Source organism: Vitis vinifera, chromosome 12 (assembly GCF_030704535.1).
Source record: "Vitis vinifera cultivar Pinot Noir 40024 chromosome 12, ASM3070453v1".
Classification (NCBI taxonomy): domain Eukaryota; kingdom Viridiplantae; phylum Streptophyta; class Magnoliopsida; order Vitales; family Vitaceae; genus Vitis; species Vitis vinifera.
Window position 1 is genome coordinate 7,285,308 of NC_081816.1, and position 119,219 is coordinate 7,404,526.

Here is a 119,219-nt window from a genome sequence, read left to right on the forward strand (position 1 = left end):
ATGGACAATGGAATCATTAGGCGACCGGATCATGCATTGCAATGTTCAAGGCATCAATTTTGCTTCTACAAGCTCATCTTTACCTTAAGAAGGTGCCAGAGGGATTCCCAGAAGGATAGGTGACAAACGGACACAGTCACAACACATACCCTGCAGCAACTTGATCGGCTCTGAGCACTTCATAGGAATTCCCATCTGTAGGAGGGCTAAAAAGACTCTGGATACTTGATCTATGAAATACCCGCCTAAAAGAATTGCCAGAAGGAGTGATATAATAGAGCAATCAACAGCAGTTAAATCCATCGAGAACTCTCCGTTTAGGAACCATCACAGAGGGCACTATATCTAGGTTGTTTAGTTTGGAGCAACTAGACATGTCAAACAGTGGTTACACATGGGATCTGAAAGCATCTGTAGCTCAAGGAACTGCAGCTTTTGAAGAATTAGGATCACTTGAGAACCTACTTGAAATCTACGGGCAAAAGTCTTCTCAGAATCGATACCAATCTGAATTCCCTCAATAGTGGTCTTTCTGTCAGGAAGAGGTTTGGAACCCCTCTCTATCTGGTAAGGTAATGAACGACGTCTATCTAATCACATTCATTTCCCTTCATTTATATTTGAAGATTCTTCATGTATAAAATAGAAATGCTTTAGAGGGAGAGGAAGAGACAAAAATTGGAACAAAAATATCATTTGATTCATCGATCCTCAAAAAAAGAAATAAGTAAAGTTCCGTTGTTGAGTGACAAATGGGAAATTCATGGAAAGTTACAATCCTCACCGCGTAATAGCGCACCTACACGTCTTCATCGACATTGGTTTTTGACCGGAAGACCGGGAGCTAACTATCGATACTTTGGGTTATCTGGACACATACTTTGTGAAATCGGGAGTACCATTTAGTTGACCTGTGTCTGTTTGAACAGCCTCAATTAATCCTGTCTTTCTTTGATAAAAATCAATACGCTCTTTATAAGGTTCCTCCCCCGAATGAAATTCAATAGGATCCAGCTCAGGCCGGCCAGCGTTCAGGGCCTTGAGAAAAAAAATATTCTGGCTACTACTGAGTATTGATCATGTTTCATGCGAACCATCTCACTCAATGGGGAGCTGTCATTGATCTTACTTGACCAGTCCATTTTAGTAAATTTCATTGAATTTATTTCAAGCTGGTGTTCCCTTTAATTTCTCATGAATGCATCGTTGCTAATTCTATTATCCCTTGAAGAATGTAAATTCTAAATTTTATCTTTTCCGCATAGGTCCATATTTCATGTTAAATCATATGTTTATTCACATTGTCTGAATCAGAAAAGGGAAAAAAACATCTGATCTTTATCATTAAAATTTTGAGTACCTCTTCACAGAACACGGAATTCGTATATATCCTATGAACATTAGCTTGACAAAGTCAACAAGGAAAAGAACGAACATTTAAGGAACTCTCAGGTTACTTAATAGTTTCAGGTTTAAATAATGAAACAAAAAGACTGATCATTTGAAGATGCTAATAATTGAAGCACAAGCAGGCCTATGAGCTTCCCAGCAATATTTGATAGTAAACTCTTAGATAGATAGTACCTTAGCCTTATGTAGCAGGACTATTCAAATCCTTAAAAGGTTTTTCTAGTCTCATGGCCTCTTTCAGAAAGTTTCGTTCTGTCCACTTTGTTGTTTTGGTTATGGCTCTTCTTCTAAGCACTTGGGGCACTTGCATCTGAAACCATAATCTGCAAGTAATGCTTGCCTCTCATCAAATGGAAGGTCCTCGTCTATATACGAAATGGTAACCTGAAAATTCAAGATAATCTTGAAATGTTAATAGTGTTCGTCTCTGATCAAAATTCTGTGAATGAAACAATGAATCTTTATCCAGATAAGAGATGAAAGAGATATTTCTAGTTTCCCCTTGGTCAACACTTAGCAGTTGTAAAAAATGCCTTAAGTGGACTGGAAGAATCACCTCTTCTTCCTTGAAAATGGGTCTGAGGGCAATTATTGTTGCTTGGCCATCTCTGTCCTGCAATTGAAAATAAATACGAGAAGGCACAGAAATATGAGAATCTAAAGCTTATAGTTCTTAATGATATAAACTACAACCAGTATCACGAGTCAATGCATTCAAGCATTATATGCACTAATCTAAATTTATACATGAAGCTAATACTATATTGCTTGATTACTATGGTGTACATTCAAGCAACAATTCATTGAAGATATGGGAGAATTTTAGGAATAATCCCTATGGGTCTTACATGCAACATGTTATGCAATTCATACCCTCCACAATTCATGTAGTGCTGTAGAGAGTATATCCATGGGTGCCAAACATGAAGAAAATGCAATGATCAGACTAATTTTTACCAAGAATGAAAACAAATGCAAGTTTGCAACTTCTGGTTCATACACACCTCCTCTCTTTTGAATGCTTTTGCATTAGGATAACAGGAATGGTTCATACAACTCTGCAGAGGAAAAAAAGCAGTACCTAATACAAAATTCAAAATATTAGCAACTTAATTCTCAACTTTGTTAAAACCTTAGTTCTTAAGCCCTTGTATTAAGAAGGCAAAATAATACACATCCAAATAGCCTCACAATAACTCACCCTATAAAAAGAAAGGGAGATTAAATATAAATTTATTGGAAGCTTAAAGCATGAAGAGTTATGCTAGTTGTGAACACATTTTTGGCAAAATCCCCATTGAAATTGAATCTTACCTTGACAAGGAACTGAATAATCATCACCAAGAGCATCCAGAAATTGGCGTGTGATTTCCTCAGCTTTTTTCTGTCATGAAAGTAAAAGCAATGGCAATAAAAATTTTCTATTGTGTAAAATGTTTTCCTTTTTTTTTTAAAAAAATAAAAATAAAATTAAGCATTCTAACCTTTTGAGGGTATGGAAGATCATCAATGTATAAAAAATAATCTTCCACTGGAGATGCTACAACCAAATCACTGCCACATGTAAAAAGCTTAAATTATTGTCTTTTAATAAGCACATGGTATATATATATATATAAACAAAGAAGGAATGTACAGAAAGAGATACAACAAATGCGCACCAGAGTACACAGCAAGTGTACAAAGGGTGCCAAGCAAACAAGCAAAAAAAGAGGGTCCCAAAACAAACCCTCATCTACTATGAAAAAAACCAACCAACAAAATACATCACAGATATAGAAGTCCCATCTATACCATACCATGCCTCAAGCAAATTACTATAATATGAAATGACATAATTATGAAGCGTTATGCAGTATCACTCTCTGCAAATGTATATTGCAAATTAATAAGGAAAGGTAGAAGCATTTGCAAATATTACAGAACTTACAGGTTATTTAATTCAAACATGCCAATAATATGCCCATATATTTCGAGGGAGAATACTTTTCAAGAGTCAAGGACTGTAATTCATTAACCAATTAAAAATTTGATAAGCAGCATGACTTGGAAAGAGGATGATCAATTGTTTTAGTACTTGAAAGGATACATGGCTCACATCCCTTGCAAAAGATGGCTTCCTTAAGGAGCTTAAGAGACTGCAAAAATGCAAACTTATTAGGACTAAATATCTAATAATGCAGAATATGGTAGTAAAAAAGATCCATCAAAGAAGTCATATGAAAGGTGGAACGTTTCCTTTAGTATGTAACACCTAATCATGTTAAGAATCTGCTATTTTTTGTAGGCAAATATTAATATATTAACAGCGCCTACACAAAAGTGTGCACAAAATCATACACTGTGTAAATATCGGTGCCAAAAGGCCAACTAAAGCTGAGGGGTACACAAAAAAGAGCTCCCTCACACTACTTAGAGTTCAATCAATCAATAAACTTCATCATGGACATCTATATAAATTCTAATACACTTCAAAAAATTATAGATAAAGGCATGTTGGCATGCTTGATCTATATTTTTGGTATTATCAAATGCTCTCCTATTTCTCTCTTTCCATATGGTTCAAAATAAGCACAAAGAAACAGCCCTCCAAACTTTCTTCCTCTTTTACCCACAAAGGATCCATGCTAGCTCAAGAGGGAATGTCTCATTGAGGACTACATCACCCACTTTGTTCCAAGAAGATTACTCTTGAATGGTGAAGGACATGATCAACCATTTCTTCTTATTCTTTACACAAATAACAGCTTTTTCAACATCTTCCATCCCCTCCTTTTAAGCTAATCCAACATCAATATCCTTCCCCACATGGCTTTCCAAACAAAAAAGCCGACTTTCAATTGGGCCTAAGGATTCTAAACAATGCTAGAAGAGAAAGTCTCCATTCTTCCATCATATAAGGAGTAAAGAGACTTAACTAAAAAATTGTCATACTTCAAGTTCAACCAAACCATTTTATCTTCTACATCCCTACAAATTGATAGCACTTGCAATCTCCTAAAGAAAGCCTCCACCACATCTAACTTCTAATCATAGATTTGTCTTGTGAAACAAGGATTCTAATAACTTTCCTCTCCTTCCTATTCCCACACCTCGACTACCCATGCATCTTCGACATTAGCTATGACAAACAATATAGGGAAAGTCTCTCTGAGACGTATGTCACCATACCATTTACCCTTCCAAAATTTCATTCTCAGTCCATTGTCAACCATAAAACAGGTTCTACTATATAAGTTCTCCTACCCACTTCTAATAGCCTTCCACAATCCCACTCCATACCCTTCCCTCACTCCTCAGTACCATTCCCTCTCCTCCATCCCATACTTCCCTGCAATCACCTTCTTCTAAAAGGAGTCCCTCTTAGTAGTGAATCTCCAATACCATTAACTGAGGAGACCCTTGTTAATGTTAGACAAACTTCTAATACCCAAGTCATCATTTCTCTTGTCCATACAAACCATTGGCCCATTCACTAAATGCAGTTTTTTTCACAAAAGCACTCCCCCCCAAAAGAAATTCCTTCGTATTTTTTCCAACCCTAGGCTTACCTTTGTCAAGATTACCAATAAAGACATAAATTACATTAGCAAGCTAGAAAGAATGCTTTTAATTAGAGTTAGCCTTTCACATTTTGATAGATAATGTCACTTCCATATAGCAAGCCATTTCAAATGCATCCCAAAGTTAGAAAGATCTAAAGTGGGCTCCCAATGGAAGACCGAAGTAACAGGTAAGGAGAGTACCCACCCAACAGCCCAAAACCCTAGCTAGGTCCTCCATATTGGCAATGTCCTCCACATTAACAAATCCCTAGATTGAGATCAACTCACTTTTCTCCAAATTGATTTTTAAACTCAAGATTGCCTCAAATGACATGAATTACCAGCACAAATGTTCCATATGCTCTTTATTGACATCACAAAGGATGAGCGTATTATCAACAAATAACAGGTGGGACATCTTAGTTCCTTCACCTCCTCTTTTGTAAATTAAGAATCCCTCCAAGAAACCCCCTTCCTTAGTTTTGTTAAGATATAGGAGGGCCCCTTCATAACCATGATGAACAAGTATGGGCATAGAGGATCTCCCTATCTTAGACCTCTAGTACTCTAAAAGAAAATAGGAGTCCTATTAACCAAAACGGAGAAGCGAACTATAAAGATGTACCACTTATTTGCTTTTTGAAACCATATGTCTAACTCTATGTCTTGCTAACACATTTGTTGAATGATTTGCCTAAGCAAGGAGCCCAAGAAAAGGAACATCCTAACTCTAAAAAAATATCAATAATTTGGCAAACCATCCATTAAACTTCCCTCGTCCTCTTTCTTTCTTTGTCACACATGATATACCGATAACATAATCACCTTTTACTAGAAAATTGGAGAGACCTAAAAATTGCACCTATAACAACCTTTCCAAAAGGGCTAGAATTTCTATCTCAATAGCTAAACTTCAACCTACAAGTTTAGAGACTGCTCTATAATCTTTTGATTAGCTTAATCCAAATCATGAAGAATTTCTTTTCTACCCCAAACCATCTTCTACCTCCTTTCACTTCCATTTTTGAAAAAGAGAATTTTTTTAGGATCTATTATATTATCTAAAATAGCAAGACTCAAAGGGCCCAACTTGTTTATTATGAGTTTGTTACTGAAAAGCAACAACCATAATGATTGGCTATAGTAAGAAAATATTACTGAGAATGGAGAAGATCACAATAAAATAAATCAGAGATAGGATCCATCACAAGCTTCATCTATACTAGTGAAAATATAGATAACCAAGCCATCTGAAGGACATATATTAAATATATTACTAATAAAAGTACGAAGTGTTTTACACTTTTTGTATACAAAAATATTCTTTGGAAGAAGTAGGTATCTTTAATAATTAAACAATTAGTTTCTTATATAGAATAAATTTTTTATATTTTCTCATTAAGATATATTCTTTGTAGGGACTTTCCTGCTATTATAAAGGAAACATTCTATTTTTTTATAAAAAGCAAACACATTTTCATTACAAAAAATGAAGTTACAAGACAAGGATTTCTCATCCTCCCTAAATTACATATATATATATATATATATATATATATATATATATATATATGTATATATATATGTATGTATGTATGTATGATGTAGATATGTAGAAATATATTTGTCAAAGATTGTAGATTATTCACTCAGTTTACTCTTCTTCTTTCATACTTTCTTCCAATTACACTTATAATTTTCTCTTGCTAGGTTATTGTCTCTATTTATGAATGTGAGCATACTGTGGCTTCCAACTTTAAATTTTCAGTTATCTTTCATAATCAATTTTTTTTTTCTCTAAAGTTTCTTATTTTACATTGTTACCATTGTTATGCTTTGAGATTAAATCTGATTTTGGTGTGTGTGTGTTTTTAATAGGCATCTAATTTTGGTGTTTTATTGATGTGTTAAATTTATAAAGATGACTTGCTTTTTTTTTTAATTATAGTTATAGCATAAATTATTTATTCCCTCAAAAAACTTGTACTAAACATCTTTGTGGCACTGAAACAACTACAGAAAATTCTATGTTGACTAAGATCTGATCTGGGAGGACCAAGATACCTTTGAAAGTTAGTTTTGCATGTGCATGTGGTTGTGCTTACCCAATTGAAAGGGAGAGAGTGAGAGAAGAAAAAAAAAAAGAATACCATGTGCAATGGTTTATTATTCCTACTTTAATATTTTAAAATCATTTTCTTATTACTATTTTACCCATTGAGTTATAAATCAAAAACCCATGAGGGATTCGATTTATAAAAAAAATAATATTTATTCCCCGTTGTGTTTGATAGATTTTTTTTTATAAAAGTAATCATTATTTTGATTTCCAAATATTTTTCTATTTTCAAAATTTATAATGAAAATTTATTTTCTAATTTCTTTTAAAATACCTTTTTATGTTAAATTTTTAACAGAAAATTAACTATATATTATTTATAATTCTTTTCAACAGCATAAAATGCAGAGCACATTCTGTTTACTAGTGAACTTTAAATGTTCTGCATAGTGCAACTTCAAGGAGCTTGAAAGGGAGAAGGCAAAATAGTTTAAAATCCTATGCTTTAATAAGAAGAGTGCCTTTTTACCGGCCAAAATGGAGGAAATTGTGCTCCCAACCCCAAACGGTTGGGATGAGAAATTTTGAATAATAGTTGGAACTGAAAAGTCATACTCCCAGACAAAAAAATAGATAACGTGATTTAGATTTATAAATAAGTAACCATTTGTAGTTCAAGGTGTTGATTTAATGTATTCATAAGCTATTAAAATACTCTCTGGACAGATAAGAGCACATACAATAATTAATTATTTGTAATAGTGTAAGCACAGTAATAGAAGAATGATTGATTAAGAACACACTCAAACAACTTTCTTTATTATACATGCAATCTAAATGAGAGAATTACCGTGAATGCCAGCTCCTTTATTTGTGCTCTAAATGCAGCTTCATCACAACTATGAACATCATCTGGCAATGCAATGCAGTCCCACCACCTGAAGAAGAATGTGCACATGATTCCTGATATGATTCACTAATATAACAAAATTCTGCCAACTATTCATTTGAGGTCAATATCAGCACCTCTAAAAGAGAGAACTTTTTCCTTTTGAACTTAAAGTCTGCCTCTCATGGTAACGTGTCCCTTCCATGTCCAGTTTTTCTTATCAGCAAGCCCTTTTATATGATATAGTACGAGATCACACATCCACATCTAAACTAAATACACTTGACTGGTTTTCCAACTTGGAACATTTAACATACAAGCATTCTCTTGAGCTTTGCTTCTGCAATAAGTTCTAAACAAGTTGTTCACAGACAGCTCTGTTCATTTTATAGCCCCATAAATACATGCATGCATGCAAGCATACGCCATGGTCCACAAAGCTTCATTAGTAATTTATCATAACTATAACTATTCCCAAATCCCAACAGGATATACCATGACTACATATTTAAAACCTTGTTGATTTTCAATGAACAATGTTGCTACAGGCCACATCCGGAAATATAAATAAGTTAAAGTTTTGTGCCTAGATACTATATAATGAGGTATAAAGTTAATATTGACCTTTTCTTGAATCCCATCGATATTGGTTTCCATGCTTCTAAAAGCAGAGGTAGATCACCATTTTTCAAAACAATGGCTGAAGTGTATTTTTCTTGTTCTTTGAGATGAGCTTTTTTCAATTTCTTGTACCTTAAAATTGTGAAACAAATCACCTGAAGATAGAACCCAAATGAACCTTGTTATTGAATATTGGTGCTGTACTGCAAGTACATAGCAGACATGTCTTACATGCATTACAATAGAACATACCTTGGCAGCCAGAAGGAAAATATCATTTGTTTCTGAAAAGAGAAAGGAGTAAAGAATGAGAAGAAATGTAAAGAAAAAATAACTAAACAATGTTGGCTTGACCAATATGTTCTTGGTGACCATCATGCATATGCTAGAGCCTTACCGTTAGCATGTTGAATAAATTTTGAAAGTGCCTCCCTACATATTGATTCAGACTTCTCTCCAGTACAAAGTAAAGAATGAGATGATTCCCAATCAGCTTCCGCACATAACTTACTGCAGAAGTGTGACAATATGATTATAAGTGATTCAAAACATTGTTGATACTTGGAACAGAAGAATAACAACACAAGCTCCTATTATATAAGTGAGATAGGCTACAGTTTGGAACACTCTCATACTACAAAAAAACAGTTCTGTCCATTAGAAGATTAAGCTTTTCAGCTACATATTAAGGACACTCCGATTGAATCCTTCTTGCCATGTTGTGATGTGTAATGGAAATAAATCCTCCTTTTTTTCCTGAGGTAGCCATGCTGGACACCTCATACATAGTTTTGTAGAGTGTGCTAAAGAAACACATCCCACATAAAATGAGAGAAAAAAAAAAGCATCAATCATTTTTTAAGAAATGAACAAAGCATCAGTTATATTTCTACCAAAGATTGTTAAAGTGCAGCATGATTAACAGCAAAATAAATAAATAAACATGAGTTTATATGAAAATTTTTCTTTGCAATGAAGGATGATGAACAGAAAAATAAATAATAAATAAACAAATGAACAAACATGAGTTTAGATGAGAATTTTTTCTTTGCAATGAAGGACAATACTAGGCTCCCTTACCTACAATAGTAAGCTTCTCCACACCCACCAGAACATGCAATGGCTGAAGGCAAGGGGAATTCTTTTGGGTAAGGCAATGCCAATTCACCATTCATTAGTGATTCCACAACCCCTTTAGGGAGAGGTACTTTATCTTTAGAACTGCTGGAGGCACATTCTCCCAATTCATCATGATCTTCCATGTAACAATTGTCTTCATCCTCAGATGAATCAACTTGACAATGATCATGTGAATTATGTGAAAAGGTCTCCCTACCGCATCCATTACTCGTGGAAACACCTAGACCTTGCAAATAGAGTCTCCTTCCAATTTGAAGTTCTATGGAGCCAATAAAACGGAAACAGAAGCCACACACTAAACAGTTGATCTGAAACATGAAAAAGAAAATTTGGAAAAAGCACAAGCCTTAAGGGAAAAAGAATAAACAGTCTATGAAGACAAAAGAAATGGTAAGTCATATGAACAAAACCTTATTTGAAGAATGTTGAGCACCCACTAGCATTTGGTCCTTTAGGACAAGCTCCCCTTCTCCAAAATCCGAGTCCGCATAGACACCTGAGTTCACCCCATTCATAATGGCTCATCCCAGAATGCAGATAAATCAATAAAGAGAACAATTAAAACAATGTACAAGTCAGCTAATGCTAAGCTAGCTTCACCATCATTAGCACCAGACAAATGAACATCCATTGCTGGTGGCATTGTTCCTAATTCTTCTGAATGTGTAGTTGCCACAACATTCTCTTCACATATTAAATACAATTGGTTAAGTCAAGTCCCTATATTGTTCTCCAAATCCTTACACAAAATCTGTCTTGTGTCCAATAAAATTCATTTTTATCTATCAAATTGATGATGGGTGTTGTACATTTGTATCTCGGTGCCTAGGCTGAAGAGCCAATGCGGCGCCCGAGATTTTTGGCTCTGGTGCCAAAGCGACCCAGAGTGGCCTCCCCAGGATTCGAACTCAAGACTAAGGTCTTTTTGGTTGCCCTCCTGGTACCATCTGGGCTATATGGGGACTTCTCTATAGGGAAATATTTGCAGAAACACATCAAACATCGAATAGTGCAATCCATTGTTTGCAAACTGACAACCCAAGTAATTCAACACAGTTCTTGCAAAAAATACATATGAGTTTCAATCAAAACAGTCAAAATCCACATTTTTTCCAAGTAAATTACATCTTCATATATAATCACAACATACCCTTTCCGAATTCTCCATCGTGTTTTACTTTCAAACCGAGATATTGCCTCGTCCTTATAAGATTGTCAAAATATTCCTAAATTCAGAAATTAAAAAAAAACATAAATGAATAAAATCAGCAATTTTCAACACAGTCAATAAAAACATAAATGGGGATTAGTAAACAGAAACAGAAATACCCACTTTGCAAGTCAATAACCTCTTTGTTTGGTGGCAAAGAAAGCAAAGGAAAACAAAAGAAAACCTTTTGAGTTCTTTACCTCTCCCAAAATGAAACAGTATGAAAAAACCCAATTCAGATGAGAGAAAAAGTTGCATGAGGCTCACTTGAGTGGAGCATATCGGAAACAGTTGTACTATAAAAATGAAAAATCTGATACCTTCCATTTCTCCTACATTTTTCTGAGGAAACAAACAGAACAGAATAAGTACCTGTAGTTGGTGAGCAGGAGGAGGTTTGAGAAGAGCAGAGATTTCATGGGAAAACTGTGAATCGATGGGGCAGATACCCTCCATTGATGATGAACTTTACTGCACCAGAGCCGCGTCCAATGTGAGAGAAGGTCCATGAAACTGAGGATCCGTGCCTATATATATGATGGGCCGGGCACGAACGCAACAGGGTCTTCAATTCAATCATGGGCCGGATATTATGTCGGGGGCCCACTTCAGGGGTGGTTAGGTGCCCTAGGGATGACTTTATCATAGCTGAGTTGGGAATTTCAAGAACTGGGCTATATTTGGTTTCTAAAAATTTTAAGGAAAAATATAAAGAAAAAATGAAAAGAAAATAAAAGAAAAGAAAAGTAAAAAATAATTGATTTAAAATTAATAAATTATTATTATTATATTATATTTAAATTTATTTTAACTATTTTATATAAAAATAATTTTAAGAGATATAAATTTTCAACTAATTTTAATCATATTTAATTTTCTTTTGGTCTAATCACTTTTTTTCTTTTCTTACTACTTTATTGGAACCAGATTGGTTAACTTCTTTTTAATTGTTGGGCCTTCAAATACTTGTGGGCTTGTTTGAGGTTTTGGGCCCAAACCACCAATGGTTCTACTTTTATAGTCAGTAGCTTTTGCTTTATTTTGGCGCCACATTGATAGATTCATACAGGTCATTTACATCTACTGATTTGAGAATACAGACCATTCTCTCAAGTCAAATTTTCCCTTCCTACAAACTGTTCAACTTATTTTTAGACCATTTTCCAAATTTTCTTCTAGTTTAATTTCATTTTCCCATGATCCAAATGGAGCCTAATGAAAACAAATTCAATGAAAAAAGGAGTGAACTGGGATAAAAGTAGATGGGCTCCTGGAGATCACACCAACAATGAACCTGTTGCAAGCTTTCACACACTCATTCATGGAGTTTAAACTAAAATGTTACCATAAATGTGATAACAAGAATTACCAGAAACGGGAAAATATTCATACAGATACAGAGAAGGGTGGAGACACCAAAACCGGGTTTGCGGTAGCATAACTCATTCATCATGAGGCTCTCACAAACAGAGACACTAAAATGGAGAACACCCAAACTATTTATCATGGTATAATCCCTTAACTAACATCAATTACAGGCATCAACCACTTTATGAGATTCCACAGTTTGAGAGAAGTTTGAATGTGAGCTAAGTCTATTGCACAGATTCCAAACAGAGAGAGCTTCTTCCCCATAAATAGTGGAGAAATACAAGGTGGGTCTGATACCAAAACTGGCAATGATTGGCCAGTAACCAAAAAACATCGAGCTGGACATGAAGGGTAATGATGCATAGGGAGACAGAAATGGGAGTAGAAAAATATGTGTGCATCCTTTACTAGCTTCAACATCAAACGCATCCAAAGAACTGTTCCAATGATGGGGCGGTGAAGACATTAGAGGCAGTTCGTTCAGGTCTGAATGGAGAAATGTGAAGCTGATATTTGATGAATCTCTGTAAGCAATAAAAGAAAACTCAGATGGGAGGCATTGTAACGGGAATTCGTATTAATACTAAGACATAATAAGCATTTGTGTAGAATTGAATCAGTAAGAAGATGGTTAAATGTATTATACAACAGACAACACACGTATATTATGCAGTAAGTTTTACATAAGAAGAACATGTATTCCAGTCATCTGCTGCAGCTCAACTATATAATGTACAATGCATCATACGAGTAATACAATAAACAGACAGTACTTTTCACACATTTATAAATATTAATTTTAAACTTTCATCCTAAGGAAGGAATAAATTGTGGCCCTAGAAGTGCTTTTAGGATCAAAAGAAAGCTTCCAGAGGCAGGCTTTCTTTTTCCTTCAATGCTACAGAAAACATTTTCTGTTTTCTGGTATTAGGACTCCAGAACCATTTTTCTCTGTTCATCCTCATAAAATTCCCTTTTTTTGTTAAGTAAAAGCAATAGTATTAAGAATTTGAACTTAGAATTTGGAAGCTGAAATTTAAGCATAAAAGATCTCAAAACACACCTCCAACATTATAATCTGTAGTCTTAGAAAAGTAATTGGGTTTGTTAAACATCTTTTTTTTTTTCTTCTTTTGGCTTAAGTTCACAAGTGAAACATCAGAAAGTTTTGAAACATAATGAGATTTGACATTATTTTTTTCCCTTTTTTTGTCCATCGGTGAAATTTGACATATTTTTCAAGACTTTATGCAATAAAATGCCATATTTTGTAATCCAAATACAGAACTGTAGTGCTAATATAAAGTAACAAGTATCTGACAGTTTTTCAAGGAGATGAACATTACTTGTTATGCATCAAACTTTTTGTTTGCACAAATTCCTATTTATTTCGGTCAATTTTAAATTCTTTATGTTATATTTACGAAACAAGATTTGATAGCTACACTGTAGAATGATGACAAGTAATAGGAACATACAGCCAACTGAGAAACAACTTCAGGATTTGTGTCGATATGCCAATCTGGCTCAAGTTGCCGAACAAAGGATGACCGCCCAGTCTCTGTGCTACAAAAGAGAACCTGCAGGAGTTCATGTGAAATAAAAAACTAATAGCATAAATGTGAATGAAATTTCAGAATAGGGAAAAAAATCAAAATGGTACAAACTAATAGCTAAGCTGAATATTAATACACTTTCACAGAAGATTTTATATCTTTTTTTATATATAAGTGATGATGAGATATTATATTATAAACATGCTTCAAAGAACGAGCACAGCAAGGTACACAGGAAGCATACAAAGAGCAAGAAAACAACAAAAAAGCCAAGGACCAACCAAGGCAGGAAAACCAAAAAAACAGCACCCTCTCTTACCAACAGAAATACCAGGGCAATTTCCAATTTCCCTAAATCCAACTAAATCGACAGAAACTTCGGCCAGAGAATAGAAAGTGAAGTTCAATGAACATCATAAATCTTGACCCTTAAGAGGACCTGTGCAACCCTAAATGCTGGTTCAAACCTGATTGAGAAGGTAGAAATTGAAATGAAAATCCCTGTGTCAATGGAAAGGAGAACTACTGCAAAAACTAGAAAACACATAACAGTGCTTCCACCAATTATAAAAGTGGTATATGAGGATGAAATTCTGACTTCTCATTTCCAATTCACCTTCAGCTAAGTACCTCATTCATGCAACAGTTTATGTGCATACTTGTGCTAGATGTTTTGGCCAAACTAAAATAAGTATAGACCTCTGTTTAATGGCAACAGAAACACTTTCATGTCTCACTTGACTGCTAGGAAATCCTAAGGCACAAGGAAAACAGAAAAATCAACTCCAACTTGTGATTGGATTCCAAGTTTCATTTTGTTTTCCATGATTTGCTAGTTTTTCTAATTAGCAAATTTTTCTTTCCTTAGTACATCAAACTGAACTTGGAACCTTTCCTATCCGGACCCAACCCCTTGCCACCTGAGCCAGCGTCACAGGTCCAGTGACTTGATGTGCAGCATGTATTGGTAACTGTCTGTCTTCAATCCTATTCAGGGTTGGGCCAAACCACTCCTGCTTCAATTGCAGCTTTTGTAAAGTATTCTTTAATTTGTTAAGTTTTCTAGTCGTGGCCCACCCATGAGAGGGGTTCTGGAGAATGCTTGAGGGTGGTCAACTCGTTATTACCTTCCAAGAGTCAAAGCCTCCTAGTTTCCTAGGCCACTGCTTCAGCTGAGATCAAAGGGGTAAAAGAAGCCAAATTTGAAGTTAATTGTTTAAGATGCATCTTGCTCCTTCCTAGAAGATACACCCTTCATGTGTATGAATATGTCCATGCTCTCTTATTTGTGAAGATTAACCCCTCTACTAATACAATTAATTTTTATAATTTCTTTTAAGTTAGGAAGCAGAATACCAAAGATAAGACATTCTGATTTTTTTTTGATAGGTAAAAGCAAATATATTAAAAGCACAAGAAAAGGCACACTAGGTACACGCAGAGTATAAGGTAATAATAATAATAATAATAACAACAATAATAATAAAACTATTGTTATTATTTTGAAGATAAAGAAATAATGGCCTAGTAACAAATAATGACCTAGTAACAACTAAAAAATTTACTGTAGCATCTCCAACAACTCGAGGTGAGAAAATAGTCTTGTTTATACAATAAAAAATGGTGAAGTTATATTTCAGAGTGTGCATTTCCATACCTTGTCTTTGACCAAGCCACCAGATGTGAAAACCCCAGCATCTTCTAAAGCCAGAAGCACCTTTCTCTGCATTCAATTGTTTATGATGAATGATGAGGGAAACCATTTCAATATAAATGTAATTAAAAACAATAAATCAGTAAGAAAACACTGTAATCAGACAGACTGCAAAAAGGATGTTAAAAAAAGCAGCTAACCATTAACAGCAGCATCAGAAACCTTGTGACTCTACTATGCCAACACAAATAATAGGAAGACCAAGTTGTTTAAGTGAAAAAGCAAGTATCCACAAAGTCCAATAATCACCAAAAAGCCAATGTGAAGACAACTGCAGGAAGATAGGACTCGGTTCATGGGACTCAAAAAAATGTGGAAAAGAGGTTTTGCATTTCTAGAACCTAAATATCCATGAGCTGGAACATAGAAGCCCCATGGAGGAAATAATGCAAAGCTAGATTTCAGTACCTTCCAAGCATCTCATAAAAAAATAGAAGGGCCAATAGATCCATTACTTCAAGTTTTTGTCCAACTTTTAAAAATATATACTGCTATAAAATACATGCTAGCCACATCCCATATGGAGCAAATGCAAAGAAAAAAAGCACAACACTAGATATATGATGCATGCACAGAAAATGTCCAGATCTGTGCACAAACTGCTTGCTCCTCAGCAAACAAACAAGAAATAACCCAACACATTAGGCAAAAACAATAACAGTAACTAGAAATCACAAAATAATAAAAGTATATGTAACAAGGTCTGCACGCACTTCACTTTCATCATCCAGAACTCTTTCCATGAGATAAAGATCACAAAACTTTGTTATCTCCAACAACACTTCCAGCACAGAGGATCTCACAGTTGCTTGTTTCTGCCAGAACAAAGTAAGGCACAATGTCAAACTTCTATAGAATATTGGTTCATGCACAAAGGTCAGTGGAACAAAAATCTCACCGCCTGAAGCTCCTCTGGACTGCTTTCCTCAAGGATTACACCAAGCAACCGGCATGTTACCTAAACAAGCAAAGTCCCAGAATCATAAAATCCATGATACAAAATGGGTGACAAATCAAAAAATTTCTCCCAAGGAGAGTTTATATTTTCTTCTTGCCATTGTACAGAAACCAAGGAAAAAAAAATTCAATTCTTATGCAAGACAAATCAAACTTGCATAATTTCACCAAGTTCTTTTAGAAGGTATAGTACAACAGCATATGATGAACAGGCTATACAATTTTTTTAATTAAATTAATAGCTAAAGCTAGACTAAAGCAAAAATGAAAATAAAACATGGAAGTTATGAGCTATATTCTGTGGCAGTTATTTCTCATAACATGAACTGAAAAGTTGATCATGCATCAAGACTAAGGCTTCATCTGGGATAGCTTCTTGTTTTTGGCTTCAATTGGAAGCTCAAGTTAAAACTACAATTTTTAAAGGGCAATATTGGTATTGTAAAAGTTTTATTAAACATGAAAGAACTTCTTACATAAGCCAAAATAGAGCTTTTACAATATGAAACTTTTTTTAATTCCCATATTAAACACTATTTTAAGCCATAAACTCTTTGAACAAAAATAGCCAAACAAACATAGAAGCTTTTATTGAGTTCAAAAAAGAGCTTTCAACTTCTTAGAAATCAATCCAAACAGGGCCTAAGACAATCATTAGAGAAAATAACCAGCTGCTGAACTTGAGACTGATGATAAAGAAAAGGGTTGTAGTAGCATGGTAAAGACCAATCAAAGATTCACAAACAAGCGGACAATCCAAGTTACTAGATTTATCACCTTCCATTATAGATTATGATATAATGGTGGAACTGGAACTTACCTGATCTTGATTGTTGAAGTTTGATTGTTTAGTAAATGATATGACCACGATAATTAGTACTATTTTCAAGCAACAGATACTTGATGCTTAACCAACCAAAATCAAGGTAAATGCTACACTCAGGAGATCCACATGGAGAAAGCTTTCAGGTAATCTAAATCAAGTATCATGATAAAAAAGCACATGCACATCAGATAAACAGGGGCATGGACCAATTACCTTCCTTCCTTCACTCAATTTCTGCCTAACTATTTGCCCTAAAGTTGGCTGAAAAAGAAAAATAAATACCAAATTGTAAATAAACCAATTCTTTAAAAAGTAATAGATGCAAATTTTGGACAAAGATTGATGCTGACCTTTACTGGCTGGAAGAACTCATCGATAACATTCTGTGCTCTTGAGTCCTCTGAAGATGAACACACTCCCGAAGGTGCCAAAGTTGTAGTTGACTGACTACTGACACCAGAACTACTAGGTGCAGGAGCTTGCCGCTTGGGTTGCCTTCTCTGAGGCCCACTCGGTGATCTCAACAATCTCCAGGTAAAAATCATTGCAACAGCAAACCCCGCCAGAGCCCCAACAGATCGTGAATCCTGATACCAATTAAATGAAATGAGAAAACCCAGACTCTAGGAAAGGCACCTCATGGTAAACAAAATTAAGAGTTCTTAGGATCAAAGATGGATAACATTTAAGAGATTGCAGATTGTTCTAACAATTTGAAGAGAGAGAGAGAGGGAAATTCCATATTTGGTGAAGGTAACGCTGGCATTTCATGACTAAGCAATTTTGATAAGGGACAGTCAAGTATAGCAAATACCAATAGCTGCCCCATAGTTTGCATTAAAGATGCTACAAGGGCAATACATGGGTTGCCCTGAGGAAAAAAGTGATGGTCTTTCACATAAGTTCTTAACAGTTGAGAAATTTGATATAAAAAGAATTGGCCATAAACAATATATATAGCCAGCTCCAGGGCTTTGTTTGGTCGAGTTGAGCCAGTGGAACCAATGCGAACTCAAGTTTTAATTTCACTAAAGAGAATGAATTGAAATCCATTACGCCCATCATCTTTAAGCAGCATCCAGGGGCCAATCTTTTGTTTGTTTTCTATTTTCGGTTTATTTTCTTTCTCCCTTCCTTTCTTTCTTTCTTTCTTTCTTTCTTTTCCCATTTTTTTCCTGCTATATTTGCTAACTAAGAAAACTCAGAAAATACAGAGGGAAAACAAAATTAAGCTTAAGCACGTTAAAACTTTCAACGTATATTTCACAAGAAAACCATAAACTTAATTCAATGGAACGGAATATAACACAAACAATTGGATTAACTTTTCCCTAATTGAGAATTAAAACAAAAGACAACACTAGGTTCCAGTTTCCCTTCTTGTTTTCTTCAGTTTCTAAGCTACCAAACAGAGCATTAGCGTTCCACACAGTACTTTACAACACTATCTGGACTTTACACCCCAAATCAATTCACAACCCAAGCTAGCCCCCAACTCAACAGAACACAAACAAAAAATCAAAGTCAGGTCACAAAAATGAATTTAAAAATAAAAATAAAAATTCACCTCCTGTTTGGTTCCCGAGAAAAACAAGCAAAATAAAACAAAATTCCATTGTTGGGTTCCCAAGAAAACGAAAAACCCACCCCAACTCAGCCAAATAATTGCACAAAAACCCAGTATTAAACTGACACTTCTCCATTCCAAATAACAAAAACCAGAGAGCTCCAATTTCATTTCCGTTTCTCAGCCATCAAACAGACCCAGATCCAGAAAAAACAGAGAAAAGGGTGAGAGAAAAACCAGGTTTCGGAGAGAGATCGAGAAGAGATTAGACATTTTGACGGTCAAATAAGCCCCGAACTTCTTGATCAGTCGAACCAGCTCTTCTTTTGATGACTCTGCTGCCATGGCTCAATCCCAACACAAAACGACCGTCGCTTTGATAATCCTCAAGCTCTTGGTTCTTCCATGGCTCAATTCTAGAGAGAAATCTTCAATCTCGATATTAGAAAGAGAGGGGTCTTCGGTCCTCTGCAATTCCCTTTTTTCCCCTTTTTTTTTTCTTTTCTCCGTCGCAGGGACGAGGGCGGATTGCGTGTGGTTGGATGTATGGAATCTGCAGTGTGGTCAGTTAAGATCAATTAGCAGCAGTGATTCCGTTGGTATTGGCAGCGATCCAGTGCGCTTCGATGCATGGAGTCATGGACTACCCAATTAGATCAACGGTTCGTGGATTTTTTGAAATACTCAAAATTAATTACCGAAAAAATTTCACCGTTGATTATAAACCTCAGAAAAAGCGTTTGATATTACGTTATGTTGAATTACTAAGAAAAAAAATGTATTAAAAAAATTAAGAAAAAGGATTTTCTAATATTTGGTTTTACACGAAAAGAAAAACCATAATTATAAGAATAAAATTAATTAAATAAAATTTTATTAATAATTCTAATTTTATTTATATAAAAAATATATGAATTTTAAAATGGTTGGATTTTAACAGTAAAAAAATCAACACATTTCTTATGATTTCGTCATTTTTATTACTATATTTTTCATTTTAATTAACAAATGAGATGTAATACAATTTACCCCCTCAATTTATCTCATCGAACATATTTCAATACAAGTTTTTTAAATTATAATATATATATTTTTTTTTAGTCTAATGTAAAAGATAGAATACCGTAATTTAAGAAATTCAAAGTGCAATATATTCATTTTAAACATGAGGAAAACATGGAATAGGCTGAGGGATAAAGTGAATTAAACCTTAACATAATTTAATTATGAATTTTTATTTTTTATCAAAATCATTTAAAAAATTGTAATCTAATTTTTAGAATTTTTTTTTTCAAAAAAGTGTTGTGTTTTTTTTTCCAAAATCCCTTGACCGGATCATATCTTAAACCCAAAATACAGATGAATCTGAAAGCCAGTTCAATTGAATTTTACAATTGTACAAAATATATGAATCCCACTGATAACTTTCCATTCTCTTTCTACTCTAGATTCTGTCAAAACACAAGGAGTTAATCCGCTCTGTTGCATTACATCCTCATGGAATCAAGAAGAAGAAAAAGAAGAAGAAAGCAGTGAAAATGGATCTAAGTCAGTCCACCATTTGAGGTGGTGAAGAAGAAGTTTGGGTATCGTCCACCGATATTTCAGTCACTTCGTCTACCGAATTGGGAACCATGGCTCTCTCCATCCTCTGTCCTGCGCCATTCCACAGCATCTCCTTCTCCAGGTACAAGCAGTAGCTCTCGAACACTCGAGAGCTGACCACCACTCCAAAATCCAACATGAAGAGCAGCTCCAATTCCAGTCTGTTCAGTTCAGCATTGCTCACTCCCCCTACCCGGGCATAGAATGCATTGTTGTAGTGCCTGCAGTGTCACAGAATCCAACAAGGTAAAGACCTTGAATTTCAATGAATGCTCCAAATGATCAGAACCCAGAACATAAACAATCTATGGAACAAAACCCACTTTTAGAATTGCTGGTAAAAGAGAGGAAAATGCCACAATTTCACAACCCCTCTGATCTCAATGAACTACCCCAAACCCAAACCCTCATTTTGAGCCCATGCCCATCTTCAAAGCTTAAAAATCAGTGAAAAAAGAGTGCAGATATTTTCAATCAAAAGCAATTGAAAAAGGAAAAATGTTTGGTTTGCCAGAGGGGTTTCTAGGTTATGACAGATAAGCACAAATTTTCAGTTTGCCATTTTGGAATTCATCTTTGTTTCTTCATTAACCCCAGTTCACAAGAGGGAAAGGAGAGAGCTTACACATCATCAAGCATCTTGGAGGCAACCATTACGCTGGTGACCAGCAACCTATGAACATTGAGAGATATGACGAGAGAGTCGGGGTGTTTGTGCACCAGCCTATCGATATACACATACCCAACCACAAAACAAGAGGGACTGCAGTTGGTGTACTTGTATATCCTCTCCAAATACTTGGGTATGCTGATGCTTGGGGCTCTCACCCCATGAAAAACGTTCAAGCTCTTCCCCATGAGCCCGATGGACTCACCCACCAGCCCCTCATTTCGAGCCACAAGCCTTTCCATAGCAAAAGCCAGTACAGCTAGGACTCTTGGGGTGGTGGACTCTACTCCGGTCATCTCCGGCCGGATCCGGTGGTCGTTCACATCGTCTGCGACCAACATTTAGGCCATTGGTGGATGAGGCGATGTGGTGGTATTGGGTGGTGAAGTGTGGAGGGGTGAGCGCAAAGTTATCTGGTTCTGACGTCTGAGGTGGCAAGGCGAAGTGGGTGCTTGACACGTGTACATTTCTATCTCCTTGGAAAGGAATGTATCGAAGGGTTAGTGGTACCTGTTGGCATTGCGGCGGAAAGCTGCAAAAGGTCATGCTTGGGATGGAATGTTCGGTGCTTTTTGAAGATCTTACGAGTCATTTTGAGTGGGGTTTAGGTCAATTTGAGCCGTTGGATTGGAGTTGGGTGGGGCATGGCAATTTCTAAGTGCTCATTACACTAGTATCAACCTTGTAACTGACACCTATTTGATGAAATTTTGGAGAAATTTTAGAGATATGATTAAAAGAAGGGAAAATTGTGTTTACACTTTGTTATATGAGAAATATATGGTTTTGTCATGTCACTCGAAAGTTGTGCATTTACACTCTATTTACACCCATATAACTGAAATATGAGATTTGCTTGGTAATAAGAAAAATATTATGTGTTTCATGCATTATATACTGTTTATATTTGTATTTTCGAAATTACCCTCTATGTCTCCCTGTCAGCAACCATCAACCGTGTCCATGTCACCCGAAAGTTATGCATTTAATAAACACAAAAATATCAAACTTAAAGTTATCAAATTTGCAACCCACACCCAACCTGATAAACTTTGAAATTTGGGGAAACTCTCTATCACTTCCTTTCATTTTGCCCTAACCCGATCTGCATTTTCATGGCTCGTTTGATCTGCATTTTCATAACTCTCTGTCTCTTCCTCTCATTTCGTCTCATTTTGGTCTAACCCTAGTGTCTTTCTTCACGAGTTGACCACCCAAACCCGATAGTCATCTTCCGAAAACCTTCAACGAATCCAAAGTTGAGCCATATTGAAGGGTTAGTTGTACCTGTTGGCATTGTGGAGAAAAGCTGCAAAAGGTCATGCTTGGGATGGAATGTTCGGTACTTTTTAAAGATCTGGCAGTCATTTTGAGTGGGGTTTAAGTCAATTTGAGCCGTTGGATTGGAGTTGGGTGGGGCATGGCAATTTCTAAGTGCTCGATTACACTAGCATCAACCTTGTAACTAACACCCATTTGATGAAATTTTGGAGAAATTTTAGAAATATGATTAAAAGAAGGGAGAGTTGTGTTAACACTATGTTAGATGGGAAATATATGGTTTTGGAAACCCATATAACTTAAATATGAGATTTGTATGGTAATGAGAAAAATATTATGTGTTTCATGCACTATATACGGTTTATATTTGCATTTTCGAAATTACCCTTTATGTCTCCTTGTTAGCAACCATCACTCGTGTCCATGTCACCCGGAAGTTGTGCATTTAATAAACAGGAAAATCTAAAACTTAAAGTTATCAAATTTGTAACCCACACCTAACCCTATAAACTTTGAAATTTAGGGAAACTCTTTGTCACTTCCTCTCATTTTGCCCTAACCCGATCTGCATTTTCATGGCTCGTTTGATCTGCATTTTCATAACTCTTTATCACTTCCTCTCATTTCGTCCCATTTTGGCCTAATCCTATGTCTCTCTTCACGAGTTGACCACCCAAACCCAATAGCCATCTTCCGAAAACCTTCAACGAAGCCAAAGTTGAGTCATATCTTCATATTTCTTCATCAAAGGTGGAATATTTGTAAGGTTTCTGGAAACCAAAGTGAAGCTTCCTCTTCCTTTGGATTAATCGCAGGTGAGTTTTCCATTTAAGGATTCGTTTAGCTTGAGAAAATATTGGGCCCAAAAATTGACCAAAGATCGATATATCACGCACATTTAAGCCCAAGACCCAAATAAAATGTAAAAATTAAGTTGAAGGATATTATCCTTCATTAATTCCTAAAATACCCTTAACCCCTACATAGGCACATAGTGAGTGTAAATTTCAATTTTTTTTTTAAATTTTTTGTCATTTTCTATTCCCAATTAAATATTACTCATTTTTAACTTTTTCTTTTTATTTTTCTTTTTTAAAGATATTGAATCTTTTTACTCTTATCGATAAAAATTTTTCATATAAAATTTAATGGATAATCAATGAATGAAATTTAATTCTTTTTATTATTTTCATATAAAAAATAGTATTAAACAAGGTTTTCAATTTTTATTTTTAAAAATAGTTTTCATTTTTTAATTAAATATTTTTTCAAAAAGAAAATATAAAAAAATATAAATCATATTACCATTTTTTTAGAAAGTATTTTTTAAAATAGTTTTTGAATGTAATTTTTCTTTACTTATAATTTAAAATAGAAAATAATGTTGATTTTCTATTATTTATAAAAAGAAAATTTTAAAAACAATGGAAAAATCTAAATGGTTAAAATAGAATTATTATGGTTGCATGAATAGTGGTATAATAAATACCAAAAAAGCTTATTGAAAGGTCAATGGGTATTTTGGTCTTTTGATATCTTATATTCAATTATGTAAATTATATGAATAAAACCTTAATTTTTGGGCCCATTTGAACCCAAAACACAATTATCCCAATTCGAAGCCATGGAACTTGATAAGGTTGCAAAGGATAAGACTACAAATATATAGAATCAAGGTTGAAGATTCATCTTCTTCGAGTTTTTAGTATAAGATGATTTACAGTTGAAAAGAGTAGGTACCTTCGTCAAATCGGATTTCCAAGTTACCCATTTACTCGAGGCTATACTGAGGTCGTGTGCTTGTGGGGTTGTACCTTTTGGACTAGTTTAAATTTCGACCCTTTCAAAGGTACAAACAAATAAAACAGAGAAACGCAACAAATTATGGCCAAATCATATGCATGCAGTGTTTTTCAATAAGTATCAATTCAATACTGTAGCATGACCCTCTAGAAATATACCATCCAAAAATTTTAATGGCTAAATGTGTAAACACCAACCCTAAACCCTTCAACAGTTTTGTTAAAAGATCTTAGAAACTCAGGCCTTAGTCCTTGATTTTCAAGGGCTACATCGGTATACTCCACTTGAGCGGAGACCCGAGTGGAAGGACTAGTGGTGAAGCCAAATGGGTATATGAGGGCTTGCAATGGGAGATAAATCAAGTGAGTGAAATGGTTGGATGATTTAACAAACCAAAATCGAAACAAGAAAAAATATGTGGGTTTTGTATAGATGTTGTAATCGCCAGTCAACCTGCAACTTCATGTAACATTTAACAAAGAAAATTTGTAAAAGAATCGTAAGAAATGGAGAAGCGAAAACGTGATGGCTAGCCCCCATTTGGCCAATAAATGGATGGAGGATAGTGATATGAAGGACCTCAAAATAATGCTGCAGGCAGCTGCTGCTGCTGCTACCAAAACATGAAGAGTACTTCTATAGGGGTCTATACATTGCGCTCATTAGAGCCAAGTAATTTGTCTTCCTCACTCGTGTCGCTCATGGACAGCTGAATGTTCGACTTGGAGTTCATCTTGTTCCACTCGTTCTCTACTCGGAAGAAAACCCATTGGAAGCGTCGAAATATCTCCAAGGCAGTGATTGTGAAGACAGTTAGGTAGTTGTGCCGAAGATGGGCAGACAGCTTGTATGTCCATGTGCATCGCAGGACCAGATTGCTTCCTATCACCCAAAAATATACCTGCAAATCCACATATAATCTGCAGTTATTTTCTTCATGTTCATTACCGACGTCATAAAAACTGAGCTTAAGCCAATTTGGTTACATTAGCATAAGGTGGGACTGGAGAAGTGTTAACCTTCAGTTGACTGGGTCGTTGGGTTCATGGATCATGCCATTTTGGAGTAGCAGGTATGGTTGCTTAGTTCAGGAGTTGAACCAACAGGGCAAGGGGTTTTGGTTTAATGTTTCAACCAGAGAGGTCAATTATTGGTCATGGAAAACTTCTCTGGACAAAATGCTAAAATACAATAGACATTGCTTACCCATCTCCTTCCATATAGTAGGTTTGACAAGAGACTTGCTTTGGAGAACTTGAAAATCCGAGTGAAGGCACTGTTGAGTAAAGAAGAAAGGTTTAGACACAAATGGTAAAATAATAATAGATTAAGCTTTAGCGTTGAATGTGTAGGGCTTGCGGAGAAGCTGCCTCAAAATTACCAGTGAAAAGTGTAGAAATGGGAAATTTCAACATTTGAATGACAGTGGACAGGTACGACAACATTCATGCATACCTCAAGTCCCAATCTCGTGTCACATCCCAGTAGAACGAATACAAGGAATTCAGAACACTTGAAAGAAGCCACAGAGGCCGATAAATGCTTGTCCACCTATCAGGGAATACATGATATTTAAGGGCCGAAAGAAAAATGACTGGTACTGCGGTCGAATATTTTAAAGCTGAAACCATAAGCAAGTAAAGTTATTATGACATGAAGATATTGAGGCAACAGCAATATATAATCCAAACAATAAAATGAAAGAGTTGAGCAAGATCTTACCATTCAGAAGGGTTGTTTTTTCCCCTGTGTCCTTGTATTGTCGAAGACATTGGAAAAACCGGAAAAGGTAAGGCAAAACAAGAACTAATGGGATTGCAACAGAATGACTGCCACAAACAGAATCAGCTTCAAACCATGCAATGGTGGCAACCTGCATGTGTTTAAGGAAAATCACTTTCAAAATAGAAGCAAAGCATCAACATTCAAGCCAACCCACATGCATAAATACTTCTACCATCCCCACACATAAAGAGAAAATCTGCCTTTGAGTTCATTAACAACGTAGTAAAAGAGGCCAGTGACTTGGGATGGAGCTACCTAAAAAGGGATTTCACCATGTTAATGATTTTTTGCACATTAGAAAATAAGGAGAATAAAAATTAAAAGAAGGAATTTGAAGAGTGCAACAATCAAACTCAAGAAAAACTGGTTCAAAACAAAGAGTTCTATAGGTTTGACCAGGCCCAAAAAAGAAGAGACAGTTAAAAACCATAATGCTAGGGATAATTAGAGATAACTAATAAAACGCAAAAGAAACAGCTAGGGGGAGGGGAGGGAGAAGAAAAGCTAGAAGCATAAACATAACACTAACCTGTCTATGCAACATTCGACAGACGGATCGTTCCAAATCTGAAAATACCTGCATAAAATTAACAATAACAATACTCAAGGAAAGTACACCAGCAAGTGAATATTATAGATCACACATATTAGTTCTGATCCCTAATTTGCATATGGTATTTAACATTGATCTAGATAAAAGATATTCAGGAAGTTAATAATTTCCACAAAAATTTAGTAATATGGTGGATATGAAAGATACACTCAGTTTTAGAATATTGGACTTTTTTTTTTTTTGATAACCAAGGAACCTTCCATGGCCAAGCCCTATGGACTCTCCATGGGGAATCAAACTTTAAGGTGCTGACAACGTCCACCACAACCAGCACCGGGTAATCTAAGGCATTCAACCAATAGTAGGAATCAAACCCAAGACCATGCGCTTCTACCACATATCCTGACATTCGCCCCCAACCAACTGGGCAACCAGACAGGCAACATTGGACCATTTTATTAAACAGAAGATGATTTTTCTTTTTGCAACAATCTAGCCCCCCTTTAGTTCACCCCAATTAAAATTAAATCTCCTTTTTCAAAACTTTTAATTCAAGTCATTATTGCCAAACTAGTGATGCAGCATTAATGCATTCAATTCCTATGCCATAAAAATTTATATCAATTACAATAATTTGATTTGAAGTCCTACTATCTCCTGTAGGGATGCACCATGGGAGGAAGCTTGAACCATCAATTGGTCATTAGAAAAACACAAATTCAAACATAAATCTGAACGTCATGATATGATGAAACTTTAATTCTTTATAATGTCTGAAAGAACTTACATAAATAAGACATGAATTGACCTAAATAAAGAACTGACCTAGATAGTGCCTAAATGAGCAAACAGGTTGCATACCTTTGCCATGGATGTCAAAATATCAGCTAAGAAAAAATCAGAAAATGTTATTGCCTGCATTCACCAAAAATAAATAAATAAATAAATAATAACAACAACAAACTATGTTAAAATGCACCATATAAATCATTCTCAAATTTGCAATTATTTCTTGTTGAATTTTGTAGGGCCTGGCAAGACAATTTAGGTAGCCCATTTAACCAATAAGAAACTTGTTATTTAATCCTTTACTTTAAAAATTTTCAAATTATTACCAAAATGCACATGAATGAAATAGTAGTTATCATATCAAAATAATTAAATCACATGAAAGTCAGTTTAAAAAATGAACTAACCTGTAAAGGCAGAACTATCCGCCAAAGAGTCTTCAACAAGAAGTAGCGAGATGACAAATAGAAAATATCGAAAGGGAATATCAGAACCAGGGCTATGGCAGTGTACAAGAGGACCTGAGGTAGATGACATGAAAGCATTAGTACGATTTAGAAATACCAGCAAAGGGATCACAACAACTAGAGGATGACACTACAGCACGCATATTCCTCAGTAGACAAATGAAGTATTGCAATAATGTGTATGAAATCACACACTATTCATTAACTATGTAGTATAATCTGATATAAAGAAGGGCAGCAACCAATATAAAAGAAACCAAATCAGATGATATTAGGAAATAAAATTATAATAATCAAATTTCATCTATAGAAGCGATATTACACACATAAACCTTTATTAGAGCTGTTTCATTCAGTTATTTACACTATTATACAACAGCAAGAACTTTTAACTGATAAAGAAAATTTGGAAGTGGTACAATTTGTAGTCCTTTTTTCAAAGAAAGAAACAAGAAGACAAAACACAACTAATAACTCCACATACTAGGGGAGTAGTAATTTGGGTTATTACTAAACTCCAACTGCTATTCAAGATTTAAGATTTTTTATTGTGGATGATCAGTCAACAAAACTGGCTTAGAACAAAAATAAACTGTACCCAACCCAATGGAAAATATTTAAAAAAATTGCAAATCAGGAGTTCAAGTGAAGGAACTTAAGGCTAGATTCAGACAAGTAATAATCAAGTAAATATAAGCATGAGAGAGGAGGCATCTATTACACTGGTTGGGATGCAGCCAATGATACTTCTCCATGAGAATAAAGATAAAGATATGCAGTCATACTAGTTGGAACAATAATCGTCATCCATGTGGCACACTGCAAACAAGAAGATGAGAACAAGAAGTTACTTTTTGAGCATCGGTACATATGAATATTTCAAAGAAAAAAATTGAACTCGTCATTTAAAAGAAATTGAAAATAGATTCCCTAGAACTAAACTGATCTTTGAGAGGGGAAGAAGAAAACAGAAATTCATGCTATGATGGAAAACTAGCATGCTGCCAGCCCCACCCACCCAAATATGATCAAACTACAACACAAAGCAAGCCATTCCTCTTCCAGCTGGTGCTGCAAACCACTACTCCCCCTTCCCCCTTCACCCCCCAAACGAAAAAATCCAATGGCAATAGGATTAAATGGTACAACAAGTAGTCCTTCAAAGTGGAGAAAAGAAGTTCATAAACCTTGAAATTCTTCCACTCCTTCCAAATTACACCATATAATATAGAAAACAGAGGCTGCTTCCAAGCCACAGCACCAATCAATCAGAATTTCATGCCACCATCCACTAGAAATCGATAGTCATGGATGACAGCAATTCCAATGAATTCTAATAATTTGTTGAATAAGAAATCTTCTCCCTTATTATTTCTCACAACATCTTTGTCTGCTCTTAAAAATATTAAACAATTTTCTGCTCAAACATCATTATCCAATAAAACTAGGGATATCAAGTGTCTTGTCATTACCAAAAGATACAAAGACTTTGTAAGCAAGAACAATATACTTGCAAAAGTATCAATAAATAGTCTAAAAACTAGCATGTTAATGAATGCGTAACTACTGAGTCAATTCATTAGAAATGTCACTACCTTCCATATTTCTCTCTGAGTAAGATGACTTTGATCAAGATCAAAAATTTTTGCATAATTGACACTAGATTGGGCAAAAATCCATAAATTAACTCCCCAAAGCCAAACCATCATGGTCTACAATATCAAAACCAAAAGAAAATATGTTAAATAAAAGGTAACAAGAAACAAAATTTTTATTCAAGAAAAAAATTTAACTGCTTGTCCAGAAGAAAAAAAAAAGAAGCTTAAACTAACCACAAGAAGGAGAGGATTATAGTACAAAAATGCTTCATATAGAAACAGATCCCGTAAGTCCACACTCATTCTCATAACAGAATCCCATCCAATCTGCAATTTCCAGACATACATAACTAAATAAGAAAATATACTGGCAAAGTTCCAAAAACAACAGTATATTATCAATTGTCATCTACCGATACGTCCTAACAGCGGTGCAACTAAGAGAATTAGAACTGACCTTGCAACAACTGAAACCCCAGATGAAAAACAACAGTACCTGGACATCAATACAGATTAGGGCCTCGAAGTCAATACATACAATGCTTGGGAAAGAATATGCAAATAGAAATCTGATGCAACTATAGGATATGACAGCTCAACAACTTGATACTAGCATCCTATGATCAACAGAAAAAAAAGTTCAGCATAGAAACATAGCCCAAGCTTTTGCATGGGAAGTGAGGAATTGATCGAACATCTCTTTCTACATTGGCCATCAACATTGGGGCTTTGGTACAAGCTTTGTAGTCTATCCAAGATAGACTGGGTTCCACCCAAGAGTATAGGTGAGATGATAATTATTGCATTTAGAGGTTTGGAGAGTTCCATCAAAGGCAAGACCCTTTGGCAAATCGCTTGCCTCACTATGCTTTGGATTGTGTGGCAAGAGAGAAATGTTAAAATCTTAGAGGAAAAGTGGAGAACGAAAGAGATGTTATGGAATCTACTTCACTTCAATTCCTCTTTGTGAGCCTGTTGTACCGTCATCTTTAGAGGTGTTCCACTCAATGTTATTCAAATTAATTGGTTTTCGGTTTGTAATTCAAAGGGGCTGGCTAACAATGAGAGGAATAGAGTCCAGTTTTGAGGAAATCTGTGTATCCTTAAGCGGTCTATGCCTTTGTGTATAGTTCTTGTATAGTGGACGTGTTTAGTCTTATTTTAATCAGTGTTATATATTTTATAGGGAGGATCTCTCATTCTTCTTTTGTACTTTTTTCATAATTATTATATCTTTTGTTTCTAATAAATAAATTTAAAAGTTGCTTAGATGATCATTTGTGTCTCAGATTATTAGATATGGAATCATCTAAATCAAATATGAGAAATTGCACTTACATAAAACATGTGAACTATTTCATTTAAATAGGGTGTGAAAACATTTTTTTTTTGATAGGTGGGTGTGAAAACAAAACTCATAGAGGAGTAAATCAATCCAAAAGGGAGGGTGAGAAGAAAGGAAGACCAAAATGACCAAGAACTTTTTTTTTACTAGAAACAAGCAATGTATTAATTACGTAGAAAGAGTTCATGCAAGGGATGAGGAATCCTTCCAACAAAATACCAACCTGATCTAAACACTAAAAACCTCTGCTATCCAAGGAGATTTATTCCTTTTTTTTTTTTTTTTGTTCTTTTTTGAAAAGCAAATAGACAATATATTAAACAATCCCTAGAAAAAGGGGTGCACCCAATGTACGCAAGTAGCAAACAAAAGGCAACCAAAAAAAGGGCAAGAAGCAACTTTGCAATACAATCAACAAAAAAACCTATTTATCCAAAATCAAGGCTATTGAAAAAATCCAACATTTTTTTATATAAGTAAAAACAATTGTATTAAGAAAGCCTAAAGTACACTTAAAAGTATACACAATGTATACAAGGCAACAAGGCCAAAAAGAAAAGTAAGAGAAAAAAATCACCCCTTTACTTACATCCCAACCAATCAATGAAATAAAAAATGGACAACGATCTACAACCTACACGCACCCTAACCCAATCCAAAAACATGTACAAAAAATACCATAAAATAGTTTGATATACTAGTTCAATATTTTCAAAGACTCTTTTGTTTCTCTCCTTCCATAAGGTCTAAAATAAACATAAAGGGGTTACATTCCACGCCTTTTTTCTTTTCTTTCCAACAAAGGAGCCATTCCAACTAAGTATGATTTCCTTGATAGAATTGGGCATAATCCACTAAACACCAAAAAGAACAAAAATAAGGTGTCAAATCATAGCTGCCTTGGGACAGTGAATAAGCACAAGATTTGTTGATTATTCTTCCACTTTACACAAAAAGCACATTCTTGGTAAAATCCAACCCCTCCTTTTTTTAGTTGATCCATAGTTAGAATTCTCCCCCAAATAGATTCCCAAGCAAAAAAGTTGACCCTCTTCGGAACCCAAGGGTTCCAAACTATGCTTAAAGGGAACTCTCTACCATTGCAAGAAACTAGGGATGGGTAAAAGGATTTATTTGTAAATAGGCCTTTCTTCGAAACCCATCAAGACATGACATCCTCATTATCCCTTCTAAGCACTTGTCCATATAACCTTTTGAAAAAAACTTCCACCTCTTTCATTTCCCAATCATTGTTAAGTCTTGTGAATACAAGGTTCCAGGTACCCACTTCCCCAGATCGATCCCACAATTGAGCTACCCAAGAGCTACCCAAGAATCTCTGGAGGAGACAAGAGAGTACAAGCTTGGAAAAGCCTCTTCTAAGGAATCCTCTCCACGCCACCTATCCTTCCAAAACCGCACTCTTCTACCATTCCCCACCTTAAAAACCACCCTTTTGCTAAACTCCATCCACTCATTCCTAATTGCCTTCCAAAGCCCCACTCCGTAGCCTTCCCTTGAAGCACCAGAACATCAACCTTCCTCTTCCTCTCCATATTTCCCTACAAACACTTGTTTTCATAAAGGGCTCGTTCTCATAAGCAAATCTCCAACACCATTTTCCAAGAAGAGCCTCATTCACCATAGATAGATTTCTGATACCTAAGCTCCCATACTTTTTCTCCATGTAGACAATAGACCAATTCACTAAATGCAACCTACTTTAGGAAACTCATCCCCTCCAAAGGAAATCTCTCTGAATCTTCTCCAACATTAAGCTCACCTTGCAAGGAATGAAAACGACATAAAGTAGATTGGGAGGCTAGAGAGTGCTCTTTACCAAAGTCAACCTCCCTCCTTTGGACAAGTACTTTCTCTTCCACAAAGTGAGCCATTTCCGAAATCTCTCTTCCACTACATCCCAAACATGTGGGGATTTAAAAGCAGCTCCCAAAGGAAGAGCCAAATAACAAGAGGGAAGAAAGCCCACTTTACAACCCAGCACCCTAGCCAAGTTCTCAAAATTAAGGACCACCCCCATTGGAATCAACTTGCTTTTGTGAAGATTGATTTTTAAGCTGGACACCACTTCAAACCACATGAAAGCCCAACTCAAGACCTCCACATGCTCCTTACTTGCGTCACAAAAAACTAAGGTATCATCAACAAATAAAACATGAGACATTGTCACACCCTTGCCTTATCTCTTACTAGCCATGAAACCCTCAAGATAGCCTCCTTGTAAAGCCCTCTTCAATATGGAAGACAACGCCTCCATTTCCAAAATGAAAAGGAAAGGAGAAAGAGGATCTCCCTATCTTAGGCCTCTAGAACTTTGGAAAAAGCTTAATGGGGAACCATTAAACAAGATTGAGAAACAAGCTAAAGAAATACACCACCTCATCCAACTAACCCACTTAGCCCCAAACCTCATCTTTTCCATGATTGCTAATAAGAAACCTCAATTTACATGATCATACGCCTTTTCATTATTCATCTTGCAAATAATACCACCCTTTGCACTTTTTAATCTTGCGTTTAAGGCCTCATTTGCTATAAGGACAACATCTAAAATTTGCTTACATTCATCAAAGGCGTGTTGGGAATTCGGAATCACTTTCCCCACCATTCTTTTCAATATATTTTCCAAAACTTTAACTAAAAGCTTGTAAAGGCTCCCCACCAAGCTTATAGAACAAAATCCTTCAAATCATTTGTTCCCCATTTCTTAGGTATGAGAACAATAAAGGTGAAATTTAAACTTCTTGAAACGGCCCAAATCATGAAATTCAACAACAAAGCCCATGACTTCATATTTAACTATGTCCCAACAAAATTCCCAAAGAGCCAAAGTGAACCCATCCGGTCCAAGGGCTTTATCCCCACTCAAACTAGAGAGTGCAATCTGGATCTCTTCCTCAAAAAAAGCCTTCTCGAGGAGCCCCGCATCAACACTATCCAAAGAGAAGAATGACAATCTAGAAATGCTTAGTCCCCAATCCCCTGTCTCTAACAAAATATCTTGGAACGCATTAACCACCTCCTCCTTTATCTCAGTCTCCTTAATCAACTTCCTACCATCCATTGTAATAGAAGATAAAAAATTCCTTCTTCTCTGGGCTTTAGGAACTTTGAGTTTTTATCACCTTCTTTCAACCACAATTCCCTTGACTTTTGCCCCTAAGAGATCTCTTCCATGTCTGCTGACTTGCTCAAGTCCTCCACCGCGCATCTTCTAGCCTCAAAATCCTCTAACGAGAGACCAACCACTGTCTCTTTCTTTGGTGTCCCAGAAACCAATTCGACTGAGAGCGATATTTTTAATCAAGGAGACATTCCCTATCACCTCTCTATTCCAAACTTCCAAATCCCGCTTTAGAGCCTTTAATTTACTAGCAAGAATGCAACTGCAAGATCCCCTGAAATTACAGCTTGTCCACAAATTGTTAACCAAGTCTTTGAACCCCTCCACTTTCAACCACATATTTTTGAAGTGAAAAAGGGTTTTTTTGCCTCTAATCCCTCCTCCATCTAGCATTTTAAGAGCATGATCAGAAGTGAATTTATGCAACAAACTCTGAGAAAGGCCGCAAAAGTGACTCTCCCAATCTTCTAAGACTAAAAAGCGACTAAGTCTAGAACTTGACTTGTTATTTAAACCACCACACCAAGTAGAGGAGCCCCCGGTTAAAGGCAAATTCCTTAACTACAACTCGTTAATTACCTCTGAAAAATGTCTCATTGTCGTAGACATTCTCAGACAGTTTTTCCTTTTGTTGGACAAGCTAGCCACATTAAAATCACCACCAACGCACCAAGGATCATTCCACAATCCCCTAATATCCCCAAGTTCAGACCATAAGGCTTCTCTCTCAAACTTACTGATAGGCTCATAAACACCAGAAAACACCCAAATGAAATTGTTATCACAATTTTTGAACCGACACGAGATAGAATACTCCCCTCTTTCCCTCTCCAGAAGTTCCAATGCTCTACAATCCTAGAATACTAAAATACCCCCTGTCTGCCCTCTAGAGTTCACACTACCCCATTTCACAATCTTCCTGATCCCAAGCTTCTCACTACCAAATCCGACATAAGCTTGCATTTTGTCTCTTGCAAACAAACTAGGTCTGCCCTTTGCAATCTTAGAAAGGCCTTCACTACCTTCCTCTTATCCTTATCATTTATTCGACTGACATTCCAAGAGAGTATTCTAATTAACATCAACACATCTCGAATACTCCCCAACATTTTTCCCACTCCTTTTCCCTAAACCTAAAAGGGAAAAACCTGAATCTAGTACTCATACCATTTTTAGTGTGAATAGTTGTCTTGATATTGCAATCATATTATCATCTTCTAATGGTCACAAAGTTACCCCAAAAGACTATTTCACATATTTATCCCATATTTGGCTTCGATGATCCTCCTACACATATTATCACATTCATAGGCAAACTTTCACAACTATTTGCTTAGTAAGGCCTGATTAAAACCTTCAACCTGCTAATTGCCAAGCCACCATACTTCTTACCCTTGCCAACGATCCTCCAACTCACAAGATGAATTTTCCTTCTAGGTGGCTACCCCACAAATAATCTCTTTGAATTTTTTTCCAATTCAATTCTCAATCTCCTAGAATTGAAAAAGGGACACGGATTTAATTGGAATGCTTGATAAGGTAATGTTTAAAAGAGTTAATCATTCCCTTTTGGGAGATATTGCTTATTCTGAGACACCAGTCTTTTTTTTAATCCCTTAACCACTAATTCCCACACAACTCAGGAATATGAATTGCTGGCAAAGGCCAAACAAAGATACGAGGCAATGAAGCTTCCAAGCTTGCATCCAAATAGACAAGCCAATCTGTCTTCTCCCACCTCCTCCCCCACAAGAGCCATCTCACTTTTCTGTTGGTTTACTTTCAACCTTAAAACAAGCTCAATACAAACAACTCATATACAGTACTTAAACTTATCCACACTATCTTCACAAATGTCATTTGCAAACAATAAATAGGAGATATTCATCCTTGCTCCCCCCTCTACCCTCTACCTTAAATCCTCTTTGCTCTACTTTCATGATGAGGCAATTGAGGGCTTCCATAATTAGCACAAGGAAAAGAGGATCACCCTATCACAACCTTCTAAAACTTTGGGAAAAATTGTGGGGGGTAACATTTACTAGGACTAACATTTTGCACATTTATGTCCACTTTCTCCATTTATGATTAAAACCTGTCTTTCGCGTAGTCGACATCACAATTAATTCTTACATCAAAAAACAACCTCAAGTTCCAAATGAATTGGGGGGGTCTGCACATCAAAATTCAGGTCCACAATCGATACCCCTCTATGAAGGACTGCTCGGCTCCCACGCATAGGCAAAGGGAAAACACAACCTGAGATCTCTAACAATGTTATGGATGTTGTCTCTTATATCATATTTTAGTGGGCTAGAAATATTTAGCAATTGGCATAATGTAATATTTAGTGCCCCCTATTGGATGTCAATTCCCAAAATTAAAATTGAGAGATAGTTATAGGTAATGTTTTCAAAACTGGACCAATGATTGAACCGGAAAATTTACTAGTTCATAGTTCACTAATCAGACCGCAGTCGAATAGGTGGTCGAACCGGTGGCCGGACCGTGGTCGAACAAGTGATGTCATAAATAATAATTTATATATTATATAAAATTTTAAATAATTATAAGAAATTAAAATTATATATAATTAAAAAATTTAATAATAATTCATTTTTATATTTGACATATCAAATAAAACGATGAAGAGAAATATAAATATATTAATATTTTAAATTTTATTAAATAGAACATATATAATATTTAAATATAAAGATATATTTAAAATGAAAAAAAATTATAATATTTAATTTTATTTGCATGTCTTTTGTATTTCATTATTTTGAAATTATTATATTAATTAATTTTTTATTATTTTATAATTACATTATATAATTATTATAAAAATAAATGTGAAAGGGTTTTATACAATAAAATTTTGAAAAAAAATATTAATTATGTTATATATTTTGATTTGCAAATATAATACAATGAAAAAACTTCATAACTTAATGGTTAAGCTTCAATTTTTACACTTGAAGGTCCCAAACTCAAGCTCTCCAACGTGCAAAATTTTTTTCTTCTCACTAACTAATTCCACATCGGAAATGGATCAAAAATGTGTAAGGATTGTGGGGTATAAAAAACATGCAAGAATCATTAACTTGCAAGACCAAAAGCTTATTGGCTTTGATGACAAATAGGTTGGATGGGCTCCACATGGAGTGATTTGGTTCCCTTAGGAAAAGTTGTCATTTTGGTACAAAATGTATCAAAACATTTCTTTGGCTTAAAAAAAAAAAAAAAACCCTGTTTGATTTGTTAAGAACCGCCCGGTTCGGGCAGTTCACCGGTTCAACCGTCAGTTTGTCCGGTTCACACGGTTCGATGGCCAAACAATTTTTTGAGTGGACTAGACCAGTTTGGTCGTTGATCGACGATTGGACCGGTCGGTCTGATCCAGTTTTTAAAACGTTTGTTATAGGATGATATATAAATAAATGTCCTCATATAGGATACCTCAACACGAAAGACTACAAGGGAAGAACGGAAAATTAGTACAAGCTTTAAAGGCTAATAATATGAGCTATTGTTGTTTCATACTTTCCACCAAAATGTAGCCTATTAAAGAAAAGGAGGGACAAATTTGACAGTGCAAAAAGTAAAAACCAACATAATCGTAGCACATTTTCCTAACAAGGTCATAAAGGAACATTGATTTATATTCTATCAAAATTTGTCAACACATGCATCCAGTGCCAAGTATCAGCACAAAAATAATTAAAAAAATATGTTTGATCCATAAGATTGACTCATTTGATTTAGTACTACCAGTTGATAAGTATCCAATGAACAAAACTATATATAATAAGTTGAAGAATAACTTATAAAGATTAGAAATGAAACCTTAAATCTCCATAAGAAAATAGGGGATGGCATTATTGCAGCAGTACTTAATGGTGCACTTGCACCCTTCATTTCATCTACCTCTACTGAATGCAAGAAACCTTCTTCAGCACCACTCCCTAGCTCACCTGAACCTAAACAATAGCCATAATATAAGGTGAAAATATAATCAACAACAAAGGAAAAATGTAATAACTAAATATTAATAGCTTGAAAGCTAAGAATCATCTTGTACCAGGATCAGAGAAAACAGGTCGGCTTCCAGACTTCCGTAGGTGAGGACTATTGGTAGGAACATTTGCAACAGCTCCAAACATAGATGAAGATGGCAGGTAGAAAAAGGTTTAAATCAATTAGCCAATTAAGCCAATACTTATAACCTGCAACAAGAGAAATTACAGAGAATATAAAAAGGTACCTCAGAGCAACTGTATTTGCCTTGATATTGAAAAACAAAATGGAGCAAGATACATTGTTTAGATCCTTTATTCTACTTAATTGTATTAGCAAAGTAGTGTATTCCTTTTATCAAGATTACTTATATTACATCATCTTTGCAGTTTATAATGTTTTGATACTGCATAAATATTCTCTTTATCAGAGATGCTATCACAAATTTTCTTCGTAACTTTTTATCTTGCTGGACCACACAGTCTAATTCAATCCATCAACCAGCCCTGAACAGTTCCATGGATGACCTGGTTTGTTGACATAGATTGGATTGCCTGAGACATCAACCAATGATCAAACTAACCTTCAATTGGTTCTCATTTTCTCAACTAAATGCACAAAAACACTAATAAGATGACCCAACAAATCCAGGTCAACCATTCCCATTCTACACCAACCCAGGCAGCAACCAAGAAGGGCTGTTTCAAATTTGTCTCTACAGGCCATGTTGAGTATATCACCAGGAGAGATTTGCACAGCCAAACCCAATTTGTATCCTTAAAGGTTTATTCAGTTTGGCACTATGATTAGAATTTTCTTACAAGTCAACAAGCAAAATTAAATGCCCACGTGAAGGATACTTTCACTCGAGCCCAAATCATCAAACAACATTATATGGCCAACCTTGTGGTTTCTCTCCCTCTTGTTATTCCTTAAAACATTCTCAATTCTTCACTTGCAAACTCATTTGCGTTTACAGTTTAACTCCCATGGTAGACTTACTGCAACCATTAATTGCATCCTACCGCATATTTCCCACATAAATCCTAAAGAAATATTATCACACCATCTCCTTTCCAGTGAAAAATAATGAAGATTTCGCCTTTGCTTGAAGAAATCTCTATAATATTGTTTTAGACCCTAGATTAATACTAAAGACCCAAAATCTCAAACCCCATCAAAATCCTCAAAACCAAAAACACCCATCAATGACCAACTCCATAAAAAGAGGGGATCTACCAAAAAAAAAAAAAGTCCTACAACACAAATGTATACACAAAGGATAAACAACCCAGTGGCATTGTGAAAGGAATGCAGAAAGAAATCTATTACAGACAATTGAAAGAGAAAAATACCAAAAATTAAACAAGTGATCGAAAGAGAGAGATAAATGAATGGATCTACGAAACCCAGATCAGATCAGAGGAAACTTACCAAGAAATTAAAGGGTTTTGAGCACTGGCTAATGGGGTCTACGAAATCTGTCATGGGAATGCGAACCTTGTCCGGGTTCGCTGGATCTCCAACACGGTCGTGAGGGGTTTTGGCGTGAGAGCTAAGGAGAGAGGCACGTTGAAGTTGGATATGGGGAGGACAAATTTGTATTTATTGAGTTAGGGGAAGGGTATTTTGTGAATTAAAAGGTGTTTATAAATTTTCCTGGCATTTTCTGAACTTTTGTACTGGGTTGGGTTCAGAAATCAGAGGAAATGGGCCCTTCTACCCAAAAACTAAAGTTTATAAAAATCTAAAAACTAGAAAATAAATAAATAATTAAATAAATGTTATAAATATACAAATAAATGTATTTACCATTATGTCCCATTCACCTCCATTTATTTTTCATTTAAATTTTATTTATGATCTAATTAAATGAAATACCAATTAATACAACTTTTAAAAACAAGCAAAATGAAAAAATATATATTATTATTATTTAAAATTTATTTTAAAATATAAATTTTTTAGAAAAAAAAAAGACCAATGAAAAAGAGTAGAAAAGCAATAGATCCCATGTATAATTATGGCCCATGGATGTTGTATTGGAAAAGTGTGGCCACATTGACCATACCAAAAATGAAAACAGATGAAAGGAATAAGTGGACATTTGGGTGGAGTCCAATTTCAAAAATGGTTCTAGACCTAAATTATTTGGGTCAAACTAAAATGATGTGTTTCTTATATTTCCTCCTTTTTTTTTGGATGGAAGCCTAATTTTTAAAAGTCAAAGTGGAAGTTAGTGGTGTCCAACTTATTTGGATGTAACCCTAGTACCATATTTTCACCATATTTATTTTAACTTTTTTTTATTTAAAAAAAAGTACCTAATAAAAGGGGAAAATCAAGATAGAAATTCAAACTCACGACTTACTTTTTGATAATAAGTACTCCATACCAGTAATATGACCATGATATTTTTTTTATTATAGTGCTCATATTATATTTCACAACAATTTTCTTCAAACTTAAATATCTAAATTAAAAAAAAAAAAAAATATATATATATATATATATATATATATATAATAAAAAGATATTTGATAAAACTTAATACTTATTTCTTAATAATTTAAATTGATTTTAAATTAAATTATACTTAAACTAACTTAAAACTTATTACTTAATTCTTAATATTATTTGATAAAATTAACTTAAAATTTATTCTCGATTATTAAATGGGCATAGTTATTCTCATAAATTATAGTTAGGGTAAATAAAATCGAATAACAATAGAAGTTGTGGAATAACAAAAAAAATCTTAGAGATAATAAAGGTAAATGAGGATAAAAAGATAAAATAAAATACGGACTTAAAAATAAATTAATTATTTTTACTTATTACTTAAATTATTTTTTTCTTTAAATCATAACATTAAGTTATTTTATCATACATACTTAATTTACTTAATAATTTAAATTAAGTTATTAAATCACTTTAAGTCATTAAATTAGTTTTCTACACACCCACTTAATCTTATAAATAATCTTTTTTGAGTTACAATCCTAATGTTATGTTTCATCATAAACATCCACAAATTCTTTTAAAAACTTTACAGATGTAAAAACCATGAGATCACAGACCGAAAGTAAGAATCCATTATTAACATAAAAGTATATAAATTTACGTAACAAATGTTATCCGTTAAAACTTACTCCCTAGCACTGACATTAGTCTTCACGTCTAGGATAAAAGAAATATGAATATCTTTCATGAACCCAAAAATGATAGTCACAAAGATCTTATAGTGTTAATATTAAGGAAAAACTAATGCCATTTTTTCTAAAATTTGCATCTTTCAATCCGGTTCATATCATTGAGCCGTTATTGCTTTGGATCGGGACCGAACCGTTCAAACTGGCGATCCAACCACCAGATCGGACGAACCGTCTAGTTCCTAGTGAATCGGACCACTATTATTTTGGACCAAAACCATGGCTTGGCTTGCACTACTAATTGGGCCCAATCGGCCCAACACCCTTTCCATGGCTTACATATCAAGCCTTGGTTCAACTTTGCCTTTATACCCATGGATGAAAGTTTCCATTTTTTTCGGCGAAATTTCGTTTCGGTGGCCGGCGATACGAAAGAGGAGGGCGAAATGTCGATGGGAGAAATTTAGCCAAATTTCGGTTAAAATGGCCGAAAAATCGCCGAAAAACCGGCTGCAGGCGAAAAAGCGGCGAAATCTTCAAAAAAATCCAGTCGCTGCAATTTATCGGCGAAAATTTCGGTTTGTATCGCCGATTTTGTACCGATTTCTCGGGAAATTTCCCGATATTTCCCATCAGTCCAGCCCGCGCACAGGATACAAAATCTGTCCAATTTTTTTTTTTTAAAAAAAAAACATAAGATGTAATTTGGTAATCTGCTCATGATTTGCAGGCCAAGGTTGTGTTTTTCAGCCTGGCTCAAAAATCGTGGATTTAGGGTTTCGTGAAATTTAAATTCAATGGCACAAAAGCAAAGCGACCCCTAGAACAGATCCAGGAAACACAGGGAGAAAAAAAAATGCAATTTTTTTTTGTTTTCCTTGGGGTTTTGCATGGATTTTCTGGAAATCAAACGAGGATGAATTTTCCCGGAAATCGAATGGGGGATGGATTTTCTTGGGAATCAAACGGGGGTTGCAAAAAAAAACAAATAATAATAACATGATTAGATTAGTACCTGCCAGGATTGAGAGTGGAAGAGGAAAATAGGGCCTTTTTAAGGATTCTCTCGTCTGGAGGGCAACTTCAGAAAAGGGCTTCTTGATGCCCGAGTGAGAGAAGTGGGTGGCTTTTGATTTTTAGATTTAGTAGAGATAAAAATAATAATAATAATAATAAATAAAATAAAATAATAATAATAATAATAATAAAAGAGAACAATTTTCCCCTATCTATATAAATAATTATTAATTATCCATCTTTATTTTGATTAAATAATACCATTGAAATTTTCATTTTTATAGATAATATTTTATAAATTAAAATTAATTTAATAAAATAAATTATTAATAATTTTAATTATTTGAATAAATTAATATTAATAGAAAAAGTTGTAATCACATATTTTTAATAAAATTTTAAAAATTAAATCTCAAATAAAATATTTTATACAAATTAATTTAATTTTTTATTTAAAATATAATAAAATATGTTTTAATAAAAGTATTTTAAAAAATTTAAAATAAATATTGTTTTCGACAAGATGAGCTCCCTTTATCTAAAAATATGATAAAATCGCATTAATCTTCATTTTGATATCAAAAACTATTACAATGTCATATATATTATATTTATGTATAAATTGTTTTTATTCAATAAATCAAATATTTCTTAATTCAATTCTAAATTTATAGATTTTCAAAATTTATATTTATTATTCTTAAAATTCAAATATCGAATCTACCGATATATCCCTATCTACCAATGTTTTTGTTTTTTTTTTTTTATCATATTTATGTTAATTACACTTACAAAATAACTTAAAAATATGTATTATTGTTTATTTTATCATTTTTTTGGAGTTTTCCTAAGCATTCATATGAATTTTAAATAATTTTTGCTCTACTAATATTTGTGAAAAAATATCCACTAAAATTGAAATACCAATATATCAACAATTACCGATATTTTCATCATTGTTTATACCCATAAAAAATCCACAACCTTTCGAATATTTTGGTAATGTATTATATGATAAAAAATGACTTTTTTTTTTTTTTTTTAATAATCATATGCAAAGTGATTGTGTTCTAGAAACAATTTTAAAAAAATTAACAAAATATCTTATTTTTGTAATGAAACAACAAGTGGATTAATTAAGTAATCAGTTGAGCAATTGTTTAACTATTTGACAAATGTTAATAGCTAGTATTTGGTCAATCAATTGAGCGAAAAAATATACCTAATAGTTAGTTCTTTAACAAAATGATATAAATATGACAATTAGAACTTTTTTTTAAAAAAATATGAATAACTTAAAAATCATTCTTATATTTAGTTCAATTTTTTTTTTCAAGTATTTAATGTGCATCAAATCCAATTTTACTTCTTTTTTTTATTACACTAAGGTTGTGTTTGTTTTTTGGCTTAATAGAAAAAACCAAATATTTTAGTTTTTTCTATTAAGCTAAAAGTAACTCATTGACATCAATCAATATCATTAAACTAAACTTATTGATAATAAGTTCACTTTAATTATGTTGGTTAGTATCAATAAGGTACTTTTAACTGAATAGAAAAAGCCAAAATATTTAGCTTTTTCTATTCAACCAAAAAATAAACACCACCTAAGTCTAAGCCCATTTTATTTATATGCCTACTTTAAAAAAAAAAGTACCATTAATCTAAATTTAAATTTGTGAAAATGTGCAAAGAGTTTGAACATTTTGTTAAAACTTGTAAAGATACGAAGATATCACCAAGAGATTGCAGAGGTCTCTTGGTATAAGGGAATTCAAGGATATGAATTGGAGTCTTCGTTAAATTCAAGGATATGAATTGGAGTCTTCTTTAAATTATCGAGTCTTTGTTTGATTCCCAAAAAATATTGAAAAAAGTTCTATTAGTAAATTTTGAGTCTTCCTCAAATTCTCAAATAAATAGTGAAAATTTCTCAAATTCTCAAAGTTTTTAAAGGTGTGAAAATTTTATCGTTACAGTCAGCATGGTGATATGGTACAAACCATATAATAACGGTCCTAAATTTTTCCACAAATATCGTAGTATAAATTATACTCTAATTGTTTTTATTACCCGAAGTAACCGCAGGATACCGTAAGAGCAGAGGATCTTGTGGTTGATAAGATGCCAACTCATCATGCGGTGATGCCAAATCAGCCGCGTTCTCCACCAGAAAAACAACAAATTCCCACAGAAGAACTCCACGTGGGAGTCGAAGATCCGAAAAAGCGAATCCACTTACGCTGGGCGCAGCCGACCTGTAACAAAACCTACCCAGATCTTCGCATCATTTACAATACTGCCATCGCCCACATGATGACCGAGTAAAAGACTGACCTGTACGAAACTATCCGTACATGTACTTTTTAGCCACGTGGCATAGACCAATACTTGAATAAATACTAGATGACGCGAAGTCCCTCGTGATTACCTCTGTTTTTTTCTTTCTTTTTTTTTTTTTGATTTTTTTTCTCACTTTCCGTATTCTTGATTCCAATAAGTTTTGTCTCATTCCTTAAATAAATTTCGGTAAATAAAATTTGTTTCTGAACCTTGACCTATGAATTATCCATTTCTGATTGCCTGATCGATCAGATTAGAGTGACCAGTGGGCGGGAATTAAGCAGTCTTAGATAGTACGTGCAATTTTCCACTGTTCTTATACCAATTTGTATCTGTCATGTAGTTGATAATATTAGTTATGCAGCGAGTTTTTGCAGAATTTTGATCTGGGTATTTCATTTTTTCTTGGGTTTTGATTGTTTATGATTGATTTGTTTGTGGGATATGCTTTGAATTTGTGTAGGACAGATTGAGGAGCGAAGAAAAAGCCGAATTCCCCCCACAGATTATATGGAGCCTATCTGTGAGTTTTGTGGCGTGGTGAGGGCAGTAGTTTACTGCAAGTCGGATGCTGCTAGACTTTGCTTACATTGTGACAACTCTGTTCACTCTGCTAATGCTCTGTCGCGCAGGCATCTGCGTTCCCTGCTATGTGATAAATGCAATTTGCAGCCTGGAATATACCGGTGTATGGATGAGAAATTGTGTATATGTCAAGCTTGTGACTGGATTGGCAATGGCTGCTCAGCCCCGGGACATAGACTCCAGTCATTGCAGTTCTATATGGGTTGTCCTTCTTTGTCTGATTTCTCAAGGCTTTGGTCTTCAGTTCTTGATTTGCCCAGTGCCACCGGTCTTAAGGCTGGATGGGGTTCAATGAATTCAGTGGCTGTGGATGAGAATTGTGTGAGCCAGTGCTTGGAGCCTAAAGACAATGAAGGATCCCTTGTGTTGGGGTGTAACAAGTTGAATGAACAAAAGCCCTGGGTGGGTGCATCTTCCTCAATGCCTGGTGCATACTCCTCAATGCCACCTGATCGGAAGTTCACTTCATCATACTGTAAAGACCAAACACCTTTCTTGCCAGATGAGTCGAATCCATCAAAGGTTATTTCTTTTATTTTCTCACTACTGATCAACCAGTCTCAATCTCAGGTCGGTTGTTTGATTCATGTCTCCTGTGTTTTTAGTTGGGTGTTGAAGATTTTTGGTCTATATGCTCCTCATGCTGTAGGGTTGTTCCAATTTCAAGGATCTTGGGCTTAATGAAGGTGGTGATCTCTGTCAGGGCATCAACATGGATGATGTTGCAGTAAACTTTGAGAACAGTGATGAGATGATCGGTTCCTCACAAGGTCATTCTACATGCCGATATGACAATGCAGGAATGGACAGCCGATTAATGGATAAAAACTTATCAGTTACTGAATCTAATGGCCCCGTAGAAAATGCTTTAGAGGTTCTTTCACATTCTCATCCCATTCACTATCTCAGCACATTAAATCTTTCTGCTGCAGCAGTAGCCTTGATTATCAGCATGAATTATATCTGGTTTTATAAAGAGTTGCCCGGTGTTCAGCATTCATAATTGCATTTCACATCAAGTGTTTGATAGATTGCATAACTGATAGGGTAGCATATTCTTCTCCCGTTCTGCAATTCTGTACCATGTGTGTGCCCTTTCTTCTTAATACATTGAGGACTTATTGAACTTACATTCTGATATTTTGATTATCAAATTACAGGAAATTTAACTTTTGATTTCGTTTTTGGAGCTAACATATAAAACTTGTATGTGTATGACTATTACTTTTATGAAAATCAATAGGCTTCGTCACTGAGGCAACACAACTGCAATGCTTTTCCATCCTCTTGTGCTGCTGGGTCAGCTAATGTGATCGAGGCTATGAGTGGTAGTGTCGGCTGCATGCTTGTGAACCCTAGTTGCAGCAGAAAGATGGGACTAGGATTTCCTGGTGGGCAAGTTCATGCGAGTGTATCACTTTCACTATCCAATGTCACTGGTGAAAGTAGTGCAGCTGATTATCAAGATTGTGGACTTTCACCAGCATTTCTGGCTGGTGAATCACCATGGACATCAAATTTGGATGCTCATTGCCCACAAGCAAGGGACAAAGCTAAGATGAGATACAATGAGAAAAAGAAAACACGAACGTATGTTGTTCAACTCTGAACACATGGAATATGCTATCTGCATGTAAGGACATTGAGCATGATCTATAGAACTCCTGCAATGCTGCTTGATGAATGGCTTCAGAAATTATATGACAAAGGCTAAAGTTGATCTTTCTTAAAAGAAAAAAGAAGTTAAATATATGTTAATGATCGTTTTCTTGAGGTTTTCCCTTCCATTTAAAATAAAGGAAATTTGTTAACTTTCTTTAAACACACAGAAAACTTCTCTCAAGTATCATGGATTCCTCATGGAGATCATGATGTTTATTTCTTAAGGTTTCGATTATTACCTACTTCTAACAGATTTTGCTCATTTACGATTATGATTTGTAGCTTTGGCAAACAAATCAGATATGCTTCTCGTAAAGCCAGAGCTGATACTAGAAAACGTGTGAGAGGTAGATTTGTTAAGGCGGGTGAAGCATATGACTATGACCCTCTTACATCAACAAGCAACTGATTCAGCTCATCATACATTGCAACACAAGGCTCAATTGAATGGGTAATAAACTCACCATCTGAAAACACTTACATATCATTTTCCTTGTTTTTGAATGATTGACTCAAGGTATCAAATCTCTTCTTGCAATTTTGATCTGTCTAATCCATTGCAAGAGATAATCATGAAATTCTTTGAATGTCTGCAGAAAAATGACTTTTGTCAGTGACTGGTAATTGCTCATGCAGTTAATACGTTGTTTGCTCATGATAACATGATATATGGTAGTAGATCCTCTGTTATCTCTTGACTTCTAGAATTTGTACCTTGCTCTTCTCTTTGCAGGTCTAAACTTTCTTGCCTGATTTAGAAACGGATTGCAGAAACCAGATTCAACCTCTTTTTTCTTTCTCACATTCCAAAGCCCTGGACTTTCAAGTACTTGGTTCATTTATGTTTCAACCATTGAAGGAAAAATATCTTAAAGCAGAACTATCTCCCAGAATTTTTTTAATGCTGTGTTTACCTCATCAAATAAGTAACATCAATTCACATATGTGAAACATCAGATGCCTACACAGGTAGCTCGTTTAGATGATTTGATTTTTTGGCTAATGAAGCAAAGAGAGAGGCCTTTAACAATCTGGGAACAGCCTCAGCTATCATTTGATATAACAGTGTATCCCATGCATTCTCATGGGTAATATTACTTTGACCAACTGAATTGGTATTGCTCAATTGATGTCAGATACAATTGACTAATTATTTTTTCTTGCCATTTTTTTTAAATTCTGCAGCTAGATGAGTTTTCATTCAGGAGATGCACTTGGTGAAGGAACAAGTCCTCACAATGAGCAGTTTGCTTCTTCGATCATTCCTCTTCTGAAGATGTCCATTTGCTTCTGCCTCCCATCTCCACCACTCTTGAAATGGATGATGTCCTTTGCTAGTCAGTTTTGGCCATGTTAGGTGAACTTATTTTGTCCGATAGTTTCCATTCCATGAAATAAGCTTTGACTGACACAACAGTTGTCCAATGAAAGCAAGGAACCTGTAATTTCTCGAATTTGATAAAATATCCTTTTTGCTTTCACAACTTGCACAGCTTTATCTTTGTGTACATTTTTCATTCATATGCTGCTTAAGACAAATCTATCTTCTTCATTCCTGTCTCTATCCTGCAACTGAATTTGACTTAGTCGCCTAATCCCATTTTTTTTTTCCTCTATGGAGTAAAGTTCTTTCAGATACAGAGTTTAAATCTTTTTGGACTTGAAACCAAAAACTCAAGGTCCTCTCATGTAAAAAAATGATGACTTAACAAGTGTCTCCATTAGGTCTTCTTTTATATGTTTGTTGGTAGAGCCACCTCACTTTGCTTGTTTCTGTTAATACGTGTCTACAATAGTTTCTTACATTAAGGACACAGTTGTTTTCAATCAGTCCTGGAGAATTGTATGTGCTTGTTTCTGATGCATAATTTCGGTATAAACATAACCAACAAAACATACCGAAAGTAGGTATCATGCTTTGCTTTATTTGGGTATTCTGGTTGTTATGACTCAAAAAGGTAATAAGAGGCATGCCAAAGAGAAGAATGGCATCATAGGTTGATTTTGTCTCCCCTAGACTGTTAGAAGAACATGCAGATATTAATTTATACGAATCTGATAATGACTTTAGCTAAGACTTACCTGCAGGGAAATTATATAGTAAAGGATGGGTTTGGTTTGTTTTGGATGCAGAGGGAGCAGTCTAGGGACTGCCCAACCTGTGATCATCTTAGGAAGAAGGGTAACATAGGAATAGGATCATCTTGATTTTAGGCAGCAATAACTGATCTTTTGGTACTTTGGTGAGAGCACCCAAACCCAGATTTATGTGTAACCAACACGTTTGGGAAACCATCATGATAATTTCTACCATGGACCACAAGGTGAGAACATCTGATATGGACTTGGACACGCTTCACATGTTGGAAGAATCTTCACACCTTCACGTCTCTCCTTCTGACACAATGCCATTTCCAGCAATACAACGTCACTCGCCTTGAGGATTAGGTCCATGTGGATCCTTCCGCCCAAGGGTGTCTCTGGACATTCCATGAAATCGAATGATTCACGTCCAGAATAGGAAAGAAAGAAGCTTGAAGCATTACCTAGCAATGGTGTCATATTAGTTTGAGGCTTCATGAAATGACAGTGCTTTATGATTTGTTAGAATGGCTGCTGTCTTTACTTACATGGCCCCTTATGATGATAGATCTGAAAGTGGGTGAGCCATGCTTGCCTGTGAATCATTCAAACTAAATGTTACCTACAAAGAACAGTCTCTTTGTCATTATTATCTACATAATGATCTGCAGATTAGTCCTTGTCGCCTAAGAGTCCAGATTTCTTAGTTTTTATATCGTTAAGCACATCAAATTCTCCAAGATGGTAGATTGAAGGCTAATATGTGAGAGAGAACAAGGCTATAGAAGTTGATTCTAGCTGATGAAAGACTCAAGATTACACAATGATAAATTCAAGAAATTGTCTTTCTTGTTTCAACATCTAGTGTTCTGACTGCGTATCTCAGCCTTTTCTTTTCTGTTTTCAGGATTTCAAGCTAGTTTTCCCTTGAATATGCATATGTTACTGATGCTAAAGCACATGACATTAATTCCCCTATATTTTTAATACCTCAGAGGAACAAACTCTCCAACAATTTGTCTTAACTACATCTAATCACATAAGACTCAAAGAAACAGAAAAGGCATCTTCAGTGTTCTTGGGCACTTGGACTCATCGCTTGAGTTACACCAGCTTCGCTCTGTCCAGCTAATCATGGTTGGCAGCGCCACCTCATGTGAAGATCCTATGAGGTATCGCTGTGTAAGATTTTGACATGTACTGCAGAGCAAGCATCGAATGTGCCTGAACGCCAAAAAGTTAGCTCCATGAACCCACCTATCACATTTTTGGCATAAAAATGCATCATCTGCTTGACAATACAGCAGTGCCCTGGAGCTGCAGAGCTCACAGGACACCAGCCCACCACCACCATCGTCTGAAACAGCCTCCTTGAGTACCTCGGACTTGGCCAAACGGCCTTGCTTTCCATCTTCTCTGCCTCTACACATCTTTAGGAGTTCTAGAGGACATAACTGGAAGGTTGGATAGAAAGAGCTATATATAAGAATGTTGGCATGACTGCTAACTCTCACATGCACTTCATGTGGATGGATACCGTCCCAAAATTTCAACATGACAGCATTGCCACTACATAACAAAATGGTCACTGTCTTCCTCACTTTCTTCAGCTCCCTTCAGGTATTTTCCTTGTGCCAAAAGCACCATTACAAACTTGTAACTCAAGTATTACTTTCTCCGCCCTTTTCATTCCATGGTGGGGAAAGCTTGATAAGTTCATTATCATTCAAAACCATGTCTCCCCGTTAATGGTTTTGATGTTTTTGGACTGTTGCCTCAAGTAATACATGATTAATCTTTAAGCTTTATGAGATGCTTGAGGGGAAGAGGTGAACCATGATTTGTTGCTGAGTGGTTACCAAGTCAAATTGGATACAGATGATGGACAGTTGTATGGCCTAGAATTAAAGCCCATTGTCTAGGGACCCACCATCTCCTCATAGAGTCCTCTACATGTAGAACAATTGGGTTGGGACTGATTTGACTTATTGTGCAGAAGCTTTGATGCCCATTACTTTTGGACCCTCATTTCACGGAGGGTACGTGTAGCCATCAAATGGAAGGGTTGTCCTTGTCCACACACATTTATGCGTTTAGACACAAGCCCACTTGTATGGTTCAAACTCATTGCCTCTTCCCTCCAACCCTTACGTGCCACCCATTTTGAACTTGTGACTTACAATAACCGAAGAAGAAGAATCCAGCCCTTGACTAGTAAGAATTTTCACATTTTTAACATCCAACTTAGTGGAATGATAATAGTTTTTGGATTATTTACTTATTTTTCTTGCTAAGTGTGAGCAAAAGAAAGTTGAATATTTGAATACTTTGAATTATTGGATATTTATTTCTTCCTGTATTAGGTCCATGTGCATTTGAAAAGAGACTAAACTTTTGGGTCAAGATTGCTCGATGTTGCTTAATAGTCTCAAACCTATTTGGTAACTGTTTTTGAAAATAATTATAAAAAATAATTTTTGAAAATTATTACTATGAGAACTTAAAATATTTTTAATCTATTTTTTATGTTTTTAAATATATTTTAAAAATAATTTTTATATATACTCTTTTATTTTTAATTATTTTTCATATTTATGTAATTATTTTTTAAAATATTATTTTAAAATACTTTATTTTTTATTTTTCAAAACAAAAAATTATTTTTTCTTTTCTGGTTGTCAAATGTGTTTTTCTATTATTTTGTTTTGAAGAACAAAAAAATGTTTTAAAAAATAGTTGTTAAACAAAGCTTACTAATTTAATTTTTTTAGTTACTATTTTCTATTTCTCATATTTATTATGCTTATTTTTAAGTGATTTGATAAAAACTATTATTTGAATCGAAAGTTTTAGCTCATAAAAAGATGACTTGATCATGTCGTGCAAAATGTGTGATAACTAGAAAAAGAGTGAAAAGAGTCACGTGCCAAGGTGGGAACATATTCTAGGGTAGCCCACAAAGCATCCTTTGGTATTGAATGGCTCTAAGGGTGCCCACCATGCCAACTTTGGTCTATAATTGAATTCTAGGTGTCATTTACCATATGTTCTCTATCACACATGTATATGTCACTTGATAAAGATATGGAAGCGAGGATTAGGATTTTCATGGTTCCATATTAAAGTTTGAAGGGCCCATCCCCAAATGCCCACCAAGGTGGCATTGGGCATTGTCAATGAATGACTTGGCTAGGTACTTGTTTGATAGATATGTCAATTTGGTTCACTAATGAAAGATGGACATTGATTTTCAACCATACAAAAAGATATGAATCAATTAAGCTCAGTACAACAACAACAACATGGAGCATGGATTTTGTGGAGAATATGTCCACCCACCAATCATCCCCTCTCAACCCTATCCCCATTATTTAAATAAATTTTTATTTCATTTCTATAAAAGTATATAATTGAGGATTGATTAGGAAGTTTTCCATATTAGCTCTACTTTGTCTCCTTGTAATAACCTTTCAAAAGAATAAAAACTACATGCTGCATATCTCATCATAGCCACAACTTTAGATTCAAACCTTTAAGCTTATAGAAAATTATGAACCTTTAAGCTTATATAATTAAAAGCTATTTAGAGAAGTTTTCATATAGAAAATTAAACTTATAGCTTAAAGTTATACATGTGTAAAAAAAATAAAAATTGTTCATAGTCAAAAGTATTATGATAAAAAAAATTATTCAAAACTAAAAGTTATGAAAATACAAAAATTAATGTCATAGCAAAAAACTTTGTCAAATTGATCATTTACCGTAGTTAGAAGTAATGCAATTACTAATAAATTATTTATATAATTTGATTATTGTCGGTTAATAGTATGAAATTTTTGTGTAGTTTTCATATTGTGTCAAACTTTATCAAACTTGAATTTGTTGCTCTTGATATTCGAGGAAGAAATTATTTATCTTAGATACTTGATGCTGGGATTCATTAGATATTTTGAATCTTGGGTCAATAATTAAGAAAGAGAATAATGCATCCTTAGAGGATACATAAAGACATTGATATCTCCTTCACCATCATGTCGAGGAAGGATTCAAAAGTAAATATCTCACGGTGAAGGACCATTTCATCATCTAGAATAATTTGAAAAAAAACTATAACTATTAAAGGACCATTATCCTCCTAAAAGCTCATAATGATTGGACTCATTTGAGACTTAAGATTTCAAATCTATCAACAAATGTACTTCCACCTTAATTAAAATTAGCTCCTACTTAAAGTTATGAGAAAAATGGTTAATGAAGAAGATATGTTGGAAAAAAATGTTCACTACTTTTGCACTCTTGCAATAGCAATATCGAGTGTTGCAGTTAGCTCCTAGTTAAAGTAATGTCTTCCGGTGGTTAAGTAGAGTAATGGACTTTTATTGAAAAACAATCAATCTTGTTCAACTACTTTTGTCTCATTTCTTAAAGCAAACGCCATCATATTCCATGGATGTGGACATGAACGAGGACATGGTCATAACTACGCAAGGAATAAGTCATAGTACCACGAAGGTTATAATCATTCTTGGAATAGACAAAAGAAACCCTAACAAAACACATCAGAAAAAGGAAAGATATATGTTCAAAATGTGGGATGAGAGTGCACTAGTTGCATACTTGGTTGACCATTGAAAAACCCTAATTAGGGCAAATGAAAAGAGATTGAAATGAACTTCATTAATGACAATGGAATTGTGGACACGCTTAGATGTCATGGATTTCTTTGATGATCCGGGTAGAAAACTTGATAATTCAATTGATAATGAGAATGTCTACTATGATTAAGTGTTATGTCTATCGTCTATCGTTTTACATTTATTTATTTTATACTATGTTATATAGACACATATTATCTTTAAATCTACTTCTTTAGTTTGTTTTCATATTTATGTGATCATCTATATGTTTAGATATTTTTCTTTGTTATATTTAGAGATAGATGAATCTTTTTGAAGACTTAGATGAATTTTACAAAATCTAATAAAGATGTATGTTGCATTGATTGTGTCACGACATATTCTATTATTTGAGATAAGAAATACTTCTCAAACTTAATAATAATTCAAACTAATGTGCATCGTATCAAGTTCTATAAACTTGATCCACGGCTCTAAGCCATTATGTTGCCTAGAGAATCATATGATTAATGCCTAAGTTTTTGTGACTTAAATGTATTTTTATTTTGGTATAAACTTAATCACACAAAATCTTTAGTGATGCGTTATATCATAATCAATTATCGTACGCAACTTTCATTAAACCTACGAAAATGAATTAATCCAATAATCAAATCTATGTGTACACCTAAAAAAGTGGGTAAGGGTTGAATTACGTGTCGGTCTATTTTAATCCAAACATATATTTTTTTCTTTTATTTTTTTCCCCTTATCGTACTTTCCATATTTCATCTCAACTTTCCTTGTCTCATCATTTTCGCCGAATTTTCTTTCACTTCAGCTTTCTTTTTCTTATCATCTTTATAAGACTGACATTTGAATAGAATAAAACAAATTAGGTGTCAAAAGGAAGCACGTGGAGGGTGGGAAAAAGAATGACGTGGAAGACTTAAAATGATAAGTTTTTGAAAGCAACAACCATCACATGATAACAATTTATTTCTCCATGTTTGGTAGAGTGAAAGAAAAAATCAACCTAAAACTACAAGGAAGATGTTGAGATTATGATGTGGGGATGAATTTGGATTCTTGATATTCGTAATGATTTTTCAATAAAATATACAAATACAATAATTGTGAATATTTTTGAAAAAATATTGTCAATTGATGATATTTTTATAAGGTATCAATTAAAATTTTCGTGGAGATTTTTTAAAGAATTTAAAATTTTAGTATTTTCTAAAAGATAATTTTTTATTTGACTTTCATAAGCATCGTAATTTAAAAATAATTTTTTAATCATCATTTTTTTCAAAATGCTATTTTTTTTAAAAAGAATTTCCTTATACAAAATGTTTTTTTTTTCCACCACTCAACACCTAAAAGCTTCATATATAGTCGTGTTTTTTAATTTTTTATTAAAAAAATAAATTTCAAATCAAGCAATTACTGTAAGGCTTGCTGATTTTTATAAATAATTTGGAATTAAAATAATTAATATAATTAATACTAAAAATAAATTAAAAAACCAATTAAATTAATACTAAAAATTTATGAACAAAAATTATTTAAAAATCCTTTATTGGTTTCTCTTACCACACAACCTTATTATTATTATTATTATTTATTTTTATTATATAAATAAACTTAAAATCAAACAAGACTTAATGTATTGAATTACCAAGATTTAATAATGTTTAAAAATAATTTCAAACTTAAATACAAAATCAATTAATATTAGAAATACATGAAAAAAATTAGTTTGTAATGACTATTTGTTTTTTCATTACACTATATATATATACATATTAATTCTCTATAAAAAAAAACTTAATATGTTAAATTTGTTAATTTTAAAAATTAATTACAAAGTCAAAAATTTGATTAAATTAATACTAAAAATTTAGAAATCAAGATTGGTCTAAAATGATTGTTATTTCTCTTTTAAATATAATTATAGTTTTATGAATTTTCTCGTGAAGCAAGTCAACTTCAAATCAAATCAGGCTTATTATATAATTTTTTTTAATAAATTTAATAATTATTAAAAATAATTTAAAAGTGAATAATAGACTCATTCACTAGAAAACGATAGACTCTCACTGAACGTAGTCTTTCTCTTTGATTTCAAAAAACATGCCCAAGTTAAGAAAATGTTTTTGCATTTTGAAAAAGGAGAAAAATAAAGAAGAAATTTATTAAATTGTGAGGTAATAAAGTCTAATTTTAATTTTTTTTTCTTTTATTCTTCTATAAATTTTGAGATTTGAGATTATTTAACAATAATTTGGTTTCAAAATGGTACTATAAAAAAAAATTAATTTGAAAAATTAAAGGGTTTAAAAACTTTACTTTAAAATACTATATATATTTATTTTTTAAAATACAAAACTGTCGCTGCTGTATTTTCTGTTTGGTTCCTGGGAGATCCATGACGATTTACGACCCTGCTTTCCCCTCTCTAAAATCGGGAACAATTTCATTCTCTCCATAAAGCAAAGAGAATGGTATGAATCAAGCCCACCCATGATCCCATCAACCCTTAAAACCCTCCTCCTCCTCTCCTTCGCCCTCATCCTCTACCTCCTCCTCCACGTGCCGCCACCTTACCTCCCCCAGTCACTGCTCTCCACCCCCCACGAGGCAGCGCCGCTGCCCACATCCTCCCACCATCTCCTTTTCTCAATCGCCTCCTCTGCCGGCTCCCTCGGCCGCCGTGCCCCCTACCTCCGCCTCTGGTCGAACTCCGCCCGCGCCATCCTCTTCCTCGACTCGCCGCCACCCCCTGATCCCTCCTTCGCCGCGCTCCCGCCGATCGTCCTCTCCGGAGATACCTCCCGCTTCCCCTACACCTTCCGCCGTGGCCTCCCTTCCGCCGTCCGCGTCGCGCGGATTATCAAGGAAGCCGTCGACCGCAACGAGTCCGACATCCGGTGGTTCGTCTTCGGCGACGATGACACGGTCTTCTTCGTCGATAATTTAGTGAGAACGCTGTCGAAGTACGATCACGATCAATGGTTCTACATTGGGAGTAGCTCGGAGAGTTACGAGCAGAATGAATCGAACTCGTTTGATATGGCGTTCGGTGGTGGTGGCTTTGCATTGAGCCATTCGCTTGCTAGGGCTTTGGCTGGGGTTTTTGATTCTTGTCTTATGAGGTACCCGCATTTGTTCGGAAGTGATGCTAGGATTTTTTCATGCTTGGCAGAGCTGGGTGTCGGGTTAACGCATGAGCCAGGATTTCATCAGGTGAAATCTTGGGTTCCTCCATTTTCAGTTTGATTAATTTCTTCTATATACAACCTGAATTGTGAATTGATTGATGTGTTTTTAATGATTAAATATTAGGAATAATCAGAACAGACAATGATTTTATTGAAAGCAATCTTAAAGTTAGTGCATTAAGAATCAATTGAAAATGGTAGTATACTTTTAGTGAATTCATATTCAGACGTATTTCCTTCCGCGAACCGAGGGTACTGTTTGAATCGTAGTAATGTTTTTTTTAGAATTTTCAGTCGGCATGGTTGGCATTGTTATTAGAAAGCCACTTTAATACCTGCAAGTTCCATTAAATTTGTTCAGTGGAATTGAAATTGATGAGCTACTTCTAAAAGGCTCTATCATTAGAATTTAATAAAGTTAGGATTATTATAGTTGTCTAAGATAGTTGAGAAACCCGAAATATGCTTTTCTTCATGTGACGATATCACAAGTGTATTGCACCCTGGTGGCGTTTGAATATCAAATACTGTTGCTATATGTTGCTTGTGTTATGTCTAGACTTTTGCATCACTCAAGAGATATGCTGCCTTGCATGTCTGTATTGACAAGGAAGCACTGAGCTCAGGAGCTAGTGACTTTTGTGAATGAGTCAATTGGGTGTTTCTTTGTCTCTTTCCTCTTTTGCCTCCTGCCTGAACTTGATGCTATGATATCTCTGGCTTCTTAAATTGATCATCACTGATCAGCTTATACAAGCAAGCAGCAAGTAGAATGGAAAATTCTTTTGGATTGGTTCTTCAAGTAACATTTTTTATTAGCTGAATGGCTTGTTTTGGATTTTGATTGGTTGAATAGCCCGATCAAATGTTCTAATCATGATATGTATTACATGTCAATTTTGTCCAGTTAATGGATGTTATTTCTGTTTCTCTTTTTGTTACCAGGTTGATATTCGCGGAAATTTGTTTGGGATGCTGTCTGCACATCCATTATCACCTTTGGTGTCCCTTCACCATTTGGATAGTGTGGATCCAATCTTCCCTAACAGGAACAGGACTCAAGCTTTGGAACATCTTTTCGAAGCTGTAAATATTGATCCTGCCAGGATTTTGCAGCAAACCATCTGTTATGACCGTTTGAGTTCATTGACTATTTCAGTTGCATGGGGTTTTTCTATTCAGGTGTTTGAAGGCAATCTACTTCTTCCAGATCTCCTTCCATTGCAGAGAACTTTTACACCATGGAGGAGAGGTAGGAATATTAGCTTGAGTCGCTATATGTTTAACACGAGAGAGTATCCAAAAGATCCATGTAAAAGGCCTGTTGTTTTCTTTCTTCAAAGTGTTGGTTCTAACCATGATGGGGTCTGGAGTAACTACACCAGGCATGCCGTTGGAAACTGTGGGCAAACTGGTGCTATAAAGAACTTGGAGCAGATTAGGGTGTTGTCACAGAAGCTAGAGCTCAATATTGAACAGGTACTACTAAACTGGTTTATATATAGCCCTTGAGGCCTGGCTGGGATGGGGATGCTGTAGGCTCCATGTTAAAATTGAAGTGGGGGTAAAAAAGAAAAAAAAGGTGTACTAAAAAAAAAAACTGGTTTATATATACATTATTCTGAATTCAGAGGTCTGTTATTTCTTGCATCGTTCATATTCTTGTAATTGGAGACTTTGCTTTCTAATTTTTCTTTATTTTAGATGAAGGCTCCTCGTCGTCAGTGCTGCAGCATTTTTCCTCAATTCAATAAATCAATGGTTCTTAGCATTAGACAATGTGGAGTAGATGAACTAATTTCCATGCATTTATAGAGACTCCTTGGACATTTCTGCTCATGAGGAAAAGCATTCTGTTGTACAATACAAACTTTGAAGCACTTTGGTCTCCTTATTTAAATTTCAGGTGCGCGTCAAAAAAGTAATTTCATGTTTATTAAAAGAATACAGATTGTTCTTCTATTACAAGGAATGCATTTTATACTTCATTTTGAAGTTGCTTACATTAATTCAGTTTTACACTGCTGCTTTTTGTTAAGATAGTTGCAAAAGTCATGTCCAATCATTCATTGTTGAGTTGGGGACCTGGGGTTTCTTTTTATTATGTAAAATATTTTAAATTGGTCAACTATAATTACTATATGAGCTGTTTGAATATAATGCTCTGTAGTTACATAATATTTACATGATGGAAAGTTGGTGGTTGTACATCCTTTCCTTTATCTTGTGGTATTCATCTTTGGTCCAGGAAAGTGAAAGGGATCTAAAAATCTTAGGGTGGTATGAACTAAACATGTTGGCCTACTTGCTTGTAATTAGCATAAACAATAAAATATATACTCCTTTTTGAACCAGAAGACTCAAGTCGGCAGTTGCATTGATCAACTTATCAGCCTCAAAGATTTTTGAATGCTTGTAAAAAATGCAATTTTGGTACTGGCTGGCACAACAAAAAGAAAGAGGAGATAAATTAGATGTCTCCTTGTTAAGTCTCTTGTTACACTTTTTTTTTTCTTTTTTTCTTTTTGATAAATAAAAGTGGTTGTATTAAGTCTCCTGTTACACTTACCATATTGCTAATTGCTAAATAGTAACATGGGCTAGTACAAGACCGATTACATATTTCTAGGATTTTAAATTCCATTTTTCAGGAAAAGGTAGTAGAAAATTTGTTTTTACTGTCACATCTGATGATTAAAAAATATACCATAGCTTTGTGCATCTGTAACACTATGGTGATTGCAATGCCAGATACTACAAAGTAGGCTGTGCAGAGAATTAGAATGCCGTGCTTACCATCGTGGCTCAAACTCATTGCGGCATGAGGTTCAAAGTATTGGCCAAGTCTGGTATGACTTAGCCAAGTTGTATCTGCCTTGGCCCTTTCTGCAAAGAGTCCAATATTAGATAACATCCTAGACATAGACTTGGCCTTTAATTGGTTGAATTTGGTTGGCTAGATCAAGATTCTGATTTGAATTAGTTGAATCGCCCAAGTCATCGAGATATTCCCAAGTTAAATTGAGACTTTTTTTTTCTTTTTGCTTTCAAATCAGAACAAAACAACCACAATAAAGAAATCTCTGAAAAAACAGAGATTCTCTCAATAGGAAAAACATCATGACCAATGACTACCCATGATGAAGGAGAAAGAAGAAAACAAATGATCAATTCAACCTCTGACTGAGTTCTAGAGGTCTATAAAAATAGGAAATGGGTTGAGGACATTTCATCACTAACCTGACAACGATTGATGGATGGAGTGCAACGCTTTGGTGTTGTTGTGGTGAGAGACACCTAATTCCACCATCAATGACAAGGTCGACAATTAATGCATGCTGTTCTCTCCTCTATCTTTCAGTGCTTCTGGTCTTCGTGGTGTGGATAACTGGGTGTGCCCTTCTCCTCTGTCTCTCTGTCTCTGTCTCTGTCTGTCTGTCTGTCTCTCTCTCTATGCTTCTGGTCTTCATGGGTGTGTCCTTGGTGGTGTTTGGGAATTGGGAATTTACAGCAGATTTAGTAATTGGTAATGTATTATTTTAAATAGTAATAGTTTATCATTTTATATGTGTGGTATGAATTGAATCAGATTAGATTAGGTGATATATTATTTTACTTGGTGTATTATTTTATATGTTAATGGTTCATGACTTGAATCAGATTTATTATATATTATTTTATATGGTATCAGTGTAATGTATTATTTTATATGCTAGTGGTGTATTACATATTTGAAATAAAATAATTTTTAGTTTTAACATTATCGTAAATAAACCTATCAAAAAAAAAACATTGTCGTAAATAACTTTCTGCACATACTTTTTATAACCACTTTAGATAATGTTAAATGTTTAATAAATTTGTTTTATTAGTTTTTTAAGCTTATTGAATTGTACTTATTTTTCTAATAGTTTTCATAGTTTTTTGAAACTTTTTAACTATTGTATTTTGTATATCGCTTAATGCCAGGCTAAGGTGCAAGATTGAAATGTCTTAAGACCCTCCTAGTCAATGACCAAGACCGAGACTGTGAACCATGTTGTGACATGTTCTATCAAATAGAAGACACTGTAGTTTTTTTTCTCTTTTCGTTATTCTTCTTCTAACTTTGTTTGTGCTTGCAAGAAGACATTATTTATGAGGTACTTAAAGCAGCATGACATTATCTGAGGATTTCTTGTCGGATTCATGCCTTGCCATTTGATAGTTGACTCAAAATTCCTCTTCCTTTCAGGAAAAAGGAAGTTGCTTTAAAGATGTCGAAAAAGACAGGCTTCAAGGTTATGGCTAAAGGAAACTATCTGGGCAGTCTTCTGTCAGCAAAGGTTTTTGGTGAAGAATTAGGATTACTGTTTTGTCTAATAAAAACTCATACCAATGGCCCCGTTACCGGATGACTATACCAAAAGAAGAGACTTGAAGAGATTATCATAGAGGAATTGATAATATAGCTAACACAAATTATGAAAACTTGATATCAATTACAGAGTCCTTTTATGTATTCATTCTGTTGTGCAACTTTGTGAACTTATAGCAAACTGATTACAGTTGATTGATTGATTGATTTATTTATTTGTTTGTTTTGTGAAATTCATTTCTTACGACTGTATTCAGTTTTATATATATCTTGGAAAATCAATAAATTTATAGTGTTTCTCTTCTTGCTTGTTCGAGCCTTACCCAAGAATATCAATTACGCTGGAATTTCAGAGCAGGGCAGTTAAGCTTGGGCCCAGTCTCTGTTTGTCTGGCAGGAAAAACCCATGACAGGAAAATCCCATGTACTTTACCCACTTCTTGAGTTCCTCAGTACAATTCAACCTGCTTAGGAGTGTCTTATGAACCAGGCAAGTTTCTGAACGCATCAAAGTTCGGGGGTTTAACACTCACAATGTAAACTTCTGAGCAATTCTCACATGAGTGGCAAAATTTGATATGATTTGATAACGAGATTCAAATGTGACATGTTTTTTGTGGGTTTCCGTTGAGTATGATAGAGTTTGAGTTAAATTTGTATTGATTTGTATAACTTAGTTAAACATGTTGTTTTTGGATCAATCCATTTAACACGAATTTGACTTGAAAGATTTATTCAATAATTGTATTGATTAATTTGATTATAGTCATAATTTATTTAATTCATATTTGACTCATTTAAAATTTGATTTTACATAAATAGGTGAATTGAGCCCTAAGGATATTAGGCTAGGAGGTTAATTATATTAAATTAAATAAGATTATCATTTAATAATTAGACCGGTTGTATGATGTGTTATTTATTTAATAATTATTTTTCGTGTCGTGTTTTGGTTACCTATGTAATTAATGGAGTGTTTGAATTTAGACATGATACAAAGTGATGCACCAACACTAGTTGCCACCCCTATTTTCTCCAACCTAATCACCCTATCAGTCATCCTTTGGCTCTTCAACAATTATGGCTTCAAAAAGTATGGCCAGTCCAAATTTATTTCAGTTGAATGCAGAAGACACGGTGCGTTGGGTTTTTTAATTCTTGTGTCCGCATTCTGATTCAGCACCCACCATTTGCTTTCAGATTCCGAAACTTGCACAGAGGATAAGCAACAAAGTCTTATTATATGTGAAGCCGCAAATGGTGGACCAAAAACCAATAGCACTACACAGACTTGGCTGCTTTGCCATTCTAAAAGCCATGACATGGCAAAGAACCAGGTGACTAGGCATCGTTCGACCCGCTTTCCCCGTCCCATATGGCCTTCCACCAAGCATATAGAGACGGGTTTCAAAACTATGCCACAACTAAACTTCCACTTTACCCAATTGGTCAGCTGAGAGTTTCCCATTTTCAAATGACTCCCACCAAACCAATTGACCACTATCCTTTTAATGCTGTGTGAGTCATCATCAAGAATTGACCTCTTCAAATCTTTGTTTGCAGGTGAGCCGCACAAAGTGTAGATATGTGAATCACAAGAAGATGGGTGGACTTTTTGTGCTGAATGAAACTTCCCATGTTACCTTCTTCTCCATATGCAGAATTAACTAACGCATGAACATCAGAAACCAGTGCTTTTTGGCTTAGGCAGCGGATGATGGCGCTGCTGAGTATATATTCGAACTTGTCGGTACTTGATCAAGAACATGAGGCTCCAAATCAGTAATCTTCTCTGAACCTATTAATCTTCTGCCAGTTGAAATGCAGTCCTCCAAAGCATTGTTCTCTTCTTGCTTCATAAACATCTTTCTGATCTCGTCTTCCTTCTGTACTATCTACCTACTTGTGTTGCTTTACCTCATCCATGCTTCTGAGGTTGCCAACATACCGGACTCATCACAGGGTGTCTCTGCGCCTACTTCTCTTGAGCATCTTGTTTTTGGGATTGCTTCAAACCAGGATTCATGGCTGGAGAAGAAGAACTATGTCAAGCATTGGTGGAAGCCCCAGCAAATGAGGGGATGTGTGTTTGTTGACAGCATGCCAGGCAATGAAAGCTCCTACAATGACAGTAGCTCTCTTCCTCCAGTATGCATATCTGAGGACACTTCACAGTTTCGCTACACCTACAGGCATGGCCTTCCGTCGGCTATTCGTGTGGCACGAGTTGTACCAGAGACTGTGGCACTTAATCATTCTGGTGTCCGGTGGTTTGTGTTTGGGGATGATGACACTATTTTCTTTCCGGAGAATTTGGTGAAGACTCTCTCCAAGTATGATCATGAGCTATGGTACTATATAGGTACCAACTCAGAGATTTATGAGCAGAATCGACTGTTCTCCTTTGATATGGCTTTTGGAGGAGCAGGCTTTGCTATAAGTTACCCTCTTGCAAAAGTTCTGGCCAAGGTTTTTGATTCATGCTTGGAGCGGTATCCCCATCTTTATGGAAGTGATTCCAGGGTATATACTTGCTTGGCAGAGCTTGGTGTAGGGCTGACACGCGAGCCTGGTTTTCATCAGGTACTAATTTGCCAACTTGATGCATACATTTACAGATTGTTGCCTGGTTTTCCCTTAATTTTGAGCATTTACTTGTACTTGAATTGTGACCAGGTTGATGTTAGGGGTGAAACATTTGGTTTGCTGGCTGCACATCCATTAGCACCCTTGGTTTCTTTCCATCACTTGGATCACGTTGATCCCATCTTCCCCAACATGACAGCAAACCAGGCTATAGAGCATTTGTTTGAAGCTGTAAAAGTCGATTCTGAGAGGGTCTTGCAGCAAACAGTCTGCTATGATAGATGGTTTTCATGGACTATCTCAGTGTCATGGGGGTATGCTGTTCAGGTGTTTGAGAACCATCAGTTTCTGCCGGATGTTCTTCGTGCGCGCAAGACTTTCAGGCAGTGGAAAAAGGGGAGTGTGTTATCAGAATCATACACTTTCAACACAAGAGAACTTCACATAGACCCTTGTCGAAGACCCACCATTTTCTTTATGGATAGTGTTTCTTCTGGTAGAGATGGAATTGAGAGTAGTTACAGGCGAGATGCCTCTGATGGCTGCACCTTACACATGGCTTCACCAAAGAGACTTGAAGAGATCAAAGTGTTTTCACATAAGCTAGACCTTAAAATCAAACAGGTAATAAGATTTGTGGTTCTAAGATTCAGATTTGGTTCACTGCATTCAAAATTGTAAACAACACTGATGAGAGTTTCTTTTGAATTCAGCTGCAGGCGCCAAGGCGGCATTGCTGTGATGTGTTACCTTCTTCACAAGGCAATGTGTTGGAACTTGCCATTAGAGAATGCAAAGAAGAAGAACTTATCCACATCCATTGATGGTAAACCTTAAATGAAGATGATAACTACAACTATAGGTAGATATTTCCACAACCTGGCAATTCAATTTAGCCTCATGCTCAATGCAAAACTAATGTGAAGGCATCGATACTAATAAGATAAGATCACAGATCACAGATCACAGATGGGTGTTACATTTTTTGTTATAGAAGAGGCTTAGGGAAGATCATTGCACAAGGCCAATAGGCTCATTGTGAAGAACTTTGATGCAACTTCAACTAAGCTCAACGTATTCTGTAAGGAAACCTGCGATTGATTCAAATAGAAATTCAAATTCTCTGTAATTTTTCATGGAAATGCTTTCCATTATGTATATGCACTTCTCATCTGCAACTCCTAATGGTGGAATCTACCTTATCTTATAAAACATACTGATTCGAAGTCATTTTCATTTACTTTCTTGATCAGTTTTCTCAGCCACCAAACAGAGGGTTAAAATAGGCTTCTCATGTGTCTTTTCTATTAGGTGTAGTGATGAAAGAACTGAAGCTGTTTCTGAATTTGGAGGTATTAAAAGATCAACAATGAACCCTAAATAACATTGTATGGCCAGCAGGGAAACAAAAACAATGTTATTGTGCCATGTTGTGGAAGAATAAAAATATAATTAATTTAAACATACAAACAGTTTTTTCCTGCGAAGAAAGAACTCCAAGAGAATAATAATTTCCTTCCTTTCGTGTTGACAACATGTCTCTGAAGAGAGGAAGTACCATGCCCTTAATGGAGACTTGATTCAAATGGATCCATGCATGAGATTTCTCTGCATCTGCAACTTGTTGGCTCTATGATCTTACTATTTTGACAATAAGACCAGAAGCTGACCAGCTGAGTGCTGTTTCATTTTTGGGTATGGGAACTTCAATCAGATTGATATTCTGGGAGAATTCAGAAACCACACTTGTGGGGTATGCCAGTCAGTGCCTGCAATTAAGAGGACTTATTGTTCAATGACCATAGATTACCTTGTCATGTTTATGCATATAGACACTTTCAATCAACTCTATTATCAGCGTTTACTACCCGAACAATCAACATCTTATAGTCATAATACCACCAGTAAGCAGTGAGGCTGTATTCTTTGTATACTTCATATAAAATTCAGGATGCTATTCGAATTCTATGAGTCATAAAAGGCTGCTTGTTTTTCCCTTTTTTTTTTCCTGGTTGGAAGAAGAAATCAAGCTAGCATAGGCTGCCTCCTCTGTGCCTTGACCTATCTGCTAAAAGAAACTGCAGCACAAAATTAGAATTTCTGTACACTTGTATCAGAATGACTCCGTCAAGAATTTATATGTTCCTGTTCTGTCCAGAAGCAATTCTTTTGAACCAGGCCAATATACCTTGATCTGCCAGGTTCAGCTGTTAAGCTGCACATATCCACTCTATGTGATAAAGATGCCGATTTGTTTTTCGCCCCACAATGAGATGGAGAATTTGTCATGGACTTGGAACAATGGCTAGAGCACTGATGTTTCCTTTGGATTGGCCAAGGCCTAGTTGACTAAGTGGTTGCCTTCATACCATCCACTGGGGTCCCATTATGTTAGACATCAAAGACCAGAAACCATGTTTTATTATTATAAACTCAGATCACAACTCCATTACTTAATACTACTTCCCCAATAGACTAGCCATCTAAAGACAAAACTTGAAGACGATGGTTCCTTGGCTTGGCGTTATGGAAACCAAGTTGTATTTCTTTTTCTTCTTCCTCTTCTTTGCTTTTATTTGCCTCAGCAGTGCATTCCCTACTTATCTAAAAGCAGTTTGTCCAACCACAGATCTGTATTCTCCAAACAGCACCTACCAAGGCAACCTCCAACACCTACTCTCTTCTTTATACAGTAAAGCAAAATATGGAACTGGATTCTTTAATACTTCATGTGGGAGTTTTCCTGATACAGTCTATGGCAGTTTCCTATGTAGAGGAGATGTTAGTGCAGATGTTTGCCTAGATTGTGTGGAAACAGCATCACGAGAAATCATAATACGTTGTCCAAACCAGAAGGGGGCCATCACTTGGTATGATGAATGTCAGCTTCATTATTCAAGCCAATCATTTTTCTCTGTGGATGCAGACCACCCCGTGTTTTCCTTACATAACGAAAACAATATCTCAAATCCAGATCAGTTTAGTAGGGTTCTGAATGAAGCAATGACAAGCCTAGTGTCGCAGGTTGCTTTTGATCCTTCAAGGCACATGTTTGCTACAAAAGAAGTAAATATTACTGCGTATCAAACTTTGTATGTCCTGGGGCAATGTACTCTGGACTTGTCTGGCAGTAGTTGCTATAGCTGCCTTCTTAATTCTGTGGCTTATCTTCCTACTTGCTGTGATGGGAAGATAGGGGGAAGGGTTCTTCGAGCAAGCTGTAATGTAAGGTATGAGCTGTACTTATTCTATACAAGATCTGCCATTGCACCAACTCCTTCAGCCATTCCTCATCCAACAGTCAGAACTACTGATGAAGGTAAGTAGCTGATCTACTGCTTTACTGGACTTCACAGAAGGCGACTGTTCATATTCTTTAGTTCAAAATTGTATCATCATATATGGTTTTCCAAACTGTTGGTTACTGTTATAATAGAATTCACAAGTTAGTTCAGCTATGCCATGGCTACTGATAGTTTCCTTGTTGTATCCTCTGGATTCAGGGAAGGATGGTCTTTCATTTTCAACAACTCTTGCTATTGTTGTGCCGACAGCTTTAGCTGTGGTGGTGATCCTCTCACTGTGTTATATTTTGCTAACAAGAAAGGCAATAAAGAAGGAAAATCATGGTAAGAAAGCTATTATTAGCCTCTGTTCGTTGTTATCTTGTCATGCTGGGATTGTAGATTCTTGACCTTAGCGCTTTCAGCTTAAAGTTTTGAGTTCTGTTATATGTGCACAGTTGGAAATGAATCTCAGCCTGTTGGGTCCTTGCAATTTGACTTGGATACTATTAGAGCAGCCACAGATAACTTCGCAGATGCAAATAAAATAGATGAAGGTGGATATGGTACAGTTTACAAGGTAAGAAGCTGATACTCAAGCCATAGGGCTATTGAGGTGAACTTTGGTTATTTGTAGAGTTTATTGAAGAGGATTCTAACTCTTCTTGTGACATCTTCTAAGGGCATACTTTCAAATGGAGAAGAAATTTCTGTCAAAAGGCTCCTAGGAGATTCAGGTGAAATTGCAGAAGCATTCAAGAAAGAGGTTTTTCTCATGGCAAAGCTTCAACACAGAAACCTTCAGAGACTTTTGGGATTTTGCTCAGGAGGAGGAGAAAGGATGCTCATCTATGAGTTTGTCTCCAATGACTGCCTGGATTCCTTACTATTCGGTTTGTCCTGTCACACTTTTAACATTCATTCTTAGGTTCTCAGGTTGAAGTTTATCTGGTTTGGTGTGCAGACCCAGAAAATAGAGCACAGTTGGATTGGCCAATGCGCCTCAAGATCATTGAAGGCATTGCTCGAGGACTTCTTTACCTACATGATGATGCACCACTCAGGATCATTCATTGTGATCTTAAAGTTTCCAATATACTGCTAGATGGGAAGATGAATGCCAAAATTTCAAACTTTGGCATGGCAATAGGTTGGGTAGATGACCAGACCCTAGTGAACCCTCATAGAATTGCAGGAACATAGTAAGATTTCTAGCCTTAAATCATTGGGAACATCATCAATAGTGTCATTTGTGCAAAAAGAACATGCATAGTCTTTTCCTTTTTTCATTTTTTTGGGCATGAACACATCACTTACAATGATTTTGACATTAACTTTCATGAACATGATAATCATTTGCAGTGGTCACTTTGCTCCAGAGTGTGTGATGCATGGTCAATTCTCATCTCAATCAGATGTGTATAGCTTTGGCGTATTGCTTCTGGAAATTGTGAGTGGCAAGAGAAATGAATGTTCTAATCAACCAGAGAATGCAGAAAACCTTTTAAGTAATGTGAGTATGGAAGCCTTGATGTAACTCACTTTATTCCTTCATAAGTATTTGCCTTGAGATTGTGTAGAAAAATGCAATAAAAGAAGTTGAAGTTACTAAGGATATTGCAGGCTTGGAGACACTGGAATGAAGGGCAGGCAATGGAGCTGATTGATCCAACTCTTAGCCAATGCTGTCAAAATACCGAAGTAATGAAATATATCCACATTGGAATACTATGTGTTCAGGAGGATGCAGCAGACAGACCTTCAATGGCATCAGTGGTTCTCATGCTTAGTGGTGATCCTTCTACTCTTCCGATGCCTCGGTTACTGCCACCTTCTGTTCCTCATAGAGCAGAGCCACAGAGGACAGCTGGTGAACTTGAGCCATCAGCAAGGGAATTGGGTGAATACAATGCAGAAATCATTTCTATAGATGAAGTCACATTTTCAGAGTTGAGTCCTAGATAATGTAAGGTGGTGTTTTTTTTTATACTTAATTCTAAATAGAACCTTAATACTTAATAGTATTAAATATTAAGTTGTTTGTTTTTGTAGTATTTTATTTCTATTAAGTATTAAAAAGTAAAAAAAACCATTGTGTTATTTTTTTTATTTAGAAAAAGCCACATATTTTGGTGGTGTTTGTTTTTTTGGCTTTTTGCTGAAAACCATTTAGTTTTAGAATTTAGGTTGTTTGTTTTTTTACTTTTTCATGACTTATTATAAACTTTTTACTAAATAGAAAAAGTCAAAATATGTGGCTTTTTCTAAATAGAAAAAATAACACAATGGTTTTTTTTTAATTTTTAATACTTAATAGAAATAAAATACTACAAAAACAAACAACTTAATATTTAATACTATTAAGTATTAAAGTTTTATTTAGAATTAAGTAAAAAAACAAACACCACCTTTGACTTTTTCTATTTAGTAAAAAGTTTATAATAAGTCATGAAAAAGTAAAAAAACAAACAACCTAAATTCTAAAACTAAATGGTTTTCAGCAAAAAGCCAAAAAAACAAACACCACCTAACTCTTGGCAAACAACTTCTTTTCAGTATCAAATTATTGTCAAACTCATTAGGTAATTCTGTCTTGCTTTCAAATATGATATTCAAAGTATGCCATTGATGGCCTACATTATAATATCTCAGATGCTATATACTTTCCTCAATCTGGTTGGAAAATTATTATGTTGATTTAGAAGTAGTCTTCAATAATGACCAACACAATCTTGCATATCAATGGTAGGCCATGGCTACCGTTACTCGTTTATTGGTCCAGATACTATGCCTTCCCATCCCCATCCAGTTGGGTCAGCATTTCCAATTTTCTCAGCAGTCAAACTGGATTAGAAGAAACTTAGAAAATAATCCGCTTTCCCTATCACCCATCAGGGGCAGCCCATGAATGGCACTGTGTGTGGAACTATAGGTGGATGGTAGTTGTGTGGTTAACTGTTAGGGTGATATTCCTGAAATGCAGAAAAGGAGCGAAGGAGATTTGATGGTTTTTACAAGGGAACGAGTTTCTAAGACATTGATATTGAAGTGTGATTCAAACAAAACGAGAACTGAGAAGGGGTTAATGAATTTAAATTGTTTATGATGTGGTTATGTAGGGGATACATAGGGATGGATGAGAAATAGCTGTGAAGAGGCTGTCCAAAATTATTTAGGTGTTACTCATCGCTGTTAGGATTGGCTGAAAGCAGGGTTGGTATAAATTGAATGTGATACTCCACATAGCCTATGAAGAAGTTCTTGACACTTTAAAAGAAGCTAGTTTTTCTGGGGCTCATGCTCAAGGCAACTATCTGGGGTGACTCGGGTATCAGACTATTGTGCAGTCATCACAAATCTCAAATCTCAAATCATCAGAGATGTCTGTTACACTAATGTTTTCTTGTTCCATGTATACTGCAGAAGAGGCATTCAAAAGGGCATAGCATAAGCCACAGGGCCAAGCCACTGTAAAGGATTTGGTATTATTAGAGTATCCATGCCTAGGCTCACTGTGAAGAAACTTGAACACTGCAACTCCAACTAAGCTAACAGAGTATGTGCTCATTGCAAATAGAGAAAATGAGACAAAAGGGGACGGGAGATTTTGAATCAAATGGATCCATGATATGGCTTTCCATCTGCAACTTGTGAGCTCAAAAGTTGGAACATGAGTGTCTGCATTTTCTGTATAGGGACTTTAATCAGATTGTTGTACAAGGAGTTAACTTTGAACATGATGGTATGATGCAGGCTTCAGAGACCCCACAGAAGTTGAAAAATTCTTGACACTGACACTGATGAGGGACGCCCATGGTTGGTGCCTGCAAGTAGGAGGATTTGTCAATGAATGACTGGAGAGCATCTGCACATGATTCGAAGTATCTACTATTCCACATAATTTCCTGATTATAAAATGATCAAATGCCATGCTTTTTTGAATTGACTGCATTAGAGGCAGCCTCGTCTTTGAATTGGCCATCGTATCAGGGGGTGCTTATGTTACCAAAACATCAGCCAAGCCCATCAGTCAAAGAAGCAGCAGGACAAAATTACTAGTTGTATATGTGTTCGCTTGCTTTTTTGTCGTTTATTGGATCAAAACGAAATTTATAACCCAATTCACTATTCTAGAGCAGTTTGTACCCGATCAAAAAGTGGTTTTAGTATAAACTACTGTAATATAGTGGTTTTTAGGTGTGGTATACTATGATGGATTATTCTTGGTAATTAAAGCGTGAATGAGTGGAGAAGAAATGATTGTGATCAAGTGAAATTAATTTGAAAATTCATGATAAAAAATCAATTTAACAATGGTCTCAAATTGAGAAGAACAATGAAATGTGAAATAGAAAAAAATTAGTAGGAAATGAAATTCTTAGAGTTAGGATTTTCTAGAAATCAATTTCCATGGTGAATAGACGTGGAGACCTAATTTTCATCAAGTCAAATTGAAAACCTAAATTTTCATCAAGTTAGATTGAAAATCTAAATTTTCATCTAAACCGATTTTTGATTTAACTTTAGGTCTAGATCTAATTTCTCTTTAAATTAGGTCATTTAATCCAAGAGATCAATTCAAATAATATATTCAATTCATCTTAAATTATCTTCTAATGATTCACACAATGCAATTATTCAATCTCATCAAATTTAATTTTAAGAATTCAATGAATCTACTTAGTTTGTATTATAGTAATCATCCAAGATAATTTGAAGATAAAAATCCTCAAAATTTAATTAATCAATCAATTGGATCAAATTACCTTTGCAATTCAAACTAATTTCTCTAATTCATCATAGATCTTGCTTCTAGATCCTCATTCCTCTGAGAAAAACGAGATTTAGCCACTCATACTTGGAGATTTGGTCTCACAAGGTATGTTTGGCTAGTGAGAAAATGAGGGAAAATAGATAATTCTATTGAGAGAGAAAATTCTAAAAATTCTACAATTTGAAATGTCCAAAAAGTTATTTTCATGATAAAATTAAGTTTCTATTTATAGGCCAAGGTCAAGTGGATACTTGACATCATTTAGGAGGTCTTTCGGAAGCTTCTTCATTAAGAAATCTGGAGTTTAGTAATCAAATGACCATTTCGTATGAGATCTAGCAATTTCACATAATAAAAAATGCAATAACAACAATTTACATCTTCTTGGAGCATTTCGCATGACTGTGCGAAATAAAAATATTTAATTTTTAAACTCCTTTTTGTCATTTATTTCATTTCTTTCTTTTGAATCCACCTCAACCACCTCCAAATTAGCTCCAAATATTGGTCCAAGTGCATTAATTCTTCCCCATCATCCACATTATTTGTCCTCCTCAATTCCATGTCTCTTTTGTCACTCAATGCTTCAAAAATCACTTTGAAATATCTCCAAAACTTCACAAAAACCATTAGTATCTCTTGTAAGGGTAACAATGTATTACTTGGGCATATTAGGCATATTTACTACTCAAAAGAATTCATGAGAATTATTATTTAAAATGTGTTGTTTTTGAGTAGTAATCTTGTCCAACCCCAAACCTGTACACTCCAAACAACACTTACCAACACAACCTTGACCACCTTCTTTCTTCTCTATACAGAAATGCAACATATGGAATTGGATTCTATAATGCCTCATATAGCAGTTATCCTGATACAATCTATGGCAGTTTCATGTGTAGAAGAGATGTTATAGCAGATGTTTGCCTGGATTGTTTGGAAACAGCAGCTCGGGAAATCAGACTACGTTGTCCTAAACAGAAAATGGGTCATTACTTGGTATGATGAGTGTTAGCTACGCTACTCAAACCGATCATTTTTCTTCATTGTGGATGAAGGGATGTTTTCATTCTACAATGGAGAGTATATATTAAACTCAGACCAGTTTAATAAAGTTCTCAATGAGATAATGATATGCCTAGTGTCTCTGGTGGCTTTTGATCCTTCAAGGCACATGTTTGGTACAAAAGAAGCTAATATTAACACAGACCAAACTTTGTATTGCCTAGCTCAATGTACTCTGGACTTGTCCAGCAGAAGTTGCAGTAGCTGCCTTTTGGATTCTATGGCTTACCTTCATACTTGCTGTGGTGGGAAGAAGCGGGGAAGGGTTCTTCAAGCTAGCTGAAATGTCATTTATGAGTTATACCCTTTCTATATAATGCCGGCTGTGACAACAACTCCTTCCCCTGGCTACTGATGAAGGTAAGTTATTTGATTTATAGATTTGCTAAACTTCTTAAACATGGATGGTCAAATTGATTGGTTCTTGATTTGAAGTCAAGGAGTTGTACTTATCCTCATGTTGGGGCTGCCATGTATTTTTCTACAATTAATTAATAGAACATGGGGCCTAGAGCACTTGCAAATTGATAGTTGTTTGACAACAGACCGAGTCTATCTCTGTTGAAGAAATGACATTTTATATATCTTATTGTTGGAAAACCGAAACTGATATGGAAAGAAATAACTTTGTAGAGCTGTAAATTAGCTATTAGTTGTCAATCTTTATATTTTTAGGAAAGTAATTGTTAGGAGTTATTCTTTCCTTTTAATCAGTGATTTAGTTTCCTAATTTGAAGGATTTGTATATGCTGTAAACTCTATAAAAGAATAATCTCAATGAAAGAAAATAATTCCCGTGAAACCCTATTCTTCAAGTTGGTATCAAAGCTAGCAATTTGCTTGCCAAAATCCTCCTCCTTCTTCTCTTTCAATCATTGTTCTCTCTGAAATCATGTCGAATATTTCAAACGAGTCCACTAATGTTCCTCAACCTTCTCTGAACAATCCCATCATCACCGATTCTTCAAAAATCAGTTCTACCACCTAAGAATCTCATTCAGTCCAAATCACCACGATTCACTTGAATGGTGATAACTTTCTGAGATGGTCTCAATCAGTTCGGATGTACATCAGAGGACGTGGAAGATGGGCCACCTAACAGGTGAAAAGAAGGCTCCTGCAGTGGATGCTGAGAATTCCATGGTGATGACATGACTTGTGAATTCTATGGAAGAAGACATTAGCTCTAATTACATGTGCTATCCAACAACACAAGAGCTTTGGGAGAATGTAAATCAGATGTATTCTGATTTAGGGAATCAATCACAGATCTTTGAATTAACACTCAAACTTGGTAAGATACGACAAGAGGAGGACAACGTCACTAAGTACTTCAACTCCTTGAAGTGGATATGGCAAGACCTTGACCTCTTCAACACCTATGAGTGGAAATCTGGCAAGGATGGACGTCATCATAAGAAGACCATGGAAGACAATCGGATCTTCAAGTTCTTGACTGGCCTTAATGTCGAGTTTGATGAGGTAAGAAGAAGAATCATTGGAAGACAACCCTCGCCTTCAATTGGTGAAGTTTTTTCAAAAGTTAGAAGAGAAGAGAGTCGAAGGAATGTGATGCTGGGCAAGAAGGGACTTGGAGTTGCTATTGAAGGTTCAGCCTTGGTTACCACGGGTGGAGGCTATAATAAAGCTGCTGCGTTTCAGCACAAATCAGATGAAAGACCACGGGTTTGGTGTGATTTTTGCAACAAACCTCACCATACTCTTGAGAACTTTAGGAAAATCCATGGGAAACTTGCAAATTGGAAAGGAAAAACAGGTGACAAACTAGGTCGATCCATTATTCCTACTGTTAATGAGGCTGAGACCAGCCCCTTCACCATTGAGCAAATGGAGCATCTTCTTGCACTGCTGAAATCCAACTTGACATCCTGTACTTCTAGTGTTTCTTTGGCACACACATGTAATGAATCATATGCTGTATCTTGTCATTTTAAATCTACTCTATGGATAATCGATTCTGGAGCATTCGACCACATGACCAATTCATCAAACATGTTTGAATCCTATTCACCGTGTCCTGGAAATAAAAAGGTTCGGATAGCTGATGGTAATTTCTCACCTATTGCAGGAAAAGGTCTAATAAAAATCTCTAAGGGAATAGATCTTAAATCAGTTCTCCATGTTCTTAAACTTACTTGTAATCTCTTGTCTGCTAGCAAATTATCTAGAGATTCTAATTATTGTGTTATCTTCTATGAATCCTATTGTATTTTTCAGGACCAGAGCTCGGGGAAGACGATTGGCAGTGCTAGGATGATCAATGATCTCTATTATATTGAGGATAATTTACCTAGTAATAAAATTGCTCAAGGACTAAGTAGTATTAGTTCTCTTTCCGTTCGTGATCAAATAATGGTTTGGCATTGCAGATTAGGCCATCCTAGTTTATCTTATTTAAAACATTTATTTCCAGTGTTATTTAAAAAGGTTGATCATTTATCATTTCAATGTGAAAGTTGTTTATTGGCAAAGAGCCAACGAAAAACTTACATTCCAAAACCCTACTATGCATTAAAACCATTTTATCTTTTTCATAGTGATGTTTGGGGACCTTCAAAAGTAACCATAATTTCAGGAAAAAAATGGTTTGTGACCAGCTTTATAGACAACCATACACGTCTTTGTTGGGTATATTTAATGAAGGAAAAATCTGAAGTCGAAAGGGTTTTTAAAGAATTTTACAGAATGATTGAAAACCAATTTCAAACAAAAATCAGTATTTTGAGATTTGATAATAGGACTGAGTACTTTAATAAAGTTTTAGAAACCTTTTCAAACGAGAAAAGAATTTTACATCAATCCTCGTGTTCTAATACCCCTGAACAGAATGGAATAGTTGAACGTAAAAATAAACACTTATTAGAAGTAGCATAGGCTATGATGTAAATTACATGAATATTCCAAAATACTTATGGGGGGATGCCATACTACCTGCTTCATATCTAATCAACAGGATGCCTATAAAAATTTTGCAGTATACCACTCCTTTGGAGTGCTTGAAAAAGGTATTTTTAGAATCTCGAATTAATTCTGAATTACCCTTGAAAATATTTGGTTGCACTGCATATGTACACATTCCAAAAATGTCAAGATCTAAGTTAGACCCAAGAGCAGAAAAATGTGTTTTTGTAGGATATACTCCTAATAAAAAGGGTTACAAATGTTTTAATACCCTTACAAAATGTTTTTACACAACTATGGATGTTTCCTTTATGGCAAATGTCCCATATTTTACCAAAAATTTACTTCAGGGGGAGAAATTAGTGGAACCAATTTTTTGGGAAATTGTTGAACCTTTGCCTAGTGTAATTCTTGATATCTTTCTTGAAAAAGAAAATAAGGAAACTAAGGCTACTGAATCCGAATCTGAAATTGGTATATCAGAAGAAGAAATACTACGAATGAAAAAAAATAGAAACAATCTTGAGCCTGTGGTTTATTCAAGGAAAAAAGTCCTTGGAAGAAGTAAAGACCAGCCGATCATCCCAGCACATGGTCAATCGAAAGCCCTGGGCAATGATTCTCTAAATGTCTTAGGTAACCCTCTTTCTATTCCTACTCTTATACATGCTTCTTCTTCTTCTGTTACTGATCTAAGTTTACCATCACACTTTGGTCCAAGTCCAAAAATATTTGCACCCGAACCTGGTTTAGGATTAGCCTTAGTTGTTCCTACGCAAGATCTTGACCTTGACCCCCCCCTATTGCTCTTAGAAAGGGAACCCGAGGTTGCACTAAACATCCCATTTCCAAATATATCTCCTATAGTAACCTTTCTGACAACTATAGAGCATTCACTACAAATATTTCAAAACTTGTGGTACCTAGAAATATTCAAGAAGCACTAGATGAACCGAGTTGGAAATTGACAGTGTTTGAGGAAATGAATGCCTTAAAAAAGAATGACACTTGGGAGGTTGTAGATTTACCAAGGAAAAAAAAAGTTGTAGGGTGCAAATGAGTGTTTACAATAAAGAGTAAATTAGATGGAAGTGTTGAGAGATAAAAAGCCAGACTTGTGGAAAAGGGTTTTACTCAAACCTATGGGATAGACTACCAAGAGACTTTCGCCCCTGTAGCTAAAATAAACTCGATTAGAGTTTTGTTGTCCCTTACAGTAAATTCCAATTGGCCCTTACACCAATTGGATGTTAAAAAATGTCTTTCTTAATGGAGACCTAGAGGAGAAAGTGTTCATGAGTCCTCCACCAAGTTTTGAAGAAAGTTTTGGAGTTGGGAAAGTGTGCAAATTGAAGAAGTCCTTATACGGACTTAAGCAGTCGCCTAGAGCTTGGTTTGAGCGCTTTGGCAAAGTAATAAAGCATTATGGATATACTCAAAGTCAAGCTGATCACACGATGTTCTACAAACATTCAAATGAAGGTAAAGTAGCCATCTTAATTGTGTATGTTGACGATATTGTGTTAACTGGAGATGATTGCAATGAACTAGAGAAGCTGAAGGGGAAACTTGCTGAGGAATTTGAGATTAAGTAGCTGGGGGCATTAAAATACTTTCTTGGGATGGAATTTGCTAGGTCCAAAGAAGGTATCTTTGTAAATCAACGGAAGTATGTTCTTGATCTTCTTGATGAGACAGGTATGTTAGGATGTAAGCTTGCTGAAACACCTATAGAGCCGAATGTAAAACTACAGCCTACAAAAGCCAAGAATGTGAAGGATCGGGATCGTTATCAAAGACTTGTTGGGAGATTGATTTACCTATCCCATACATGCCCTGACATAGCATTCTCAGTGAATATGGTTAGTCAGTTTATGCATGCGCCTGGACTAGAGCATTTTGAAGTTGTTTACAGGATTCTAAGGTATCTAAAGGGGACACCAGGTAGAGGTCTTCTGTTTAAGTCACGAGGACACCTACAAATTGAAACCTACATCGATGTAGATTGGCCTGGAAGCATAATGGATCGAAGGTCCACCTCTGGGTACTGTTCATTTGTAAGTGGCAACTTGGTTACGTGGCGAAATAAAAACATAACGTGGTTGCTAGAAGCAGTGTTGAGGCTGAGTTTAGAGCTGTAGCTCATGGTATTTGTGAGATTATGTGGATAAGAAGATTACTTGAAGAGTTAAAGATGATAGGTTCATTTCCTATAAAGTTGTATTGTGACAACAAGGCAACAATTTCACTAGCTCACAATCCGGTTCTCCATGACCGCACCAAACATGTGGAAGTGGACAAGCATTTCATTAAAGAGAAGATAGGCAACAGATTGGTTTGTATTACCTATATCCCTACTGAGGAACAAGTGACTGATGTCTTCACCAAAGGACTATATAAGAGGCAATTCGATTTTCTAGTTGGCAAACTGGCTATGGAAGATATCTTTAAGCCAGCTTGAGGGGGAGTGTTGGAAAATTGAAACTGATATGGAAAGAAATAACTTTGTAAAGCTGTAAATTAGCTATTAGTTGTCAATCTTTGTATTTTTAGGAAAGTAATTGTTAGGAGTTATTCTTTCTTTTTAATCAGTGATTTAGTTTCCTAATTTCAAGGATTTGTATATGCTGTAAACTCTATAAAAGAATAATCTCAATGAAAGAAAATAATTCTTGTGAAACCCTATTCTTCAAGTCTTATTCTTACTTAAATGTTTTATTTTTGTTCTTCTGGCTGTCAAGAAATGGAGGTAAATGGGGAAAAAACTTTAGGATTTTGCAACTACTGGTTTACCATTACATCCCAAACAGTTCTCCACTGTTTTCTTTTTCTTTCCCTCCATACATATATGGGAATTGAATTTTTATTCCTGGGTGAAACATACACAAACAATTTTATAACTTTATCCTCTGAATTCAGGAAAGGATGGACTCCCAATTCCGACAATTCTTGCCATTGTTCCACCATCAGCTTTTACCATAATGGTGATCCTCACACTTGGTTATTTTTTTCTAACCAGAAAAGGGAGAAGAGGAAAATCATGGTGAGGAATTAGGTACTTGAACCTTTCTTTTTGTTAACTTGTCATCTTGGGATTGTTAGATGCTTGGCCTCAATGTTTTCAGATTAGACTTTTGATTTCTGTCACTTGTGTGTAGTTCAAAATGAGCCTCAGCCTGCTGATTCCTTTCGATTTGATTTGGGTACTATTAGATCAGCCATGGACAAATTCTCTGATACGAACAAAATAGATGAAGGTGGATATGGTGATGTTTACAAGGTAACAAACTAATACTCAACCATAAAGTTCTAAATGTGGATTTTAATGGTTTCTGGCAATATGTTCTAGGGCATACTTTCTAATGGATTAGAAATAGCTGTCGAAAGGCTGAATTCAGGAGAAACTGCAGAAGCATTCAAGAATGAGGCTTTGCTCATTTCAAGGCTTCAAATAGAAACCTTCTGAGACTTTTGGGCTTTTTCTCAGAAGAAGAGAAGATACTCATCTATGAGTTTATGCCCAACAAAAGCTTAGATTCCTTTCTATATGGTTTGTTCCATCATACCACTTAAGATTGTTTCATAACTATGAACCTTTTTTCGTATTTAATCTTAGCTAGGTTTTCAGTTTTATGTTTATCTGGATTGGTTTTACAGATTCAGAAAAGAAAGCACAGTTGAATTGGCCAAGACGGCACAAGATCATTAGAGGCATTGCTCGAGGACTTCTTTACCTACATGAAGATGCACCATTCAGGATCATTCGTTGAGACCTTAAAGCTTCAATATATGGTTAGATGGGAAAATGAATGCCAAAATTTCAAATTTTACAGCAAACTCTCATAGAGCTGCAGGAACCTAGTAAGATTTGTTTCCTCAAAGGCATTGGTGCCACCATTAGCAGTAACTAAGTTTTCCTCTTCAGTTTTTGAACATGAAACGATCATTTACTATGAACTTGATGAGCATTTTTCAGTGGCAATATGGCTCCAGAGTGTGTGATGCATGGCCAATTCTTGCCCCAATCAGATTTATATTGCTTTGGAATTTTACTTGTGGAAATTGTGAGTGGCATGAGAAATGAATGTTCAAATCAACCAGAGCATGCAGCGGACCTTGTAAGGAATGCGAGTATGAAGTCTTGATGCAACTCTATTTAGATTTTCTTAAAAGAAGTTGAATTGTAACAAGGAATTATTGCAGGCTTGGAGATATTGGAATGAAAGGCAGACAATGGAGCTGATTGATCCGGTTGTTAGGGAATATTGTCCTATCACTGAAGTGATGAGATGTATACACATTGGATTGTTATGTGTTCAAGAGGATCCAGCAGACAGACCTATAACGGCATTGGTAGTCATCATGGTTAGCAGTGATTCTCCCACTCTTCCATTGCCACAGCCACTGCCACCTTCTGTTGCTCATAGAGCAGAGCCACAGAAGACAGCAGTTGAACTTGATGCACCAACAATGGGATCGGTTGAATCTAATGTGAGAATCGTTACCATAAATGAAATCATAGTTTCAGAGTTGGATTCTAGATGGTGAAACTAATGGAAAGTAACTTCAAATGTGTATATTTGTTTTTCTTGTGTTAGTGGTGAAGTGCAAGATCAAGATATGGATTCTTATGTGAAGTGTTTTCTGTTAACTGCTATTTTCATTTTTGGTTTAACATTCTTTCAGAAGTTCCTGTATTCCCCTCCTTCAATACAAGTGCAGTGTACCATTTTTCCTCAAAGTATTGAGAATATCCTAGAACATAGGGATTCCTTTCATATCAATTGTCCAAAAACAACAGTGTATTCTTCTAACAGTGCATATCAGGCCAACCTCAAGATTGTCTTCTCGCTATCTATCCTCCAATACTACACATGATGTTAGATTTTATAATGCCTCCTATGAACATACCCCAATACTCTTTCACTCATGCCCCTGCAACCATCACCCAATGAAGAGCCCATTTTTGGGGAGAAACTTTTTGCAGTTATTTGATCATGTAGCTCTGCAGGGCCATTGCTGTTACAACCTGAACAGAATACACATTCATTAGAAAAATATTGCAGGTTATTGTCATATTGTCTTCATTATCAGGCCGGCCAATGATCCAAGGCTATTCTAGAAAAGACTTATTTTTTAAGGAGAAACCTGCGGGGAAATTTTCCAAGTCTTTTCCCTAAATATAAAAATGTAGTAACTTGTTTTACCAAATTACCGTTATATGCTGCTTCTGTGATGTTCCCCAGAGGATTATCTACAGAAAATTGGGTGAGTCATTGGGAGAGAAAGCTTTGGACTTACATCAGTCAGCACATTTGGATTCTATGGTTGAATTTGAATGAATCTCTCAAAAGAAAAACAAAAAATAAATAAAGAAGAATGAAGGTTGGCCAAATTGAACAAGGATGCTTCCTACCCTCCTCCTTACAAGTTTGAACTTCATCCTTGGTGGATACCAAGAATGAAAGCTACATACTTTGCTTTCTCACTTCACATCAACTTGGAGGATCTTGACGAAATCTAGCTTATTCAGCTGATAAGGGAAGCAAAATTTATTAATGCTGTCAAGAGACCAGCTCTCGGAACTCGTTCTTCACCTTTTGCTGCTACAGCCTCTTCACCAAATCATTTTCTTTCCTACTGTTTATGATGCAGCCTCTTTCATCATGTGCTCTTCCTCTGCTCCTATTTTCATGTCTTCTTCCTTTTCACTTTCTAGCAAAAGCCCAAGCCCAAGTTCATGTTTTCTGCAATAATCCTACTAATTACACTTCTGGAAGTGTATATCAGAGAAACCTAAACCTTGTTCTCTCTTCATTTGCTGCCAGTGCTTCTATATCAGACTTCAACGTGACTACCGTTGGTCAAGACCCTGATACAGTTTATGGTCTCATACAGTGTAGAAGTGATGTCTCTAAGGAATAGTGCCAAACTTGTGCAACTACCTCAGCCATAAAGATCATCCAACTTTGTCCTAACCAAAAGGCAGCTTTCATATATTAATATTATGATTACTGATTATTACGGTATTCTTTCTGGCGCTTCTTCTTGTCTGTCACTAGACTTACAAGATCAATACTGATTAACAATACAAATCAATACAAGATCCGTACTGATTAACAAATTTTGAACCCTGGGAGAAGCTAACAAATTAGTAGATTATAAGGTAAAGAAAGGTGGGAGACTTTTATTTTTGTGTAAACTATTGAAGTATGACAAGTTCAAGATTTGTTTTCATAGCCTAAAGATCAGGATAATCCGGGTTGTCAAAAGCCTTAAAATATATTCTGATAGTTTGTCATTTTCCCAGATGTTTCCTAGTTCCTTCTACCTGATTATGTAAGTATGAAAAAATAGATGCTTTATATGATGTCCCATTTATGCAGGTAAAAACAAGACTCTAAGAACCACCATTGTTGTGGTTATCGTTGCGACCATTGCATTCATAGTGGCATCTACAGTCTGTGGCTGCTTCTTGTGGAGAAGGAGAAAAACCAGGAAAATAAGTGTTGGTAAACTGGCCTGTGAAGTGTTCAATTTCTTCTACTATCGTCTCTAGGAATTGATCAAATTGTGAACCATTAAGTTCCAAATTTCTTACAATTGATTGAAATTTAAGGATCTCTTGAGTTCAGCAACCAATTTAGAGTTAACAAAAATCAGAATAACTGTCACTTTATATCATCAGTACATATAGTTGCATTTCAAGTACATGATTTGATGAATTCCATGTAAAGCTATTTGAAGTCTTACATTGATAATGTACGCCATTCAGACAGTGTTCATGAAGATAGTAACACAAGCATGGATTCGCTTTTGTTTGATCTGAAGACACTTAAAGCTGCCACAAAAATTTTCTCTGATGAATATAAACTTGGACACGGTGGTTTTGGTCCAGTCTACAAGGTACTGCTATGTTGATTGCACTTTATAAATGCATTTTTCCTTTGTTGATTGTGTGTGTTTATTCGTCCATCTCTTCATGCATCTAGGGAGAACTGCCTGATGGTCGAGAAATAGCTGTGAAAAGGCTTTCAAGTAGCTCAGGGCAAGGACTTGAAGAACTAAGAACAGAAGTAACGCTGGTCACCAAACTACTTCACAGGAATCTGGTAAGGCTGTTGGGCTTTTGTTTAGAAGAAGAAGAGAAGCTACTTGTCTATGAATACCTGCCTAATAGGAGCTTGGATAAAATTTAATTTGGTAAGACCCTTTTGAAATCTCACTGATTAGCAGTAGGATCATGGTTTTTCAAGTTTTTCCAGCTGCATTATATAGTTCTCTATAATAACCATGCCATGTTATTTTGAGTGAAATATCTTCCCTCCTGGTCTTTAACTTGGATGAGGCAGATAAGAGCAAAGGATCGAGTCTTGGATGGGAAAGACGGTACAAAATCATCTATGGAATTACTAGAGGGCTTCTCTATCTGCATGAAGATTCTCAGCTCAGGATCATTCATAGGGATATGAAAGCTAGCAAAATTCTGTTAGACAAGCATATGAATCCCAACATTTCAGATTTTGGTTTGGCAAGACTGTTCTGTGGAAGCCAAACTCATGGCAACATGAATCGGATTGCTGGTACTTAGTAAGTTTGAAACTCTCCTACCTTATATTATTGTTACAATTTCTATGCTCATTATAGGTACTTAGTCTGCAAGTGGGGATTAATAGATGAAACAGTGAAGAATAAGAATGGAAATAAGTAAGATACTACTGGAGAAGGGTATATGTTTCTATGTTATGTTAATGTGTACAGAACTCATAGACCATTTTTGTTTGTTGATGGCATGAAGTGGATACATGGCACCGGAGTACGCTAAGAATGGACATTTTTCAACTAAATCCGATGTCTACAGTTTTGGTGTTTTGGTTTTGGAAATTGTGACGTGTTGAAAGAGCTCAAGTTTTTACAATTCAATGAACCTTCAAAATCTTGTAAGTATAATATCAGAGAATTTTGGCATACATCCATAGTATGATTTGTACCTTAAGATCAATTTAGTTTGATGTTTGTACCTTGTTGCAGGCATGGCAACAATGGGCTAACGGAACTGCACAAGACCTAGTGGATCCAGCACTGGCTGATCAATTCCCAATACATGAGGTTTTGACGTGCATCCAGATTGGGTTACTCTGCATCCAGGCTGATGCTGCTGATAGACCATCCATGTCTGAGATTGTTCTAATGCTCAGTAGCCACACCATAACCACCCCAGTTCCTTTGCAGCCACACATTTTTTTTTTTTGCAGGCAGAGATTTTGAAGCAGATGAGAAGAGGGAAGATTCTGATGCTGCTAAGTTAGATCAAAATAATCGAAAAGCAATACAACTATCTGTAAATGAGGTTACAATTAGCGAACTAAGTCCTTGCAGTTGATTTAAATTTCAGTTTATTTGGATTCATTGTTTGGATGTCTTCTCTTCTGGTGATCATGTTATATGATATTGACCACTTTTCTTTCAAACAGATCTTTAATTTCTTTGTCTAGAATAAATGTACTATAGCTATCTTTTATACATGATTAGTCTGACTGAAGTAATTGCCAATCTATACAGTTTCAATCCTTGTTTTAGTAGTTGAAAATGAACACTGAGTACAGCTGAGTCACTGCAATTGATTTTGGCACAATGGGGATGCCATGAATAAGTTCTTCAATGCTAATAAGATAGGTCACTAGAAGAGCCTCAGTCCCCAGGAAACCAAATAATCTTGGGGTTAGTTGATATAGCCCTAGAAAATGAAGTGCCCATTTATGGAGAGAAAACCACATGCTCAATTCCTTGGATCAAAAAAAGAAACCTAAAACAAGGCAGAAAGGAATGGCAGAAATTTATAAATGTGCTTGATATATAAGCTGTTACATTTCCAGAAACAAACTTAATTGTTGTAATTTTTTGATCTTGTAGATCTGCAATGTTGGTGTATGTTGCACCCTGATTGTCTTATTGCTTGCATATTGTCTTATTGTTTTCACTATTAGGCCGGCATAGATTCAAGGTCATTCTAGAAAAGATTATCAATTTGGAGAAACCTGCAGGGGGCCGTTTTCCAAGTCTTTCCCCTGATTATAAAATTGCCGTTGCTTGTTTTACCAAATGATCCTAATTTATTGCTTCTGTGCTGTTCCATGGAGAATTTTCTACAGTGAGTCATTTGGAGAGACAGTTTTGGATTTATACCGGTCAACTCTTTTGGATTTTGTGGTTGGATGTGAATGAATAGTCACAGATAAAAAAGAAAAACAATTTAAACAAAAAAAAAATGAAGTTTGGCCAGATTGAGACAGGATGTTTCATACCCCCCTTTCTTAGAACTGCAGTCCCTTAGAGTATGCATAGTGTCCTAGCTGCATATATATATTTTGATTCTCACAGCAACTTTCTTGCAATCTCTTGTTATCTTTTTCCTCCTGAAGATTTTTTCCTTTATTTTTTTTCTTTCAGATGATGGGCCATGAAGTATCCTAGCAGAATTTGTAGCTAGCCTTCTTACCTAGTTACCTTAAAAGGTTGCAGGGCAATTAGCATTTAGCACTCAGAAACTCTCCACTGAGTGTTTTTTCTCCAACCAAGTTTTATGATGAAATCTCATGAATTCTGTGCTCTTCCTATACTATTTTCTTGTCTTGTTTGTTTTCTAACAAAAGCCCAAGCCCAAGTTTATGTTTACTGTGATGCTGCTACTAATTACACTTCTGGAAGTGTCTATGAGAAAAACCTGAACCTTGTCCTCACTTCTCTTGCGGCCAGTGCTTCTATAACAGGCTTCAACATGACTACCGCTGGCCAGGATCCAGATGTAGCTTATGGCCTTATACAGTGCAGGCCTGATATCTCTAAAGGGGATTGCCAAACTTGGTCAAGTACCTCAGCAGTAGAGATCAGTCAACGATGTCCTAACCAGAGGGAAGCTTTTATACAATATGATAATTGTTCGTTACACTATTCAGACTGGCGCTTCTTCTCAACTGTCAACAGTGTTCCACGAATAGTTCTTCTTAATGCGCATAATGTGACCAACCCAGTTCTTTTCAATGATCAGTTGGAAAGTTTGTTTGAGAATCTCTCATCCCATGCTGCATCCAATCCTTCCCTATTTGCTGTTGGAAGCATCCTTTACACGGGCTCTACTAATATATATGGTATGATGCAGTGCACCAGAGACTTAACAGAAAACAACTGCTTGGGATGTCTACAAGATATCAGAAAGTATATTCCAAGTGATGGATCACAAGGTGGTCAGGTAATATCCCTGAGTTGCAGTTTAAGGTATGAGATTTCTCCATTTTTTCTGTTGCCACCACCACCTCCTCCAATCAGAGTAGCATCCCCTCCACCGCCTTTTCTTGGGGGCAATTCAACTCCTACTGGAACGAGTGATGGTAATTTTTCGTCCTCCTTTAATTTCATTGCTGTTCTTGTTTCTGATTATACGAAAAGAAATGATCCCCTTGCTTGAGGGGGAGAATATCATAATAGTAATTAACCTTCATGATCCACCGAAGTCATGTAGAAAGTTGCGGGAGAGAAGCTTACAAACGAGAGAAAATTATAGTAAATTATATGGTTAAAATAATCCTAGAGAGCGCAATACAAGGTGGGGGGCTTGACTTGACGAGCAATGACATAATTTATCTTTGCACTCTTTTTTAATCTGCATAATATTAAGTTATGACCCATTCAAGATGGGCTTGCAGAGGGAGAAGATGAAGATAATATGGTTTATCAAGGCCTTAAAATATTCTCTTATCATTTGCCCAGATGATTTCATGTTCCTTTTCCTATATGTTAAAAGTATGATAGTATGAATATGCAATCAAGAATGGACTCTTTATAAGTTTATAACCATGTACTCTTGTTTATGCAGGTGAAAACCAGACTCTGAGAACCATTGTTATTGTGGCTATCCCTGTGGCTATTGCATGCGTAGTATCTATAATCTGTGGATGCTTCTTGTGGAGAACCAGAAGAAAGATCAAGAAAATTAGTTTCGGTATACAACTAGCCTATGATGTGTTCAATTTTTTTTTTTTTTTAATCAAGTTGGTAACCAATAGGCATTATATAGACCATTTAAAGAATTCAAAGTAAAGCCATTCTGAATCTTATCTTGCTACTGTATGCTATTCAGATGGTGTTTATGAAGGTAGCAATACAAGTACAGAATCCCTTCTGATTGATCTAACCACACTTAAAGTTGCCACAAGAAATTTTTCTGATGAGTGTAAACTCGGAGAAGGTGGTTTTGGTCCAGTTTATAAGGTACTCACCCCTAATTATACTTGATGGAGGCCCTGTTTTTTGGCCTTTAATTTGTGAAGTACTAATTAGGTCCTCTGTGTATGGATCTAGGGAGAACTATCCGATGGGCGGGAAATAGCAGTGAAAAGGCTTTCGAGTACCTCAGGGCAAGGACTAGAGGAACTAACAACAGAAGTGATGTTGGTCACTAAGCTTCTGCACAAGAATCTGGTAAAGCTGTTGGGCTTTTGTTTAGAAGAAGAAGAGAAGCTACTTGTCTATGAATACCTGCCTAATGGAAGCTTGGATAAGATTTTATTTGGTAAGATCATCTTTTGTTCTTGAGTGAAATTTCATTCCATTTTGCTTCTACTCTTAACAAAAATTTTAACTTGAATGAGGCAGATCATAGCAGAAGATTTAGTCTTGAATGGGAAAGACGGTACAAGATCATTGTTGGAATTGCTCGAGGCCTTCTTTATCTGCATGAAGATTCTCAGCTCAGGATCATTCATAGGGACATGAAAGCTAGTAATATTCTGTTAGATGAGCATATGAATCCCAAAATTTCAGACTTTGGTCTGGCAAGACTATTCCATGGAAGCCAGACTCAAGGAAATACAAATCGGATTGCTGGCACTTGGTAAGTTTGAAACTCCCACCTGTAGCAATTAAAATAAGTACTAGCAATCTGCTTTGGTTCAAAACTTATAGACAATTTCTTGTTTGTTGATGGCATGAAGTGGATACATGGCACCAGAGTATGCCAAAAATGGGCATTTCTCAACTAAATCCGACGCCTATAGCTTTGGTATTTTAGTTCTGGAAGTCGTGGCAGGTCAAAAGAACTCGGGTTTCCACAATTCAGTGAACCTTCAAAATCTTGTAAGTATAATATCAAACAATTTTTTTCATCTGTTAGATGATTTGTGCTCCAAGATTGAGGTGAAATTGATGAGTTTGTGCCTTGTCCCAGGCATGGCAGCATTGGGCTAATGGAACTGCACTGGACCTTGTGGACCCAAGACTAGGCGATCAATGGCCAAGACATGAAGTTTTGGAGTGCATCCAGACTGGGCTACTCTGCATTCAGGAGGTTGCTGCTGATAGACCTTCCATGTCAGAGATTGTCCTCATGCTTAGTAGCCACACTATAACCACCCCTGTTCCTTTGCACCCACCAGTTCTTGCTGGAAGCAGAAATTTTGAATCATCTGAGACAATGGATGCTACTAAGTTTGATCAGTATAATCGAAAAGCAATGCAGCAATCTGTAAATGATGTTGCCATCAGTGAACTAACTCCTCGTAATTGATTCAAAGAACTGTTATACATGAGGTGGGTTATCAGAAAATTTTGGATTTTTTTATGTCATCTTGTTGAATCATCAAACCCCAAAATTTGTTTGCTTCATGGAAGCATTGATTCATATGGATCCTGTTCAAGTATGAGCTGATGTAATATTTCTTGGCTTTTTTTTTTTCAATGTTTCTGGAGGATGTGACATGGGATTATGCCTAATGCCCTCCACTTGGAATTTTCATTAATGCTTTCAATGGATATATAACAGTATTGAAAAGTTGACCAGTATTTTATGTATTGCTTGGAGGGTCAGACCTTAATCTCCACACTGGAGCCTTTTCTTCATTTAGAAAATATAGAAGAATTCTTTTTTCTTTTTTTAATCTAAAAGCAGTGGGGAGAAATAGTTGAGTTGGTGAATGTCCACCAAGAACACTTTATGGACAAGAACCTAATGTTATTTTCTACTGCTAAAAGCTCGAACTTGTAAGCTACACAGAAGATTGTCTTCACAATCAGGTTACTTTCTTTGATTAAATTCATAGCAATCTTATGATCATTTCAAATTTATATGAACTCGTTGTTTATTCGTTAGGGCCTGTTTAATGAGCTATACCTTCTGACTAAGAGCTTCTTTGAAAAGATAGAGGTATGGAAGAAGGCTTTCTATATATTCTTCCAAACTCCATCTCAAAAGCATCTTATTCCAAACTTTAATTAAGGAGGGTCTCCAGATCTTAAATCATTTTATCTATCCAGTTTTTTCAGTCCACTTCCAAATTGAGAGTTGAATGTTGATGAAGTGGACCTCCACCTTACCCATTACTGAATTTGGTCAGACCATGGGCTAGGGTTGAAAACTTTGAGATGATCACTTTGATCATATATTCACTTATTCCAAATGAAGGAAGAAATCAACCCTACTGAGAAACTTCTCTCTCAACGTCAATCCTGAGATTTCATGGCTCTATAAATGCTGCATTTCCTTTACCATCTGCCATAACCAAGATGCCTTTCTCCAGATTTGCCTCCTTTCTGTGCCTGCTATCCTTTTTGCTCCTTCTCAATAATGCAGTTGGAGTTGACCCTCTCTTCCATTTCTGTACTGGCTCTGAGAAGTTCATTGACAATGGCCCATACGAAACCAACTTGAACAAACTCATGGATTCTCTCCAAATCCTAGCTCCTCCCACAGGTTTTGGAAAAGCTTCAGTTGGTTTGAACGCTGACCGATCAAATGGGCTTGCTCTCTGTAGACCTGATGTCTCAAACACAGACTGCAAAGCCTGTGTCACTGAGGCAAGCACCGAAATTCTCAAACGCTGTCCAGACTACAAAGCAGCAATCATATGGTATGATAATTGCCTTTTGAAATACTCCAACATGGATTTCTTTGGCCAAGTTGACCACCAAAAGTTCTACAGTTTCAATGAGAAAAATGTAAGCAATCCAGCATCATTTAATCAGAAAACAAGGGAGCTGCTAAGCCGCCTAGTAGAAGAAGCTTTTGTAGCCCCAAATATGTATGCAACTGGAGAAGTGGACCTTGAAGAGTCCAAGAAACTATATGGATTGGTTCAATGCACCAGGGACCTTTCAACCATTGATTGTAAACAGTGTCTTGATGATGCAGTAAGTGAAGTACCAAACTGTTGTGATGGGAAGGAAGGAGGTAGGGTTGCCACTGGGAGTTGCAACATAAGATATGAGACTTACCCCTTTGTGAAATCTTAGAATTTCCTCTAGGATTTATGGACTAAATTATATTAACATTAATAATTAAATGAAGTGTTGCATTTAGATAATTTAAGTGTTTATTTTTGTGATATTTGTACTATTTTTGTTCAGATGAGGAGCATGCTTCATTTCAATTATCTGGTATGGATTCATAATAAATTTGCATGCTTCTCGTCAAGTTATGTGTTGTAAAAACTTTCCCTACAAATAAATATTAACCTTTTCCTTTGTTCAAGAGAAAAATGTAGATTTTAGCAGTCCGTTTAAGAGGAAAACACCATAGCTCTTCACAGTAGCAAAAGATCTGCCATTGCTGGCAATGCTTGACTGAAGTTGTGAATCTGCCCATGGCTTTTCTTGAATCTGGGTTGGCCTTGAAGACCCAAAAAAGGATGGAATCAGAACAACAAATGTCCATAGTTATCAGAAACCTAGAGATAAGCATAGCTGTCAGAAACCTAGCTATTTGATAAAAAAAATATCAAGGCAAGAAGTTTACATATTGTCTGGGAATAATATACAGGGGAACACTACTACTCGTACTCATAAGATTAATTTGACAACTTCTGAGTGATTTTGGCATCTTCAAATGGCTCGAGGCCTGGGGCTTTAGCCCAGACTTGACAGGCTTTACCTTAGACTGGATCGGCCCGGAATTCTTCTACTGTTGGCAGTTGTACTTTTTTTTTTAATTTAAGTTTATAATTTTAACATTTTAAAATAAAAACCCTTGATTATGAAGTAACAGTAAATTAATTGGTATAAAATGGTGGGATTCAATTTTCTTTTGAAGGAAAAATGAATTCAATAGACATGAATATTGAATCAAAACTGAATCAACCTTTTAGTGATGAAAAAACCGAATTAAATCAAGCTTGTATGAGATTAATTTGATTTAGTATGTAAATTAATCTAAATATTAAGAATAATTCATTTTTAAAAAAAAATTAAAAGCAATTTGAACTTGAATTTTGAAATATATTTAAAATTTCTAGTTCAAAAAAAAAATGAATGTCTTTGCTTAATAATAATGAATTACTTTAATAGAGTATATATATAAAATATATACAGTAATGATTATGATCATTCAGCATTATTAATTTTGACAATGTAAACTTGAAATATTAATTAAATTTTTTTTCTAGAAATATTAGGGTTGTTTTGTAATATATATTTTTTTGGTGGGTTTTCCAAAACAAAAATTATAAAACCCATTTTCATATATAGAAAATATCTGGAAGTGGGAGAAAATTCAGGTAGGTGGTATCCAGGGTAGGGATATACCTTCATGCATAAGCACCTAATATTACTGTGTCTAGTGCTAAAATTTCAAAATTTTTCACTAAACAGATTAAAATAATGAGAATTAGATAAGTTGATTTCCTGGATATCAATCATGGACCAGTCAGAGAGGAGCAATGGTATGATCATTTCTTTGAAAATTTTCATCATAAATTCATATTTTATCCTGGATAGTGGCATGGCACTTGTTCATGCATGTACCTCTGGTTGAATCCTTCTTACAAATTTTCCATTTGAATTTATAGAATCAATATTCCTGAACTAATGCCGGTTTATGAGAGGCTGTGATTTTAATGGATCATAACGTATGGAAGCTCCATTTTCTAAAACTATGAGTTATAGATGAATTTATTGAATTGAAATAGTCTCTTCCCAGAAACTTCATATTATGGGACTGATTTCCTGAACCTAAAGGAGATTCTTCCAAGAATAATACCTAAGCATGAAACAGTCCAACACTAACTCATGATATAATATTCCTCTTGGGTTCCTGTACACCCCATATTGGGGATGGGGTGGAAGTGCGCAACCGACTTATCCGTTTCAAAGACTTTGATTATTTGCAAAATTCAAAAATAAAGGAAAAGTCAGCTTGATAATCTTCTTTAAAGCAATAATGGTGGGGTTTTTGCTATATAAATGATTCATTGTCCCAGTAAGAAAGCCATCACCTTCAATATATCCTTGGCTATCTGCAAAATCTGCAGTGTCCAAGATGTATTTCTCAAGATTTGCCACCTCCCTCTACCTGCTATCCTTTGCTTTCCTTCTCCAAACCATCGTTGGAACTGACCCTCTCTTCCATTTCTGTTCAAGCTCTGAGAAGTTCATAGATAATGGCACATATGAGACCAACTTGAACAAGCTCATGGGCTATCTCTACTTAGCAGCTCCTCCCACAGGTTTTGGGAAAGGTTCAGTTGGTGAGAAAAATGACAAAGTGAATGGGCTTGCTCTCTGTCGAGGTGATGTCTCAAACACAGACTGCAAAGCCTGTATTACCGAGTCAAGCGGTGAAATCCGCAAACGCTGCCCAGACAACAAAGCTGCAATCATATGGTATGATTACTGCCTTTTGAAATACTCAAACGTGAATTTCTTTGGTCAAGTTGCTTATCAGAACAGGTTCTATATGTGGAACTTGAATAATGTAAGTGATCCTGCATCATTTAATCAAAAGACAAAGGAGCTGCTAAGCAACCTGGCCCAGAAAGCTTTTATCAACTCGAAAATGTATGCCACTGGAGAACTAGAGCTGGAAGAATCCGAAAAACTATACGGATTGACTCAATGCACCAGGGATCTTTCCAGCAGTGATTGTAAGAAGTGTCTTGATGATGCAATAAGTGAACTTCCAAACTGTTGTGATGGCAAAGAAGGAGGGAGGGTTGTTGGGGGGAGTTGCAACATAAGATATGAGATTTACCCCTTTGTCAATTCTTAGAGAACTTATTCGGTTCTCTAGGGTTTGGGGATCAGTATATTACAATATATAAATAAAGTGTTGTACACACTTCAATTTCTCATGTTTAGGGGAATGGAGTATTATGTCACCCCATTTTCATCTGTTTGCTTGCATTTTATCTCTAAATTATGTTCTTGAATAAAATTTCCCTGTTGTTAATCAGACTGTTTACACGTTGTAACGAGCTGCCATGCCACCCCCTCTCCTTAGTAATAAAGACACCCCCTCTCTTTAATAATAAGGGCATTAAATACTAATTGCTAATATATATATAATGGAACCTAGAAACTTTTTTTCTTTATCAAATATAGAATCACAATCAAAATATTTTTTTGTGATCTCATTTGATAAGGAAAAAGGTTTCTGACATCATATATATTAATGAGTTTTTTTATTTTTTGGTCCAAAACGGATAATATTCACGTGAAAGGTAGTTGGTCGTTGCAATACTTGTTGGAATCAAAAGAACTAACTTGCCACCGATTATTTATTTGTGTTGACATGTTAAGATTTTATCATTTTCGTACTAAGTACTAACCAAAGTTTAATTTAGGCTTTACTCGTCATTTTCAATCTCGCATGAAGCATGGCTACAGCAGAGTCGCAGACAACTCTGTCTTTACATCATGCCTATGTCAAGAAAATTTTAGGTGATAAATGAGGGTTCGTACTATACCATCTAGCTCTTGTTCTCTCTCCAACTTGTTCCTGGGAGGAATGGACTTAATTAGAAGTTAGGTTACAATATTCCCTTGTGAGGGACCCGTACCTGTGGAAAACCACCTACTTTCATGAGGGCCCATCCTCATATATACTTTGCATAAATGGACAAATTATATGTGGATCTGAGATAAACAAAGGTAATATATATCCTGAATTTGACTGGTTTCATTAATTGGTGTCCTGAACTTGAAGCTGCCCATTAGTGAACGAATGAGAAGTCAGCTTTTTCGCTCTTAAATGGCTGGATGGGAAGATTTCGGCCTCCATATTTGACCCAGCACGGTACATTTCCACAAGAATTCGGTGATGGTCCAGAAGGGATGTTGAAGTTTGTTTACTTGTAACTGATAAGACATAACTGGATGGCTCTGCCACTAGCGAAAAGTAAGCAAATTCAACATGAATGCTTGGAAAATGTTCAAGAAAAAATCTCTATTGAAAGGTAGAAGAGCTTCTCTTCTTGGAGAGAAGCACAAACGCAAGCTGATCAATTTCTATTTTCATCCAACATGTACTTCTCACAATCAATCCCTCTCTGTTTTCTACTCCTCTCTCTTCTTCTCCAGGCTGCCATCGGAGCTGATCCTCTTTTCCATTTCTGTTTTATCCCAGAAAACTACACTGCCAATGACCCTTTCAGTAGTAACTTGAATGAGCTAACAACCCTCCTCTCCTCCAAAGTTCCCCCAACTGGATTTGGACTTGCCTCAACTGGACAAGGCCAAGACAGTGTAAATGACCTAGCTCTATGCCGGGGCGATGTCTCAAGCAGAGACTGTAAAACTTGTGTCACTGAGGCAACCAAAGAGTTGCACAACCGCTGTCCATACAACAAAGGAGCGATCATTTGGTACGATAATTCTCTTTAAGTACTCAAATGTGAAGTTCTTTGGAGAAATCGACAACAAAAACAAGTTCTACATGTATAACGTACAAAGTGTTGATGATCCCACTTCATTTAACGTGAAAATAAAGGAGTTGTTGAGAAGCTTGTCCAATAAAGCATATGGTAGTCCAGTGTTGTTTGCTACGGGTGAGCTTGTGCTGGAAGAGTCTATGAAACTCTATGGTTTGGCGCAATGCACTAGGGATCTTTCAAGCCTTGATTGTAAGAAGAGCCTTGATGATGCAGTAAGTGAACTCCCAAGCTATTGCGATGGAAAACGAGGGGGAAGAGTTGTTGGTGGGAGTTGTAATGTGAGATATGAGCTTTATCCTTTTGTCAATGCTTGGACATGATCAATGATTGTGATCATTCAGCATTATTAATCTTTGACAATGTTAACTTGGAATATTAATTAAAATTGTTTTCTAGAAACATCTAGGTTATTTTGTATTTTGTTCGGTGGGTTTAATTTCCAAAACAAAAAATATAAAATATCTAGAAGTGGGAGAAAATTCAGGTAGGTGGTATCCAGGGTACGGATATATTCATGCATAAGCACCTAATATTACTGTGTCTAGTGCTAAAATTTCAAATTTTTTTTACTAAACAGATTAAAATAATGAGAATTAGATAAGTTGATTTCCTGGATATCAACCATTGACCAGTCAGAGAAGCAATGGTATGACCATTTCTTTGAAAATTTTGGTCATAAATTCATATTTTATCCTGGATAGTAGAATGGCACTTGTTCATGCATGTACTTCTGGTGATGAACTAGTTTGAAACATTCATCATAGCATCTATATATATATAAACTCTTGAATCCTTCTTACAAATTTTCCATTTGAATTTACCGAATCAATATTCCTGAACTAATGCCGGTTTATGATAGGCATTTTAATGGATCATAACGTATGGAAGCTCCATTTTCTAAAACTATGAGCTATAGATGAATTTGTTGAATTGAATAGTCTCTTCCCAGAAACTTCATATTATGGGACTAATTTCCTGAACCTAAAAGAGATTCTTCCAAGAATAATACCTAAGCATGAAATAGTCCAACACTAACTCATGATATAATATTCCTCCTGTGTTCCTGTACACCCAATATTGGGGATGGTGTGGAAGTGCGCAACCGACTTAGCCATTTCAAAGACTTTGACCATTTGCAAGCCATTTCAAAGACTTTGACCATTTGCAAAATTCCAAAATGAAGGAAAAGTCAGCTTGATAATCTTCTTCAAAGCAATAATGGTGGGGTTTTTGCTATATAAACGATTCATTGTCCCAGTAAGAAAGCCATCACCTTCAATATATCCTTAGCTATCTGCAAAATCTGCAGTGTCCAAGATGTATTTCTCAAGATTTGCCACCTCCCTCTACCTGCTATCCTTTGCTTTCCTTCTCCAAACCATCGCTGGAACTGACCCTCTGTACCATTTCTGTTCAAGCTCTCAGAAGTTCATAGATAATGGCACATATGAGACCAACTTGAACAAGCTCATGGGCTATCTCTACTTAGCAGCTCCTCCCACAGGTTTTAGGAAAGGTTCAGTTGGTGAGAACAATGACCAAGTGAACGGGCTTGCTCTCTGTCGAGGTGATGTCTCAAACACAGACTGCAAAGCCTGTATTACCGAATCAAGCAGCGAAATCCGCAAACGCTGCCCAGACAACAAAGCTGCAATCATATGGTATGATTACTGCCTTTTGAAATACTCAAACGTGAATTTCTTTGGTCAAGTTGATCATCAGAACATGTTCTATATGTGGAACTTGAATAATGTAAGTGATCCTGATTCATTTAATCAAAAGACAAAGGAGCTGCTAAGCAACCTAGCCCAGCAAGCTTTTAACGCCATGAAAATGTATGCCACCGGAGAACTAGAGCTGGAAGAATCCGAAAAACTATACGGATTGACTCAATGCACCAGGGATCTGTCCAGCAGTGATTGTAAGAAGTGTCTTGATGATGCAATAAGTAAACTTCCAAACTGTTGTGATGGCAAAGAAGGAGGGAGGGTTGTTGGGGGGAGTTGCAACATAAGATATGAGATTTACCCCTTTGTCAATTCTTAGAGAACCTATCTTGTTCTCTAGAGTTTGCGGATCAGTATATTACAATAGATAAATGAAGTACTGTTGTACACACTTAAATTTCTCATGTTTGGGGATTGGGGTATCATGTCAGTGATGTCACTACACTTTCATCTGTTTGCTTGTATTTTATCTCTAAATCATAGATGTTCTTGAGTATAAAATTTCCCTGTTGTTAATTAGACTATAAATTTCATGCTGTAACGAGCAGCCATTCCACTCCCTTTCTTTAGTAATAAGGGCATTTAATACTTAATTCATCATATATAAATCGATCACAGGCAGGGTTCAGTGATATGGAAGTTGTCTTCTTCAATGAAAAATATCCAAAGCTTTCTAACCCATGCTTCTAGGCTAAATGAAAAAAAAAAAAAATGCTGAATCCAAGGAAAAATAGGAATGATTTTCCTTGTAGTTCACGGTTTCATCTTCTTTTACTTGTAGTCACACAAACAATTCATTACATTTGATGGGACTAGTATATACATGCCTTGTATAAACATAGTTTTCTGCATTAATGGACATTGTGAAAGAGCAAGCTACTGAATATTAATCACAAAGGATCTCTTAATTGCCGAGGGCGAGGATGGCAACACTGTTGTACACGTTGCAACTGGTAGGAATCAGAGCCAGGCGGTAAAAATAATATAAACTGTTATTGCCATGAGTCATTTTTCAAGATGAATAAGTAATGTATAGATCGGGTATATATAATTCCTCACTTAGCTTTGCACAAATCAAAGAGCACTTTTAGGAATACCTTTAAAGATTTACTTCTCTTCCTATTTCTCTCCTTCCATGTAGATATTGTCTTACTTTAAATCCAATGGGTTCTTACTACTTCAAAAGGCATCTATATAATTATCAATATCCCATTCATATATAACATTAAGTACTTTCTCTTCTCCAATGTGAAGTCGCAATTAAAATGATTTTTCATGATTCACATTAGATTGGGGAAAAAGTTGTTAGGTCTATTGAACCCAAAACAAACAATATCTATAGTAATGAAAGTGAATCGTTATAATACAACTAGTTTGCATTGATTATTTATTTGTGTTGACATGTTAAGATCATATAGTTACTAACCAAAGTTTAATTATCTTAGGCTTTACTTATCACTTTCAATCTCCCATGAAGCATGGCTATAGCAGACAACCATGTCATTGCATCATGGCTATGTCAAGAAAATTTTGGGTGATAAATGAGGGCACGTACTATACCATTCAACTCTTGTTCTCTATGTCCAACTTATTTTTGGAAGATATAGACTTAAGAAGTTGGGTAACTTGTTAACTTGGATCAAACTATTTATAGGTGAAAATTGATGTCCATGATAGATTTCATTAATTGATTGGGTCGATTTGAGGGAGGGAGTATCTTTTTGTCTTCTCTTTTTTGGCGCTTGGAGAAGACTTGAGAAGTTGAGTTACAATATTCCCTTGTGAGGGACCCCTACCAGTGGAAAACCACCTACTTGCATGAGGACCCATCCTCATATTTTGCATGAATGGACAAATTAAATGTGGATCTGATATAAACAAAGGTAGTAGGTATCCTGAATTTGACTTGTTTCATCAATTGATGTCCAGAACTTGAAGTTGCCCATTAGTGAACAAATGAGAAGTCAGCTTTTCCGCTCTTAAATGGCTGGATGGGAAGACTCCGGCCTCCATATTTGACACAGCACCAGTACATTTCCACAAGAATTCGGTGATGTTCCAGAAGGGAGGTTGAAATTTGTTTTGTTGTAACCGATAAGACAAAATTAGATGAGTGTGCCACTAGCGAAAAATAAGCAATTTGAACATAAATTCTTGGAAAATGTTCAAGAAAAAATCTCTATTTAAAGGTAGGAGAGCAGCTCTTCTTGGAGAGAAGCACAACCACAAGATGATCCATTTCCCATTTCCATCCAACATGTGCTTCTCAAAATTAATCCCTCTCTGTCTTCTACTCCTCCTATCTCTTCTTCTCCAGCAGGCTGCCATTGGGGCTGGCCCTCTTTTCCATTTCTGTTTTATACTAGAAAACTACACTTCCAATGACCCTTTCAGTAGTAACTTGAATGAGCTAACAACCCTCCTCTCCTCCAAAGTTCCACCAACTGGATTCGGATTTGCCTCAATTGGACAAGGCCAAGACAATGTCTATGGCCTAGCTCTATACTGGGGCGATGTCTCAAGCACAAACTGTAATGACCCGCTCCGAACCATGCATAGATTGTCCTCTTTAGGCCCAAAGGAGCCCTCACGGCTTTAAAACGTGTGAACCACACACACACATACTTATATAGCGCAAAGAACTTTCCCCCTATCCGATGTGAGTTATCACATCCCCCTCCCTATGTAGATACAACGTCCTCGTTGTGTCCCACAGGATTGCGGGGTCAAATAGACGAACACCCCTACGGGGCCAAACAAACCCCCACACCGAGGTCGAAGATCGGTCCTGATACCATTTGTAACGACCCGCTCCTAACCTTGTAAATATTGTCTGCTTTGGACCCAAATTAAAAGGGTCCTCACAACTTTAGAACGTGTCTACAGGGTTAAGAGAAGTTCATACTTATATAGCGTCAAGAACTTTCCCCCCTATTCGATGTGGGATGTCACACAAACTGCAAAACTTGTGTCACTGAGGCAACCAAAGAGTTACGCAACCGGTGTCCCTACAACAAAGGAGCGATCATTTGGTACTATAATTGTCTCTTTAAGTACTCAAATGTGGAGTTCTTTGGAGAAATTGATAACAAAAACAAATTCTACATGTACAACGTACAAAGTGCTGATGATCCCCCTTCATTTAACGTGAAAACAAAGGAGTTGTCGAGCAGCTTGTCCAATAAAGCATATGGTAGTCCAGTGTTGTTTGCTACGGGTGAGCTTGTGCTGGAAGAGTCGATGAAACTCTATGGTTTGGCGCAATGCACTAGGAATCTTTCAAGCCTTGATTGTAAGAAGTGCCTTGATGGTGCAGTAAGTGAACTCCCAAGCTGTTGCAATGGAAAACGAGGGAGAAGAGTTGTTGGTGGGAGTTGTAATGTGAGACATGAGCTTTACCCTTTTGTCAATGCTTAGACATGAATGCAGTTTAATCTTCTGCACTTAGGCATCACTGTCTTGTTATTAAGTAAGCTAAGCGCTCAACTATATGTGAACTTTACCTTCAGGTTTTTCTCGTTGCTTTAATTACTAGTTTGGTTTTGTTGGTATAAGATTAAATACTTATACAGAATATATATTTTTGGGCTGCCGGAACTCTGATTTTATTGATGAAGAGTGCTGAATTTATACATGAGCTTGTAACTAAAATGACATTAGAATAGCAGAAAATCAAGCTACTAGATGATGAACAACTACTTCCTATAAAATAGAAACCAAATCTTGACCAAATAAAAATAAGAAAATATCTAGATGTTGCAGATTTTGTGCAAGACTCCAACTGCAATATTCAAAATTCAAATTCCAGCAAATACTAAGTCAAAATTCAACACTCCTCCTTGACTTCGTAGACGCAAACTCCAAGTCTTGCACGTAGACACTCAAACCAAACTTCGAAAGGGGTCTGCTTCTTTAACACTTTTGTTGGCAATATGTTCAGAAAATATACTACTCTACTTGCAGTTTTAGCCCAAAATTTTTTAGGTAGATATTTTTCATGCAGAAGGCATCTTGTCATCTTCAAAATTGTTCTATTTTTCCTCTCCACGACTCCATTTTGTTGTGGATTATATGGTGCAGTGAGCTGGTGAACATTGTTTGCATTCCATTTCAAGGATGGCATCTTTTGAGATCCACCAACATCAGTATGCACCAGTTGCAGTTTTTGGGTTGCTCTCCAGGATATTTTTTTTGGAAAAGGAAGTTTAGTTTGCTTCCCATATTGACAAGTAGCACATATAGGAAGATCTTTTTCTAAGTCAGGAAGTCCTTCAGCTATTTGATTTTTCTTCATGTAGAGCACATCATCATGATGAAAGTGCTCGACCCTTCTGTCCCAAAACATTGTTGTGCTATCTTGTTGTAAAATAGCAGTATGCTCATCTTCCAATAAATTCAAGGCAAAACTCTTGCCCTTCATTTTTATGTTGAACACCTCTTTGCCTTCAGCATCCTTGATAATGCAATTCCTATCTTCAAAATAAACTTTAAATTCTTTCTCAACGAGCTATCCAACACTGAGTAAGTTTTGGTCAATGTCAAGCACAAACAAAACATCATAAATGAGTTTCAAACCTATTTGGCTTTCGATAGCAACCGTTCCTTTGCCCTTCACTGGAATATACTCACCATTTCCAATTCTGACTTTGGAAATAGTTGTTCTATCAAGTTCTCTAAAGAGATCTTGATTATTTGTCATGTGGTTTGTACAACCACTATCCACAAGCCAGCTTTTAGAGGTGCTTTTATTAGCAAAACACGTTGCTGCAAACAATTGCTCCTCCTGGCAATAGTCAACTGCTGCACTAGTTTCTTCCTACTGTTGATTTTTGCAAATCCTCTCCACATGTCCTTGTTTACCACACTTGTTGCATTTCACATCTGGTCTCCACCAACATTTTTGTGGAGAATGATTTGTCTTCTTGCAATGAGGACAAGGTGGAAAAACTCCATTTTTCTGGTTGTTGCCACACGACTTGTTGTTGTTCACCTTTCCATTTTTATGGCCTGCATTTTTCTGCATTCTTGCTTGAAATGCTCCTTCTGCAGTATCTCCTTGTCTCATGAGTCTTCTTTGTTCCACAGCCTCCAAGGAATGTAATAATTCTGTCAAGCTAATAGTTGACAGATCTTTTGAATTCTCCAAAGAGGAAATTGTAGCTTCATATTTCTCAGGAAGTGTAACCAATATCTTTTGAACAATCTTCTCATTGGAAAATTCTTTTCCAAGCAGCCTAACTTTGTCTGCTATTGAAAGAAGTTGTGCAGCATAGTCTTTAACAGCATCAGACTCCCTCATTTTCTTCATTTCAAATTCTCGAATCAAGTTCATCACCTGCATGTTCTTGATTCTTTCATCTCCTTTGTATTCCTCCTTGAGATACTCCCAAATTTCTGCAGCTGAATCAATTTTCATGATTTTGATGAAAATTGATGGTGAAACTGCAGCAAACAAGCAAGCTTTCGCTTTAGCCTTTTTTGTCCTTCTTTCTTTATGTTGGATTGGCTCCCAGGGAAGGAACTTTATAATTTTCTTCCACTGCTTCCCAAACATCAAGTGCTTGTAGATGAACTGTCATTCTAACAGCCCAAGTTTCATAATTGTCTCCATCAAGAATTGATGGTGCAACTGTGAGACTTGACTCTTCCATTGCTAAATGATTTTAGAAGGTGTTTGGGTTCACTCACCTCACTGGCCCCTCAAGATAACTATGGCTCTAATACCACTTTGTTGGTATAAGATTAAATACTTATACAGAATATATATTTTTGGGCTGCTGGAACTCTGATTTTATTGATGAAGAGTGCTGAATTTATACATGAGCTTGTAACTAAAATGACATTAGAATAGCAGAAAATCAAGCTACTAGATGATGAACAACTACTTCCTATAAAATAGAAACCAAATCTTGACCAAATAAAAATAAGAAAATATCTAGATGTTGCAGATTTTGTGCAAGACTCCAGCTGCAATATTCAAAATTCAAATTCCAGCAAATACTAAGTCAAAATTCAACAGGTTTTCAAAGTCAGTAGATTCCCATTAGGTTTTTCTCTTTCCCCTTTTTGATTTGAGAATGCAAAAATGTAAAATCAAATCATTGATCTAAAGTAACTTTGTATGTGCTACTGTTGCCCCCCAAGCCTCTCATCATTTGAAGAAATTTAAATGGTCATTGACTTTCTACCAAGAAGATAGAGGAAATATTAATTACCAGTAACATGTTTCTTGATAATGTTAATCTAGTATTGCTTTCTAGAACCATGTAGAGCTGTTATACATCGTAGTTGATTCACATTCCAAATTTCGTTTTTGTCCAAAAGTCAGCTGGAGAAAAAGTCAATTGTAGATGAATATCCACTAACACAAGCATAAGCACCCAGCTAATTGTAACGTTTTCCACTAGATATTCAAACTTCTACCTAAAACAATAAACAATAAACGTCCAGAAGCCCCCCATGACCAATCCCTGTGTAAAGTGTTAAGCATATCAGACAAGTCAAACACTATATCATGGTATAATATTCTATCCTATCATGTTAGTAGGTTCACCTTCCATGTTCCTTTCCACTTTCCCATATGGGACTTGATCATCATGAACTGTTGGCGCCTCCAACTTATCCATTGCATTTTCTCAAGAAAACTTGGTCTCCATAGTTGAAAACTTCAAATCACTTTGATCATAATCACACTCCAAATTAAGGGAAGAAGTCAGGCATTGAAAAACTTCTCCCCTAAGCCAATGCTGAGATTCTCACCATATAAATGCTGCATTTCCCTTACCATGAAGCCATCACCTGCATTGTCCAAGATGTCTTTCTCAAGATTTGCTTCATTTCTCTACCTTCTATCCTTTGTGCTCCTTCTCCAAACTGTCGTTGGGGTTGACCCTCTCTTCCATTTCTGTTCAAGCTCTGAGAAGTTCATAGATAATGGCCCATATGAGACCAACTTGAACAAGCTCATGGGCTATCTCTACTTGGCAGCTCCTCCCACAGGTTCTGGGAAAGGTTCAGTTGGTCAGAACCATGACCAAGTGAATGGGCTTGCTCTCTGTCGAGGTGATGTTTCAAACACAGACTGCAAAGACTGTATTACTGAGGCAAGCACCGAAATCCGCAAACTCTGCCCAGACAACAAAGCAGCCATCGTATGGTATGATCACTGCCTTTTGAAATACTCAAACATGAATTTCTTTGGTCAAGTTGATTATCAGAACAGGTTCTACATGTGGAACTTGAATAATGTAAGCTATCCAACATCATTTAATCAAAAGACAAAGGAGCTGCTAAGCCACCTTGCCCAGCAAGGTTTTGTCAACCAGAAAATGTATGCAGTTGGAGAATTAGAGCTTGAAGAATCCAAAAAACTATATGGATTGACTCAATGCACCAGGGATCTTTCCAGCAGTGATTGTAAGAAATGTCTTGATGATGCCATAAGTGAACTTCCAAGCTGTTGTGATGGGAAAGAAGGAGGGAGGGTTGTTGGGGGGAGTTGCAACATAAGATATGAGATTTACCCCTTCCTCGTTAATTCTTAGAACTTACAGATTAATTTCTCTAGGTTTGTTTTGGCATCACCCATCCTATATATATTTGGGGAAATGCAGTATCATGTTGTGGAATGAAACATTGGCCTGTTGCCTATAATGATCCTATATTCTTCATTTTTCTTTGTTAAATTCTCTTTCTTTTTCTTTGTATCTTTTTAGGGTTCATGTAAATCCCATTATAAAATCCAAATGACTTGACTTTAGGTCCAAAATGAACTCCTCAAATTCTATAGAAAATTCTCTTGTAAATTAATATTAGGATTAGATATTCATATTAGGTATTCACAGGCATTATTTAAGTTAATTTTGGTCAAACAAGCAACTATATATTTATATTTAGAGGACTGAACATTGGAAAGGGGACATATTTGACTTGATAGCTAGAGAATGAAGGAAATTTTATTCATATTCAAGTTTGTGATATAAATTTATCAAAACCAAAAATTTGATCAATATTTTACTATTATCACCCTGGAATGTATTCGATCTCTTTCAACCCACTTGTTTCCCACCAACATCATTAGCAAAACTCTATAATAGTAATAACATTGGGCACAACAGATCAATAAGTTCCAGTTTTGAAATCTGTCTTCTTCCATGGAGTACAAGATCCAAAGGTTTTCAGTCCTAAATGCTAGGCTAACTAAAAGGCCAAAGGTGGATTCTAGGAAAAAGAGGTGTTGTTTTCCTCTTATTTTAATTTTCTCTATTTATTTCTAGTCAAGTAAACAACAATTTGAAGTCAATTTCCCTGCAAACTGACAAAGAAGACCTGGCCAAAGTCATGCAATAGAGGACAAGAAGTTGAGTTAATGCAGTAGCACCACATGGCGCAAATATCACACTCCATGATGGGACAAAAGTTGTTTCATAAACATTACAAGGAAATTGCCTCCATGGAAACTGGATTTTGGATGCAGTTGACCCCATTTATGTTATGTCTGAAGTCTTTATACAATATCTATAATAAGATTGAAATATTGGTTTTTTTTTTTTTTTTTTTGTGTGCATTTACTTAATTTCATAGAACAATGGATCCAAGATTGTTTGAGGCAGCCTGTAGGGGAGACACTGATGAACTGCAGAAATTTCTTGAGGAAGACCGGTTTATGCTTGAAAGATGTTTGCTAGCCCCATACTCTGAGACCGTCCTACATGTTGCATCTATGGCTGGGCAGGCTGGTTTTGCAAAGGAGGTTCTGAGGCTGAAACCAGAAATTTCCTCAAGTCTCAACAAAGACGGGTTCGCTGCAATACACTTGGCTTCTGCTAACGGGTTTGTGGACATTGTGAGGGAGCTATTGATGGTGAAACATGAACTTGGCCATCTTAGATGTAGTGACAGCAGAACTCCTCTTCATCTTGCTGCCATAACTGGGAGGACTGAAGTTATTAGGGAATTGCTTAGGATTTGCCCAGCAAGTATTGAAGATGTAACAGTTGGAGGGGAGACTGCAGTTCACCTTGCAGTGAAGAATAATCAGCTGAAGGCCTTGAAAGCCTTGGTGGAATCATTCAAGCATTCCAACATACAGGATCTCTTGAATGCCAAGGATGAGGATGGCAACACTGTTTTACACCTAGCAACTGCTAGGAAGCAGGGTCTGGTAAGAACTGACATACACCTTCTCCCCATATGAACACAATATTATGAATGAATTCTATATAATCCAAGAGTCTTTTTAGGAAATCCAGTTGTTGAAATCAAAATGAATTAACTTCAAATCAATCATTTATTAATTTATGGGACACATTTAGACAAGGGTTTATCAGGGGATAGTAAGTCCAATTCCATTTTAGTATTTTCTTCCATTTTGGAATTTCAGTATGTCTTCTCTAATAAGCATGAATTGATGGTTTATTCCCTAATTCAGAATTAGAACAATCTACACCTTTTCAGAGGAGTTAGATAAATTTTGCCCACATGTAACAGACCATGAAATTGCTTCTTGGTGATGGTGATATGGCTGCTGCTGCAGTGGACGTGAACCTCACCAACAAGAGTGGCTTCACTGTTCTGGATTTGCTAGATGTTGTCCAACAAATTGTAAATGAACCGGGCGATTACATCCTCAGGGACTTGCTTCTTCGCTCAGGAGCCTTGAGAGCATCTGAACTGATCAAGTCTTCCTCTGCTGCCACTCCTCAAGTTCACCAGAACAGCTCCATCACTGAGCCGCCTCAGATTCAGAACCAGCAGAATGTGTTTGTGATGGAGACTTCATTTCTGAATCCTTCTCAACTCTGGAAGATGTCTGTCAAAGAATTAGAACAGTCCTCAGAAGGAACTAAAAATGCATTGATGGTGGTGGTTGTGCTCATAGCAACCGTCACCTACCAAGCTATCTTACAGCCTCCAGGTGGCTTTGATGCTCAAGGTTGGAACATAACACCATTCCAAGGACCAGCTCTTATGATAAAAAGTCTGGCATTATTCATTCCATTTACAATTCTTAATTCTGTTGGATTCTTCACATCGGTTGCGGTTATCATTCTGCTCATTAACAGGTTTCCTCTCAAAAAGCTGCTGCGCCTCGCAGTGTGTAGCATGGCTGCAACCTATGCCTGTGGATTTCTTTACCTTGCACCTGCTGCTTTTATTGTTTCACTGGTGGTGCCAATGACAATGGCCGTAGTTCTCACAGCAGACCCAGTTGGCTTCCGCACCCATCTCACTAAGATGATGGCTAGATTTAGAGTAGGAAGCAGGGGAGTTTCTAGAAATGAAACCCATGTTGAGGCCTGAGTTGTGGGTGTGTGCAATGTTATATATAGTCACTTATGGTGCCTAGAAATGGCGTCCTTTTCTATTGTATTGTGAATTAGCAGCTTCTTCGCCTCAAGGACCTGAAACCCATGTTGGGGCTTGAGTTGTGGAATGTTATAGATAAATATTGAAGATACCGTTTACCAGCTCTCCTAAAAAATAATCATTTTTAGTTACATAAATTCACAGATATATGGAGGTGATCATTGTCCAACAGAGTACCGGGAACAAATTCAAGTGCAATAAGTAGGAAGCTGAAGCTTTAAACAATCGGTCAAGGCCATCTAGAATGGGGATCCGTCCTCATATTCTTGAGTGAATGTACCCATTGTGTATGTGAGCTTCAGTAACTAAAGTATTATAGCTGAATATACCTGCACCATGATGCCTGGAACTTAAATTTACTCAATACTGGTAGATTTCCATGCGAATACAGTGATGTTCTAGAGAAGTTGAGTTTTGTTTAGTTTTGACTTGTAACTGGTGAGGAGTTGGATGAATATGCCACTGCAAAAAAGCGAGCAATTTCAGCATATATGCTTGGGCAATGTTCAAGAAAATTTCTCTATTTAAAGATTGGTGAGTTACTTATAGAGAAACACACTCACAAGTCACAAGCTGATCGTCTCCCATTTCCATCCAACAGGTACTTCTCAAAATCAATCCCTCTGTCTTCCACTTCTCTCTCTTGTTCTCCACGCCATAATTGATGCTGACCCACTTTTCCATTTCTATTTTAGCCCAGAAAAACTTCACTGCCAATGACCTTTTCAGTAGTAACTTGAATGAGCTAGCAAGCCTCCCATCTCCCAAAGTTCTCCCAACTGGATTTGGACTTGCCTCAACTGGACAAGGCCAGGACCGTGTAAACGGTCTTTCCTTGTGCCATGGTGATGTCTCAAGTACATACTGTAAAACTTGTCATTGAGGCAAGCAAAGAGTTGCACAACCGCTGTCTCTACAACAAAGGAGCAGTCATTTGGTACAATAACCGGCTCTTTAAGTACTCAGATGTGCAATTCTTTGGTGAAATTGACAACAAAAAATAAGTTCTACAAGTATAACACACTGTCTGTTGATGATCCCACTCATTTAACACAAAAACAAAGGAGTTGTTAAGCAGCTTGTCTAATAAAGCATATGTTAGCCAGTGCTTTTTGCTCCTGGAGGGCTAGAGCTTGAAGAGTCGATGAAACTCTATGGCTTGGCTCAATGCAGTAGGGATCTTTCAAGCCTTGATTGTAAGACGTGCCTCAATGGTGTAGTAAGTGAGCGATGGAAATGAAATACAAGGGGGAAGAGTTGTTGGTAGCAGTTGTAATATAAGATATGAGCTTTACCCTTTTGTCAATGCTTAGAGCATCATTATAACCTTGTTTACCTAGGCATCAATGTCTTGTTACATCCCCTTCTGGTTCTTCCCCTTCCTTTTATATGAGTTTGGCTCTCAGAGTGTCAATTGTTCCCACCTGAATTTGGAGTCTGGAAATGGATTTCAACTACAGAATTCCCCTTTTGAGTTGAATTAGTTAAACAAGGAATTTGATGTTGATTGGGATACCAAAAAAATCTGACCTCAAATCATTCATGTGAACTATGTGAGAACGTTGCACCACAAGTCCGAATTGTAGGAAACTTAAAAGACAGGCATTTGACTCTCAGCTCAGAGTAAACCTAGGTTTTCTCCGGTCTCTTTTCATCTTTACATCATTGAATCATCACAATAACATAATCACCAAATATTAGCAACTGGGGAAGAAGCCTCTCACCAATTTTTTTCTGTGTCACAATAATTCTTTAGATCAAACAATATGGGACTCAAAAACTCTAGTGAATGAGCTGGGAATACCAGTGATGCAAACCCCCCAACACTACTTAACTACTAAGGAAACTTGAACTTGGAACCTTTAGTTCCTTGCTAGAGGATGCTATCACGGAGCCATACCTCAGGAGCTCCTCATATTATCATACAGATCTTTTGAAAAATGTAAAACAAAATTTATAAGTGCACTAAATTAAACCTTAGTTTACTTCAGCTGATTTTTTTTTCCTTTTTGGGGTTAAGAACACCTGGTCATCTTCCAATCCTAATAGACATATTAATAATAGACCACATTGCAAATCATCGCCTAAATGGAAAGCTAAGATTCATTTAATGAAAGGATTAAGCGCTCTGAGAAGCATAGCTATTATCATGCAGGACGGCATTAGGATTTATAATCCCATTTGGTGATGCTTTATGCAGACACTGTTACAGGAAAGAATTTAGGATATAAAATCTAGGTGATTTTTTTTTTTGGCTAAATTTGTCATTATTCCATGGTTAGTATGATAATCTGCAAAAGGAAGAGTTTTCAATAAGAACATGAATGGTCTCATTTATAATTTTGATCACAGTTTTCTATTGCCAAAATCAAGACACATCTCAAAACCATGGCTGAGAAAGAAATCATAGAGTTTTAATGAAGATCAAGATTACTTTCTTAAGCATTTTCTTGATAAAAAAAAACCACACAACAATAATAGTACAGTGACTACAATCAATTTGCTTAAGTCAGAGAGAATATATTAAAATCACTTGCACCATAAATGTATTATTCTGAAGCCCCATTTGGAGACTGACTCAACCAGGCAAGTGGGTTGATCTTACCTTATTATGCTGTACTTTTTCAACCATTACACCTAAATGTTTAAATTATTTCTCCTCTCCCCGCCGAATGTGGAGCATTAACTATTAAAAAAATCGAAGATCTTTAGAAAATGGAGCTCTGAACCTGCACCCATTTTCATGACAGCTTCCAAACATTTGTTTGGTGGGTTGAATACTTGGATTAGGTTCACCTACAAAGACAAAGTCATCCAACAATATAAACCACTCCATGGAATATTTTTGACCTTTCTTCATACAATATTTTAACATGAAAGCTACTCCATAAACCACCTCATATAATATTTGATCATAAAGCTCATATATGAATGCAATGCCCACAACCATTCCGGGAGTTACTGGTTATGTATGGAGTTCAGCATGTCATCGAATATTAGGTTTTAGGAATACCAAGTCAAATGGCGCGTACCTGAGCCAAGTCACTGATCATGGCATCAACTAATCTGCATCAACTACCAACAATACTGAGAACAACCTGTCCTTAGCTTATTTCAGGAACAGTTAAACCGATGCAAATGAGTGAGCCATAAACAAGCATTAGCCTTGGTGTTGAAAGGACTCAGTCCTTGGTCTCTTCTATCTCTATAAATAGAAGCCCTTCTGCAAACTGAAACTAATTCAGTCTTTCTTGTCTACATCTCTTCTCCTCATTCCCACTTCATTGCCAGGGTGACCATGCTGAGAGCACAAATGAGCTTGGCTGTTACAGCCTTGCTCATCCAACTGGGCATGGCAGCAAATTACACGGTTGGAGGTCCAAATGGTGGATGGGATACCAGCAGTAACCTGCAAACATGGGCATCTGCACAAACATTTATAGTTGGAGATAACTTGAGTAAGTCTATACCATATTTGGATAGCATTATCAACAGGCATAGATAGAAATATGCTTACTAAATCTGCATGGTTTAGGCTGTGATTTGTGAAACATTAATTCATGGAGAATGGGGACTAGATTAACCAACATACTTTTATTTTCAGTTTTTCAGTTCACACCGAATCATGATGTGCTTGAAGTTTCAAAAGCAGACTATGACAGCTGCTCAACAAGTAATCCTACTCAAACTTACAGCAGCAGCCCTGCAGTCATACCTCTCTCATCTCCAGGGAAGAGATGCTTCATCTGTGGAATGGCAGGACATTGTAGCCAAGGAATGAAGATCGAACTAGACACTCTTGCATCATCTTCCCCACCATCAGCTTCACCATCATCTCCTCCGACTTCATCACCTGCTTCCCCTGTCACTCCTCCAACTTCATCACCTGCTTCACCTGTCACTGCTCCCACTTCCTCTCCACCTTTAGAGACTCCTCCACCACCAAAATCTACTCCAACAATATCTCCTTCATCACCATCCACAACACCTACGAGTAGCCCTGCACCATCCTCTGATGTTCCTTCTGCTGAACCTCCAACAAGCTCCCCAAGACCATCCCCTTCATCAGCTCACAAAGGCAGTTTTGAAGGCAGTCTCATAATGGGGCTCGGTTTAATGATGACAATTCTTCTGGCCCTCTAAGCATTTGAAATTTCTTGTGGGAATTTGATTAATATTTGTTTAAGATTGTTTCTTTTCCTATTTGATGCTGCCCAGAGCATTTGAGAAACAGATTATTTACAATAGTATTCATCATTACCAATAAAGCATCCGATGCAATGTTATCCAAGGTCAAAATTTAATCAAAACCAGCAAGAACCTGCCTCCATAAAAAATATATTGAATAAGTACTTGGATTAATGTGAGACTGTATTTTTCCCATTCTGTTGTCCAATAGATTTTAGACATGCAAATGAAACAGTTTCATTTTCTTTACCTTGACAAATCCATTCTGTCGAGGGAAGGATCCGAGCACATACACATATAAGGACAAAACCCAGGGCTTGTCATCCAAAAAGGCATTCTATTCAAAGATGAACGCAAGTGTTTGTTCCAAAGATGTACTTGGCTTACTTCAACAGTTGATTTAAAAACATACAACAATCATATTTGCTTATTGTATTTTACATGCAATCAGCAGAAATCCAAGGGAGTCATTGGTTTCTGATAACAATGACAAAGTAAAATAGACGAGGAACTCTTTGGGCACTGAGAATGTAGACCAACCGTTGATGTCCTCCAGCTTAAGCCACTGGGGGACGGAGAACATGATCCTGTGATGTGTCAACTGCAGCAGGTGGCATGAATTGCCACATGGCAACACTAGGGTAACCAATGAAAGGCATCAGCTTGTTGCCAGGTGCTCGGCCTTGGGCAGCAAATGCAGCTGGCATTGCAGAAGGATGAGGCAGAAAGCCTGGCTGTGCACTAATGGCTTTGACTTGCTGCTCCAGCTTCTCCTTTTCGGCTTTTAACCTTTGCTTCTCATCCCGAAGCTCATTTTTCTCAGCCTGCACAAACATAGAAATTCATTAACGTTACACATCTCATCTAATTTCCTTTAAGAAATGACCAATATCTGGGCACCAGATGGAATGAAACAAGTGCTTTTCTTTTTTCTTTTTTTTAGTAGGCAATAAGAGAAGTAGTTAAAGAAAAAAAGTGCCCATCAAAAAAAGGAGCAAAGAAGTACACATGATGTATACAAATCTGCACCTAGAAAAAAATCAAAACAAATAGCCCCGGCTACAATTAACCAATGCCCATTGATATCTATTAAATCAAAGGAGCAGGAAGAGAGGTGCCCCCCTATAGGATCACAAAAACAAGGTCCTTTCTGTAGCCAATTGAAACCAAAGTATTGATGAAGCAGCACTTCCTAAATACATTCATCCTCCAAACAGAGAAAGAAAGATTGATTTTGTACAGCCAACTGAAACCAAACCTTACCTTCAATTCCTTAATCTTCTCTTGCAAATCCCCATTTGACTCCTTCAGCTTCTGTGCTTCACTTCGTAATTGAGTCACCATTCGAACAGCATCACTCAGAATAGCAGCCTTGTCCGTTTTGGGTGGCCTTCCAGGCTCCAAGATAGAACCCAATTCCAAGAACCTTAAGATTATTCCAAATTTGATGTGAGAATTAAAAGACAGAGAACACTGAATGAGAGAAGAGAAAGAACGATATCATGCCTCTCATTCAGCCTATCCCTCCGCAATTTTTCCCGGCAAGCTTTGGTGCCAGTTGCACCACATGATTCATGCTTCAACCTGTAAAAGCAACTGCACATCATGGAACATATAGACAGATAGATGGATAGATAGGGAGACAGAAAAATGCAAGCATCCAAGCAACAGTATGGGGCCAAATCTGTTACTCTTGCTTACCAAACTCTAGCAGAAGAGAAGAGAAGATATCTACCGTTTTCGGGGTCCAAGTTCTTTTAGCCCATCTGAATCCCCAAATGAACAATCAGCTTCCAAACTGGAAACAAAGAGTTCAGACATCAAAATGCAAATTAAAAAGTGAGAAAATATTTTCATATGATTATTGATCATGGATGAAACTGGCCAGCTTAGCGCACATTTTTTGAAATTTACAGCTCCCTCCTGGATGACATGATGTCAATTTTCACCTGTGTTTATCTGTAAGTCTCTAATCCAATAAAAATTTTCATTTCACCCCAACAACAGCCTCAAGAACCACAAACACCAGATAATTGCTTCCTTCTCACAAATCCTCAAATAGTCAAAAACATAATTTGACAAAGTAAAATATATTTAAAAGACCAAGATTGCTTCAAACTGAACATTAATTATTTCACTATGTCAAATAAAAAGAAAATCTATAACCTCCAATGCGTCAATGATATTTCATACTATGGCAGAATTGGCAGGCTACAGCCACACCAAACTGTTTCTCCATGAAACACTAGAAAGGATCACGAAACAAGTTTCCAAAACAAGTATAGCCAATAGGATCAAGGCTGCCTCCTAAATCCTAGGTCAACAACCTTTTAGAAAAAAGTGTCTGTTGCACACCCCTCAATCCCTGAAATGGATTAATTAATCTACTTTGCATGCCTCTTGCACAGTGACTTCCAACCAAGAACAGAGAACACATCAATTTGGAATGGTTACTTTTTTATGGTTAATCATTTCCTTAGATGCCAACTACACCAGACTGTTCAATGAAGAGACTAGAGATCAATTTAAAGGTTGAGATGATTCATATTAACCAATCAACAGCCTACACATATTAAATAAACTATAACAAGCTTGACATAGAATTCTCGAATAATATCCAAATGATAAGCGAGCCTGAAAAATCACTAAACATCTAGGCCCGCTTTCATTCAATACAATCCTTCCCAAAGATAAAGCAACCAATTCACACCAATCTCAAAGCATCAGTTAAAAGGAGAATAAGATCACATTATAATAAAACCAAAAGGAATCAGAATGTGAATTTTATGCCCATTGGCTAAAGAACTAACTGTATTCACCCAAGTCAAGTCAAGCCAATCCAAATCGTCTCAGAAAACAAAGATCACAGGTACAAAACAGTGAGTAAAACCCCATAACACCTTGGTGCAGTGCATGATTAATATACCATAGGTGACTAACCAGATTAAAAAATTCAACGAAATGAAAAATTAAAACAAGGATTAACCTTATCTTTTTCCTAACACACCCAAAATCACATCCTTACTCAGAAGTCAATGGCCAGAAATGACCCTCGAATTATACCCCTCCTAAGATGCCCCCATGAATATTCGACAGAAAATAAAAAATTCCTGTTTGGTTGAAGAGAAATCCAAGAAAAAGAAATAAAATATTTTGAAATATTTTTACTTTTCATTATTTGGGCCCATAAGAAAAACCAGAACCTCCACTGAACTAAGCCTACCCTAATTTTTAGCGTAACAGAGGTTAAGTTTCATAACCTGAAAGCTGGAACAACACGAAACATATGCAAGATTCAATATTTCCCTTTTCCTTCGGTTTTCTCGACAACCAAACAGGAAATTAATACAAAAAAAACGGAGGTAAATCACTCACCTTACACTAGAGGAACTTTTGAGAGCTTGAGAGGGCCAGGAGAATCCGGTTCCTGGCGTCGGTTCCGGAAATTCGCCGCCGGGAACGGTGATATCTTCCATCAAGCCATAATCAAAGAGCCAATTGGAGTTCTCTGAGGAATCGAGCGCCATCGTTGTCCTCAGCTCATGAAATCACGTGAATATGCGGTTAATCCCCTGCCTGGTTGGTGGGAAAATGAAAGAAAAGGAAAGGAAAAGAGAAGAAATGGAGAGGAAAGGAGGTAGCGATGCCTGAGAGCACGCTCACACAGTCCTTTTCTGTGCCCATAAGGGAACTGGGCTTGAGGCCTAGTGCATATTGGGTTGGGCTTGATGAGCCCACGAGGAGAGAATTTATCTGTCTTGTTACCTGATTTTATTGTTAGTGAAAATAAATTCCACATCTTGAAACCTAGCCCTACAAATTATTCTTAAAAAAAATATTATTTTTAAATTTATGGAAATATTTTCTAAGAGTTAAACTTCTACAATTCTTATTCTATGTTTGGTTTTTGAAAATTTTGAAGAAAATATAAGGAAAAATAGTAAAAAAAAAATGAAGAAAAGAAAAAATGAATAATTTTTTTTAAAAAATTACTTTAAATTTATTTTTATATAAAAATTAAATAATTTAAAATACATAAGTTTTAAATTAATTATAAATATTTTTTATTTCTATTTTTTTTAGTTACACATGAAAAATGTGGGTCATGAAATTCTAACATTTGGGTCAAAAGTTTGATCCCAATCATACAACTTTAAGCTTCACCCCTACATACAAGCCCAAAACCACAAGTCTAAGATGGCAAGATATTATGATAATATGAAAATGCAAAAATTGTGACAAATTATAATTATAATAATATGAAAATGCAAAATGGGTAGAAAATGAAATGAAAATTAAATGCAAATGAAGTTGTGGCAAATGAAATGTGATGGAAGTGTGAAAAAAGAAAAGCAAATGGGTTGGATTGAAAAAGTTTAGCTATTTGATTTCATTTATTCTATATTTCATCTTTTTTATGTTGAATATTTTGCATTTCACCAATTAGTTTTCAACAACAACAAATGGAAAAAAAAAAAGATGAAAAATAACAAAAAATAAAAATAAACAAGGCTTAAGTTAATCTTAACACTAAAGTATTATTAAGTTGTTTTACTAAACATATATAACATATTATTACATTATTAAGTTAGAGGGTATTTATTAAGTCAGCTGAATGATTTAATTTAAGTCATTAAAAATAATAAATGTGTTTAGTAAAGTAACTTAATATGGTAACTTCAGTTAAATTTTTTTTGGATAAATCAAGTTATAAATTAAAAATAATTTTGATGCACCAATTTAATGAATTAATAATTTTAGTAATATTCAATTTAAATTTATTTTAAGCCATTAAATATCAAGTTTATAAAAAATCCTCTTAATTTTTCAAATAGTAATAAGTATAACCTTGTTTGAAAATACTTCAAAAACTATTCTCAAAAAATAGTTTGTGAAAACAGTTTTGAAATGTTTTCAAATGTTGTTCAAAAATAAATTTATACGTAGTATCTTATTTTGAATTATTTTTATATTTATCCTATAATTGAAAATAATTAAAATATGTTTTCAAAAAATATCTTATTTTCCATTTTAAAAAAAAAAAAAATTATTTTTAGTTATCAAATCTATCTTCCTATTTTTGAAAACAATTAAAAAAATACTCTAAATTGCTTAATTCCCTATATTAAGAAAAATGTTACCTTAAATCAAGTAAGAAAATTTGTTTTTTATTTATTTCAATAATATTTGGAACCCCACAAGTGGACTTCTATCTTTATCTACTAAATTAGAAGGTCAACATGTATCCCAAGTGGCATTTAAGCTAGTTTCTCAATTTCCAAACTAAAGTTTTCATGCTACTCAAAACCTAAAAAATTGCATCCAAACACACCCACAAATCCATTAGAGTATGTCATCCCATATGCAGTCAAAACAAAGTCTATTATCCCAAAAAAAATTTTAAAAAAAAAAAAAAATTGTTTAGTGGTTGAGGGCTAAGATTCCATTCATTCAAATATTTTATTATACATAGGTGATGTAAGTGACAATACAATAAATTTTTAGTGGTAATTAAAAATTCTTAGCAAAAATTTGAAAGGTACCCTAATATTTAACAAAGGGGTAAGTATGAGAGCATGGACTATAGGGGGGATATACCTTTTTTAAGGGTCAAGATTGGGGTATTCAATGCATGTGCCCTTATAAATAAGGGTCACATGGGGTCTCCCTATGTGTAAAAGTTGTGCCCATGCCCTCCCTCTCTATCATTTCCTAGAGGGGTCCATGAGTGTATCACATGTGAAGGAAAAGTTATTTATTTTTCACCTTTACTACTTATTTATTGTACTTGGAAATAATATATATGCTTAACCCACTCACTTTTTCACAAAGAAAGTTTATTTTATCCCAAATGACTTTTTAATAGCTTGTTATTTGGATTTATATGCTTAAATATGTAGATTTGATGCACATGTGTTGATGTAAAATGCCAAAGTGATTTAAAAAAAGGTTGTTTGATAAATTTTTTAGTATAGGTTGAGGAAGAGTCATGATTTTTCTTCAATATGATAGTAAGAAATAGGATTTTATTTAATTGATTTTTTGAATATTAAAAAAATTCTTTATTTTTAGTCAAAATATTTTTTTTATATAATGATAATTAGACTGCGTTTGGCATTTTAGGAAGTACTTTTAGTCTAAAAAGTGTCTTCAAAAAAAAAAAAATTAAACAGTATTTGATAGTGCTTTTAGCTTTAGAGTACGTTTAACAGTGTTTTTAAAAGAAGTATTTTCTCTAGAATGTTTTTAAAAGAATCACCTATCAAGCATCCGGGAAACACTATAAGTGATTTTTCAATACTATAAGTGAATTTTTAGATTTTTAAAAGTGTTTCATAAAATTTGTCAAATAACTTTTGTTGAGCTATAAATAGAAAAAGAGAATTATTATCCTATTATATTAGTTTCTTATTTCTATAAATAGATAGTTTTATGATTTAGGAATAAGTTAGTTTAGGAATAAGTTGGTTTCCAATTATGTCTTTTGTTTCTTATTTCTTTTCTTGTATCCTATACAAACTGTATGTATAATCAATCTAATATACAGAACTTATTATTTTTCATCCCATATTTCATGTAATGGTATCAAAGTTGTAGGTTTTTAAGACCTGGGCATCATTCTAGCCTTCATCGCCATTTATTTTGACCTTCATAGCTGAATTTTTTTTTTTATTCATGTGTTCTTTTACCAACCTTCATCATTGTTGGTTTTTTTTTGTTTCGCGATCTGCCTTAATTCCCAAGAGATCAGGTTTTTTCATGGAAGATGTCGAAGGTTGCAGAGACGACTACTACAACACAATCTGAGGGGATTGTTCGATCTCAACAACCCGGGGAATTGCAAAACATTTAGGCTACGTATAGGCTAGATGGAAAAAATTACCTTAAATGGTCTCAACTTGTTTGCACTATGCTGAAAGGGAAAGAGAAGATCAGCCATCTTATAGGTACAAGGCCAAAACCAGAAGATCCCCGTTTTGAAGCATGAGATGAAGAAGATTCTATGATTATGGCGTGGTTGTGGAATTCTATGACTCCTGAGATTAGCAACACATGTATGTTCTTGGCTACGACTAAGGATATTTGGGACACAATCCAACGGACGTATTTAAAAGCTAGAGATGCGACTCAAGTATGAGGTTAAGGTAAAGACGATTGTGTTATTTCCACGTTAAAATTAAGTGGGTGGGCCACTAACCTAGTGTTTTAATTTTTATCCACTTATAAAAGTTTTTTAGCCAATTAAAAGAATGCCCAAAATAGTTAATAATTGTTGTAAAGATATTTACCCTTTAATGGAGTGGGTAAATAAGAATAAAACAGTTATTAGAATAACACGTTCAGAACAGTTTTCTGAATGGTTATTCTTGACCCTCTTCTCCTATCTATAAAAGAAAGATACATAACCCCTTTTGTGAGTGAGTTCTCTTCCATTAATTAAAAGAAATAATTATGTGTATTAAATTTGATAAGGAGAAAAAGATATCAAGAATTTAAGGTTTATAAACTGAGGGGATTTTTTTATTTAACATGGTTGCATGTTCTTCAAACAGTATGTAATCAATTCTCTAATTTTCTTGAGTTGTGTTGAATTCAATGGTCTTGAATTTGTGTGTTAATTTCCGCGTTAAATTCTAACAGATTGCTGCAAAACAAGGAAGTAAAACAATTATTGAATATGTCAATCAATTGAAAGCTTTGTGGCAAGAACTTGATCATTATAGGGTGATAAAAACCAAATATCCTGAGGATGCCCCTGTTCTAAAGGATTTCATTGAACAAGATAGAGTCTATGATTTTCTTATTAGGCTTAACCCATAATTTGATCAAGTGAGAATCCAAATTCTTGGCAAGCAGGAGGTTCCATGCTTTAATGAGGTGGTGGCACTGATTCGAGGCGAGGAAAGTTGAAGAAGTGTTATGCTTGAACCACAAACCTTGGATGAATTAGCCCTAGTTGCAAAAGCAGAATATTCAGAGCAAGGAAAGAATGATCTCCCTAAAAAACTTAGGTAAAGACAATCAGTGGAAGGAGAACAAGGACAATCTCTGGTGCATCTTTTGCAAGAAACCAAGGCACACAAAAGAGAAGTGTTGGAAGCTGAATGGTAAACCACCAAGTTGTGAATGGGGAAACCGTGGAGGGCAACAAAGGCCTCAAGCACTCATGGCAGAGTAGCCCAAAACTAAGGAAAATTCAGCAACAGGCAGGTTCAATAGTGAAGAAATGGAGAAGCTGAGAAGCTTGTTGGGATCCCTTGACAAACCTACTGGAACTTGTTCTTTGGCTTTTTTCAAGTACACCTTCACTCTCTTTTTGCATAAATGCCTCACACAGGGTTTATGATGACTCTTGGATAATATACTCCGGTGCCATAAACCATATGACCTCCAAATCTCAATTTTTCCATACCTATACCCCAAGCCTAAGTAACAAGAAAATTGCAGTGGCCAACGACTCTTTAGCTACTGTTGCAGGTTTCAAAGACATATACATCACACCTACCCTTATTCTTAAAAATGTCCTCCATGTACCAAAATTGTCGGCCAATCTTGTTTCCATTCAAAAGCTTACCCATGATCTTAAATGTTATACTATTTTTTTCCCATTCTTACTGTGTTTTTCAGGAACAAGGCTCGAAGAGG

The 119,219-nt window shown here is 35.8% G+C and overlaps 17 protein-coding genes and 2 pseudogenes across 28 annotated transcripts; 13 read left to right on the forward strand and 6 right to left on the reverse strand.

Annotated features, from left to right (window-relative positions):
- Positions 1-1,319: 1,319 nt before the first annotated feature.
- On the reverse strand, positions 1,320-11,453 carry LOC100261937 (histone-lysine N-methyltransferase ATXR2). The gene is made up of 15 exons (XM_002274288.4): positions 11,247-11,453; positions 10,815-10,890; positions 10,075-10,160; positions 9,605-9,972; positions 8,922-9,034; positions 8,777-8,808; positions 8,528-8,679; positions 7,865-7,952; positions 3,500-3,548; positions 3,341-3,395; positions 2,895-2,964; positions 2,725-2,794; positions 2,415-2,491; positions 1,967-2,023; positions 1,320-1,794 (listed from the first exon to the last, which is right to left on the reverse strand). Exons 1-15 carry the CDS (start codon positions 11,328-11,330, stop codon positions 1,684-1,686), a joined length of 1,488 nt encoding a protein of 495 aa, XP_002274324.1. The 5' UTR covers positions 11,331-11,453; the 3' UTR covers positions 1,320-1,683.
- Positions 11,454-12,196: 743 nt separating this feature from the next.
- LOC100267138 (peroxisome biogenesis protein 22) lies at positions 12,197-19,513 on the reverse strand. The gene is made up of 8 exons (XM_002280490.4): positions 19,103-19,513; positions 17,649-17,885; positions 17,512-17,559; positions 16,414-16,473; positions 16,229-16,330; positions 15,459-15,524; positions 13,724-13,825; positions 12,197-12,769 (listed from the first exon to the last, which is right to left on the reverse strand). The coding sequence occupies exons 1-8, from the start codon at positions 19,208-19,210 to the stop codon at positions 12,665-12,667; spliced, it is 828 nt and encodes a 275-aa protein (XP_002280526.1). The 5' UTR covers positions 19,211-19,513; the 3' UTR covers positions 12,197-12,664.
- Positions 19,514-20,219: 706 nt separating this feature from the next.
- LOC100261965 (cyclin-U1-1) lies at positions 20,220-21,685 on the reverse strand. Its single transcript, XM_002280560.4, has 2 exons — positions 21,096-21,685; positions 20,220-20,691 (listed from the first exon to the last, which is right to left on the reverse strand). Exons 1-2 carry the CDS (start codon positions 21,479-21,481, stop codon positions 20,415-20,417), a joined length of 663 nt encoding a protein of 220 aa, XP_002280596.1. The 5' UTR covers positions 21,482-21,685; the 3' UTR covers positions 20,220-20,414.
- Positions 21,686-24,622: 2,937 nt separating this feature from the next.
- On the reverse strand, positions 24,623-42,216 carry LOC100256838 (uncharacterized). 2 transcript variants are annotated; one of them, XM_002274319.5, is made up of 15 exons: positions 42,094-42,216; positions 39,361-41,740; positions 37,991-38,135; positions 37,756-37,889; positions 29,874-29,912; positions 29,651-29,743; positions 29,414-29,530; positions 28,542-28,637; positions 27,759-27,872; positions 27,424-27,477; positions 26,539-26,586; positions 25,947-26,097; positions 25,680-25,845; positions 25,431-25,500; positions 24,623-25,125 (listed from the first exon to the last, which is right to left on the reverse strand). In XM_002274319.5, the coding sequence occupies exons 3-15, from the start codon at positions 38,070-38,072 to the stop codon at positions 24,871-24,873; spliced, it is 1,419 nt and encodes a 472-aa protein (XP_002274355.2). In that variant the 5' UTR covers positions 38,073-38,135; positions 39,361-41,740; positions 42,094-42,216; the 3' UTR covers positions 24,623-24,870. The 2 variants fall into 2 exon arrangements, with proteins under 2 accessions (XP_002274355.2, XP_019079382.1); XM_019223837.2 differs by lacking the exon at positions 42,094-42,216 and having other exon boundaries at positions 37,991-38,062; positions 39,361-39,668.
- A 2,304-nt stretch (positions 42,217-44,520) lies between these two features.
- LOC100251708 (putative zinc finger protein CONSTANS-LIKE 11) lies at positions 44,521-48,169 on the forward strand. 6 transcript variants are annotated; one of them, XM_019223308.2, is made up of 7 exons: positions 44,521-44,731; positions 44,902-45,593; positions 45,673-45,897; positions 46,267-46,613; positions 46,968-47,136; positions 47,419-47,773; positions 47,871-48,169. In XM_019223308.2, the coding sequence occupies exons 2-5, from the start codon at positions 44,949-44,951 to the stop codon at positions 47,092-47,094; spliced, it is 1,344 nt and encodes a 447-aa protein (XP_019078853.1). In that variant the 5' UTR covers positions 44,521-44,731; positions 44,902-44,948; the 3' UTR covers positions 47,095-47,136; positions 47,419-47,773; positions 47,871-48,169. The 6 variants fall into 6 exon arrangements, with proteins under 6 accessions (XP_019078853.1, XP_019078854.1, XP_059597317.1 ...); XM_019223309.2 differs by having other exon boundaries at positions 44,555-44,731; positions 44,907-45,593; XM_059741334.1 differs by having other exon boundaries at positions 44,555-44,731; positions 44,907-45,593; positions 47,643-47,773.
- Positions 48,170-49,813: 1,644 nt separating this feature from the next.
- On the reverse strand, positions 49,814-50,197 carry LOC104880899 (B-box domain protein 30). The gene has a single exon (XM_010659055.1). The coding sequence runs from the start codon at positions 50,195-50,197 to the stop codon at positions 49,814-49,816; it is 384 nt and encodes a 127-aa protein (XP_010657357.1).
- Positions 50,198-55,763: 5,566 nt separating this feature from the next.
- LOC100246569 (uncharacterized) lies at positions 55,764-61,197 on the forward strand. 3 transcript variants are annotated; one of them, XR_002031355.2, is made up of 5 exons: positions 55,764-56,632; positions 57,553-58,086; positions 58,312-58,513; positions 60,577-60,749; positions 60,842-61,015. XR_002031355.2 is itself a non-coding variant. In XM_002274369.5 (3 exons), the coding sequence occupies exons 1-3, from the start codon at positions 55,910-55,912 to the stop codon at positions 58,420-58,422; spliced, it is 1,368 nt and encodes a 455-aa protein (XP_002274405.2). In that variant the 5' UTR covers positions 55,764-55,909; the 3' UTR covers positions 58,423-58,791. The 3 variants fall into 3 exon arrangements, 2 of the variants coding, with proteins under 2 accessions (XP_002274405.2, XP_019079381.1); XM_002274369.5 differs by lacking the exons at positions 60,577-60,749; positions 60,842-61,015 and having other exon boundaries at positions 58,312-58,791; XM_019223836.2 differs by lacking the exons at positions 58,312-58,513; positions 60,577-60,749 and having other exon boundaries at positions 55,774-56,632; positions 60,842-61,197.
- Positions 61,198-61,301: 104 nt separating this feature from the next.
- Positions 61,302-64,692, forward strand: LOC100241450 (uncharacterized). Of its 3 annotated transcripts, none has more exons than XM_059741191.1 (3): positions 61,302-63,547; positions 63,641-64,174; positions 64,264-64,692. In XM_059741191.1, exons 1-3 carry the CDS (start codon positions 62,786-62,788, stop codon positions 64,372-64,374), a joined length of 1,407 nt encoding a protein of 468 aa, XP_059597174.1. In that variant the 5' UTR covers positions 61,302-62,785; the 3' UTR covers positions 64,375-64,692. The 3 variants fall into 3 exon arrangements, with proteins under 3 accessions (XP_059597174.1, XP_059597173.1, XP_059597172.1); XM_059741190.1 differs by having other exon boundaries at positions 61,302-62,301; positions 62,528-64,174; XM_059741189.1 differs by having other exon boundaries at positions 61,302-64,174.
- Positions 64,693-66,055: 1,363 nt separating this feature from the next.
- Positions 66,056-66,877, forward strand: LOC132254778 (cysteine-rich receptor-like protein kinase 25). Its single transcript, XM_059741293.1, has one exon. It carries the CDS (start codon positions 66,056-66,058, stop codon positions 66,875-66,877), a length of 822 nt encoding a protein of 273 aa, XP_059597276.1.
- A 130-nt stretch (positions 66,878-67,007) lies between these two features.
- LOC100263707 (cysteine-rich receptor-like protein kinase 10) lies at positions 67,008-68,875 on the forward strand. Its single transcript, XM_002274432.4, has 6 exons — positions 67,008-67,179; positions 67,293-67,414; positions 67,517-67,727; positions 67,799-68,036; positions 68,197-68,347; positions 68,458-68,875. Exons 1-6 carry the CDS (start codon positions 67,008-67,010, stop codon positions 68,797-68,799), a joined length of 1,236 nt encoding a protein of 411 aa, XP_002274468.4. The 3' UTR covers positions 68,800-68,875.
- Positions 68,876-79,828: 10,953 nt separating this feature from the next.
- LOC100248296 (cysteine-rich receptor-like protein kinase 10) lies at positions 79,829-88,157 on the forward strand (annotated as a pseudogene).
- Positions 88,158-89,126: 969 nt separating this feature from the next.
- Positions 89,127-90,124, forward strand: LOC100853833 (cysteine-rich repeat secretory protein 38). The gene has a single exon (XM_003633262.2). The coding sequence runs from the start codon at positions 89,153-89,155 to the stop codon at positions 89,876-89,878; it is 726 nt and encodes a 241-aa protein (XP_003633310.1). The 5' UTR covers positions 89,127-89,152; the 3' UTR covers positions 89,879-90,124.
- Positions 90,125-91,865: 1,741 nt separating this feature from the next.
- LOC100265480 (cysteine-rich repeat secretory protein 38) lies at positions 91,866-92,752 on the forward strand. The gene has a single exon (XM_002274568.4). It carries the CDS (start codon positions 91,899-91,901, stop codon positions 92,625-92,627), a length of 729 nt encoding a protein of 242 aa, XP_002274604.1. The 5' UTR covers positions 91,866-91,898; the 3' UTR covers positions 92,628-92,752.
- A 1,128-nt stretch (positions 92,753-93,880) lies between these two features.
- On the forward strand, positions 93,881-94,610 carry LOC100260263 (cysteine-rich repeat secretory protein 38-like; annotated as a pseudogene).
- Positions 94,611-95,563: 953 nt separating this feature from the next.
- On the forward strand, positions 95,564-96,530 carry LOC100255186 (cysteine-rich repeat secretory protein 38). The gene has a single exon (XM_002274632.5). It carries the CDS (start codon positions 95,608-95,610, stop codon positions 96,334-96,336), a length of 729 nt encoding a protein of 242 aa, XP_002274668.1. The 5' UTR covers positions 95,564-95,607; the 3' UTR covers positions 96,337-96,530.
- A 6,262-nt stretch (positions 96,531-102,792) lies between these two features.
- LOC100267027 (cysteine-rich repeat secretory protein 38) lies at positions 102,793-103,658 on the forward strand. The gene has a single exon (XM_002274709.4). It carries the CDS (start codon positions 102,803-102,805, stop codon positions 103,559-103,561), a length of 759 nt encoding a protein of 252 aa, XP_002274745.3. The 5' UTR covers positions 102,793-102,802; the 3' UTR covers positions 103,562-103,658.
- An 875-nt stretch (positions 103,659-104,533) lies between these two features.
- On the forward strand, positions 104,534-106,521 carry LOC100261836 (ankyrin repeat-containing protein BDA1). Of its 2 annotated transcripts, XM_010659028.3 has the most exons (3): positions 104,534-105,180; positions 105,507-105,951; positions 106,082-106,296. In XM_010659028.3, exons 1-3 carry the CDS (start codon positions 104,605-104,607, stop codon positions 106,195-106,197), a joined length of 1,137 nt encoding a protein of 378 aa, XP_010657330.1. In that variant the 5' UTR covers positions 104,534-104,604; the 3' UTR covers positions 106,198-106,296. The 2 variants fall into 2 exon arrangements, with proteins under 2 accessions (XP_010657330.1, XP_002274771.1); XM_002274735.4 differs by having other exon boundaries at positions 104,538-105,180; positions 105,507-106,521.
- A 2,822-nt stretch (positions 106,522-109,343) lies between these two features.
- LOC100256744 (uclacyanin 1) lies at positions 109,344-110,676 on the forward strand. Its single transcript, XM_002274765.4, has 2 exons — positions 109,344-109,843; positions 109,990-110,676. Exons 1-2 carry the CDS (start codon positions 109,684-109,686, stop codon positions 110,526-110,528), a joined length of 699 nt encoding a protein of 232 aa, XP_002274801.1. The 5' UTR covers positions 109,344-109,683; the 3' UTR covers positions 110,529-110,676.
- A 214-nt stretch (positions 110,677-110,890) lies between these two features.
- Positions 110,891-114,252, reverse strand: LOC100251621 (transcription factor ILR3). Its single transcript, XM_002274793.5, has 5 exons — positions 113,949-114,252; positions 112,309-112,371; positions 112,080-112,157; positions 111,837-111,999; positions 110,891-111,397 (listed from the first exon to the last, which is right to left on the reverse strand). The coding sequence occupies exons 1-5, from the start codon at positions 114,098-114,100 to the stop codon at positions 111,131-111,133; spliced, it is 723 nt and encodes a 240-aa protein (XP_002274829.2). The 5' UTR covers positions 114,101-114,252; the 3' UTR covers positions 110,891-111,130.
- Between the last annotated feature and the right edge of the window lie 4,967 nt (positions 114,253-119,219).

Bases quoted from the DNA above. Each gene is read 5' to 3' on its own strand.
- LOC100261937 (XM_002274288.4), bottom strand. From the start codon at position 11,330: ATGGAGGGTATCTGCCCCATCGATTCACAGTTTTCCCATGAAATCTCT. The intron at 9,035-9,604 runs GTAAGGGAGCCT...ACACTTCTGCAG, and splicing joins GGAGAAGCTTACTATTGTAG to TAAGTTATGTGCGGAAGCTG. The intron at 2,492-2,724 runs GTAAGATTCAAT...ATTTTGTATTAG, and splicing joins TTATTCAGTTCCTTGTCAAG to GTACTGCTTTTTTTCCTCTG.
- LOC100267138 (XM_002280490.4), bottom strand. From the start codon at position 19,210: ATGGCAGCAGAGTCATCAAAAGAAGAGCTGGTTCGACTGATCAAGAAG. The intron at 17,560-17,648 runs GTCAGCATCAAT...TTTCTTTTTCAG, and splicing joins AGTTCTTCCAGCCAGTAAAG to CCAACTTTAGGGCAAATAGT. The intron at 16,331-16,413 runs GTGAGATTTTTG...TTGTTCTGGCAG, and splicing joins GTCCAGAGGAGCTTCAGGCG to AAACAAGCAACTGTGAGATC.
- LOC100261965 (XM_002280560.4), bottom strand. From the start codon at position 21,481: ATGTTGGTCGCAGACGATGTGAACGACCACCGGATCCGGCCGGAGATG. The intron at 20,692-21,095 runs GTAAGCTCTCTC...GTGACACTGCAG, and splicing joins TCCAAGATGCTTGATGATGT to GCACTACAACAATGCATTCT.
- LOC100256838 (XM_002274319.5), bottom strand. From the start codon at position 38,072: ATGTTTGGAGCTGTTGCAAATGTTCCTACCAATAGTCCTCACCTACGG. The intron at 27,478-27,758 runs GTTAGTTCATTT...TGGTGAATGCAG, and splicing joins GGATAGTTCTGCCTTTACAG to GCAATAACATTTTCTGATTT. The intron at 26,587-27,423 runs GTATGCAACCTG...AATTTTATGCAG, and splicing joins TTTTGACATCCATGGCAAAG to GTATTTTCAGATTTGGAACG.
- LOC100251708 (XM_019223308.2), top strand. From the start codon at position 44,949: ATGGAGCCTATCTGTGAGTTTTGTGGCGTGGTGAGGGCAGTAGTTTAC. The intron at 45,594-45,672 runs GTCGGTTGTTTG...CTCATGCTGTAG, and splicing joins TCAACCAGTCTCAATCTCAG to GGTTGTTCCAATTTCAAGGA. The intron at 46,614-46,967 runs GTATGTTGTTCA...TATGATTTGTAG, and splicing joins GAGAAAAAGAAAACACGAAC to CTTTGGCAAACAAATCAGAT.
- LOC104880899 (XM_010659055.1), bottom strand. From the start codon at position 50,197: ATGTGTAGAGGCAGAGAAGATGGAAAGCAAGGCCGTTTGGCCAAGTCC.
- LOC100246569 (XM_002274369.5), top strand. From the start codon at position 55,910: ATGATCCCATCAACCCTTAAAACCCTCCTCCTCCTCTCCTTCGCCCTC. The intron at 56,633-57,552 runs GTGAAATCTTGG...TTTTGTTACCAG, and splicing joins ATGAGCCAGGATTTCATCAG to GTTGATATTCGCGGAAATTT. The intron at 58,087-58,311 runs GTACTACTAAAC...TCTTTATTTTAG, and splicing joins TAGAGCTCAATATTGAACAG to ATGAAGGCTCCTCGTCGTCA.
- LOC100241450 (XM_059741189.1), top strand. From the start codon at position 62,786: ATGCAGTCCTCCAAAGCATTGTTCTCTTCTTGCTTCATAAACATCTTT. The intron at 64,175-64,263 runs GTAATAAGATTT...TTTTGAATTCAG, and splicing joins TAGACCTTAAAATCAAACAG to CTGCAGGCGCCAAGGCGGCA.
- LOC132254778 (XM_059741293.1), top strand. From the start codon at position 66,056: ATGGTTCCTTGGCTTGGCGTTATGGAAACCAAGTTGTATTTCTTTTTC.
- LOC100263707 (XM_002274432.4), top strand. From the start codon at position 67,008: ATGCCATGGCTACTGATAGTTTCCTTGTTGTATCCTCTGGATTCAGGG. The intron at 67,415-67,516 runs GTAAGAAGCTGA...ACATCTTCTAAG, and splicing joins GATATGGTACAGTTTACAAG to GGCATACTTTCAAATGGAGA. The intron at 68,348-68,457 runs GTGAGTATGGAA...AGGATATTGCAG, and splicing joins CAGAAAACCTTTTAAGTAAT to GCTTGGAGACACTGGAATGA.
- LOC100853833 (XM_003633262.2), top strand. From the start codon at position 89,153: ATGCCTTTCTCCAGATTTGCCTCCTTTCTGTGCCTGCTATCCTTTTTG.
- LOC100265480 (XM_002274568.4), top strand. From the start codon at position 91,899: ATGTATTTCTCAAGATTTGCCACCTCCCTCTACCTGCTATCCTTTGCT.
- LOC100255186 (XM_002274632.5), top strand. From the start codon at position 95,608: ATGTATTTCTCAAGATTTGCCACCTCCCTCTACCTGCTATCCTTTGCT.
- LOC100267027 (XM_002274709.4), top strand. From the start codon at position 102,803: ATGAAGCCATCACCTGCATTGTCCAAGATGTCTTTCTCAAGATTTGCT.
- LOC100261836 (XM_002274735.4), top strand. From the start codon at position 104,605: ATGGATCCAAGATTGTTTGAGGCAGCCTGTAGGGGAGACACTGATGAA. The intron at 105,181-105,506 runs GTAAGAACTGAC...CACATGTAACAG, and splicing joins CTGCTAGGAAGCAGGGTCTG to ACCATGAAATTGCTTCTTGG.
- LOC100256744 (XM_002274765.4), top strand. From the start codon at position 109,684: ATGCTGAGAGCACAAATGAGCTTGGCTGTTACAGCCTTGCTCATCCAA. The intron at 109,844-109,989 runs GTAAGTCTATAC...TTTTATTTTCAG, and splicing joins TATAGTTGGAGATAACTTGA to TTTTTCAGTTCACACCGAAT.
- LOC100251621 (XM_002274793.5), bottom strand. From the start codon at position 114,100: ATGGCGCTCGATTCCTCAGAGAACTCCAATTGGCTCTTTGATTATGGC. The intron at 112,000-112,079 runs GCATGATATCGT...AATAATCTTAAG, and splicing joins AGGGATAGGCTGAATGAGAG to GTTCTTGGAATTGGGTTCTA. The intron at 111,398-111,836 runs GTAAGGTTTGGT...ATGTTTGTGCAG, and splicing joins AGAAGATTAAGGAATTGAAG to GCTGAGAAAAATGAGCTTCG.